This window comes from Pleurodeles waltl, chromosome 7, assembly GCF_031143425.1.
Source record: "Pleurodeles waltl isolate 20211129_DDA chromosome 7, aPleWal1.hap1.20221129, whole genome shotgun sequence".
Classification (NCBI taxonomy): domain Eukaryota; kingdom Metazoa; phylum Chordata; class Amphibia; order Caudata; family Salamandridae; genus Pleurodeles; species Pleurodeles waltl.
In genome coordinates this window covers 570,668,791-570,812,969 of record NC_090446.1, presented here as the reverse complement: position 1 = coordinate 570,812,969, position 144,179 = coordinate 570,668,791, and the positions used below count along the sequence as shown (strand labels likewise).

General features: G+C 46.9%; 1 protein-coding gene across 1 annotated transcript; it reads right to left on the bottom strand.

The window, feature by feature from the left end:
• Window positions 1-27,263: 27,263 nt before the first annotated feature.
• Window positions 27,264-123,795, bottom strand: KREMEN2 (kringle containing transmembrane protein 2). The gene is made up of 9 exons (XM_069244351.1): window positions 123,079-123,795; window positions 88,411-88,585; window positions 60,690-60,781; window positions 60,396-60,520; window positions 57,015-57,168; window positions 52,041-52,373; window positions 50,294-50,434; window positions 42,110-42,182; window positions 27,264-29,337 (listed from the first exon to the last, which is right to left on the bottom strand). Exons 1-9 carry the CDS (start codon window positions 123,185-123,187, stop codon window positions 29,091-29,093), a joined length of 1,449 nt encoding a protein of 482 aa, XP_069100452.1. The 5' UTR covers window positions 123,188-123,795; the 3' UTR covers window positions 27,264-29,090.
• Between the last annotated feature and the right edge of the window lie 20,384 nt (window positions 123,796-144,179).

Below are 144,179 nucleotides of genomic sequence, written 5' to 3'. Positions count from 1 at the left end.
CCTGAAAGTGGGAAACTGCACATCTTCCTCCTCTGATGTGTGTTGTGCTTTCCCTGAGGGTGATGGTGTTTGTGCATGAGGCATCTGATGCACACACACACACACATCAGGGGTTGAAGAAGAAGTCAGCACAGTGCTAAGAAGGGCCTTCTGGCTTCTCAGCACAGAAACAACGTCACAGTGAAGGGCACACATTGTTGTGAAGTAGGAGTTCTGCTTCTGCTCTATTGATTGAAGGATGGTGCGTATAGCCCCCAGCTCGGTCGCAATTTCACTGGTGTCACATTGGCAGGGCTGTTTTTATTGCCTCGGCCTCATGACACCAGCAATGTCAGTCTGGGACTTTTCCAATCTCTATAGAGGAGTGTAGGAGCCTCTAATTGCATTATTGGAACTGAGGAACCTACTGACTCCCTCTAGGTGCCCGCAATGGTCTTCATCCCTGCCCGCACCTCATCCAACATCTGCCACTGGACTCCTACCGCTTAGTGTTGAAATAGAACCTGTGACTCCTCAGAGCCCAGAGCTGGCCTGGACTTGGTGATGGTGTAAGTTGGGTTGTAGGCTGTTCCTCTGGAGACCCGATGACCCTGTCAGCCCCTCCCACTCCTAGAGAAGGTGAGACAATGTAGTCCAGGGGATTTGCTGAAACGTGTCTTCATCCATGGGGGGAGGATGTCATTGGCAGCAGGTTGGTCATACCTGACAGGCAGCTGGTCAGGAGGACTTGTTTCTCCCTTTTCAATCAAATTGATATATGTCAACGTTGATCAATGCTAGATATTGACAGTAGATGTCTGGCTGACATACAATATTTATTCTCATTCACTTTTAAATCAACATTAATGTGTGGTACCTATGTGATTTGTATGTATTAATGGAACGTGGCAATGTTGTTGTCTTTCAGATGGCAGTATCTCTGCATTGTTCAAATGTCATTGTGTGACAAGGATGTTTGTTTGTGTCATACCACGCTTTGCAACAGTTACACAGCTTGCTGGCCTGCCCTGCCAAGGTGGATATGTTAACGTAAAAAAAGCATCCAGTTTGGTGATTCGCTCGTCTTTTTATGATGGCTATGCCAAACGTTTTTTTCATGTTTTACAGCTCTACTGTGCACATTGCACCAACATTGACCCAAGACACCAGTGTACCTAGCATTCCCTGTGGCCACTACTTAGGCCACAGCTCCTGTGAAAGTGAACAGGGTTTGTAGATACATCCAATTTGATCCTGCTGTCAGCCTGACACATGCTACATCATGGCAGTCTGCCTTGTTGTGCTGTCTGGAATGCGCATTGTGAATTCCTGTGGCCAAGGTTCATATTGGTCATCCATCCACACTACTCTACACAGCTACCAAACTGATGCATGCAAGAATGTTTAAGTGCATGTACCTATCATGAGTGTGCTATCTGTCTAAACAGTGGCCAGTGTGTGCTAACTTTGAAGGGATATGCACAGCAAACTAGGTAAATAGCTAGCACTGACGCTCACCCCGTTGCATCATTGCCAGAGTTGGTTATCTGCTGAGTCTCACACATTGTTAGGCTCAGCCCCACTCACTTGACCATGTACATGACTCCTCTGGCAATCCTCATTTTGGATCAGTGATTTCACTTACTGTCACACATAGATTGAAGTCTGATCATATATTGACTCATATGACACCAAAGCCTTCATTTACATTCACTGTTTCCAAATGCCTAACATGGTTGAGTGTATTTGTGAGCTATGTATCAGGCTGGACACACACCTGCTAGTAGTACATAATACATAACATGTACCTACTTTTGTTTGCAACACAACTTTACCCATACTTTTCAGCATCAAACCATCATAGATTCCTGCCCACAGTTATGGCAACCTAGCTCATCCTGTCTCTTCTGAATTTACTGTGTGTCATCTGCCTGCTTTTTGTATCCTGGTATGAGCTTTATTCTTCCATTTCCCTCCTGACACATGCTACATCTTCCCCCAGTGCACATCACATGTAGAATGTGGTACACCTATTCCCTCTTCTATGTCATCTCTTCCCAGCTGCAACAGATGTGTGACACTATCAAACACAGCAAAGAGTGTGTATAGCTCAGGCTACCTTGCAGTGTGCACGCCACTTTTCATCTCCTTGCTGTGCAATGTGCCCCCATTCAAACAGTGACAGTTCAATGTGCTCAGCCATAATCACATTAAACAGCCCTACCAGGGGACAACTTGTCTCACACAGCATATATTGTTTGACAAAACACAAAGCTCACTATTTTATGCATCACTTGCTTCACCCCCCTGAGATTTCTTTTACATATCAGGGTTTAGGGTGTTGGCTACCATGGCAGGCTACACCCGTGTGCTTACACCCCACACATCAGTGCAGCTGTGTGCAATGTAGTTTCATGCTAGGGACTAAGGGGCATATTTATGAGCCTCATGCACCGCCAGTGCAACAATTGTGATGACACACCAGGGGCCCAGATGGCAGACATATGTATGAGGCCAGGCAAAGGCTAGTTGCGTGCCTTTGATTGGCCTCATAGATATGGACTGAGGTAAGGCTTTGAAAAATGTCCGTGTTGCTTTAGTCTGTGTCAGGGGGTCATTACATGGGCATAGTGGTGGGTTTTCAGTGCAACCACCATGGCATTTGCCACATTCCCAGATTTTCAAACTCTATATGACTACGCAGGGCGGGCATAACAAGGAAAAATAACTTTATTTCTCCTCCTTTTTGCCTCTTTTCATATATGCTGCATTCTGCTGTGCAGATGGAAAGAGGTAAATGTCTCCATATATTGTTATTGTGCAGGAAGGTATGCCTTCCTGCATAAAGACAATCCTGTGTGCAGTGCAGGCACCCTTGCAACTGTTACAAGTGTGCCTGAGTTGACACTAGACAGTCATAAGGGTGCAAGCACTGGGGTAAGGAACTGGAATACACTGTTTTCTTAAAATGCATAGCATTTCTGCCCTTTCCCTGTGGCACTTGCCAGTAAAGCATGGCCACTTGCTTTGCTGCCCTGGACCACTATTGTTGAACTTATGCCTCTATGGACATGACTGTGCACATGGTCCTATGTGGTGGACCTTAACATGCCCAACAACTGACTCACCTCTCAGATGCAACATTAATGCTCTGATACTCACACACCATTCCATTGTTTTGTAGTCCAGATTTGGCTGCATGGCCAAATGAGAAACCCTTTAGTCTCATGGTGCAATGGGACATACATTATCCAAGCTAAGGTAGTCAGAGTTCCTGTGTCCTACCATGTTGTGGTGTTCCAGTCCAGGTTTTGTCTCCTTGGTATTGTGGGACTTGTAGTACTGGAAACTGATGTTATACATTGACCAAACATTCCCAAGATCCAATGGTGAAGCCGGACTGGTGCAGCACATCACACATGGACTGAACACACATGACGGATGTGGACTGGGCTGTGCAACATGTGAGTGCTTTTCTTAAGTTACATTTCTATGATGTGTGACTGAACATGTGGCCATTTCCATCCCTTTTCCTTACACTCAGTGCAGTACAGCACAGAAACATAGCCTACTGTGCTGCTGAACCTGACATACTTGTTGCCACTTACCCTCTGTGTCTTGTTGGTCCTCATAGATAGCACTGTTATGTCCTTCCACTCCTGTCACCAACTCAGCTGGGATGAATGAGATACCTCCTGGACCTCATGTCCTCATCCTCCAGTGCGCATGGCTGCCTTCATGTTGCTGGCCAATTTCTCCTTGGTCCTGCGCTTGTAGTCGTGCCACCACTTCTTTCAGTATTATGTTGATCTTATCCATTATGGACTTCCACATGGCCTCTTTCTTCCCCAATGGCAATTTTGAGGTGACAAATAGTTCATGTCCATGCTTTGTCAACTCTGTTATGAGTATTTGGTTTTCCTCATCACTAAAATTACTTTTGCTCTTCCCCTGGAACTCTGCCTGGATATCCTGGCTGGTGCTAGGGTTGATAGGGCTGTTACCCTGGCTGCTGCTGCCTTCTCCTTATTTTCCTTTCTGTGAATGGGGAAAACCTTTTTTCGAGATACACCACTTGCCAAACATGTTGAACACAAACCACCTCAACGACGTGGCAAGAGAAGACACTCACGAGATTCCATGGGCGGCTAACAGGTGACAAAGCCCACAAACCAGCAGGCTCACCAGGGGAAAAGGGTGGCGCTCCAGGCGGTGGCCTCCTTGACGGACGCGAGAAGTTTGGATGAAGGCCAAGGGTCGGGCCTGAGACTTTGGACAGGGGGTACTCCTCCGATATAGACTCAGCTATCAGTGTGATGGAGGAGCTCTCCCACGTGACACCTCAGACGTCGGATGACATTGTCTGAATCCATGGGGCCCTACCCATCTTCAGCCCTGATGGGTTCATAAACCTGCGAAGGGGGCAGGCTGGGGCTCAAGCAGAACGCTCTTATGCTCCTGGTGCCGGCCCCCAGATCAACCATCGGATAGTCCAAAAATGTTTATATAATGGTTAATATGGTTTGGGCGGTCAGCATTTGCTTGTCTGCTCTTGGGATGGGGAGTTGGGAGTTGTTTGTATTGCTTGTTCTAGTCTGTGGTCACTTAGAAATCTATAACGCACTATTGGAGTATCCTGTGGGGAACTGTGAAGAGGGGAGGTATATTTTCCCTGATAATTCTCTTAATTCTAAAATAATGTCTTGGAATGTCCTGGGCATGGGTTCGATAGCAAAGCGTCTCAAGATACTTTCATATATGAAACATAGGGGGATACATATTGCCATGTTGCAGGAATCACACCTCACCCAGGTGGAAACAGATCGCCTTCTAAGGTGTTGGCGAGGGCAATTGTTTGCAACTACATACTCAGCATATGCAAGGGGAGCGGCAATATGGGTAAAAGCGGTAGTACCCTTTGAGGCCACTACCACTGACGCAGATAAGGAGGGCCATTATGTTTTAGTAGAGGGGCGACTTTATGGTAGACTGCTAGTCCTGGGTAGTGTGTACGCCCCGAACCAGGACCAGCTCCAGTTCCTAAACTCATTATCTGCCCGGCTAGCTCGATTTACTAATGTTCCATTTCTACTTGTAGGGGACTTTAATGGAGTGTTAGACCCCGGTCTAGACCGTTCAACCCCACCACTCCGAGGGGCAGCAACTATTAGAGTGTCAGCGGGTATGTCGACCTGGATCTCCCATTGGAAAGTGGTAGATATCTGGTGCCTTCAGAACCCTCTTGGTAGGAACTACTCATATTACTCACACCTCTACCACGTGCACACCAGAATAGACAGTATCCTTTGTTCAGCCTCTCTTAGTGGTACAGTTACACACTCAGAATACTTAGGCCGGACTATGTCCAATCATAGCCCGCTGTTGATCCATCTGACCACGATGAAGACTTGCTGTTCCATCCCGACTTGACACTTACACCCTGCAGCGTTTGAGGATGACGTCTATCAAATATCGCTGATCCAGAGGTTGATGGAATACTTGATGTTGAACCCGGGGTCGCGTCCAGTAGAGGTGTCGAATGGGATGCCCTAACAGTGGTAGTGCGGGGTCATTGCCTCGGGCAGACTGTGGGTATCAGACGAGACCTTGAACAGGACATTTTGCGTTTGGAGGATGACTTACACCGACATGATAAGTACAGACGACATTACTGGAGGTCAGGGAGTAATATCGGACTGCGTTAGAACGTCTTAGGTGTCACGACTACAAGACATATATCGCCAAAGTGCAGCAGGAAGAAGGAAAGGCGGGGAGGCTACTGTCATGGTTGGTTAGCCCAGAGGCTGGAGGGACACCGATTACTCGTCTGATGACTAGGAAGGGTGACATTATCTATTCACCTACCCAGATCAGTGATGAGTTCACAGCTTATTATAAATCTTTGTACGGTCCATTCCGAGTAGGCTCATCCGACAAGAGGAATAACTTCTTGTCCACACTGTCTCGGAGTGTCATCTCTGATGAAGATAGAGATGGGTTGGGTATGCGAATAACAGTGTGAGAGATCAAGACAGCTATTAAAACATTTGCAACGGGTAAGAGCCCTGGTGCTGATGGCTTGCCTTCAGAGTTCTATAAGTTGGGCTGTGACATCCTGGCTTCAAAGCTGGAGGAGATGTACACCGAAGCCTATGAGAACATGATGTTGCCGGCCATGTCCAGGGAGGCCATGGTGATCCCCTTGTTCAAATCTAAGAAAGTTGATTAGAGGGTTACTGACTTCCGGCCCATGTCCATGCTTAACACTGATTTTAAAATCCTCAGTAAGGCACTTGCTGTGAGATTGTTACCCCATATGAATAACCTCATACACGAGGACCAGAATGGGTTCATTCCAACCCGTAGCACCTCCAATAACCTCCATAGACTGTACTCCCTGCTTTATGATGATTTTCATCCTCCTGATCCGGCGGCAATGATTGTGTTGGTGGATCTTGAAAAAGCCTTCGACACAGTGAGCTGGGATTTTCTAGGGGCTACTGTGTTAAAGATGGGTATGGGTGATGCCTGGGGCAATTGGGTTAGGTTACTTTACACAAACCCCACTGTGCATGTCAAGACAGGACGGAAGATCTCCTGTAGCTATGATAAACACAGAGGAACCCAACAGGGATATCCTTCATTGCCGTTGCTGTTTGCCATCACAAAGAGTCACTGGCGGCGAGACTCCGGGATAAGGCCCAAGAATGAGGAATATGCCGACGCAGACAATTTCATATAATTTCCTTATACACAGATGACCTCCTTATTCACCTTAAAAATGGTCCGGCAATGCTGCCCCAAGTGTTCTAATTGCTGGACTAATTCGGTGCCTGTTCTGGCCTTTGACTAAATAAAAGAAAGACTTATGCCTTTCCGATGATTCGTGGAATGGGTCGTCCGCCTTCTTGCCTTGAGGAGGTGACTTGGGCTCCACTTACCTTCCACAATCTGGGCATCAAGCTCTATCATGAGTTGCAGGATCTCAGGGAAGGCAACTTAGGAAAGGCAATCCGAGCATTGCCGTCCAACGTTGCCTTCTGTCGCTCCCTTTGCTTGCCTATTATAGCGTGCATATCTCTCATTAAAATGGTGATGCTTCCCAGGCTGATGTATTACTTTACCAACCTGCCCCTTACCCTGCCGGCCTCTTGGTTTCGTCCACTAGATGCGCTACTCAGGGAATTACTATGGGATGGCAGATGGCAGTGAGTGGCCCTGGCCACTCTACGCCTACCTCCTGAGGCTGGAGGGCTTGGAGTCCCGGACTTTGAGCTTTATTTTCTAGCGGCCCAGCTGCAATGGCCTGTGCGATGGCTCAGTGGGGTGGGGCTTATGAAACTGACAGTAGACGGGGGGACCCCAGTAGAAGTGGACTGGTGGCCGGGCTGCTTGCACCTAAACCACAGGCCCTAGGCGGGGAATATTGCTGGCAACAGCCCTGACCAACTGGCGGAGAGTTCTCAGAAGAACAAACACAGACGTACCCTATGCATCAGCTACGACATTGGTGGGGATCCCTCATGGAGACCCACCCTCCTGCTTCACAAAAAGACAACTTGACTGCTGGACGGCTACAGACTTACATACACTAGGTGTGCTGTATAGCCAGGGAAGTTGATACCGTTTGGGGATCTTGTGGACCAGACCGGATTGCCTCGCTGGCAGTTTCTGACTTATGAGATGATGGTGGGGGCTATTCAGAACTCTTGAGAGACGTAGAGGATGAACCACCTACACATAAGGTCCTACAAACTATGCTGTCTATTGGTGAGGGTTCACACTTGGTCTCCTGGCTCTATAAGGCGCTATTAGCAATGGTACATAACCCGCTAGATGCTCTCCAGGCTGTGGGAGGTGGACTTAAACAGGCTCCTCACCGACACAGATTGGAGCAGAATTTTGGCATATGCAACCTCAGTCTCTCGTAAGACCCGACTAAAATATATACAATATAGCTATGCTCATAGGACTTACCTTACCCCGCATTGGTTGAGGCTCATCTATGGGGGAAGTGAGATAGGTTGCCCATGGTGCCACTTACCCGATGCGGGATATGACATAGGGATGCCCACTGCTGCAAGAATTCTGAGAAGGAGTCATACAAAAAATCAACCATGTGCTGAATATACGACTAGAGACCACAATAGAGACATGTCTTCTGGGGTTATTTGCCGAGCCATGTCCCCAAAAAATTGGTAACAGGTTTGCTGACCTGGCCCTGGTGCTGGCTAAGCAAAGGGTATCAATGGCATGGAAACATGATAAGGGACCCAGCTTACTAGCCTGGACACTAGATGTAGCGAGATGGGGGAGGACGGAGGAGAGAGCTCTGAGAAGGGAAGAAAGCAAGGGGATGAGGCGCAGGCTGCTAGCCCCGCTGTGAACGGAGGTCATCGATAGCTGGGAAAACACTGCTGCAAGAGTAGAGTCAGACTCGTAAAGTGATGCAGGGAGCAATACAACAATTTAATAGGAATGGTATGTGGGACGGGCTCCCCCGAACAACTAAAGGACCTGAAGGAGATGGACACAAGAATGAATTGCTGCCTCCCCTACACACACTCACTTAGGGAACCACCCTCATGGACCGATGCCAAGATACTGCATACATGATGTAACATAACCTTGATGTCATTAAACTGATTGTTTACACATATACGTAGACCACGGGCAAATTACCAGATTCCTATATTGTTGGTTTATTCTTTGGTTTTTCATAACTCAACTAGTGAAGTTGATTAGTAATCCTCAGATGGCATGTATATTTACCTGTTGGAAAACTGTACACTGGTCATACACAGCATTCTTACCTATATCTTTTTTCCCCCCCCTCCAAGCCATGGTTCCTAAACAGTTCAGGTGAACAATTGACTAATACCAATACCTCAACGGAGGAGTGACGCTAATTCAAACGCAACAAGTAATGCATAAGGCTCAACACAGCTGTAAGCTTAGACTGTGTCTATTTATACAACTGCTAAAATTTGCTAAAATTTGAGTAAAAACAAATTATTGTGTTATCCCTGGTTAAGTTGAAATGCCAATAAAATAAAAATGTTTAAAAAACCAGGTGAATTTCTGTGGTTTTGTACGTTTACAATGTGAGCCTACCTATAACGCCCCTGTAACCTTTGATTTTTTTAAGTACATTTCTATGTTTTTTCAATTCTATTTCCTAACTATAAAATCCCTGTAACCTTTGATTTTTTTCAGAGACTATCTATGTTTTTTTAAACGCAAAGTAATTTTAATTACTATAGGTTAATCCAACCACTATGACCTTTCGCTGTGCGTGTTGGGGGATGGCCACCGGACCTAGCATGTGGCCAGGCCTTTCGGCCAACCCCCTATAATTACCCAACTCCACGCCAAGTACGGCCTTTTGGACATGCAAGCCGGGGTTGGCAACAGGGATAACCCCCTATAATCACCCAACCTCACTCGATGCACAGCCTTCGGCCATGCACAGCGAAGTTTGGCCACAGGGCCTGCCACCTGTAACCACCCAACCCAGCACAACAGATGGCCTTTGGCAGTGCATGCTAGGGGTTGGCTGCAGGGTCTGGCCTGTGGCCAAGCCCCTATAACTACCCAACCCTGCGCCATGCATGACTTTTGGCTGTGTGCAGCGGAGGATGCCCGCGGTAAGGCCCTGCGGTCAAAACCCTATAACCACTCAACCCTGCGCCTCTCACAATGAGAAATGTTCTGACAAATAGAAAAAAAAATTATTTGACAAGTAAAAAGAGTGCGATCACCTTTCTGTATGAACCTCACATTTTTGAAGTTTTTTTTTTTTTTAATATGTTTTTATTGTTTTACCAGCCAATTGGCAACATTTAAATGAAATACAAGAGGTTACATTATGTTACATCATGCATTGTTCATATCAATTATTTTGCCTGCACATTCTGCAAATCCCATGTGGGTCCACCATTACTCAGCTTGGGCGTTACGAGTTGTATCTTTACACACAAGGTGTATTCGACATGTGCAAGGTTATTAAAGAAACAAGCAACATAGTGAGAGAGAGTAAGATAGGGGTTGAGGCGGTTCCAGCGGTCACAGGCAGAGGGGGGGAGGGAAACCAGCGGGGGAGGGACGGAAGGCCTAGGCAAAGAGGAACCAGGTGCTGGAGGGAAGAGAGGCACTCTCCACTAGTTGAGCAGCGCATCTGCCTGCTCCTCCCAGTGACGTCGTTGCACCTGCACTCAACTATGCTGCCCCAGATCCACAGGAGTCCAGCCCGCTGCTAGCCGTGGGCAGCGGGACACGATAGGAGGACACAGCAGGGTTCAGTGTCCCCCAGCCCATCACACGTCAGCACACCACAGATCACCAGTGATGTGCCTAGGTGTTCATGCGAAGGGTGTTGCGGTTTTGTATTGGTTCATTACTTCCCCCATGCGAATCCATCAGCCTGTACGATAATGTTTATTGTGGCCGCTGAGGTGACGGCAATTATCTCTTTCTCGTTTATTTAGGGAGGGCGTTCATTGTCTTTATTTTCTGCAGCTATCACAAATGAATTCCATACTTCTAGGCCTTTAACTAGTATACCTTTATCCAGTAAAATCTGTAGTGTCTGTGTCTCTGCTTTGGCCCAACGTATTACCTCCTCTCGCCACAGGGCAACACTGGGAGCGCACGGGGCTTTCCACTTCATGGCAATAAGGCGTCTATACAGCACCAATGCCAGGGCAATGCATTTATATGTACGTTTGCGTTTCTTGGGGTGGGGTGTTATACCCAGTAGGCACACCTCGGGAGTGGGAGATAATGTGGTGTTTGTCCATTCATTTAACAACGTTATGATATCTGTCCATGTGTTCCGGACCGGGGGGCATTCCCATGTCATGTGATAGAAGGTGGCTTCTACTGTGTCGCATCTGGGGCATGTCTGCGGTGATCGGGGAAACATGCGCGTTATGCGATGTGGTGATAAGTAAGTCTGATGCACATAGTTAAACTGTGTGTATCGGAAGCGGGGGTTACGTGAGACCTCGCAAGTCATTTTCATCGCCTGTTCCCATGAGTTGTGTGTTAATGGTTCCGGTAACACGCGATCCCATTTATTTTTTGCATGCTCCTGTTTGTGTTCAGACTGGGCAGCGAGGATGTTGTATATATTCGATATACTTGATGGGGCATTAGTGCTCCCCAGCAGCTCGTGAAGCAAAGGGGAGACATCTGGTTCCGAATTGCCTCGTCGCCAGCACTCTCGCATTACCTGCCGGACTGCCCCGTAAGCTATGAATCCACCCCGACCCAGCACATGCTTATCGGCTAATGCCTCGCAAGTTTGAAGTTGCCCATCCTGGTAAATGTCCCCTAGTGTATGTATGCCCCTGCTACCCCATGTGTTCAGGCCCACCTTGGCTGCAATTTTTGCTAATGTCGGTTGAGCCAACAGTGGGATCCTCGGTGAGTACTGCGGCTCTTTTGCGCATTTCAGAGCGTACCGGCCCCAAGCCCAGTGTGCGGTGTACAGCAGCACGTTACTAGTGTGTACTGGATCGGTCCGATTCATGAGGTATCGCATTACTTCTGTACCGCCGAGATCTGACAACACTCTCTGAGTTTCGGCCCCGGCGGAGTTTCCAACCCAAGTGGATATCCATTGTATCTGAGCAGCTGCGTAGTATGCTTCAAATTTGGGGGCGCCCATCCCCCCCAGTTTGAGTGGTTGGAGAACTTTTGTTAATGCGACGCGTCTGCGGCCATTGCCCCATATTAGGTCCGTTAGTAAGCTATTCAATAGTTTGAAAAAGGAGCCCGGGAGTACCAAGGGTAATGCCATAAAATAATAGAGGAGTCGTGGCAGCACTATCATCTTTGCAATGGCTACTCTGCCCATAGGGGACAATGGGAGTGAGCACCAGAAGGATAAGGAGCCCCTCGTTGATCTGATCACTCGGCCAAGGTTACCATCTCTAAGATCTTGACTATCATGGTATATATTTACCCCTAGATATTTAAATGTTGTATAGCACCATTTCAAGCCACCCGGACCCGATAGTGTTCTGAGTGCTTCGGGGACCGGGCGCATAGGGAATATGCAGGATTTTGCCCAGTTCACTGTTAACCCGGCCACTGAGCTAAATTTTTCTAAAAGTTCCAGCAGGCCTGGGAGGGCTCCCGAATGATCTCGTAGAAAGATCAGCGCATCATCTGCATATAAGGAGATTATCCGGTGCGACTGGCCATCCAAAACACCCCATGTGGGGGCCATTATGCGAAGGCGGGCGGCCAGAGGTTCAATAGCTAAAGCAAATAACAATGGGGATAGGGGACATTCCTGTCTGGTGCCTCTACCAATGTTGAATTTTTCAGATATAGTGTCCCCCGTCTTAACCCTCGCTGTTGGGTCGGTGTATAATGTTCTCACCCAGCCAATGTATGTTTGCCCGAAGCCCATCCGTTTGAGTGTCTCTGTTAGGAAAGGCCATCCCAGCGTATCAAACGCTTTCTCTATGTCCAATGAAACTGCCACCTGCTGCTCACCTTCTACTGGTGAATTTTTCATTAGGCGTAGTAAGTTCCTGATGTTGCTGAATGTGCTGCGACCAGGTATGAAGCCTGCCTGATCTTGATGTACCAGCTCTGATACGTATGGGAGCAGACGGTTGGCTAGTATTTTGCCGAGTAGTTTGCAATCTGTATTTAGTAATGATAATGGCCTATATGAGCGAACATCCAATGGGTCTCGGCCTGCCTTCGGCAATACTGCTATCAATGCTTCACGGCATGTATCAGGGAGCTGGCCCAGTTCCAGAGCTTCCTTCAGCATTACCAGATATGGATCTAAAATCTGAGATTGAAACGTGCTGTAGTATTCTATAGGTATGCCATCGCTGCCGGGCGCTTTGCCGTGTGCTAACTGCAGCAATGCTCGTTGGATTTCAGCTATCTCTATCGGATTATCTAACTCTGCAGTTTGAACAGCAGTCAGGTGGTTCAGGGTGATGCCGCCGAAGAAGTTGTTTAATTGGGTGTAGGTGGGCGGAGGCCGTGCCTGGTACAGCGAGCTATAATACTCTCTGAAAGCATTATTTATCTCTGCCTGTGTATTAACTATCCGCCCTGTTTCCAGGCGGATAGCGCCTATGGGGGTGTTCCGGTGTTCGTTATTAATAAGCCACGCTAATAATTTACCGGATCTGTCGCCTTCTGCATGCGTACGGGCCATGTAATGTCGATAGTCGAAGTGTCTGAGGCGGTTGTCTGTCTCGGACCATTTGGAGCGCATGTTAGTGAGTATCGCTGATGTTATTGAGCCTTTGGCGAATTCGCATTCAGCTGACTGAATTTCTTGTTCTAATACTCGGAGTTCGCGCATCAATGTTTGCCGCACTCCTACTGTGGTTGATATGCATACCCCTCTTATGACTGTCTTATGTGCATCTCATTCGATGGCCCTTGAACTGGACGTCCCGTTATTTAACGTGAAATATGCTGAGATGTGTGTAGCAATATCCTTCCTAAAAGGGGGGTCTTGTAATAGTTGCGTTTGCAAATGCCAGGTGGGAATACATGAGCGAGGTCTGCCCCATCTTATTTGTACTATGAGTGTGCAGTGGTCCGAGATTACCCTAGCAGAATACTCCGCTCTCATTATTTTATGTGTTAGGTTCTGTGAGGTGAGGATAAGGTCTATTTGAGTATGTAATAGGTGTACTGGAGAATAGTAGGAATACGCTCTTTCATGTGGATGCATGTGCCTCCATATGTCGATCAGTCGCCGTTCCTCCATCCACGCGCCCAGTATTAGGGAATTTTTCATTGTTGGGGCGGCCACGAGCGGAGGGTGTGATCTATCTTTATCTATGTGTGGAACACAGTTCATGTCCCCTCCCCATACGCATGATGTAGTTAGGTCGTTGGTTAACTGTGAGACCTTAGTTTGTAGAAATTCGCCTTGTTTGATATTCGGGGCATATAGCCCGTTTATCACAAGTTCCTCCCCGTCCAGCAGCCCCTTTAGTTTTATAAACCTGCCCTCCTTGTCTTTTGTGCTGTGTTGTATTGTGTAAGGGACACCCGGCGCTATCCAGATCAGCACCCCCCTGGCGAAGGAAGAGTCGCCAGCGCTGTATATGGAGCCCGTCCAGCACTTTTCTAACCGAGCGGCCTCTGCAGACGTAATGTGTGTTTCTTGTAATATAGCTATATGTATGTGGTGGCGTTTTAGGTACGCATGTATTCTATGACGTTTGCTAGCACCGGCCATGCCCTTCACATTCCAAGTTATGATATTATATCTGGGTTCCTTATTCATTATGTTGTGTGTTGGCGTAGAGAGCTATCTGATCGGTTCCCGTCCAGTCCATCCCCCCCCCGCAACCCCCCCCCGGCCGCACCCCCACCAATCCACCCGAGTCCCCCGCCCGCCCGCCCCGCCCCCACGCTCCGAAAAGTGAATAATAAGCCCATAGTGGGCTAAGGGTAGAAAAGAAAAAGACAGATATAACAACCAAAAGGATATTGCGGACTGTGTACGTCCGTTAAACAAAGTGGCACAACCGGTGCCTAACGTGGCTTCCAGGGAAGTCAGTTCCATTCGGATACCGTTCAGGTGTAGGGGGTCGTGGGTTACTCGATATCGGGCCCTTGGGTAGCCCACTTACAGAATACTTCACGCCTGTGCTGACCCATGTGCCCCTGTGCAGCTTTCGAGGATTCAGTCATTGCTTCTCATATTGATGACTGTTATTCACTGCGGATCTCGATAAGAGGGTCCCGGTGCTGGTGGCATGCAACACCTTAGGCGCTGCCGCCGCTGGGGAAGCACCATGGACGCCAGCTCTTCCCTTTTAAAGCTCGTCCGCCAAACGCGGCGTGAGGTCCGGGCCCATCAGTAATGGGGAGGGGGATGGGCTTGTGTCTCCCCCGTGTGAGGCGGTGTCATTGGTATCCGTTTCGCTCCTGGTATCCAGCATCCCACGAGCAAATGAGTTAGTGTCTCTTAATATTTGTGCGCGGTCCAACGCCATTTGCGCCTTTGTGGGACGGGAGGATGTTTTAGTATTTTTTTTCTTCTTTCTGGAGCTAGCGGTAGACCATTCTTCGGATGATATAACTTCCTTGGCAGGATCGACCAATCCTTTAGCGTGGATCCATGTCCATGCGTCTTCAGGAGTGGGGAACATTAGGATTTTCTCGTCTATGACGATGCGTAGTCGTGCCGGGAACATAAGTGAATAAGTGATGCCTTTCTCTCGGAGCAACTGATTGATCTTGTTATACGCAACTCTCTTACTTTGTACCTCCATTGTGTAGTCAGGGTAGGCAGTTACTCTGCCGCTCTCCAGCATGATCTGGTCAGATGTTCTGAAGTGCTGAAGGACCAAGTCTCTGTCCCTATAATTTAGGAAGCGGGCTATTAGTGGTCGGGGCGACGCTCCCGGACGAGGTGGTCTGCTCGGTATTCTGTGTGCTCTTTCGATCACTGGTATTGTAGTAGGGTACTGCTCTTTAAGTGTGTTCCTCAGCCAGGTCTCTAAGAACACCTATGCCTTAGGGTGTTCGATTCTCTCAGGGATTCCAAGGAATCTGATGTTATTTCGTCTGGACCTTCCTTCAGCTTCCTCAGCCCTACTTTGTTGTTGAGTTATGTCCAGTTCCATTTTTTGCATTTTAATTCTCATATCCACTACTTCTGGCTGGATAGTTTTCAGTGACGTTTCAGTGTCTTGGACCTACCAGTTAACTTGCGGTGGTCAGCGCGCAGCAATGAGACTTCCAGTACTGCAGCATCAATTTTCCCTTCTAGCGAGGATTTAGTGTCCATTATTGCTTGCATAATTTTATCAAATTGGAGGGAATGCGTGCGTAATGTTTCATTCAGCTGTAGCAGTGTGGACGATTGCGTATCCGCCTGGCCAGTCGGTTGGGGGAGGTCTCCTTCTCCCATAGACCCCGTTTTGGGGTGTTTTGGTTTGACCATTATTTTCTTGTTGTCCTGCCCCGATCGTTCAGCCAGGGCTACCAACCAACTGTTTGCCGGGAGCGTCCGCCCCCGCCTTCAGTCTCCCCTCGGCACGTCCCCCAGCACTCCTGGTTTGAAGTTCAGGAGGGAGTTGCGTGTCCCGTTCTGGTGTTGATGTCTATTTTTGTTCCTTCATTTTCTTGTTCCGTCTCTGTAAGTTTGGGCCCAGTCTGGTACTTAGCTGCTACTCGTCGCATAGCAGCCACCGCCCCAAATAGCGAGCAGGACCCACTTGGGCTTAGTACTATGTGCAGCACCCCTCGCCATAGGGGGCAGCCCGAAATTCAGTACTTCCGGCGAATCCCCGGTTACAAGCAATGAGAGAACCATTAGTGACACCAAAGGTCTGGTGAAGATCGTTGCAGGCTCGCGAGACGCGGTCCGATAGGAGCACTGGTTTTGCCGGGGAGCCGCAACTTCGTCCCAAATGTCCACGCTAGCGGAGCCTCAATGATGAATTCAATGCCAGGGCGACGATGTGACCAGGATGTGAGGAGTGCGCTGTGCGGGCAAGGCAGTGGGCGCACCGGCACATTACTTCAATATGCCATGCACGCCAAGCGAGGAAACCTGCTCAGCGTGAGCTGGCCAGGGTGGGGATCAGAGTCCCGTGTACCCACTGCGACTCGGTTTGTGTCGCCGAAGGGCACATCATCTATTACAGCGTTGGTCCTGTGTGGGCACACGGGGCCCAGCAGGGTGTCCTCTGATTGAGGTGTCAGGCCCGTGGTATCTCGTTGGCAACAACGGACACCCTGCTGTCAGGTCGTGTGTGGGGTCCCCAGGTCCCAACGCTCACGGACCGCACCCAAGTAAGACCCGGCGCCCAGGCACCACGGGCCCGATCCAGTGTTAATAGAGCTCTCCCCTTCTGGGTCCAAGCCGGCAAGCAGCTCCGCCGCCCGAGGGCCGCAGGCAGCGGCGACCCTCAACGGTGGGGGGGGCGTGGCACCGCGCCGGACCCGGCACCGCCGCATCAACGTCCCTCCACGGGAGATCAGCAGCGAGCGGGCTCCTGGGTACGGGCCCCCCAAGCGGCGCAGGAAATCCAGGCGCAGTCCCTCAGGGCAGCGCCGCTTCACAGCGGAGCGGCGGCGGAGCGGGCCCGCGTCGTCAGGCAGCACCCAGCCGAGGTCGTGGGCGTCGGCCCAGCGGCACGGCAGCTCCCCGACCGTGCAGAGGGCAGCAACAGTGTCCGGGACGAAGCCGCCGCTTCAGGTATGGGTCCTGGGCAGCTAGGCGGACGGCACCTCACTCGGGAAGAGTGGTAGGCACCTTAAACAGGATGAATTTAGTGGGCCGGTAGCGGAGCTGCGGTTTATGCCGCAGCTCCGATCGCCATGTTGGCCACGCCCCCCACATTTTTGAAGTTGAAAAGGATTTAAAGCTGAGAAATTACAATTACCACACCTAGACTGGAACCCTCAACTTTTTGTGTGAGGGTCTGAGACCATAACCAGTAGGCCAAAGGTGATTCCTTACTATGCAGTACTCAGACATCTCTAAGAAATTCAAACCAAAGATGGTTAAAATGACGTAAATGTTAGGCCTGGGCATAGAACTCTGCTCCACCAGCGAAGTTTGTGAAATTTGCCCACTTTGTGCTACACAGAGTAGCATGGAGATCCCGAATTCCACACTCTGGCATGGAGCGGAGTTTGTTTGCACTCGCAAGATTTGTGTTTTGGTGCTCTCTCACGAGTGCAACGATACTCCTGGGCCGTTAGGGAGAGTGTGTACGACTTCATGTTTGCTTGTATTGCTTTGCCGAAACAGGGCCACTCACGAGCACGAAGCCACTTCTGAAGGAGATTTTCTACTCCAGAGACTCCTGTTCCTTGTTTTTGTCATTTGATCATGTGGCTGGCAGACATTTTGTGCATGCAGCCACTTCCCCTTTGCCACAGGTTTGCATGTGCCCTTTGTTTTCCATGCCTCCTTGCTCCTTGTGGTTGTTGTTTGACCATGTGGCTGGCTGGCTGGCAGCCATTTTGTCCATCTGGCTAGTGTTTCTTGCCATAGGCTTGCATGTGGTTGTTGTTTGCCATGTCTCCTTGCTTCTTGTTGTTTGACCATGTGGCAGTTTGGTCGTGCAGCCAGTGTGTCTTTGACATAAGCTTACATATAAACATTTGTTTATTTAAGTTTCTATTTTAATTTTTCTATTTTATTTTTTATTTTTTTAAATATTTTCTTAGTTATATTTTAATGTTTATTTCTGCATTTTGCCTTGATCAATCCATCAACATCTATTCGATCCATTCCTCCATCCAAGACACACAGTTGCACTGTAGCATTCAGTTTCTTTATGTGTAATTCTATTTCCTCCGGGAAACCTTGGATGCAGAGCACGGCAGACAGATCAACAGCATAATTAATGTTGTTAATAATTATTCCATGTCTCTTGGACCCCCTTGCCACCATAGATAATTTAGAGCATTATTCTATTTGTCCATGCACCCCTCTCTGACTACCCCAGGTGTCTAGTTTGAAACAGAAGGAGAGAAAGCAAAGAGCTAGACCTACCTATTGCGCTGTCTGATTTGAAATTAATTTTTTTATGGTGGGGTGGTGTGGTTTGCCTTTACGATGTTTGATTAAATAGGTATGTTACATAAGTAACCAAGTGCACTAAGATAGCATTTCTCTGTACTATTCCAACCTGCAACAATACCATGTTTCACTAACTACATGTTTTTCGTGCTTGGTTGTTTTTAGGTGCACAAGAGAAGAGAACCCACTTCACCCGCAGTACTGCCAAAGAGAAGGCCTTACAGTTACTTCAATCCACAGGCACCAAACTCTTTTGCTTGTGCCACTTAGTACCACTGCCAACCTAGACCTTAAGATGGCCCCAAAGAAAGTTGCTCCCAAGAAAGTGGCCACTGAGAAGAAGCAGCTTTCTGCCAGGGGTGTGCCAACCACAACCTTTTTCAGGAGACATGTGCCTGCCACACTGGCCTCCAGGGAAGAACCTGGGAGAGGCACTCCTGCATCAAGAGCAACATCCCAACCCAAGTCCAAGACCATATCTGTCAGTGAGGCAGCCACTGCAAACATGGCGATGCTGATGAGCAGTGATTTTGAATTGGATTTCTGCCTTTTGGAAAGTAGTACCCAATTGTTTCAGGAAAAAGAGCAAAGTGGACAGCAGCCGCAGCTAGATCTTTGAGAAGTTGGAGCAGAACAGGAGGGCGAGCTTCCTGCTGAGCAAGAACCTCTTATTTTAGAACTAATGGTGCCAAGATCGCCAGCAAGAAAAAGGAAGGGTACTACTCCACAATCTTCTCCATGCACTACTTCTGATGAAGATAATAGGGACGTGGAGTGGACCCCGGCAGAGTCCAGGAGACGTCAGGAGATGCAAGGAAAAAGAAAAGTTCCAGAAAGCCTTAGAATCATGGAAGGGGACGATGATGAGGAAAATGATGACGATGAGCCAGTCATTGTGGAAGCTGGCACAGAGGAGTTCGGCCTTACTATCCAACCTGCTCCGAGGGATGTGGCACAGGCAGCACCCCCAGCTCCCATATTTGTAGGCCCCCAGCAGAGACCAACCAGTGCCTCAGTAGAAGTATGCACTGCAGGGAGGCAATTGACATGCCTGCCTACATCCAGTTCTTCTTCAGGCATTGGCAGTGGCCCAATAAGAAAGTACTCCTCCCCAGATTGGGGCTTGTTTAAGATTAGCAGACAGAAGGAGAACATTGCCATATGCTTTATTTGCCACGTGGGTATTCGTCGAGGTAAGCCAGGTTCACAATACTGGAGGCCAGACGAATTAAAAGGCCATATGAAAAAAACATCATGCAATCGGTGGGAGGAGCATCTTAAAAAAATGGCTCAATGTAGTCACTGTGGTGAAGGTGAGGAGAGCCAGGAGACATCAGCTACAGCTGGTCAAATCACAGTAGAAGGTGAGGAAGAAGAGGGTGACATCCTCATGAAAAGCAGCCCTGTCTCAAGACTGCGCCAGAATCACCTGAATCAGTGACTTCACAATGGCACAGGAAGACTCAGAGTCAGATGGAGACACCACAGCATATGGTGACTTCACTACAATGCACATTGAGTCTACCACAACCTACATCTCAAAAGTCACCTGTGTATCTGGGCCCACAAAAGAAGAAAATCCAGGCTATAATTACGGCTATGTTTGGACAGGAGGGGCCCTACGACTGCAACCCCCCAATGGCACGTTTGTAGAATGGGGAGCTGGCAAACAAATTAGCGCTGGACCTCCTCCCTTTTTCTTTTGGTGAAGGAATGAGATTCTTAGAGTTTGTGGCAGCCCTCTGTCTGAATTTCTGAAATGCAAGGTTCCAAGCTGGACCTATTTTGCCAGAGTTGCTGTTCCAGCGCTGCATCACGATGTGCTGCAATTGGTTGGATAAACTTTGCAGCAAAGTGTTGTCCACACTATCCACCTGACGACAGACATGTGGACTCGTTGTCAGGCCACTGATTACATCTGCATCACTGCACACTGGATCTCTTTTGTGGGGGTAAAGTAAAAGCTATCTGCATGCCTAGGCCCCGAAGAAATTTTTAGGAGCGTTTGGTGGCATGCAGCAATAGCCGTGTTTGCCATGTAGAAATCACACACAGCTACAAACATCATGGAGGAATTTAATAGCAAGGTTTCTGAATGGCTGCGACCCAGAAGTCTTTGAATTGGATTTGTTGCCACGGACAATAGCAGTAACTTAGTCAAGGCCATGGCAGACAGTGGCTATTTCAGGGACCTGTGTTTGGCGCACTGCATCAACCTGGTTGTGCAAGACTTTCTTAAAAAATAAAACATAGTCAGTAACATACTGACCACCTGCAGATGCATCTTTGCGAATTTCAGCCATTCTTTCAAAGACCAGAAACAGTTGTGGATTATTCAGCGTGATAACAGAGCATCAGTTCAAGCCCTGATACAGGAGGTTCCAACACGTTGGAACTCAACCTATTATATGTTGCAACATCTGTTTGAGCAGCACAAACAGATCAATGACTATGTTGTTCAAAGAGGAGCTGATGCAATTTGGAAAGCTATGACCATGGATGCAGACAAATGGGGCCTAGTCAAATTCCTCACACAGATGCTGCTCCCTTTTGAGTTTTCCATGCAGGAAGTTAGCAAGGAGAATGGGCCAACCTATCAAGTTATTGCAACTACTACAGGAGCAGCTAAAGAAGGAGTCTGAAAAGTTTGCATTCAAGGTTGTGAACAAAAACCCAGAAGCACATGCCTTGGTTAATAGCCTAAGCTATCGCTTGACTTGTAATGCACGGCTGCAAAATGTCATCTCATCCAAAGAGTACATCTGTGCCAGCCTACTTGATCCACACTACAAAAAAATCTTTCCCCTATCAGTCCTTTTTCTGAAGGGGATGTTTCACAATACAAGATGTGGATTGCTGAGCAAGCAGGAGAACTGGAAGAACGGATGGAACTTAGAGTCCCACTCCGCAGTTCTGGGGTGCCACCTTCAACTTCCAGAGAGGGCAGTCTTGTCTCACATCTGCCAACCCCACTAACAAGGAAACTGGCAGCAACAGAAGAATTGGACCCAACCTCTGCATTGGCTTGGTTTCAAGTGGCAGGTCTTAAATCCAGTGCAGAGTCGAAAGAAAAAGCAGTCAAGCAGGTGGTAGCAACAATGACCAGTCAGAGGATGTTCCAGGTGTATCTGGATGACCCGAAAGAGGGGTATGTGGATCAAAACCTATTGGTGTTTTGGTATGTGAAGATGCGTCAATGGCCAGAGCTCAGCAGGCTGGCAATAAAGTTTCTGGCTTGTCCTGTAGTCAGTGTGTATGCTAAACATGAGTTCAGTTTAGCTGGTTCAGTTGTTACAGTGTGAAGGACCAGTCTTTTTCCCAAAACGTGGAGCGATTAACCATGATCAAACTTTTTACCACCTGATTACGCTGTTCCTGAAACATCCCAAAAGGAGGAAGAGGGTGATTGGTCAGAATCAAGCATGTTAGCTGACCAACTTCTGGGAGAACCACCAGAGTTTGAGGACTAACTCTACTTCCCAGATTGAGTATGCTATTATCGCCATAGAACTTTTTTACTTATTTCTCATTTAGCTTCTTTTTCTCTTTCTTTCTTTGCAAAACATGGTAGTGCTACATTATGTTTGTGTCGGATTTATGCTGCCCCAACATCGATTTTATAGTCACATATAGCCCCCACATACCCTTCAGGACATTGGAAATAATGCCTGCCTCACTCACATGCCATTGCCTATCCTATTTTTTTATATCACTTAGCAGGGCAGCCCTAGAAGGTCATTGATTAAAAGACTGCCAGTGCCAAAGCCTAATTCCAATGTGTGGATACCATCAAAGAGGAGATAGTATGTTCAACCACCATGCTTGGATTGGAAGAGGTAACTGCTAAGTAACTATTGCACCAATAAATGGTGATATATTGATTGATTGTGAATTTGTGAGTGATGACAGATGTATGTGGTGGCTGACAGTGAGGGAGGGAGCTCAACAAACTTGTAAACTTGTTTACGATGATTTGCAATGTTTGGGGGCTGATGGGTGATCATTTTTTCGTGAAAGTGACTGGCCTTTCAAAAGTAGTGAAATTTACCTGGAGGGTCTACTCCCTTCTTCTGGTTCCTTATAACAAACCAGCCGCTTTAGTTACCAAACACAAATCTATACAAAAATAAACTCCAGCTCTGTTTCTCTATTTGTTCTTCAACAGCAGTGCACTTCCCAGGTCTACATTGCTTGATTTGTGAATTGGTTGGAGTTACTCTGAATCTGGAGGAGGAAGATGGAAGGACTCAGGGTGGGGCTACCTCAACAACTAGAAAGGAGAAAGTTATCGGCTTCAAAGAGAACCCATGATGATGGCGAAGACTCTGAGGTCTAGTACTCACTAGCTCTGTGCCCTGGAGAGAGGTATTTTGATTTGGAAATGCTTCTGAGTATGTGTTTGCTGCATTGCTAGCTCAAAAGTGAAACTCCCCTCATGTTCTTGCTCTGCCTCTGAGTCTTCTTGGTATACTCCTGACTCCTCATGAAGCTTACCTTGCTTTCTTTTGTTCTTTTACTTTACTCTATAATACAGCTACTGTTCTCTTTCAATACACAGGCCTTCTCCAAGTCCTCTCTTGCATGAACAAAACTTGTAGAGCTCAAGACTCGAGCTTACCTACCGGACAGGTTCAGCCATGCACCAGAGTGATGGATGTTCAAAGAAGAATGGAGATGCATCACCCAATTTGGCAATACAGTATCATTTTCCTTTTAACAATCATAATTTCTAGAACTGGGTGGGTTACATTCAATCTTCCATATTTCAAAACCAGAAGACATAACAATTAGGATACACTATCTGGGGTCTCTCTGGGGCAGAAGGACTGTTTCCAATGAATTTACTGAACTGTGTCATCGCTTTGTTTCCTTCCACAACAGGTTGATGATGGTGTGCTGCGCAGCTAATATTGTCATGGTCTCTTTTGTGTAGTGTTTGTCTTTGTCACACCTTTCCCCATATCCCCTTTCCCATCCATTCATTGAGCCTCTTGTAGGGCTTGGCCATCGCTGATCGAAGGGAACAGAACTACCTTTTTATTCCTCTGTCATAAAATGTAGGAAGGAGGATGGATGGCACCAGACGGATTTGAGGGAACCCCTGAACTGAGAAGGCACAATGTAAAACACTTCTACCTGCAATTCTGACCCTATCCCATATCGTTTTGGCAGCATGCCTGCGGGCGTGGAGGGGGTATTAAGGACAATTGCCCAAACTTAGGGCACACATGAGAATTGTCACACAGTGCAGCGCACCAAGTCACCTAGCTGCACTGTGTGACAGGGAAAGGACAGGAATGAACCTATTTAAAAGAATACAGCGCATTCCTGCCTTTTCCCCAGCACTGGTGCTGTTTTGGCTGCCTAGCACTAATGCAGGCAAAATGCAGCACACAAAGACAGAGAAAAAAACAAGGAGAAATAAAAATATTTAACCCTGTTATGCCTCTCCTGGATAGGCATATCTTTTTAGCATATTGACAGATCTACCAGTTCTAGTAAATCTGGCAATGCGTCAAAAACCATGGGAGTCGTATGGGGACACCCACGCAACACCTATGGAACGCCTCCCTAGAGAAGAATAAGGAAACATAGGGCCTGATTCCAACCCTGGCGGGCGGCGGTAGCCGTCCGCCAGGTGGGAACCGCCATTTGGCCGCCATGCGGCCAAAATACCGCTTCCCCCATTCTGACATTCCCGCTGGGCCGGCGGGCGCTAACCAAGTTAGCGCCGGCCGGCCCAGCGGGAATGGGGGCCGCAACACAGGAGCCGGCTCCGAATGGAGCCGGCGGTGTTGCGGCGGTGCGACGGGTGCAGTTGCACCCGTCGCGCTTTTCACTGTCTGCTAGGCAGACAGTGAAAAGCTTCATGGGGCCCAGTGGCATGGGCAGTGCAGGGGCCCCCAGGGGCCCCAGGACACCCCTTACCGCCAGCCTCTTCCTGGCAGTGAAAACCGCCAGAAACAGGCTGGCGGTACGGGGGTCAGAATCCCCAGGGCAGCGCTGCTTGCAGCGTTGCCCTGGCGGATTCTCCCAGCCGGGGCAAAAACGGCGGATGACCGCCGGCCCCGGCAATCCGACCGCGGCTTTACCGCCACGGTCGGAATGGGGATTGAAGCACCGCCAGCCTGTTGGCGGTGCTTCCGTCATTCGTGGCCCTGGCGGTCTTGGACCGCCAGGGTCAGAATGACCCCCATAGTGATTTGGGCATTGCTGCTTTACTCCAGATTTATGGAGCCACTCGGGCCCACGCAAAGTGGCCTTGCTTGGGTTCATAAATCTCACTTACGGTTTGCTTTGCGCATGTACCACGTTGCGTTTTTGCAAATGCAACACAAACCGGGTCATAAATACCGGGTCATAAAAAACCGGGTCTGTGAGACCCCTGCATACTACTGGAAGAAATCAGTAAACACTCCGTCCGTTTCAATATTTTATTTTGTACCAAAATAAATACAATTTGATGGCAAATCCTTAGGCATTGTGGAGCAAAAATAATTAATTTATGTTTTTTACAACGCTTCAAATTTCTAGACAATAATCTTTAAAAAAGGCAAGAGCTTGTCAGAAACAAGGCACGGACATATGCCTAATTCGATCTGTTGTAAAAAAGAATAGGTCCGTCGTGACAGTACAAATAGTGAGCCGGGGCTCGGGCACAATCAATTGAGTTCAAGATAAGATCTGGCATGTGTTTAATTCTGCTTGGTCCTACCTACCCATTAATGGTGTTTCTTGGCAAGGGAAGTGGCCCTTCAACTACTTTCGTACAGTTGACTGGCAGTCATTGAGATCCTTGTAGATGTGTTGCATGTCAGACAAGAGAGAACAAAGAGGCCTTGTTGGTCTGATTAGGGCCTGAGGAGATGCCGTGCCAACTGAATTGGGGCTGTCTGAAGCACTGGTGTCTATGAGTATTTTCTGACAACAGGTCTGGATTTCCAGGGTTGCCAAATTTTGGGATCTGAGTTACAAAGATGTCCGTTCAGTAAAACCAAAGTGCCATGCTGTATTTTGTCTGTACGATTTTGGGACCTAATTTAGAATTTGGTGGGTGGGTAGGTAGAACCCTTTTGACACTATATGAAGACCTAAGTCTTTTGGACATCACTTGTCAACAGCATCAGTATATCAGTAGGTGTCTCACAAGATTAGTCTCTCAGGAAAATGCCTTAGTCCATCTTCTCCCTCAGACTTTAACACACCCATGTTGTCTAGTGGTTAAGCCGTCAACCATGACAATTGGCCTCATTAGGAGGCTGGCGGCCCTAGAAACGCAAGGCCCGCGGTGGCGGTTAGGACTGCCACGGCTGTCCGAGCACCACATTACATGATGGGTGGGTGGACCCACCTACAGACTGCCGTCCCCGCTAGGATCAAAGATCCCGACAAGCAGATGGTGGTCTTGGTTGTAGTCAGCCACAGCGTTGCTGAACTCAGTGCTGCTATGCTGATTTCAACCTTTTTCTCCACCAGCCTTTTCATGGCAGTTTCCCCATATTGAAAAGGCTGGTGGAAAACAAGTGCAGGGGGCTACAGGGGGATCCCTGCATTGCCCATGCCCATGGCGCAGGCAGGTCACGGGTCCCCCTGCCCAGCACCCTTGAAATGTGCATTGACAGGGTGCATTTCAACGGTGCTGGTGCATTCTGTTGCGGCAGCATTACTATAGGCTCCGCCCGTCAGCCCAGTGGGAAAGTCGTAATAGGCCTGGTGAGAAGAACTCCATGTCCGTGGCGGTCTGCTCACCACCGGGCTGGCGGGCTGACGGTCGGCCCATCAGCCTCGTAATGAGGTCCAAACTATTAAGCCCCAGCTTTCCCACTTGACCAAAATATGTGATTTCTGGCACATCACATCATCTCCTTGTGCCTCATTTCCCTCATCTCAGAAAATTAGAAGTGCTTTGAAACAGGGTAACATTGGCATTAAGTGCTATACAGAATAAGGACATTTGCATTTTCGAGATATTTGAGATCCAAAAGAAACCAAAATGCAATGTTTCTGAAGTGTGATAATCCTGTCGCTACCTTAAACACGGAGCAGGCCCATTGACAGATCCCCACTGCTGTTTTGTATGCAAAATATAGAATGCATCACCTTTCTGGTGAGTGTTATTTATGGTCCTATACATTCATATTGATCCAGGGCTTTAGCGGAATTTTAAGAACTATTTATCTAGACAGGACAAACTCTGTTGTCCTACCTGCAATCCTTTCATTGTCTCGACCCTATTATCATGAGAGACATCTTTTCCATACCCTATGCGCGTGCCACACCGGCTGTTAAAGAGTTACATCTCTCAAGAGATAGTCTGGAATTTACTATATAAAGAGTACCTAGGACAGATATAGAAAATGTTAGAAATAAAAGTATTCATTTTCCGATATGCTGGTTTCAGGAATAGAGATTGTGTCCCTCAGTACGAGGCTGACCTTCAAATTCTGATAAGAGCTGTAACACCTGGTACTGCACATATCGGAAGTACGAGTATTGAGCTAAAATTTACATTCCCTGTGTATGTTTCAGCAGGTCAAACCTGCTGATGTTTATTGGGGGGAAAATAGTCGGTAAATACCTAGACAGCCTTGTAAATGTGTGGTAATTATTGCACTCGATAAATTCTGATACAGCTAAGTCGGATTTTATCTTGTGAAATACATATTGCATTAGTTACTGGCTTTCTCATAATACGTTAGACCTATAACTCGCGAAGTATTAAACTTTTTTTTTTTTTTTTAAGAATAAAGGATTAATCTCACACATATTGTAAACTTCCTTGGAAATGTAGGAATAACTCCACAGGTAAGGTAAGGTTTCAGGAGTAGGGAATCATCTCCATCTGAGGAAGGATGGTTGGGGGTCTGAAAAAATCCAGCACAGAGTAATAAACAAGCAATCTTTCAGTAGAGTGAATGGAGCATCTTGAATTAAAGGATTCACCTCCCAATAAAACAAATGCCCAGGAAAAAGGAACCTACTCAAAACAGATAAAATAAAATGCCCATGTATAATTGGTGAATCTCCCAAAAGATGAAATGGATACTCTGAGAACAAAGGATGCACCTCCATATAGATTTACCTATGGCCAGGGCAGAGTTGGCAAGCGGGTCACTAACAGGACCTAGATTCTGGAGTGTTTTCAGTCAGTCAAAATATGTACATGGCAAATAGGAAGACATCATCTGGAAAACTTGCCTAGACACCAGGGATTCAGCGACAAAAAAAAACAAAAAAACTTTTCATGTATAGAAACATTATTCCACATGCACATTATAGTGTTCATGGACTAAGCATTATTTTCATATCCAGTGTTTGGGAGCAGCACACCCCGCAACACCTTCAAGAAGTCTTTGGAAAAGAGAATAAGCCTTTCATGATGGAGGAATCCTTTCCAAAGAAGTCTATAGGAATGTACTAAGTGTTCCTTGCACAATTCTTCATGTCTTATTCCCATTTCTCCATTGAGCGTCTCTTGGCGATTTACAGCTTTCAATGTTCGGTGCTGTCTAAGTGATGTTCTCTATAGAGCGCTTGAAGTAGGGTGCACTCTACAGAGTGCCTAACGAACCCAACAGCTGGAGCCGATCTTCCCACTTTGTGTGTTAGTGTAGCCTCCTTCCTGAGCCTCCGCTCTTCATAGAAGAAAGTGACATATGTCCTGGTACAGACTGCTGGTAATGAGAGGAGACAGCGAGGTCCTCTACTTTTGGTCTTGATGTAACAGCCCATGGTTAGAGATATTTCATAGGGCACTCTTAAGTATGTCTTGTGGAAATTAGCTTGTCTTCCTCTTCAACTTAAAATATCTGGATTCTGCAGTTTATATATTAATCCCAGCAGTACCACCAGCTTCAATTGGGCATTAGTGGTGTCAACAACAGTGTCACTTGTTAAGATGTTACTGAGGTTACCCTACACCATTGAGCCTAATGCTCCCACTTAGCTTGTGCACTGAACAAACAACCAGAAATGACACCCTACAATATGGCATCCAGGTTGGCCAGCACTATGCTGTGTTTGCGAACAGTACAGAGAGAAAAGGTGGAGTGGCATAAAGGTTGTGAGATCCCAGTTCACATACATTCACATATTGTGATTCGAGAACAGTCATTTATACATATAGAATTTGTTCAATAAAATTTCACTTATGTTCAGTCCATTGAATGGAGCTTCCTAAACCTCTTCTCACCATGAAGCAATGGAGATCAGTCTTTAATGTTTATGGTTGATAGTGGGAGAGAGGTTGAAGTCTGTTTTGCTTTGTCAACAAAAGTATGGAGCCCCAATAACTTCCAGCTATCAAACGACTAATCATGGAAGAATAACTCTCTTGTTTTGGGTGTTTGGCTCAACTTCTCACCCCTAGGTTGTCAGTATCTTCACCACTGGAATGCTGGCAGTCAAAATGTACATCCTGACGTGGACCATAGTCCTTCCAGGTCTTGGTGGCAGAAGTTTCCTCAATCTCTGGCCCGCCAGGGGCAGTAGACCGTCGACTGGAATGAATGCTCATTGGATTCAGCCCTTGTGGGCCCCCTTGTTGTTTCTTCTGCATATCCTTAGGTCAGATGGTAGAGATGAGGGATTTGAGAGAGGTCTGGTTAGTGTCCGAGAGGTTCTTGTAGCTATCATAGAGGCATGAGCAATCTGAGTGGTCATCCCGGACTCGGCCAGCCTTGCTGCAGATGACTACCTTGGTGTGCTTGTATGCCACTGACCACGGTTCACTCCCTGGGCAGCTGCACCGGGTCACTGGACCATTCACAGTGAAGGCTCCTTCTTTGTTTTTCTTCTGGATATAAAGGCAGGTCCTGTGGGTGGAAAGCATGGGGTTAGTGTTCAGCACATCAAACAAAGCATACAGTGTGAGTCAGCACCTGAAACATCTACATCACCCATGTGACTTCAAGAGGCAATAAACTGTTACGGGGGCAAGGTGGCTCTGTGAGTTTAATGCTCATTACTGATATGCAGTTGGACTGCAGGTCACGAGTTTCAATTCCAGCAAAGCCAGCTCAGCTATCCATCACTGACAGGTCAGTACATTGAGTAATATAGCATAAGGTATAAGAACCTGTTATGTGCAGTCTTTAGGGGGCTGCAAAAACTGTAGTATGAATTGAAACAACCTTTTTATTTCTCTCGGACCTACGATTCTCCAAAACCATCCAGAGCGGACTGTTCTCTAAAGTTTCTATTCTATTTTTCGATTAAATGGTTGCAGGTAAGTGATCAATGTGAATATTTCCAGGAAGAAGACACTACTTTATTCTAACAGAAGGCTGTGGTCGAAGTAAATGGAAACACCGAAATGACTTACTGGTAATTCCATTACTCTGAGTCTATAGTTTCTTATTTGGATCATTATGTTTGAGATGTTTATCCCTCAAATGTTTACAAGCTCAATTGCCTGTAAAAAAATAGTGTTAGGCAAACAAATCCCCACCAGGAGGATTTAGTCACCTATCACTCCCTTGAACTTTCTTATAACACCAAGCTAATGGAAAGAACACCCCATACTTAATCACCCTTCCATTTTAATCAGTCTGGAAGCAAGAAAGGATGGGATGGATGTAATGATAAGACAGAGACCCCTACAGACCCCAACGCCCTGCCACTCTTGCCCTCGCACACACCCTCCGCATCCGCTACAATGACAGTGGAGGCTGTTCCTTCTCCTACCTCACTGCAAAATCTTGGAACAACCTCCCCATCCACCTCAGGACATCCTCCCCCTTCCAGGAATTCAGAAAGGGACTTAAGATCTGGCTCTTTGACTGAAGCCCCATACAGTCAAACTAAGCACCTGTTTATCCGCACAAGTGACAAGTGCACTCTCCAAATCCTGATTGGTCGACTGATTGATTGATAAGAACAAGGAAGAAATTGAATTAGCAGTAAGTGATATCAACATTGCCTCTTTGTCACATTCATTGTTCTTCTCATTGCTTTTGAGGCACAATAACAATATAATTTAGTAAGACTGGGGTGAGTAAAACTTCAAAAACAATGAATACTGTCAATATCCATGTTTTTAACATATACCATACTTGTTTTTACTTCCTGGCAGATAGAACTTTCAAATCAGAGACGATTTCTTGCTGCACAGCATTTCAAACCCTGTATGGTTTAGGAAGGTAGATGCTTTGACCAAGTAGTTGTCCTACATATTTCCTGTAAGGAAGCTCCCTGAAATGTAGTCCTTGAAGTGCACATACTTCTGTCAGAATGTCCCTGAATTCCATTGAATAACCTTTAATTATGTCCTGATAGTTTCCTGCTTTAATATGCTGACTCAAAATTAACAAATAAATTGTCTGTTTTCTAAATTAAACAAATCTATCTAAATAGAAAAATCTGCTCTCTTGGCATCCAAGGTTTGGAGACCCTCCTCTTCCAGGGAGAGTAGAAGAAGCATAAACCTCAGGCACACTGATATCAGATGTCAAATGTCCTAATGTACGGAGCCTGCAATACACAAAGTCTAACTCTCCTATTCTCTTGGCAGTAGTGATCGCAACAAACAATCACAGCTTTTGAATTAGCAGCCAGCTTCACACCAATCTAGTCCAAAGGCTTATAAAGAAACCTTTTCAGAGATGAGAAGACAAACAGCAAATCCCAGCTAGGAACCAGAATCGTTTAGAAGGCTGAATGTGAGAGAAACCCCTGGACAAGCACCATGCCAAAATTTTCACGTTCCATAACGTCTGCCCAATTTTCTCTGAACACTAATATTGATGCCCATTGGATCTGTATGGTTGCTACCATTAACCCCAAAGAATAAACATCCTGAAGAAAATTCAAACTAGTGATATTCTCACAAAACAGACTCTTACTCTTACAGATGTTTACTCTTACGCCACTTCTGAATGAACTCCAAAGTTGGGAATAAGATTTCAACATGGATTGTCTTCTGGAAGTGTGCAGTGAAAAACTAAACTCTTAGACAAACTCAATAACCCCTTGTACTCAATCTCCACTCTGTTAAGCAGAGTCGAAAAATAGCATCCTGGGATAACAGAGACAATGCCAGAGGAGAAGGTACTATTGGAAAAGCCCACTCCAGCTCTGTTTTCATCTTTTCACTCAAACTGAACAGTGATAAGTGGGGCCATAAAGGTGCAATCAGAATCACTGATGTTTTCTCCCATCTCGCACTGTTCAGAAATTGTGAAATCCGTGGGAATAGAAGAATGGCACATAAGATTCTCTGTTGTCAAGGACAAGCAAAAGCACTCATGTTCTAGGTTTCTCCCTCCCTTACTCTTGAAGAAAGAAAGAAAAAGAGCATTCTGCTGGTTTGCACATGTCTACCACTGGAGTCTGCCATCTGAGACATATCTTTGGAAACAGAAAGGGACCTAGCTGATCATTCTGAGACAGAAGAAGAGTCCTGTTCAATTGGTCTGCAACCAGATTCTGAATTTCCTGAATAGGCACTGCTGAGGGGTGTTTCAAATGTGTCTGTGCGCATTGAAATATTGCTACTGCAGTTAGAAATAGGGACTTTGAATGAGTTCCTCTTTGTCAGTTTGCATGTTTTTCCACTGATATTGTTTGGTCATCCTAAAGCTTCCTTCCTGTCTAAAGAGGAGAAAACCCCTATAGGGCTTGCTGAATAGATTCTAGCTCCCTCCAACTGGATGACTATCTCTTTTCGGGAGACCACTTCGTTTGCAGAGTTCTCTCCTCTATTCGTGCTCAACATCCTCTGTTTCTGGTATATGCTGTCACCACATTCTATTCTGAACTGGTTAACAGAACGCCTGACATCAAATCCAAAGGAATAAGTCACCACTCAAGATTTTTCCTTATGTGACTGTTGATTTTCACTTGAACCTTGTGTATCTTCTGTTCACCAGTTTCAAAAGTGATTGACAAAAATGTAAAGATAAAATCTGGTACATTTGACTAGATATGCAGATGATGCTATGCCCCCCTCTATTTCTAATCATTCCCTTCCCTTTGGAACTTTCTGTGCCAGGTTATTCCATAGTTTATTCTCCATCGTTTTCCAACTTGTTACTGTAAAACGTCTGCTTGTCTGGAATCTTGCTCTTGTAGGTTTCAGATCCTGAGATCATTGTAACTCAAAGAAATTAGAAAGTTGTTGCCCTGCAATGTTTCAGGAGTGCACCTCTGTCTTTGATATCCTTCTCCCCTGCTTTGGTATGCACTAGTCAGCCATGCAAATATGGATACAGTATAACCCTTCTTGGTAAGGAATGCCCACCAATGGTGCAAATACCTTTGTAAACACTCTATAGCCAATTTTACCCAAAACGGGAGAACAAAAACTGGCACTGAAAATCTTCAACAGTAAATTCTGTTACTGATACTTCAGGTAAGCTAGAAAAATCAGGATATAGAGATGAACATCTGGCTGAGCTTTGCTCCTACAAATGCTCTTGGCATCACCACTCTGAATCAACTTTTTTGCAAACTGTCCATTGACTGACTGTTTTCATATCTCACTGGTCTGAACCCTCCCGACCCTCTTACCTGTAGAAATCTAATAGAAATCCTTTCGACTTTCGTCCCAGGGAACCAGTACAATAGCTTGTTTCTCTACCAATGATGAAATTCCTATTTTTAAAACCTCTGTTTTTCCCCTTCTTTGGCATGGGAGTAAGAATGTTTAATGAGTCTGAACTCATGGACTCGAACTTGATGACATATCCTCTCTAAGTTATATTCAACAGCACTGATCCTTCACATTCTTCTTTCACACCTCTTACAAATGTCGTGGAGTCCTTATACGTTTTTGTGATATTCAGGACCTCTGGCTTATTTGACCTAGTTGATTAACAGATGGATCTGATTCCTGTCCTCGTTGTTTGGTTGGTGCCCTCTGCAATAAGATCTGTCATTGGAATATTTGTTAACATCCTCATAACACCAAGAAGATTACTTTCCTTTATATGGGGCACCATGCTGTCAGCCTGTAAAAGCCACTGTAAAAACCTTCAAAGGTACTCTTTACCAAGGCAGTTTTCTCTGAAGTATCATCTTTCCGGTCTCTGGGCCACATATGGTGCTTGGCCACAACAGATACTTCTGGAACCAATGCTGATGCCCTGATTGTATCATATGAAATGTCTTATAGAATTCTGGCCTTGTGCTCCATATTGACCAATAATTCTGAGCAGTCCTCTCCTTCTTGTATGGCAGCTGCCAAATGTTCAAAATCTTTCTCTAATGATTGAGCTATACAGACTACACAAGTCTATGCTTTAAGAGCCAAGTTGTATCCCTACAATGACTTCCTCACAGCCGTTTCAATTTTTGTATCCACTAGAACCTTAGGAGTAGAGTCTTCAGGGTTAAGTGTGATCCATTGCTAACATGGCATCAATGTGTATGGGACAATTGAGATTGTTTTCTGCCTCCTCTACAACATGTTCTCTGTTAAATAATGTGCTCACATGTTCCACATCCTTCCATTATCTTAATATCAGGACTATGGCCCTCATTCCAACCCTGGCGGTCTCTGACCGCCAGGGCGGAGGGCAGCGGAAGCACCGCCAACAGGCTGGCGGTGCTTCCAGGGCTATTCTGACTGCGGCGGTAAAGCCGCGGTCAGAAAAGGGGAACCGGCGGTTTCCCGCCGGTTTTCCCCTGGTCCAGAGAATCCTCCATGGGGATTCCGACCCCCTTCCCGCCAGCCTGTTTCTGGCGGTTTTCACCGCCAGAACCAGGATGGCGGGAACGGGTGTCGTGGGGCCCCTGGGGGCCCCTGCACTGCCCATGCCACTGGCATGGGCAGTGCAGGGGCCCCCTAACAGGGCCACATACAGATTTTCACTGTCTGCTTTGCAGACAGTGAAAATCGCGACGGGTGCCACTGCACCCGTCGCACCCCTGCAACTCCATTCCATTCGGAGCCGGCTTCCTCGTTGCAGGAGCTTTCCCGCTGGGCCGGCGGGCGATCTTCTGGCGATCGCCCGCCGGCCCAGCGGGAAAGTCAAAATGACCCCCGCGGTCTTATGATCGCGGTGGGGTCTTTCGGCGGTTTCCGACCGGCGGGCGGCGCCCGCCGAAGTCGGAATGAGGGCCTATGATTTTCTCATGAAAGGCATGGACATACTAGAGTGCCTAGCACATTGCTAAAACAGTCCTTCTGTTTCATCCAAAGGAACACCTTCTTTAAACCCCAAATGACTTCTAATGTATTCCAGTACCTGCCTCGCTCCTTCTCGAATAGGGACTTCAAGTGAGTGAAAAGTGATATCCATTCCACACAAAGGTATTGTAGTCTCACTTGCCCTTATTCTCCCTTGGTGATATTATCCTACAAGAGTGGGATGGGCTATCCGATGATGATGCCTATCATGATAATGTGGATAAGCCTTTTCCATCCAAAATATTGGTCATTTGTTCCCATAGGAAAGGAACACTTATTCCAGTGAGGATGAGGGCAAGTGAAACTGCTGCACCTTCTCTGTGGACTAGGTATGAGTTTGGAGGATGTATGGTGGCACTAAATAACCTCTATCTCCTGTCATACAAAAAGTGATTGTATTCACCTGATTAAACGTGACATCATGTTTGCCTTAATTGTTTACAGAGAGTTGAGCTTGTAAACATTTGGGTGAGGCATAAATGCCTCAAAAGTAATAAGAAGAACAAGGAAGGGGACAAAGAAGTAATGTGTCTCCTGTATGTCACCAATATATATGAAAAGTTAAGAAAACATGAGGTCTCCTGTGTCAAGGTGTTTCATGTATTAGAATGTCAGCTTTAGGCCCAGTGATCTGCAGCCTATTATACTATAGTCTGCAGTGTACAGCATGATGTTTACATGTCTTCTTAGTACTGTGTTGAGTCATGATGATTTGTTGTGGGAAGAAGTAGTCTTCTGAGATGTTCAATTAGTTGTGGTTGAATTCCTTTTAGTACACCTTATGTTTCCACTGATGACTCTTAGTCCCAGGACCTCTCTCAGGGAATTCTGAGATGGTGAATGGCATTTACTTCAGAGGGTGCTGCTAGTCCCTGTTTGTGGGTACAGATAAGACACCAGTCTCGATAAGGTGCCACTGCACCTGTCTGGGCAGATTAATATCACTCCAGGAGCTCCTCTCTTTTCTTATGACAACAAATGGGGTAAGTCAATTCTCTTCTAGGGGACCCTCGTCAAGAGTCATAAGCACTGAATATTCACGCCTATGTGCGTGGACCCCGGAGCACACTTTGAAAAAAAAAGAAAAAAAAAATATATATATATATATATATATAGTGGCAGTCACCACTAGGTAGGTATAGTTAGGACCAAGTTTCTAAGGAAAAGGTGTTTTTTTGTTTTGCTAATAACTTCGGGCACCATTTGATAAATCTTCACAACATTTTCCAAGAAAATATGATGCTCACTTCAACATCTGTTTGGAAAGTTTTGGGGTGATCTGTCCAGCGGGGACCGAGAAAAAGGAGGGGTCCAAAGACACTTTTTCCCCAATAATTTTTCCATAGGGATTCTGAACAGCGATAGCGCAGAAACCACTGGACGGAATGACACCAAATTTGGCAGAAAGCTAGGGCCTGGTCCAGAAAGCAACATTTGTATGATTTGGTGCAAATACGTTCAGTAGTTTTAGAGAAATGAAAGAATATCCAAATGATTATATATAAGGACGCAAAGGATTCGCGACCACTTCCGATATTGTGCTGAGATCTGACTGGCTGCCAACACTTCAACAAGGAAGTGTTGGCAGCCATGTTGGAACTTGGCTTCAGCTGAGTCCCAGAAAAAAGGTTTAAAAAAAAGAAAATAGGCCAGGGTACAGACACCATCACCCCTTACCTCTGGTGGTGGGGTCCTAGAGGGACCCTCCCATGGCTAAAAAAGCACTTTAAAAAAAAATGTTTGCAGTGATTTTGTGACAAGGTTGCGAATCCGCTGCAAACATTTTATAAACCTGAAGCGGGCCTCCCGCACTTCCTAATACCTAAGCCTCTAGGTGGGCCGAGTCCTGGGACATTGATATTTGTAATGTGGGGGTGCCTGGTCCACCCGCAGCCCCGGGGACAACCACCTCCCCGAGGATAAAAACATTATGTGTGCGGGTGGCCAGCCGGCTCCACGCAGCCCTGGGAACTACCACCTCCTGGGGCTTCAATGTAATTTTATGCGGGGGAGCACTCCCCTACTCTCGCAGCCCAGGGGACCACCACCTTCCCAGGGCTTTAATGTAATTATAAGCAAGGGAGGGGCATGCGGCCCACCCGCAGCCCCACGGACCTCCACCTCCCTGGGGCTAAAAACAAATCTAATGCAGAGTGGCTGCCCGGGCCCCTGCAGCCCCGGGAACCACCACCACCCAGGGGGTTCTATGTAATTCTATGTGGTGGGCGGCAACCAACCCCACCAGCCCCAGAGACCTCCACCTTCCTAGGGCAAATATAAAAAAATTGAAAGTTGGCCCGTTTTAGACCCCTGCAGCCCTGGGGTCTACCACCCCTCTGGGGCTCTTTTCAACAATCTGCTTGCAGCGAGGGAGAGCTGTCAAACAGCTCTCCATCACTGCAAATAGAGGCAGAGTGACAGAGGAAACTGCTCTCACAGAGAGGTATCTGCTTTAGCAACTCCCTCTCTGTGACAGCAATGCTGGCTCCCCCAAGAGGTGGGGAGCCAGCAGGAACTATGGAGCCTTCAGGCTCCAACCACAGTCTCCAGCATTGTGATTGGGTGGCCTGGAGGGCAACCAGGTCACATGGCCGGGCCCCGGGGGGTTAGGTCCCCAGGGAAGATTTCGCCCTGGGTAGAGGGGCCACGCCACCTGCTCCCCCACAAAAAAATTATAATTAGGTTGCATCTTGGGCAATGGGGTCCCCGGGCTGATATTGGCTTGGGGAGTGAGGCAGCACAGCCCCCTCGCCCCCCAAAAAAACAATAATTCGGGCGTGCCCCAGGGACTGGAGTATACCCAAGGCCGAGATTGTCCTGGGTAGGGTGGGTGCGTGGCCCCCTCCCTAAATAATAAAAACTAGGCTAGGCTTCAGAGGCAGGGTCCCGGAGGCCGAGATCTGCCATCCCCCAAAAATATATTAAATTTTTAAGCCAGGCCCCGGGGGATGGGATCCCCGGGGCCGAGATCAGCCTGCGGGAGGGGCGCGCAGCCCCCTCCCCACCAAAAAATAAATATTTAGGCTGGAACCCGGGGATGGAGACACCAAGGTCGAGATCACCCTGGGGAGAGAGGGCCGTGCAGGATCTGCTTGTTAAAGGACTGGCTGCAGGCCAGCCCCTGCGTCCAACCCCCGCCTTTGGCTATGCACAGTGGTCGGTTGTTATAGGGGTCGGTCGCAGGGCCTGTCCACAGGCTTCCACTTCACCTCAGGAGAGGAATGCTCCTGTAGCTAGATCACCAAGGAGATCCAGAACACCTCTAAGGCATAGGTCAAAGTCCAGAACAACAAGGATCAGATCCACTTCTAGGTCCTGGCTATCTCGCTGATCTAGGTCGTGATATCAGCGACATAGGTCTCCCACCCGGTCTACATCCTGTAGGTCGTCAGTAAGAGACTATTCGCCCACGCTGGCAGACACTCCACCGGGAAGAATATCTCCAATAGATGATCTATCAACGTTCAATGAAGTGTTGGTTCAAGGTGCAGCCAAGTTAAACATAGACATTCCTGCTCCCCCAACATCAACATCGGTTATCTTTGAGACCTTGTACCATCGATGAGGGTCAAGACCACTGCTTCCTCTGGTTCCAGGCCTTCTCCAACCGGCTATGGACCTTTCTCTCACACCAGCATCTCTGCGAGCAGCTCCATTGTGAATCCTCAAAAAGTACAAAGCGCCTGATCAGGAACCGTTATTTTTTAGGTCTGATCCACCACCTGACGCTGTGATTATAGCTGCGGCAAAAAAGACACATGCTGTAGCTGCTTCATCTTCTATGCCTCCAGATAAAGACAGCAATAACATGAATGCTTTGGGTAAGAAAATGTGTGGTACTTCAGCTTCCTTCATGAAGGTATCTCGTGCATCTGCCTTGTTGGGGAGATACAACAGATTTCTCTGGGACTCCCTTTCCTGCTTCACAGAACGACTACCAAAGGAAGACAGGCAAGACTCCCAAAAGATACTGCAGGAAGGGGGTCTGGTATGCAATCAGATTATCAGTGAGGTGGCAGATGCTTATGATCTGTCTGTGCATGGATACTCACATGGAATATGCACCAAAAGGTCCTCCTGGCTTTGCCTCACAGGCCTCTAACCAGAGGCACAACAACGCATTTTAAACATGCCGTTCACAGGGAACTCACTTATCGGAATGCATGCAGATAACAAAATGGCCAAAATGAAAGCGGAATTTGGTACACTGCAAGCAGTTGGCCTGAAAAAGTAAAAATACTTCAGTTGAAGATACAGACCACACAATTGATGACCTTTTCAACAAAGGGTTCAAACCCCTCATTGGCCTCCACAACAACACCAACAATGCCGGACTCATGTACAGGCTAGAGAAAGAGTAGTCAACCGCCAGCAACCAGCTTCCTTCAAGTCACCAGCCAAGCAATGAGTCCTCACTTCCCCCTTCTCTGTTATCCACTCTGGTGGGGGGAAGTACCACCAAACATCTGGAGAAGTGGGGCTTAATCACAAACGACAATTGGGTCTTGAACATTGTACAAAATTGTTATACACAATTCAAGTCTCCTCCCCCCGGAGTACCACCTGCAAAAACATCAGGTTCCCAGCAAGACCTCTTGCAGGATGAAGTCACCAGTCTGCTTAGAAAGGAGGCCATAGAAGAGGTTCCTAGCTCCCACAGGGGGCTAGGAGTATACTCATGCTATTTCCTAGAAAGGAAAAAAGGTCCAAACAAACAACTTAGACCCATTTCGGACTTACAACTTATAAACAAGTTTATACACAAAGAAAAATTCGTAATGTTGGCCCTTCACCAGATATATCTTCAACTCCATCAGGGGGACTTGGTTTGTTCCAGCACCTCTTAGATGCGTATTTCCAAATCCCGATTGAACTAGAATTACAGGTAAGCAATTTATCCTTCCTTTTTCTTGGGTAATAGGTGATAGGCAGTAATCAGGACACCAGAAGTTGCTTTATTTATTTTACCCTAATCATTGAATTGAAGGTAAGACACGCTACACAGTATGTGTCATGACTTTGCGCCCTTGAGACATTACTTCATACACTGTAGGTGTGTCATTGCCAAATGCTCAGCTTCTAGTGCCTCAATTGTTTCTTCTTGGTTTGATCTGCGGGCTCAGACATATAGGGGGTGATTCCAAGCCCGCCGCCCGCCAAGTGGGAACCGCCAGAAGACCGTACCGCGGTCAAAAGACCGCGGCGGTCATTCTGGGTTTCCCACTGGGCTGGCGGGCGACCGCCAGAAGGCCGCCCGCCAGCCCAGTGGGAAACACCCTTCCACGAGGAAGCCGGCTCCGAATGGAGCCGGCGGAGTGGAAGGGGTGCGACGGGTGCAGTAGCACCCGTCGCGAATTTCAGTGTCTGCTAAGCAGACACTGAAATTCTAAGTGGGGCCCTCTTACGGGGGCCCCTGCAGTGTCCATGCCATTGGCATGGGCACTGCAGGGGCCCCCAGGGGCCCCACGACACCCCATACCGCCATCCTGTTCCTGGCGGCCGAAACGGCCAGGAACAGGATGGCGGTATGGGGGTCGGAGTCCCCATGGCGGCGCAGCTGAGGATTCCCCTGGGCAGCGGAAAGCCAGCGGTACACCGCCGACTTTACGTTTCTGGCCGCGGCTGTACCGCCGCGGTCAGAATGCCCAAAGGAGCACCGCCAGCCTGTTGGCGGTGCTCCCGCGGACCACGGCCCTGGCGGTTTTTACCACCAGGGTCAGAATGACCGCCATAGTCCTATCGTAGTCTGATCCAGCGCCGGACTAAGAACCAAAAGCAGCCCTTGCAAAAATGCTCCAACTAGCCCTGCTCTTTTCCTCCCCTTGCGCTGTCTCTTTTCATGCATCCCTTCCCTCTTTCCACTCTACTCTCCTCTTTTATCTCTTTCTCTCCCTTCCTCTCTTCTCCCCGCCTTCAAGCCCTGTGTGTCTGCTGCAATTATCCTTGAGGAGCTGCGAAAGTGACAGACCAATCATTTAATGAACGAGGTTTAGAGCAGCTTTTTGAATGATTTAATTTCATGAAAGATTTTTGTCACCTTTCTTGACAAGAGTGCAGGATTTCTTCTCCCCATTTTCCTGATTTATACTTTAGTGGTATTTAATCTGTCTGTCATGGAGGAAGAAGACAATACAGCTGCCACTCTGACAGCCAGAGGACCCCCATTTGTAGATGTCACTCTTGGCTGAGAGGTGATTTCTGTACCTTCAGAGGAGACGCCTTCCTTCGAAGATACTACACGTTTGGTGAATTTCTGCCTTCAGTTTTGACGGCTGTCCATCAAACTTTTTGTTTTTCTGAAACAAACTTGCAAAGCAGACGTTTTTAAAAACAAACAAATAATGGCCCCCTGCACCCAAAGAGTTTTTCCCAGGGTGTGGGGTTATTATTTTTATGTTTAGGAAAACCTGGTTGTGATGGACAGAAAAAAAGAGACATCAGACTATCAGCCCTAACAGAGGCAGGCAGTGGGGTCCGTTAAACGGTGAAAGCCTTTGACACTCTAGTGTGAATGGAATAAAAAGTGTACCTTACCCAGCATTCAGTACATGCTTCTGATGTGTCAGAACTTTATAAACTTTGTAACAGAATTTAAGTGGCAAAACTGTCCTGCAAGCTCATAAACAGTGGAGTTGCAAAGGTTTGTTCGTGAACCCAGTGCTGACTGGGAAAAATAATAAACATGCAGTTCATGCTATCGGATACTAGTTCAAATGCTGTGGGACTGTTCAACTAACATTGTGGAATGAAGTGAAGACGATTGCTGGTACAGGTGGTTACTGCTGGGCGTAGTATAAAAAATGTTTGTGCAGAATTCTCAAATGTTGCTATGCCTATCCAAAGTGTGAAGCAAAATTCATCAACTTCGGTTTTAATTCTAAAAATCGTAGCACATTTCTTAATGTTACGGTTAAATATTGTTTACTATGGTATTTTTGAAATTTCTGAATTTCAGGACCTAAATTGCACAATTTCTAGTGCATTTCTGACTTTTGTGTGCATATAGTTGCAAATTCCAGAGTGCAAGTCAGCAATTTCTGTACTATTCGTTAATATTCTTCATATATTTATAAACTCTCTGGTGCATGGTGCATTTCTACAACTTCAAAAAATAAGCTTTAGAAGTTTGAAAAAAATCTTAGAAATGTGTCAAATCTTCACAAAGGGAACCAGCATTTTGAATATAGATCCCTTAGCATTTCAAAACACACATATTCTTCCAAAGTGAAAATATTTGCTGGTCTGCACTCTCAGCTACATAGTTCGAGATCATCTCTGCCCATATTTTTGGGGGAAATTCCATTCCTGCACTTTTATGTTTCTTATACCTGCCTAAACTAGGGGACAAGCTATACAATGGGGACCAACATGCTCTTGCTGCTTTGTCTAGGACATGTAATGATCGAGGTGGTGGGAAAGCGCCAGCGGGGAGAGCCCTTCCCTACTCAGTGACTTACCGCTTCCTGAGACGGAAGGAGGCAACGACCAGGATCACCAAGAAGGCTGCAGTCCCTGTGTACATGGCCCAGGCTAGGGAGAGACAAACAGAGGTGTTAGTGGTGAAAAACGCTCTAAACTCTGGGATCAAGCATGGCCCAGGATAAGGATCAATAATGTGGCAGGGGTTACATATGAAGGAGAAGCATGAATCAAATATGGAGCCTGTTCATGGTTTGAATACATGCCTTAGACAGTGGTCGAAGAGAATTCAGGCTGAAAGAACGAACAAGTGACACATCAAGGAAGAGACACAGAGAAGGACCAGGGTGAAACCCATAGTCGGCTGTGAGCTCTAACATTAAAATAGGGATTAACAGCAGAGGAAGGTCGGATTAGGTACAGAGAAGAATATAAAATAAAATAAGATTGTCAGCTGAGTCATGAATAAAATATGAAGTAGGTTATTGGAGACGCAACAAAGTTATATATCAAAAGCAGAGCTGGGTCTGGCGTGAGAGAGAGATGGCAAAGTAGGCAGTAAAACGCAGAGCAGGGGCGTGGCTTCGGGCGTCAAGATGGCGGTCGCACTTTGAGAGTGCTCTGGACCCCTCCGTCATCCGCCCTTAATTACCGTGGTCCAAGGGAGCGGAAAGCGCTATACATGGCGCCCCGGTGTCCCGGGGACCTGTAGAGAAGTCTGGCGGGACGAATTGATGAAAAGCTGGCGGCTCACCCTCATACGATGACCCGGCTGCTCCCGTGAAGAGGAGCTCAAGATGGCGGCTGCTGCGAGTTGTGCCCGGCGGATCTGAGGTGGGCTTTGGGGCCCCGACGAAGTCGTCTGCCGCGGGTCGAGGGGCGGCGAGAGGCCTGGTGAGAGCTGGGGCGTGCCCCGCGGGTGGATCCTGTCATGGAGGAGGGCGCGGGGTGAGCGGCGCCGCACCGGCGCGCGAAGCGCGAGTGTGACCCGGAGGACCGGGAGCCCTCCCTGACCGCCTGGGCGGCTTGCGGTGCCGGGCTGGGGCCGTGGCGGAGGCCCTGGCCCCCGGGATCCTCCTGCTGGGGGGAATTTAAATTTGGAGGCGAGAGGCCCGGTGAGGGCTGGGGCGCGCCCCGGGGATGGATCCCTGCCGCGGGGGTGCCGGCGGCCACCCCCCCTCCTGTCGTAGAGGAGGACGCGGGGTGAGCGGCGCCGCGCCGGCGCGAGAGGCCCAAGTGTGACCCGGAGGACCGGGAGCCCTCCCTGACCGCCTGGGCGGCTTGCGGTGCCGGGCTGGGGCCGTGGCGGAGGCCCTGGCCCCCGAGATCCCCCTGCTGGGGAGAATTTAAATTTGATGGCGTGCTGAGGACCAGGACCCGGCTGAAAAGCAGAGTGGTGCCCCGGGGGGGCAGGGAAGTGAATCGAGCGAGCTGGACTGCGGCAACATCTGGACTGCGAGTTGAGCGGTGGAAGGCAACACCTTGAGGCAAGTGGATATCCTGGGTTCCGGGTCGTGCTTGGTTGACTTTAGACCCTGGTCGGAACGACCCGAGAGATCGTGAGCGAGATCGCGACGGCGCGAGGCCTACAATGGAGGCGCAGAGCCCTTAAGGTGGAGGGACCTGGGTCTGGGTCTCGGACGGGTCCCCCCCAACTGGTGGAGAGAGCGAGGAAGGGAGCTGAAAAGAAGGGGCCAACGGTGTCATCGCCGGCCGTCCTTACGTGATCAGACACAGCGAACCCCCCCACAGTCCATGGTACTTAACAACGCACTAAATTCTCAGGCTTGAAACCGCGTTAAGAAAGGGGTGGCCCACCTGACGCCCGCCTCAAGTGCCACGATGGGGAAGGATAAAACGAACAAACAACCTCCGCCCTCCCAACAAAAAATCGACCAGTTCACGACTGCGACGGGCCAACGAGGAGGGGGAGAAGTGGCTGGTGGGGGTTCAACCCCTGATGGGGTGAGTGCCATTCTCCAAGCTATTCAATCATCGCAGATAGCCGTGGAAACGAAAATCGGTGAGGTGCGAGTGGACGTGGGCCTCATCAGACAGGACCTTAGAAATGCTGTAACCCAAATTACGGAAGTGGAAACCCGAGTCTCCCAAACCGAAACCGATTTGTCCGACCTCAAAGCCAAAGTAGCCCAGCTGCAGTCCCGAACCGGCGAGCTTCACCGTCGTGCAGAAGATGCGGAAAACCGGGCCAGGCGCAACAACCTACGCTTCATAGGTTTCCCGGAGGGCATAGAGGAGGATAAGGCCGCCGAATTCCTGGAGACGTGGATCAAATCTTAGATGCCTGACCAATCCCTCTCGCCCTTGTTTGCAATTGAAAGAGCCCACAGGGCGCTCGCGCCTCGCCCACCTCCGGGCGGTCCGAAGCGCCCGATGATCGCGCGATTCCTTAACTTTAAGGACAGAGACAATATCCTCAGGGAAGCGAGGCGGCAAGATGGTACGCAGTGGGAAAACCACAAAATCCTAATTTTCCCGGACTACACCAGAGAAGTCCAGACCCGCCGTAGGTCGTACGAACAGGTTAAGCAAAAACTAAGGGCAATGCAGCTCTCGTACATGCTCCTTTTCCCCGCTCGCCTCAAAGTCCTCATGGCTGGGAAAGCTTACTTTTTTGATTCCCCGGAGGAAGCTTGGGACTGGCTGACGGAGGAGGGCATTGGAGCCCGAAAGGGTCCCCCCGGGACCACTGGAAGAACCCCATATGTCGGGCCCTCACCATCAGAGGGGCCCCGGAGGAGCAGGCGGCGCACCAGATCCCGGAGAGGCAGACAGAAAGACACGATCGCTCCTGCAGAGGACGAAGCAGCCCGGGACTCTGGTCCTCATACTAAATCTAACACTGAGACTCTTCCGGTGTCCCAAACACCGTCCCAACCCGCCGAGGATGGGCGATTGAGTCAGTCTCCGGTACTCGGCTGACAGGAGATGTGGGACCCCTGCGTGAGACGTAAGGGGATTCGGGCTTCGCCTGACCCTCTCAGGCGACCCCTAGCGAGATTAACATTGATGTCTCCGGAGGCTTCCTAGAGTATGGTGTTGAACGCTTGTTTTGTGACTACTAATTGCAACTGATCCGAAAGAAAGGAGGGGTCCACCACTCCACCCCAATGACAGTTTTACTGGCTGTCTGGTTTTGGTTGGGTACATGGGCGACAGATGCTTCCGGGGGGGGAGTATGGGGAGGGGGGGAGTTTAGGGGGGAGGGGAAGTTTAAATTAGGTTTAGGAGGCGACAAGTTGGTTAGCCTGCTTTGTAGATTTAAAAATTTTACGGTCATGTCCGAAACGGTCATCCCTGGGCTTGCTCCAGCACATCCAAACATGCCCAACAGTGTCATACCTCACGCTTGGCCCTCAGTAACCCAGGTCCTCTCCTGGAATGTAAACGGCCTGTTAGACAAGATCAAAAGATCGGCAGTATTTAACACCCTCCGCAGGTATTCCCCCGCAGTAGTTTTACTACAAGAGACCCATCTTCTTGGGTCCAGATGCCCTATGCTTGCGAGAGGAGGATACGATAGGGTATATCACGCAGGGTTTTCCAGAGGCTCTAGAGGAGTGGCCATTCTGCTCCACCGATCTCTGCCCATGGTAATCTCTTCCACGCAATCTGACTCACAAGGTAGATTCATGGTGGTCACGGGGACTCTTCACGGACAACCGCTAAACTTGGTGTGCGCTTATGCGCCCCCAGCAAATCACGACTCCTTCTTACTTTCGCTCCACCGAGTAACCTCAGGATTACCCCAGGGAACTACCCTGCTGGGAGGCGACTTTAACGCGGTCCTTGACCCAAGGCTGGACATTTCTGGGGAAGCTACCATACATAGATCCAAGCGGGCCTCAGCCCTAAGTAGTTGGGCGGAAAGCCTGGGCTTGTGTGAGGTGTGGCGCACCTGGCATCCCAGGGAGCGCAAGTACACACATACCTCGGCAGCCCACCAGACGCAATCCAGAATAGACCTGGTGTTTATGCCCGCCCTAGATTTCTTAAAAGTAGCAGGGGCTGAGATTCTTCCACGGGGGGTCTCCGATCATGCGCCAATACGGATCCGGCTGGGTAGAGCAGACCCTACCAGACGGCCTATGTGGCGCTTGAACGCGTGGCACTTACAAGATACAGAATACACCCAAGAGATCAGGTTGCACCTCGACCAATATTTCGAATTAAATGAAGGCTCGGTTCGATCCCCAGGAATGCTATAGGCTGCTTGCAAGGCCACTATTAGAGGACATGCCAGAAGCATTCTCCGGTCCCGTGAACGAGATCATAATTCCCAAATCACCGAGCTAGAGAACAAGGCCCGGAGACTCGAATGCCAACATATAAACTTGGCATCGGCCACGAACATGAGGAAACTGAACAGGGTAAGAGAAGATATTAAACATATAATGCTAGATTCGGCCAAGCACATGTGGAGAGCCTCAGCAAGCCGAATTTATGGATGGGGGGATAAAAACGGGAAACTACTGCATTGGCTGGCCACCCGTCCCATGGCTAACAGTATTATACCGGAGATCTTAGATGACTCAGGTACCCTTGTCAAAACAGCAGTGGAAATCGCACATAGCTTCGCCTCTTACTACACCCGTCTATACGCCAGGCATCCACGCCCTGCTGTTGAGAGAGAGTCCCCCCTCCTAAATGAGATTACCCTTCCCGGGGTAACTCCAGAGGCGAGAGACAGACTGGACGAGGCCATCGGTCTTGAGGAAGTCTGCAGCGCAATATCGGGACTGGCATCAGGCAAAACACCAGGTCCCGACGGCTTTCCAGCGGAATTTTATAGTAAATGTAGCGATATTCTGGGTCCCCACCTGCTCAGCATGTACGAAGAAGCGGAAAATCAAGGCCGCTTCCCAACAGAGATTGATCAAGCCACTATTGTGGTGATCCCCAAAACTCAACCCCCATCGCGACAATGTTCAGCGTACCGGCCTATCTCGCTCCTAAATGTGGAAGTCAAGGTACTCTCTTCGATCCTTGCTTCCAGACTGAGGGAGGTAATGCCCATGCTGGTGCACCCTGACCAGTGTGGTTTTATGCCCACTCGTAGCACAAGGCACTGCATCAGACGATTACACCTTGCTTTGGCGCACCGCAAAGTGCTATCGCATACGCAGTTGGCACTGCTTTTACTCGACTTCGAAAAAGCCTTTGATACGGTAGACTGGTCCTTCCTCAATCAAGTCTTATATAAAAACGGGCTCGGACCTAAATTCCGGGGACTGGTGAAACTCCTATACTCTAATCCGACGGCTCGAATCAGGGTGAACGGAGAAGTCTCCGACCCAATCCCCATTGGTCGTGGGACTCGACAGGGATGCCCGTTATCTCCCCTGCTCTTCGCACTAGTGATAGAGCCACTGGCGATACTAATGAGAGGCGACCCACTGATCGAGGGCTGGCACTGGCCCTCTGGCTCGGAAGACAGAGTAGCTTTGTACGCAGATGATGTGCTCCTGTATATCTCCAATCCATCCAAAAGCGGCCCACGCGTCCTAGAGATCCTTAGACTTTTCGCGGAAGCCTCAGGGCTGACCCTGAACCCAGCCAAATCTTTACTGATCCCCCTTCATCGCTCGCACGAATGTATAGATTGGCAACGGAATATCCTGATACGGAGAAACAGCTTTAAATATCTCGGGATACATATCTCACTTCTCCCCGAGCTAGCGTGGGAACTCAATGTCACGCCGCTTTCAAAGAAAATCAAAACTGACCTTCTGCGCTGGAGGACCCTCCCCCTGAATCTACTTGGTAGAATAGCGCTGTACAAGATGATGATTCTCCCCAGGATCTTATACCTCCTGCAGAATTTTCCACATCCCTTCCCCGTGAGATGGTTCAGGGAGATGGACTCTTTAGCACGCCAATTCATATGGAGTGGCTCACGTACAAGACTGTCGCTAAAAACCTGTCAGAGGGATGTTTATGAGGGTGGACTGGGTATGTCGAATATTCAATACTATTATCTAGCGATGCATATACTTGTAATTAATGACTGGATGGGAGGTGGATGGACAGACCCCGCATATCAACTAGAATTGCAGACGATGGGCTACCCACAGATCCTTGACATGCTCTACGGGAGCCCGATACCCCGGGATACTCCAGATGTGACCAAAATGGTACTTCTGGGATGGCGTACAGCCCAGAAAGTGACGGTGTGGTGGGGACGCCTAACCCAACAAACCCCGCTATGGCAGGGGAAGCAGCTGATACATGTAGCAGGTCTGGAGGGCTTCCAGAAATGGGACACCATAGGGATCTCCACACTGGGAGATATTTGGAGAGGGACACATATACGATCTTTTCAAGACCTCCAGAAACAATATTCCTTAAATAAAACACAATTCCACTGATATCTCCAACTACGTCATGCCCTACTAGTCCACCTACAGACAGGAGACAGCATACCCGAGCACAGCCCCATGGAAGCCAAGGTACTGATGGAAGTTCTGGGAATGGGAGGGGTTTCTCAGATTTACCGCACCTTAATCACCGCCACTGGGGGACCCCTGAGAGAGCTTCGCCAAAGGTGGGAGAGTTGGGTGGGACCCATGGAGGAAGCGGACTGGACAGAAGCACTAATGGCCCCACGCTCCCTGACAATGGCCACACGCTTCCGTTTAATACAATCCTATTTCCTTCACGCCGCATACCTCACACCGCTATGTTACATAAGGCAGGCCTCCGCCCCACAGCGGAATGCCCCCGCTGCAGGTATCATACAGCGGATTTCTACCACATGGTATGGACATGCCCGATTATAGTGGCCTATTGGGAAAGGGTGGTGCAAGAGATATCTGAGGCCCTACAGAAGGAGGTAAAGAGGTCGCCATTGCCCCTACTTCTCGGGGTGATGGGAGATACAGAGCTACGAAGAGCAGATCGGTCCTTCTTAGGGGTGGCATGTCTGGTGGCCAAAAGGGACATAATGGCAGACTGGAAGGCCAGGGTGGCTCCGGCACTGGCTAAGTGGAGACGGGGAGTGGATTGGTGTGCGCAGCGAGAGAAACTTGTGTACGAGGTCAGAGGTTGCTTACACAAACACAAGAAGATATGGGGGAAATGGGAGGATGTAGCGGGCCTTTAAGAGGGGAGGGTGAGTAACATTAGTAATGAAAGCGGCAGGGACCGAGGACTGGACCATTATTGTTTTGAGGCCCGTTGGCTTCATGTTGTACTGTATTTATATTTGTTCTATGCAAAATTTAATAAAATCTCTTTATCAAAAAAAAAACAACGCAGAACAAGGACTCGTCTGTATTTTCAATTTACAGTTCTCTGGGGTCTCTGTGAAAAACAAAACAGGAAGGGAGGTCAAATACAGAATTCTGTTCAGGGTCAAGCATAGTTAGGGGCCAAAAAGATTAGGGTTTGGGTCCATGCATATACTAGGGTCACAGGCCAAACAGTAGGATCAGGGATAGAACATGGAGTAAAATGATGAGGGTAATTATAATTATTAAGTGTTATCTTTGTAGTAGGTGAAACACAGAGCTTGGTTGGGAGTACATTATAAATTAAGCTAAAAATGGAGCTGAACGAGGGGTCAAAAAATAAGAAGGGTGAGGATTAAAACAATTGAGAAAATTCAGAACTCACAGTGGTCTGGGTATCTAAGATATACGAGGCATGCGTCAAAAATGGAGCATGGTCAGGGATCAAATAAAAAAAATGGTCAATAAGGTCACATAAAGATAAAGGTCAAAGGTAAAACAAAAGACTTGCATCAGAGTTGGGTTAGGGCTCATAAGAAGATCGGAATCAGAGGTCAAACAAAAGACAGGCCCGTCACTATTTGAAAGTAGATATTTCCACATATGTTTTGCTGCACATGCCTTTACATTCAGTTTTAAGTTCTCCCAGAAGTGGCCGTACCACTGTCGCTCATGCCTTACTATAACGTGATGTGGATTTCAGCACCAAAATGGGACACTAAGGAGGTACCAGGTAATAAGATCATGCAGATTTAGACCCATTTGGAGTTTTTAGGTCCTAGACTTACTTCCATTGCCTCACCAATGGTCTCAAAATATTCTCCCTGTCTCTCTCTATGATCAAGACTGGCCTCGACTACTTCACTTCCCCAAGCCTGCACTTATCCACTATCGTTCGCTTTCCCAGGCACTAACTTACCTCCCTCTGTGTCTCGGCCTACCTCGTACATCATTCTCTGGGCATAAACTTACCTCCAGTGCTGCGGACAGAGTCCTGCGAGGTAAGGGTCCAGCTGGAGTTCAGTCTATGCGTTGAGGTTGGGGCCAGAAGGGAGTCCCCACTGCTGTCCGTCTGGGCTTCCCACTGCTCTGGTGTCCATCCATTCTGCACTCCTGGGTAAAGAGCTATATGTTAATAACACAGGGAGGTCTTTCGCCTACAAAAGTGGGCGGTGTCTACGTTTTCAGGATCTCATCGAATGCCATAGACTGAATGGGCTCAACTGACACCTTGTGGTCGGTCAGAGGATGGCACTGGCTGGCACCCAGGTGGGGGAGCAGAAACCAATTAGTGCAGCACTGACTCCCACTGACCAATCACAGAATAGGATTTACTAAGGGTATTACTCACTGATTACTCATTACTGCTAACTTACATGCCTCATATTCAACCTGTTGTTACTTTGTCGCAAGCAACTTTAAGGTGGCCTTACAATTTTCACTATGCAAAGAAAGTACTGTTTACGGAAAATGCATGGCTGACTGAACATGACGCTTATCACTGTACAAGACCACTTAGTAGGTATGGATACTTTTGACAGCTTTGGCAGGTCACCTCAGGGTAATCAGAAGTTTTTGTGGGATTCAGGTTACAAACCGTATGCATAAACCTTCTCTGGTTTAATGGCGACATCTAATGGCAGCTAAAGTTACCGGCCCTTTAAAAACAGATATGAAACAAGCTTTGGCAAAGCTAAAAGATCTCGCCCTCATAATGTGAGTGCTGAGCTGTTGGTATTGCCAATGTCTGACTGAAAAGTATTTTTTTTTAAAGTAAAAGAAAAAAAATCAAAGTACCTGAAGAAATTTGAACATGTCTATTATGGTATCTCGAAACTGTACACTAAATTCAATGCTTTCAATCTTCATTTAAATGTCACAGTTTATTTTTCAAATAAACTCTCAACAGAATGTTAAAAAATAAGGAAGTGTCAGAACGTAAAGGGAAAAGCTTGCCAAGATCTAATTAATTTCCACATCATTCAGCCATTTGGTCTTCTATGGAATCCCAGGAGCAGATTTAAGGACCTCTTGGAAAAAAGTTACGCTAAGTACACCCTTTGCCTCAGACTGCAGCTGATTCAGTGCAGCTGGTGGCTCTTCTTTCTGACCCATAAAGTTCTTTCTGTGCCAAAGTCTGTGCTTTCATGCAATATGTGAAATGCAAATGGTAACAAAAACAGCCCTTAAAGTCTGCTCTTCAGCCATACCCCAGCAAAAATAGCCCTGCTGCTGTGAATTCGAAAAGCTGGGAGGGCTGGGGGCAACACAGTGCAGGGGGGGGGGGGTGAAAAGGAGTAGCAGCACACGAGAGAGAGAGAAAACTGATGCACTCTCATAGAGTGCTGAATGAAATAGAAAACAGTAGTTCCCTAAATGTGTAAGTGGAAGAATACAAGTCAGCCAATCACAAATGTCATAGAGTGACTATGCTCAAGGAAAGGGACAAACCCATGAAAAATAAACCAATGAAAGTAACAATAAAGCCAAGCAGTGGTGAGCGTGTGCATGCTGTAAGCCCACAGTAAGTTCACAAAAGGTCTTTCAGAACCATACAGCTTGTAGTCTGGTCCACGAAAACCTAAAAAGTGGGCTCAGACTGTATTTGACAAATAAAGACTTCGCTGAGTCAGTGTGTTGCCCTGAAAAGAGCAAGGCCTGGGGTAAATAGCCCTAGTTGCTTCCCCTTCTGCTATCCTTGGGTCCCCTGTGCACTCACCACGGTAGGCCATGGCGAAGCCCTGGGCGTGGAAGATCTGGTCAGAGCGAAAGGTGACGATGAGGTAGTTGGTGTGCAGCAGCATGACAGCTTCTGGGCGGTGGCCGCCATCAAAGCGGCCTAGCAGCAGGCGGCTGTGCCCATCTCTTAACTCCAGCCGGTCGTTGCGGTCGCGCACCTCAAACAGCTTGAAGGTGACCTCTAGTGCAGCCGAGTCTGAGGCCCGCACCTCCCACGTGCAGTTGCTGTCGGCACCGTAGTCGTCGGGAAAGTCAGGTGAGTAGATGACGCCGGCAGACTCTGTTGCGTTTCCTTCACAGGCTCCAACAGACACTGCAGTGGGGCAAGTGTTCTGTGTCACTATCAATAGCACTGATCACGTATACACTGCACAATACTACTGAACCTGTACTGGAAGCTTGAAATATGAGTCTAACTTACAAAACTACTGGCATACAGTTCTAACTTACTCAATGTATACGTTTCACCTATATTTGGAAGTAATTAGAGTGCCTATTCTTGGCACATGTAGCTTACCTGTTGCATAAATTGCCACATAAATATTTGGTATTCACACTGAAATATGTTGTGTCCTTAAAAAAAGGGTAGCTTATGCAGTGAATATGTTTCCCATGCATAGGGTTTAGAAATTAAAATAAGTACATAATTATTTCGGGTTTCATTCTAATTCCCTAAAATGCAAACAAATTAATATGCTTATCATAACTTTCTACACTCACTTTACACAACATATTTAAGTGTGTCATGCACTTTACACCACCGTTCACTCAGCTTCAACAGATCCATTTAGGTGGTACTTCATTTAAAAAAAAAACGGTTGCATGTGCATTTCAAAACTTTTGTGAATGTCCCGGAATCTACTACTTTGTGGATGTTTATTCATTGAACATTGCATGTCCTTCATTGTTCATGTCACACTTACCTTTTTTCGAGGTGGCACTTGGGATCCCTACCCCTTCATACTTAATGACATCATACTCAAGCAAATGTTGCAGTATTTACATCCGTTATGAATGATATGTTTGCTATTTCAGAGTATATGCATGAATATCAGTTCTGGCGAAAGGCTAGGACCCGTAGTGGCCAATGAACAGGCTGAATCTGGTCAACTATTAAGGGGATATACATGGGCAATAATATCCATAAACATCCAGATCACTATTTTAACCATTCAGAAGCACTCGCAATAAAGAGAAACTGGGGTGACACTTAGGTAGTTTTATTTTTAGAAAACCCCTTTAGGATAATATCGAAAGTGCTACCTCCTACAATGTTGAGTCCATCCTGGTTTATAGAGGCCAGGAGGAGACCCAATGATGAAGCATGCCACTAATAGAGGGGGTGAGGGTCTTAAAAAACAAGAAGACTAGTCCTTGTGTGGGTTCCATTTTCCCAATAGTTGAATTCCTTTTGGGGGGTAGGATACTTGTTGTGCCTTCCATGTATTAAGGGAGATGGGGCCAGATATACGACTGTCAGCTTTTGCAAATCGAAATTGTGATTTTTAACGGCTTGCAATTTGCGAGTCGCAAAAGGTGATATACACCAGTGTCTCACACACTGTTTGAGATTCCTAAATGGGTCACAAGGGGCCTGCCTCATTAATATTCATGAGACAGGTGTGACCCAGTGGGAATGGTTGGCACTCACAGGGATGGAGACATGGTGGGGACAGCAGACCACCAGGTTTGTGACTGCTTCTTAAATAAAACAGTTTTTTTTATATGCTGCCCGTTTTCCTTAAAGGAAAACAGGATGTATTTCAAAAATAAAAATGAAACCTTTCTGTTTCATTTTTTAAGGGTAGGCAGTGGACCGTGGAACCACCGCCTGCTCTGAAAAAATGTTGGCGCACACATTCACAAAGGGGAAGGGGTCCCTTAGGGACTCATTCCGTTTTGCGAATGCGTTACCTCCTCCCCTAAGGAGTTGGTAAAATATGAATGTTTTGTGACCGCATTCCAGTCGCAAAACATTCATACATACCAGTGCTCTTCGGTATTAACTAGGGATGCTCTAAACACGTTGCTTCTTAATACCAAATCGCAAAAACAAAATACGATTCGGTAACAAGTTACCGAGTCAAATTTTGCCTTTAGTATATGGCAAAAAGCATTTTTACGGTCACAAATGTCTTCGTTCATCAGGCCCATAGTATTTGAGATCACTAATCGAAACCTCTCTTCCTCCTCACCACCCCACGATTGGCTTTTGAAAAGTATATGGAAGATATGTCTTTCACTATATGCTCCGCAGAGATGATAAAATGTATGTGTGATAGGTATGTATGTTTATGTGTGAAAGTACGGTAATGATAATCTTTTGTGTAGCACACAATGCAAAGTGATATTTTGCTCTAGAGAAGGAACAATAAACCTCTCAACTATATAACGATGATTCAAACCTGCGAACCAGGGTGTGCACACAGATCTCTGCAGTAAGTGCTTTAACCATCAGAATTATCCTACCAGAATCATTCCCAGAACATGAAGGACAGATATAGATCACCAGCAGCATATACCTTAACCTACTATTTGTGAAACTGTAAGTAAGCCAAGATAACTTTGCCATACATTCCTTTCTTGTTGTCAATTTCTTTGGAGTAGCTTTTCTGAAATAATGGATTGTCTGTCATGTATTCTATGGGTCCTGATTCTGCCATTTATGAATCTTCCCCTCATGACTCCATCCCCTTTCTTCGACCACCTCCTTCCACCCCGGAATTATAGGGTCCCGAAGTTTTTTTCCTCTATTTTCAGGACGTTAGCATGCTGTTTCAAATTTTAGGCCAGTGGCATGCTTGTCCGAGTTAGAGGATCCATCGACAATGAGTCACAGGTGCTACACAATCTTTTGTGTGGATGAGATTGTGTATTTTTTGGACCCTAGTGTCAATAGATATTGAGAAGTACATAGGTATTTTTGCGTTTTCAGTCCATGAACTTAGCACAAAGGAATCTGTAAAGTGTTACAGACTAAATCATATGTCTTGCCCTGTTACGGGTGAAAGGTGACATTGCGTACTCACGCAATCTATTTCCTTTGGGTGCGGTGGGATATAATGCAGGACTTTGTCATGCAGAGACAACTGTACACACCACTGAGGGTGGTGTACACTGCCACTGAGGAAAAGATCTGCCCACAGAAGTATCTAAACGTCTGCTCCATGTTTTATGTCCTATTCCAGCAAAGGAATGGCACCCTTTCAAGAGTGTATTACTCCGAGCAGGATATTGCTGTTAGCACCCTAATTATACATTTGCACTGTAATTACAATTATATCCTAGAGGCCACCATGCAAATTGAAGATATTATTATTGTGCACAAGAAGAGCTGAATCTGTTAACAAAATAGCACAGTGCTAAGGTAAACTGTACCTGGAATAAGTACTCAAAGTGTATGACAGTTGTTGAAATTTACAAAATTGAAAATAAAAAAGCTATGCATTTTATTAATCTTTTCTATGTGTAATTTTTGTAAGTGCAATTGTAAAGTATAACTATATATCCTATTGTACATTATAAAGATATTGCAAGCCACCGAGAAGTTCCATCATTACATGGAGGCACAAGACATTATTAAGTCACAGAATTCTAAGGTGATTTGCAATACTAATGTGAAATTAAGGGATATTTTATTGATTATAAAATGTGGGCATTTCACCCTAAAATGACCCTTATGTTCTATTTCACAATAGTAAGTACTTTTGTATGGTTCTTCACACTGCACTTTTGCAATTTCCACATACCTTAGTTTACAAGTATACTGTTACTCAATTAATTAGCATAGTTGATATTTTGAGTAAAAATCTAATTGTCTGGGTGTTTGCTATGCTGCTGAGAGCTATTAATTGAGTCATTCTGTGCCTCTCGTGTGATGCAGAGTTGTACTCTTACATTTATGTTTGTATAAAGTCCTGATTTTGGTTTTCAACGTCTGGTCACCCTATTCTTTCCTCTTCTTTTTGTAACTTACCTTCTTTAGGGCGTAGCTATCTGCGGCTCGCACTGTCTTGACTACTTTGGCTGTATGTTACAAGTGTAATGAGCTCAATACACAGTTGTGGCATATTCAAATACTTCATTTTGTAAAGTGAATTAATCATTTTCTACTCAACAATTTTACAGGCATTGAACAATAGCACCACCCTGTGCCACTAGGTGTATTACTAGCAATGCATGTTAGTCGAGTTGACTTTGCAAATGCTTGTTTTTCTTCTTGCACCTATGGAGCTTTAGGCTCCCACACATTTTTTGGCTGCTTCTCTTTCCTCCTCCCTTGTGAGGTCCATCTTTTTTTATTTTCATTGCATTTCCTAAAAATGCACTGTTTTACACACTGATTGTGCTCCCTGCAGGCTTCAGACCACAGCATGCTTTTCTAGACAGAATATGGGGAAAGCTAGTATGTGGAACTGAAAGCACTGTCTCTGTGTCCTGGAAAGGATAACAAAGTGTTTTATGCACCCCTATCTGGGCATAGAGGCAGAGTTGCCATGTCACAGCCAATGTTTAACATGTGCCGGTGTTTGTCAGTCCACCGCAATGTGGTGTTGTCTGTCTAATCTGTTTTAGTAGGATGCATCAGCAACAGTTTGTAACAATTGAATATACTTTAAAATATAAAAATAACAAGTCAGCAAGGCCATTGTCACAGCCTGGGCGGCACACTTCTTTCATTGAAAGAGACAGAATCAACAACATTTCCCTAAATTGTTGGAGTATGATTGTTAGTGGGTATCAATGCTGCTGGCATTTGTCAGTGCTGTCTGTGGCTGTGGGTGGGGCAACGTGCAGCAGCCTTCTGTGAAATAGCTTGGGCCCTGGCACTTATTTTTTATTAATTACTGGTGACAGCTTACTTCATGTGACAGCAGCCTGCATAATATATATATAAATAATAAATAAAAATGCACCAGTGGGGCACTCCCAAGACCCTAAAGCTGTTTCTTACCATTGTAGATGCCGATCCTGCCATCACCGCCGCACAGCTGACTTGACTTGCCAAAGCAGACCTGGTCACACTCCACAGCGCTAACTGGTTGATGTCGCTCCATGTCCACATCATTCCCACAGAAGCAAGCGTAGCCTGCCTCGACCCCGGCATACTGCAATGAGAGAGTCAATATCCTGGATAAAGGGCATCAACATTCCATACCCAGCATCAATGCACTCACCTAGCATCTTATCAAACATCCAACTTCCAATCACAGACCTAGTATATAATCCAAGGTACAATATTTGAGGAGAGTTCCAGCATCCATGAACAGGCCTCTAATATTCACAGGCATAGCCTTTCGGTATGAGACTGTCATCTCCCCATAGGCCTTGAACCTGTCCACAGGTCCGTCACTGAACAAAGTGCTCATCATGGATCCACAGTCCTAGTTACCCTACCAAGACCTGAGCATCTACTCAAACGTTGGCATTTATCCACTGCCTCAGGATCTATCCACAGGCCTATCTTCTATTCTATATTCAATCCAAAGTCCATAAGCACAGGCTAAACATCTGTGAAATCAAACATCTACCCAGTATCGAGATACAGATTCAGTATCCATTCAGAGTCTCAAGCCAAACATCTGTCCACATACCCACCATCTACCCAAGCTCCAGCATCTATCAGATGGCACTGCAGCTACCTACAGACTCTGCATCTATCCAGAGGACCAGTGTCAACCCACAGACCCCACATCTACACACAGGGCCAGCGTCTATACACAGGCCCCAACTCTATTCACAGGCGCCATATCTATCCAAGGCCCAGGGTCTGCCCACAAGCCCAGCACCTACCCACAGAGCCCACATCTACCCCCAGGCACTGTCTCAATTCACAGGTACAGCGTCTATCTAATGCCCAACATCTACACACATGCCCATCATCTATCCATAGGCCCAGCCTCTACCCACGGGTCCAGCGTCTATCCACAGGCCCAGCCTCTACCCACAGGACTGTCAGTTATCCACAGACCCAGCCTCTACACACATGATCAGCAGCTTTACCCAGGCGTAGCATCTATCCAGAGGATTAGCAGTGAAACACGGGAATAGAATCTATCCACATAAGTAGCATCTATCGACAGGTACAGTGCCTATTGACAGGTCCAGAATCTATCCACAGCAACAATATCTATCCTTGTGTAGTAGCAGGATCACTAACAGAACGTTGAGGTCAAAAATATTGTGTGGACAGAATATTGTGTAAAAAATATTGGGGATCAAAATACTGAGAAGGTAAGTGCAAAGAGGTAAGTATAGATTTACTATTTTTAACTCCACATCTACGTATCTTGAAGATACCTATAGCGTCACAGTACATATATGTAGAGTTAAGTATTGTAAAAGTTTGCTTTCCAATATAACTTACCTTCACAATATTCTTATTCTAGACACAATATTTTGTCCACACAATATTTTGGACTCAATATTTTGTACAAACACCTAGCTGCTATCTATCCATGGATGTAACATCTAAGCGCATGTCCATCATCTCTCCTAAGGCCCAGGAGCTATTCACAGGCAGACACCACCTACTTACAGGAGAAGTATCTATCTACGGGTATAGCATCCATCCACAGACACAGTACCATGGACCCAGCCTTTATCCACAGGCTAAGCGTATATTCCCAGGTCTAGCATCTATCCACAGCCCCCTCTCCCTCAGCAGACCGAGTAGCTCCAGGGGCACGGCGTATATCCACAGCCCCCTCTCCCTCTGCAGACCGAGTAGCTCCAGGGGCACGGCATCTATCCACAGCCCCCTCTCCCTCTGCAGACCGAGTACCTATCCAGGGGCATGGCGTCTATCCACAGCCCCCTCTCCCTCTGCAGACCGAGTACCTATCCAGGGGCACGGCATCTATCCACAGCCCCCTCTCCCTCTGCAGATCGAGTACCTATCCAGGGGCATGGCGTCTATCCACAGCCCCCTCTCCCTCTGCAGACCGAGTAGCTCCAGGGGCACGGCGTATATCCACAGCCCCTCTCCCTCTGGAGACCGAGTACCTATACAGGGGCACGGCATCTATCCACAGCCCCCTTTCCCTCTGCAGACCGAGTACCTATCCAGGGGCACGGCGTATATCCACAGCCCCCTCTCCCTCTGCAGACCGAGTACCTATCCAGGGGCACGGCATCCATCCACAGCCCCCTCTCCCTCAGCAGACCTAGTACCTATCCAGGGGCACGGCATCTATCCAGAGCCCCCTCTCCCTCTGCAGACCGAGTAGCTCCAGGAGCACGGCGTCTATCCACAGCCCCCTCTCCCTCAGCAGACCGAGTACCTATCCAGGGGCACGGCATCTATTCACAGCCCCCTCTCCCTCAGCAGACCGAGTAGCTCCAGGAGCACGGCGTCTATCCACAGTCCCCTCTCCCTCAGCAGACCGAGTACCTATCCAGGGCCACGGCATCTATCCACAGCCCCCTCTCCCTCTGCAGACCGAGTAGCTCCAGGGGCACGGCATCTATCCACAGCCCCCTCTTCCTCTGCAGACCGAGTACCTATCCAGGGGCACGGCGTATATCCACAGCCCCCTCTCCCTCTGCAGACCGAGTAGCTCCAGGGGCACGGCGTATATCCACAGCCCCCTCTCCCTCTGGAGACCGAGTACCTATCCAGGGGTACGGCATCTATCCACAGCCCCCTCTCCCTCAGCAGACCTAGTACCTATCCAGGGGCACGGCATCTATCCAGAGCCCCCTCTCCCTCTGCAGACCGAGTAGCTCCAGGAGCACGGCGTCTATCCACAGCCCCCTCTCCCTCAGCAGACCGAGTACCTATCCAGGGGCACGGCATCTATTCACAGCCCCCTCTCCCTCAGCAGACCGAGTAGCTCCAGGAGCACGGCGTCTATCCACAGTCCCCTCTCCCTCAGCAGACCGAGTAGCTCCAGGGGCACGGAATCTATCCACAGTCCCCTCTCCCTCAGCAGACCGAGTACCTATCCAGGGCCACGGCATCTATCCACAGCCCCCTCTCCCTCTGCAGACCGAGTAGCTCCAGGGGCACGGCATCTATCCACAGCCCCCTCTCCCTCTGCAGACCGAGTACCTATCCAGGGGTACGGCATCTATCCACAGCCCCCTCTCCCTCTGCAGACCGAGTACCTATCCAGCGGCACGGAATCTATCCACAGCCCCCTCTCCCTCTGCAGACCGAGTACCTATCCAGGGGCACGGAATCTATCCACAGCCCCCTCTCCCTCTGCAGACCGAGTACCTATCCAGGGGCACGGCATCTATCCACAGGCCCACACAGCCGCTATCCCCAGCTTCAGGACAGATAAATACTCGTCTTTGCCATGCACACCCGCCACCCACACACCGTACTCACCTTGTACCCTTTCCTGCGGCAGAAGCGGATGCACACTTGCACTGTCAGTTTATTGGAGGTGCCACTGCTTCCCCCGAGGGCCGGGGGGTTGCCAGTGTCCAGGAAGCAGCCGAGGTAGCCTGGCACTGTGGACACAAACAAGGAGAGGTTAATGGATACTGAACTGAAACTGCAGACACTGAGCTAGGTGTGCTGAACGCCCTGAACGCTGGCTCCTTTCGCTGCACCTCTGCATTCAGTCCCTGGCACTGCCACCCGCGCTGCTGCCAAGAGTGCTGAGGCGCAGGGACTTACTGTGGCAGCTGGGTATGTCGCAGTATTTCCAGTAGACCCCCTCCTCCGTCTCCGAGACGTAGCACCAGGGCTGCACATCCCCGTCCGGATTCCTGGGCAGAGAGAGATGGGCATACATCAAAGAAACCCGAGAGCAGTTTGTCATTCACACTCTGCTGAACATGGCATCACAAAGCGCCTATATACACTTCACATGGTTTTCAAGCACCCTTAAGCATTCAAGTATAACGTTTCAGGGAGACGTTTTACATCCAGTCATCGAAATGATATTCTTTAAAAAGACCATTATGAGACGCCCGCACCTCTGCATTATTTAAATAGTGACATATTCCTGTTTTGCTTATTTTACAAATTGATCCTTCCCCCGTGTGTTTAGGTGAAAAAGCTGGGGAAGCTTGGGCCGGACTTGGAACTGCACTCTTTGCTTCTCGTGGACAGCTGGCCCACCCTCCTACTGACACACTGGTCCCCTCAGCTGGAGACAAAAAAGCAGCCAGGCAGCCTTGCATCTAACCCAGCGCGCCGTCGGTGCTCTGGGCATCGTGCCGGTAATAAACACACAAACATTTACAGCGGAATCATTAATGCGCAGAAAATAATAGGCAGTGGGGGCAATTTCCCTCAGGCCACATATTCCACATAAAGCACTATGTTTCCATACGCACGAGACTAGCTGTTCCACCAAGGCCCTGAAGGCACTTAGGAAAGGCCCTAAGTCCAGAATTTCAAAGCACCCACACCACCCCGGTCCTGGGGAGACCTCCTAAATGCAAGAGGTCGAAACGCATCGACGGCATCTCCCACACAGAACGGGTGTAGTACACGCAGCACTGGCTCGTGCTTCTCCAAAGGCGAGCGAATGAAACCGTATTGTACGGTTGGCAAAAGCCATTACTTACAATACAATTAAACCATACATCAGAACACTTTCCCTTGTAACCGTGTGGTGACTAATTAGCTACAACGGAACCATGGCCTATCCAATGGCAAGAAGCCGAAAGCCCGCTTTCAACAATCTCCTCAGATTAAAAGAAACGTAACATTAAGAATGGGTAGTTTACCATGGACAGTATTTCTCACCTCCATCTACAAAGGTTTGTTACTTAAATTCATACGACAATCGCAGACATTTAGTTACAAATAGCTACTAATAAAAACCGCAACAATGACAGAAATCTAAAGCACTAATAAACTTTTTTTTCATTTAAAACGGCAGAAAGTATTGAAACCAGTCATTCAGAAAAGTCAATGATTCATCCAACCATGTACTTTAGCCAAATCTAATATAATACTGAATACATGCAGAACACTACAGAAAGTGCAGAAGCAGGGCAAGCTCTCCACACACACAGACGAGTTAAAGCACAATAGATAGCCACGCCAGCTTCCTTGTGTGTATGCGGTAGTGACTGTATGTGTGACGTGGGAGGATGTATGGCGGAGTTTTGAGGCACCATGGAGTCGGACGGTGTAGGAGGCTGGCTTGGCTTGTAGTGGGTACCAAGGGGTACTTACACTCTGTGCCAGGTCCAGTTATCCCTGATTAGTGTAGAAGAGGTGTTCCTAACAGCTTAGGCTGATAGAAGGTAGCTATGGCAAAGCAGCTTAGGCTGAACTAGGAGACATGCAAAGCTCCTACTATACCACTGGTGTCATATGCACAATATCATAAGAAAACACAATACATAGATATACTAAAAATAAAGGTACTTTATTTTTATGACAATATGCCAAAAGTATCTCAGCGAGTACCCTCAGTATGAGGATAAGATATATACACAAGACATATGTACACAAACCAAAATTATGCAGGTAATAGCAAGAAAAGTAATGCAAGCAGTGTTAAATTACAATAGATTGCAATAGGAGCACATAGGTATAGGGGCAACACAAACCATATACTCCAAAAGTGGAATGCGAACTACGAATGGACCCCAAACCTATGTGAGCTTGTAGAGGGTCGCTGGGACTGTAAGAAAACAGTGAGGGTTAGAAAAATGGCCCACCCCAAGACCCTGAAAGGTAGGTGTAAAGTGCACCTACTACCCCCAGAGAGCACAGAAGTCGTGATAGGGGGATTCGGCAGGAAGAACAAACACCAGCAATGCAACAACAGTGGATTTCCGGACCTGAGTACCTATAAGACAAGGGGACCAAGTCCAATAGTCGCAACAGTGTTGAGAGTGGGCAGGAGCCCAGGAAATGCCAGCTGAGGGTGCAAGGAAGCTGCCACCTGTTGGAAGAAGCTTAGAGTTCTACAAGAAAGAAGAGAGCTAGGAACTTCTCCTTTGGAGGATGGATGTCCCACTTCGCGATGAAGCTTGCAGAGGTATTCCCACGCAGAAAGACCGCAAACAAGCCTTGCTAGCTGCAACGGTTGTGGTAGAGGTTTTTGGTTGCTGATGTGGCCCAGGAGGGACCAGGATGTCGCCAATTGGAGGAGGAGACAGAGGGGGTGCCCAGCAAGTCAGGGAGCCCTCACAGAAGCAGGCAGCACCCACAGAAGTACCTGAACAGGCACTTGGAAGAGGAGTGAACTGGAGTCCAAGCAAAGTCACAAAAGGGAGTCCCACGATGCCAGAGGACAACTCAGAAGGTTGTGCACTGCAGGTTAGAGTGTCGGGGACCCAGGCTTGGCTGTCCACGAAGGAAATCCTGGAAGAATGCACAGGAGCTGGAGCAGCTGAAAATCATGCGATACCCAGCAGTGCAGTCTAGCGTGGGGAGGCAAGGACTTACCTCCACCAAACTTGGACTGAAGAGTCACTGGACTGTGGAAGTCACTTGGACAGAGTTGCTGAGTTCCAGGGAACACGCTCGTTGTGCTGAGAGGGGAACCAGAGGACCGGTGATGCAGTCTTTTGGTGCCTGCGGTTGCAGGGGGAAGATTCCGTCGACCCACTGGAGATTTCTTCAGAGCTCCTGGTGCAGAGAGGAGGCGTGCAACCCGCAGAGCATGCACCACCTGGAAACAGTCGAGAAAGCCGGCAGGATGAAGCGATACAAGGTTGCTAGTAGTCGTCTTGCTACTTTGTAATTGTAATTGTAATCGTATTTATATAGCGCTTACTACCCCTGACGAGGCGTCGAAGCGCTTTTCGATGAGTAGCACGCTACTCCGGTACCCAACAAGAATTAGTGATGGATTAGTATAATTTAATAAGGAGTACAGTTTTAGTATTATTATGAGTTAATTTGAGTTGCGGATATGAGAGTTTGTTAGTTAGATTGACTGGAGTAATGGAGGGGTGGAGGAGGAAAGAAATCCAGAAGTGTTAATTGGGAGTTTATCCTTCATTTGCTCAATCCAAAGGCTTGAGATGAATAAAAGGGGGGCGGAGGGGAAAGAGGATGTGGAAGGGTTAGGGAGAGCATAGTAGCAGGGTGAGATGAATGCAGGAGAATTTAGTAGGGTTGTGTGGGAGGTCACAGAGGTAGAGTGAGGTTTGGTGAGTTAGATGTGGGGGTGGAGGGATGAGCTTAGGCAGAGATATTTAGGAGATGGAAGTGGTCGAAGGGATTTGGGATGAGTCCGAGTGAGAATGGAGGATAGTTTGATAGAGACATGACATAAGAGCGATGAGTAGATAAGTGTGATAAAAAGAGAGCAGAAATTCATAGAAACATGCCAGGCACAGAGACAACATATACACATATATATATATATTTATACACACACACACACATGACTATACACACACATCTGCATATACAATACATAATTAGAAACATGGGTAAAAAATACTTAGTCGTCCATCCATCATCCTGGTAAAAAGGCGGGAACTCCCCCACCTACCTCGAGGGTGGACGGGGCGTGGCCCAGCGGGCGGAGCCCACAGGTGCTCCACAAAGGGAGAAACCCTCCACTCTGTGTCTCCAGCAGAGGAAGACAGAAACCGCGCGTCCCAGTCAGACACAGACCACGCTCCAGCACATCATCAGCTCACCTCCAGGAAGGATTCCAGATCCCCTCCGCCATGGGATCTCTGAGCGCACAGCCCCGCCCTGCCCCATCCCTGCTAAGCCCAAGAGCCAGGGTGGGCCGTCCTTTCCAGAAGGTGAGCTTCAATCCACATTGTACACTAGGGTACGTGATGGGCCACAGGGGCAAAACGTCTTCAGCAACCTTGTGTGCCCCCGGCAATGTCATTGCCACTAGTGCGTCCCCGCGGAGATGTCCTCGCGCCCCTGCGCATCAACAACGCACCACGCGAGTCGGCGGCAAACGCAGTGGGGTCGCCTTGGAAAGCTGTCCATCATTCTGGCAAGAGGTGGGAATTCCCCTACCTACTTCGAGGGTTGACGGGGCGTGGCTCAGCGGGCGGAGCTTACAGGTGCTTCATAAAGGGAGAACCTTCTACTCTGTGTCTCCAGGAGAGGAAGATAGAAACCGCGCGTCACAGTCAGATATAGACCACGCTCCAGTACATCATCAGTTCACCTCCAGGAAGGATTCTGGATCTTTCTCTGCTATGGGATCTCTGAGCGCACAGCCTTGCTTTATCTTTGCCAAGCCCGAGAGTTAGGGTGGCTTGTCCTTTCCAGAAGCTGAGCTTCGACTGCGGCACCTGCTACGTTTATATTGGTAAGTGCTTCCTTTGAGGTTTAGTTTCTGTAAAATGAGCATCGTGGCCTACACAACCGGAGCACTTTCCACGAGTATGTCAGTAAGCGTTACCTAGCATGTTTTACACACCCTGTTTATATTGTACACTAGGGGTACGTGATGGGCCACGGGGTAAACGTCTCCAGCAACCTTGTGTGCCTTTGGCAATGTTATTGTTACTAGTGCGTCTTTGTGGAGATGTCCTCGTGCTTCTGCGCATCAACAACGCACCACCGGAAACGGCGGTAAACGCAGTGGGGTCGTTTTGGAAAGCTGTCCATCATCCTGGTAAGAGGCGGGAATTCCTTTACCTACTTCGAGGGTGGACGGGCGTGGCTCAGCGGGCGGAGCTTACAGGTGCTTCATAAAGGGAGAACCTTCTACTCTGTGCCTCCAGTAGAGGAAGATAGAACCCGCGTGTCACAGTCAGATACAGATTACGCTCTAGTACATCATCAGTTCACCTCCAGGAAGGATTCTACATCTTTTTCTGCTATGGGATCTCTGGGAGCACAGCCTTGCTTTATCTTTGCCAAGCCCGAGAGTTAGGGTGGCTAGTCCTTTCCAGAAGCTGAGCTTCAACTGGGGCACCTGCTACGTTTATATTGGTAAGTGTTTCCTGTTGAGGTTTAGTTTCTGTAAAAATGAGCATCGTGACCGAACCAACCGGAGTATTTTCTACGAGTATGTCAGTAAGCGTTACCTAGCATGTTTTATACGCCCCGTTTATATTGTACACTAGGGGTACCTGATGGGCCACGGGGTAAACGTCTCCAGCAACCTTGTGTGCCTTTGGCAATGTTATTGTTACTAGTGTGTCTCTATGGAGATGTCCTTGTGCTTCTGTGCATCAACAACGCACCACCGGAATCAGCGGTAAACGCAGTGGGGTCGTTTTGGAAAGCTGTCCGTCATCCTGGCAAGAGGCGGGAATTCCCTACCTACTTCGAGGGTGGACGTGGCGTGGCTCAGCGGGCGGAGCTTACAGGTGCTTCATAAAGGGAGGAAACCTTCTACTCTGTGTCTCCAGGAGAGGAAGATAGAACCCGCGCGTCACAGTCAGACACAGACCACGCTCCAGCACACCATCAGTTCACCTCCAGGAAGGACTCCAGATCTTCTTCTGCTATGGGATCTCTGAGCGCACAGCCGTGCTTCATCCTTTGCCAAGCCCAAGAGCCAGGGTGGCTTGTCCTTTCCAGAGGCTGAGCTTCGACTGCGGCACCTGCTACGTTTATATTGGTAAGTGCTTCCTGTTGAGGTTTAGTTTCTGTAAATGAGCATCGTGGCCTACACAACCGGAGTATTTTCTACGAGTATGTCAGTAAGCGTTACCTAGCATGTTTTACACACCCTGTTTATATTGTACACTAGGGGTACGTGATGGGCCACGGGGTAAACGTCTCCAGCAACCTTGTGTGCCTTTGGCAATGTTATTGTTACTAGTGCGTTATTGTTACCCGCGCGTCACAGTCAGATACAGATTACGCTCTAGTACATCATCAGTTCACCTCCAGGAAGGATTCTGGATCTTTTTTTGCTATGGGATCTCTGAGCGCACAGCCTTGCTTTATCTTTGCCAAGCCCGAGAGTTAGGGTGGCTTGTCCTTTCCAGAGGCTGAGCTTCGACTGCGGCACCTGCTACGTTTATATTGGTAAGTGCTTCCTGTTGAGGTTTAGTTTCTGTAAATGAGCATCGTGGCCTACACAACCGGAGTATTTTCTACGAGTATGTCAGTAAGCGTTACCTAGCATGTTTTATACGCCCCGTTTATATTGTACACTAGGGGTACGTGATGGGCCACGGGGTAAACGTCTCCAGCAACCTTGTGTGCCTTTGGCAATGTTATTGTTACTAGTGCGTCTCTGTGGAGATGTCCTCGTGCTTCTGTGCATCAACAACGCACCACCGGAATCGGCGGTAAAACGCAGTGGGGTCGTTTTGGAAAGCTGTCCGTCATCCTGGCAAGAGGCGGGAATTCCCTACCTACTTCGAGGGTGGACGGGGCGTGGCTCAGCGGGCGGAGCTTACAGGTGCTTCATAAAGGGAGAACCTTCTACTCTGTGCCTCTAGGGGAGGAAGATAGAACCCGCGCGTCACAGTCAGATACTGATTACGCTCCAGTACATCATCAGTTCACCTCCAGGAAGGATTCTAGATCTTTTCTGCTATGGGATCTCTGAGCGCAGAGCCTTCCTTCATCTTTGCCCAGCCCAAGAGTTACGGTGGCTTGTCCTTTCCAGAAGCTGAGCTTCAACTGCGGCACCTGCTACGTTTATATTTGGAAGTGCTTCTTTTGAGGTTTAGTTTCTGTAAAAAATGCGCATCGTCGCCTACCCAACCGGGGTATTTTCTACGAGTATGTCAGTAAGCGTTACCTAGCATGTTTTATACGCCCCGTTTATATTGTACACTAAGGTTACGTGATGGGCCACGGGGTAAACGTCTCCAGCAATCTTGTGTGCCTTTGGCAATGTGATTGTTACTAGTGCGTCTTTGTGGAGATGTCCTCGTGCTTCTGCGCATCTACAACGCACCACCGGAATCGGCGGTAAACGCAGTGGGGTCGTTTTGGGAAAGCTGTCCATCATCCTGGTAAGAGGCGGGAATTCCTATACCTACTTCGAGGGTGGACGGGGCGTGGCTCTGCGGGCGGATATTATAGGTGCTTTATGAAGGGAGAACCTTCTACTCTGTGTCTCCAGGAGAGGAAGATAGAACCCGCGCGTCACAGTCAGATACTGATTACGCTCCAGTACATCATCAGTTCACCTCCAGGAAGGATTCTAGATCATTTCTGTTATGGGATCTCTGAGCGCACAGCCGTGCTTTATCTTTGCCAAGCCCAAGAGTTAGGGTGGCTTGTCCTTTCCTGAAACTGAGCTTCAACTGCGGCACCTGCTACGTTTATATTGGTAAGTGCTTCCTGTTGAGGTTTAGTTTCTGTAAATGAGCATCGTGGCCTACACAACCGGAGTATTTTCTACGAGTATGTTAGTAAGCGTAACCTAGCATGTTTTATATACGCCCAGTTTATATTGTACACTAAGGGTACGTGATGGGCCACGGGGAAAAAAACGTCTCCATCAACCTTGTGTTCCTTTGGCAATGTGATTGTTACTAGTGCGTCTTTGTGGAGATGTCCTCGTGCTTCTGAGCATTAACAACGCACCACCGGAAACGGCGGTAAACGCATTGGGGTCGTTTTGGAAAGCTGTCCATCATCCTGGTAAAAGGCGGGAAATTCCTTTACCTACTTCGAGGGTGGACGGGCGTGGCTCAGCGGGCGGAGCTTACAGGTGCTTTATAAAGGGAGAACCTTCTACTCTGTGTCTCCAGGAGAGGGAGATAGAACCTGCGCGTCACAGTCAGATACAGATTACGCTCTAGTACATCATCAGTTCACCTCCAGGAATGATTCTAGATCTTTTTCTGCTATGGGATCTCTGGGCGCACAGCCTTGCTTTAGTTTCCAAAGAAACTATAAATCAATAGAAATATACATATAATCTGAAAAAAATAATTATCCCCATAGGCATATGCAGTTCATAGTTGTTTGAAAAAGGTGGTTATGAAGGAAAGAGCCAACTCTTGAGTAGTTTCCTGAAAACAAGAAAGTTATCTGTGGCTCTTATAGTTGGGGGTAATGAATTCCATAGTTTGGCTGCTTGGACGGAGAAGGATGTACCACCTACAGTCTTTTTCTTGTATGGTGGTGTTCTAAGGCGGGGTGCCAGTTGCAGTTTTGCAGGCATCCGGAGCAGTCAGCGGTCGATCCTTTGGCAGAAGGTGAAGAGGGAGATGCAGAGGAACTCTGATGAGCTCTTGCATTCGTTATCTGGTGAGATCCCCAAAGCAGAGACCTTAAATAGCCAGAAAAGGAGGTTTGGCTACCAAGAGAGGTAAGAGCCTATCAGAAGGAGCCTCTGATGTCACCTGCTGGCACTGGCCACTCAGAGCAGTCCAGTGTACCACAAACACCTCTGTTTCCAAGATGGCAGAGGTCTGGGACACACTGGAGGAGCTCTGGGCACCTCCCCTGAGAGGTGCAGGTCAGGGGAGTGGTCACTCCCCTTTCCTTTGTCCAGTTTCGCGCCAGAGCAGGGCTGGGGGATCCCTGAACCGGTGTAGACTGGCTTATGCAGAGATGGGCACCATCTGTGCCCATCAAAGCATTTCCAGAGGCTGGGGGAGGCTACTCCTCCCCAGCCCTCACACCTATTTCCAAAGGGAGAGGGTGTTACACCCTCTCTCAGAGGAAGTCCTTTGTTCTGCCTTCTTGGGCCAGGGCTGCCTGGACCCCAGGAGGGCAGAAACCTGTCTGAGGGGTTGGCAGCAGCAGCAGCTGCAGTGGAGACCCTGGAAAGGCAGTTTGGCAGTACCCGGGTTCTGTGCTAGAGACCCGGGGGATCATGGAATTGTGCCCCCAATGCCAGAATGGCATTGGGGTGACAATTCCATGATCTTAAACATGTTACATAGTCATGTTCGGAGTTACCATTGTGACACTGTACATAGGTAGTGACCTATGTACAGTGCATGCGTGTAATGGTGTCCCCGCACTCACAAAGTCAGGGGAATTTGCCCTGAACGATGTGGGAGCACCTTGGCTAGTGCCAGGGTGCCCACACACTAAGTAACTTTGCACCCAACCTTCACTAGGTGAAGGTTAGACATATATGTGACTTATAAGTTACTTAAGTGCAGTGGTAAATGGCTGTGAAATAACGTGGACGTTATTTCACTCAGACTGCACTGGCAGGCCTGTGTAAGAATTATCAGAGCTCCCTATGGGTGGCAAAAGAAATGCTGCAGCCCATAGGGATCTCCTGGAACCTCAATACCCTGGGTACCTCAGTACCATATATTAGGGAATTATATGGGTGTACCAGTATGCCAATATGAATTGGTAAATTTAGTCACTAGCCTGTTAGTGACAAATTTGGAAAGCAGAGAGAGCATAACCACTGAGGTTCTGGTTAGCAGAGCCTCAGTGAGACAGTTAGGCATCACACAGGGAACACATACAGGGCACATACTTATGAGCACTGGGGCCCTGCCTGGCAGGGTCCCAGTGATACATAGACTAAAACAACATATATACAGTGAAATATGGGGGTAACATGCCTGGCAAGATGGTACTTTCCTACAGACGGGTAGAAAGGGACTCGGGTTGAGGGAGGGGTAGTAGAGCAGCTTTTCTACTGGGGAAGGGGCAGCTCAAGAAGAGGGGGAGGATGGGAAAAGGTCAGTATACACACAACCGTGAGAGCACTGAATGTTGCTGATAAAAGCACTCCTCACACACAGAACACGCACAGCTATACCAGCACATGCGCACTCTCTCTTCCTCCCTCTCTCTCTCTATACAACAGCATTGTAAGGTCCCGTCATATAATCCACACAATCACAGACTCAGAACAGTTGCATAACATGCAATAGCAGTACAGGCCTCACACACGTAGCACATACATAGCATAGGTAGGAGCAGTGTGCTATATGTCCAAGCATCTAGGGAGTTATCATGTCGCAGTATATCAATGCAGGTACACAAATAGGACGAGGTTGCCTGGGCAGCTAGAGGGGTTTTTGAGAAATGAAGAGTTTTAAGGAGGAGAAAACTGGCAGGGCCTCACTTAAAGAAGTGTTCAGGAACCCTCTCACAGACTCCTGACTACTGGGGGCTTTTATGCAGTTCACATCTTTTATTGTGTCTGATTCTGAAGGACTCGCCTAGCTTATTGCACTCAGTTCTGGAGGCAACCTCAGGACTATTCATTCTACTCAGTTCTGAAGGCCACGTTTGGGTAATGTGCCCAGTTCTAGAGGCCCCCTCCCACATAGAGTGCACAGGTCTGCTTGGCACATCTGAAGTATTGCTTCCATGCTAGTTTGCACACGTGCGGTGTTCAGGTCTGGAGGCCACACTGGCGAGCAAACCGACGAATGAGTGTGTTTGGATTGCTTTATCAATAGATCTATGCCAGAGTGAAAGAGATGGTTAAAAGATGGATGGAATGTCTGGATTGTTAATGGGAACATGGTGCACAATGAGGTTTCCAGTGTAAATTGGTGGATGGTGAGTAGACAGTGAATGCAGATCGATTGGTAAATGGAGAGTGAATGCTTGCTGGTGACCGCGGAGTGAATGGTGACTTCAGGGTGAATGGTGACAGCAAGTGACAGCCGCAATTATTCTGTTACCAGTACCATGTGTTTATTTGGTATCATTAATTACTTTGGGACTGGTCTCGTGCCTTGTGTGATTAACCTCGAGGTAATTAATTACTACTTTTATATTTGAATGTATTTATGCATTTATATAGCATGAATATAATCAGCATTATCCGATTTGTTTTCGATTTAGCCGGTAGATGGCAATATTTTGCTATCTATAAACTTTTTTTAAAAAAAATTCTACCGTTTTTGGTTTAACCTTAAAGAGAAGCCTACCTATCTCTCCAGTCTATTGTGTTCCAAAACCTTCATACATAATCTACACAGATAAAGTGCTTTGGGTCAGCAGGCTTTATCCATTGGTCTATTATTTACATGTGCTTCTGCCTCCATGAGCATACAGCATAGGGCAATGGGCCAGCCGACTTTACCAAGTAACTATTTGAGTGATGGCACAGAGCCTGTGCATATTGTTCACGTCCACCTAAAACAGTTCCTTTCTTTTCAGTGATTACGTGCTTCCAAGAGTGCTATTTTATTCCAGCGGGTACTTATTTTTCCAGCAGTCTGTTGCCTAATTAGATGGTGATTTATTTTCTGTTTCCTTTTTTTTTAAATTATAGATTGTGGTAGTTGACATTCTGACATTGTAGCTGCCTCCAGGTTGAGAGCTTGGCCAGCTGATGTGTTTATTCATGTCTCCCTCACAAATAACACAAAGTATGGTGCGACTGAAAGGATTTTATATAATAAAAAATACAAGTAAAACAGCCACAGCAGTGAATGTTTTTAAAATTTAAAATGTGTATGCAAGCGTTCGACAGCCACGTTTAGGTAGCCACTGTTTTCATTTTCGTGTGAGGGAGTCTCCCTGAGCTCTGCTCAGTCTTTCAGATTTGGTGATTTCCAAATTGTTCTTTTTCTGTTCAAGTATGTCAGAACTGTTAAAGAAAGGACTCTTCAGACCTTTTGCCACCTGTGGTAAGAAAAGGCTTCATTCAGAGGACCGTCATAAGGAATGTAATCATTGCGTTCATCCACCCCACAAGGTGAGAGACTGCAAGATTTACAGAAATTTTTCTACCAAAACCTTCAAAGACCATGAGGGAAGACTTTTATTATGGTCGTAGATACTTAACACCAAGACTGCCCTAGTTTCTGAGGATGAAGGTAGTGAGTGTTCCATCTCATAACAGACTTCAAGAAAGAGGGAAAGGTCTCACCATGAGTCTCCTCATAAAAGCAAGATAGCCTTTAAAAAGACCCACCATGGATCTACGCAAAGCTCTACTCCTGAGAAAAACAGAAAAGGGCTTCCTCAGAATAAATCGGAGCCTTCTACTCCATCTACAGCTCTCTCATTGAAACATTGATCCTCTTCTAAACTGGTTTAAAAAAAGATCAAGTTTACTGAAGAAATGTCATAGACAGCATATATGTAATCAAAACCATCATCAATGGCACCTAAAAGCATCTTTCAAAAACTGGCAGTCTGTAGACACTTTCAACGTCAACATCCATTCCGTCGACAACGGTTTCCACGTAGACGAAGACTACCTCATCAACGACCACCACTCCATCAAAGATGTCCACCTTGTCGACAATGACTGTGATATTGAAGAAGACTGTACCAATGCCATCGATGACCGCATATGCGTCAGTACCACTGCCATCGACGAGCTCGTCAATGACACCATCGATGGAGCAGCTATTGGAAAAGTCCTCTTCCTCAATGGCGAAGTTCACGCACAAGAATCCACCAATGTTGCTTTTGCCCACACTGTTGACGCTACCGCAGATGCCCTCGTTGACAAGATTTTTGCCTTCTACAGAAAGTATTGTCCCTGAATGCACATCTCCTGGTGAAGTGTCCCACTACCACCCAGCCACTTGTTGGATCTTCGAGAATTAGAGGACAACGATCAAGAGATGTTTGGTGTAGCCCACAGCCCCTCGCAGTTGCACATCAAATATCAAGATGAAGAGGAGGAAGAGGATTATTACAAGCCTGTTTATTAACACCACTATGTCGAGCAATATCATCCTTAAGCTCCTCCTCCACCACCTCCAGGCATGGTCTAGGTTCTGGCTGCCTTGTTGCAAGACCTGCAAAGCATGCTTCAGGACTATTACAAGTGCTTCCCACCACCAGATGAAGTGCAGCAATCACCTGCAGTGGTACCTACACCTGCACCTAAATCACAAGACGAAATGCCTCCTCCACCTACCCCAAGAATGATGCCACAATCCAGTATTGCCATGCCTCCTTGAGAGGATCCCTCTGCAACTGATGACGATGATGATGATAACAGTGATGGGGATAGGGAAGAAGTCAAAATAATGGACAATTGCACCATAACCAATGAATGGGATTATTACCTTATTCCTCCACCTTCCCCTCCAGCTCCACAACCAGTGGATTCTCCACCCAAAGATATTGGTGGTTTTTGTAGGAAAGTACCATCTTGCCTGGCATGTTACCCCCATTTTTCACTGTATATATGTTGTTTTAGTTGTATGTGTCACTGGGACCCTGCTAGTCAGGGCCCCAGTGCTCATAAGTGTGCCTGAATGTGTTACCTGTGTTATGACTAACTGTCTCACTGAGGCTCTGCTAATCAGAACCTCAGTGGTTATGCTCTCTCATTTCTTTCAAATTGTCACTAACAGGCTAGTGACCAATTTTACCAATTTACATTGGCTTACTGGAACACCCTTATAATTCCCTAGTATATGGTACTGAGGTACCCAGGGTATTGGGGTTCCAGGAGATCCCTATGGGCTGCAGCATTTCTTTTGCCACCCATAGGGAGCTCTGACAATTCTTACACAGGCCTGCCACTGCAGCCTGAGTGAAATAACGTCCACGTTATTTCACAGCCATTTTACACTGCACTTAAGTAACTTATAAGTCACCTATATGTCTAACCTTTACCTGGTAAAGGTTGGGTGCTAAGTTACTTAGTGTGAGGGCACCCTGGCACTAGCCAAGGTGCCCCCACATGGTTCAGGGCCAATTCCCCGGACTTTGTGAGTGCGGGGACACCATTACACGCGTGCACTACATATAGGTCACTACCTATATGTAGCTTCACCATGGTAACTCCGAATATAGCCATGTAACATGTCTATGATCATGGAATTGCCCCCTCTATACCATCCTGGCATAGTTGGCACAATCCCATGATCCCAGTGGTCTGTAGCACAGACCCTGGTACTGCCAAACTGCCTTTCCCGGGGTTTCACTGCAGCTGCTGCTGCTGCCAACCCCTCAGACAGGCTTCTGCCCTCCTGGGGTCCAGCCAGGCCTGGCCCAGGATGGCAGAACAAAGGACTTCCTCTGAGAGAGGGTGTTACACCCTCTCCCTTTGGAAAATGGTGTGAAGGCAGGGGAGGAGTAGCCTCCCCCAGCCTCTGGAAATGCTTTCATGGGCACACATGGTGCCCATTTCTGCATAAGCCAGTCTACACCGGTTCAGGGACCCCTTAGCCCTGCTCTGGCGCGAAACTGGACAAAGGGAAGGGGAGTGACCACTCCCCTGACCTGTACCTCCCCTGGGAGGTGCCCAGAGCTCCTCCAGTGTGCTCCAGACCTCTGCCATCTTGGAAACAGAGGTGCTGCTGGCACACTGGACTGCTCTGAGTGGCCAGTGCCATCAGGTGACGTCAGAGACTCCTTCTGATAGGCTCCTTCAGGTGTTGCTAGCCTATCCTCTCTCCTAGGTAGCCAAACCTTCTTTTCTGGCTATTTAGGGTCTCTGTCTCTTGGGATTCCTTAGATAACGAATGCAAGAGCTCATCCGAGTTCCTCTGCATCTCCCTCTTCACCTTCTGCCAAGGAATCGACTGCTGACCGCGCTGGAAGCCTGCAAAACTGCAACATAGTAGCGAAGACGACTACTGCAACTCTGTAACGCTGATCCTGCCGCCTTCTCGACTGTTTTCCTGGTGGTGCATGCTTTGGGGGTAGTCTGCCTCCTCTCTGCACTAGAAGCTCAGAAGAAATCTCCCGTGGGTCGACGGAATCATCCCCCTGCAACCGCAGGCACCAAAGAACTGCATCACTGGTACCCTGGGTCTCCTCTCAGCACGACGAGCGAGGTCCCTTGAATCCAGCAACTCTGTCCAAGTGACTCCCACAGTCCAGTGACTCTTCAGTCCAAGTTTGGTGGAGGTAAGTCCTTGCCTCCCCACGCCAGACTGCATTGCTGGGAACCGCGACTTTTGCAGCTACTCCGCCCTCCGTGCACTTCCGGTGGAAATCCTTTGTGCACAGTCCAGCCTGGGTCCACGGCACTCTAACCTGCATTGCACGACCTCCTAAGTTGTTCTCCGGCGACGTGGGACTCCTTTGTGTGACTTCGGGTGAGCACTGTTTCACGCATCCTCGTATTGCCTGTTTCTGGCACTTCTGTGGGTGCTGCCTGCTGCTGAGAGAGCTCCTTGTCTTGCTCGACGCCCCCTCTGTCCCCTGACGCAATTGGCGACATCCTGGTCCCTCTGGGGCCACAGCAGCATCCAAAAACACTAACCGCACGATTTGCAGCTAGCAAGGCTTGTTGGCGGTCTTTCAGCGAGAAAACACTTCTGCACGACTCTCCACGGCGTGAGGGATCCGTCCTCCAAAGGGGAAGTCTCTAGCCTTTGTCGTTCCTGCAGAAACCTAAGCTTCTACTGTCCAGTAGCAGCTTCTTTGCACCCACAGCTGGCATTTCCTGGGCATCTGCCCATCTCCGACTTGCTTGTGACTTTTGGACTTGGTCCCCTTGTTCCACAGGTACCCTCGACTGGAAATCCATCGTTGTTGCATTGCTGGTTTGTGTCTTTCCTGCAGAATTCCCCTATCACGACTTCTATGTCCTTTGGGGAACTATAGTGCACTTTGCACTCACTTTTCAGGGTCTTGGGGTGGGCTATTTTTCTAACCCTTACTATTTTCTAATAGTCCCAGCGACCCTCTACAAGGTCACATAGGTTTGGGATCCATTCGTGGTTCGCATTCCACTTTTGGAGTATATGGTTTGTGTTGCCCCTATCCCTATGTGTCCCCATTGCATCCTATTGTAACTATACATTGTTTGCACTGTTTTCTAATACTATTACTGCATATTTTGGTATTGTGTACATATATCTTGTGTATATTTGCTATCCTCATACTGAGGGTACTCACTGAGATACTTTTGGCATATTGTCATAAAAATAAAGTACCTTTATTTTTAGTATATCTGTGTATTGCGTTTTCTTATGATATTGTGCATATGACACTAGTGGTACTGTAGGAGCTTCACTCGTCTCCTAGTTCAGCCTAAGCTGCTCTGCTAAGCTACCATTATCTATCAGCCTATGCTGCTAGACACCCTATACACTAATAAGGGATAACTGGGCCTGGTGCAAGGTGCAAGTACCCCTAGGTACTCACTACAAGCCAGTCCAGCCTCCTACAGTTTTCACTTACTGATGAAGAGAGCGGCCAAGCATTTCCAGCTTCCCATTACTGTTTAACAATCGGGCTGTTTTCAGTATGATTTCAAAGAGCAATCCAGAAAAACAGTCATAGCAGTACCAATTATGGAGTTTATCTTGGAAGAAGGAGTAAAAATAATGAAAACACTGGTGACCATCACTGCCAATCTTTCCATATAGTTTCCCACCAGGAAATTCTCCACCTCCTCAACAATACAGTTTTTCTTACCAGTCTAGATTTCCAAGATGCCTATTTCCACGTCCCCACCCATCCCAGGCATTGCAAATTCCTCAGATTCATTGTAGCTGGTACTCATTACCAGTTTGGGGTCCTTCCCTTTGGTCCCCAATCCGTTCTCCCAGATATTTACGAAATGTCTTGCTCCAGTGGCGGCCCACCTGCAGCAACAAGACCTTCAAGTCTTTCCATACCTCAATGACTTGCTGATAAAGGCTCCATTATTCCAAAAGGTGTCGAGGGATACTTCCAGGTGTCTTCACCTCTTTCAAACCCTGGGGCTCACAGTCAACTTCGAGAAGTCTCTCCTTTCACCTTCAACAAGAATAACCTTTCTGGGAACTACTCTAGACACATTGCTCGACAAGGCATTCTTGTCCGAAGAAAGGCAACATAAATTCTCCATTGTGCCCACTTCCTTTTAAAAAGAAAGTACGCTTCCCTTCACCTGACCAAATCTCTACTTGGCATGATGTCTTCAGCCATTCTCCTAGTTTCTCATCTGTAAAAGTAACCCTTCCAAGAAGAACTGGACGCACAGTGGCTCCAGGTGGAAGGACAATTCGACGACATCATCCAGATCACACCTGTGATGAAAGCAGATCTTCCCTGGTGGACAAGCTCAAGCAACTTCTCTGCAGGACTGACATTCCTTCCCTCGTTTTGGAATACGTCATTACAACAGACGCTTCTCTAGAAGGGTTGGGAGCTCATTTACAAGACCTAAAAATTCAGGGCAAGTGGACTCCAGAGCAGTCCAGAATGCATATCAACTTCCTCGAGCTCTGAGCAAACTCCCCAGCATTCTTGCAGAGGATTCAGGGGTCATTTGTGTTAATTGGGACAGACAGCACTAACAGTATGCATTACCTCAACATATGTTGGGTGGTACAAGATCCAAGATTCTGTCTCAAGAAGCTCACAGTATCTGGTTATGGGCACTACGTCATCAAGTGACCATAAGGGCAGAACATCTCCCAGGAGTACACAACTCTCTAGCAAACACCTTGAGCAGAACGACCCAGAGTTGTCATGAATGGAATTGAACTAATTGGTCCTGGATGCCATTTTTCAGTGATGGGGAAAACCCAAACAAAATCTTTTTGCATTACAAGAGAACAAGAAATGCCAGTTTTACACCAGCAGTTACCCTGAAAAGGGATCCTGAGGGAATGCTCTTTTGATGGGACGGTCCAGGATTTATGCCTCCATTTTTCCCCCAATCCCACGTATTCCCAGGATTCTCAGGAAAATCGAAAGGGAACTATGCCAGATAATACCTATTGCTCCATGATGGCCCAGACAATACTGGGTTATAGACCTCCTCATGTTGTCAGGGGACACCCACATTTAACTCAAGCCCCAAGTAGGGTTGTTGTTGATGAACAACCAGCAGGTCCTTCATCCAGACCCAATTTCTCTGAATTTATCAGCTTCGCTCCTGTGCACCAGGAGCTTCCACACCTAGCCATTCCAGAGGATTGTAGTAGTATTCTTTCAAAGGCTAGAGCTGATTTTACCAACAAACCATAGTGCTTCAAATGGAAACAATTTTGTCTTTAGTACGAGAAATTCAAAGTACATTCTATCACATTGCCTCCAGAATAGGTGTTATCATATTTGCTATCTCTAGCCAAACCCCGCCTAGCGCTTTCCTCTGTCAAACAGCATCTGCTATTTCCAGGTGCAGGCAAACATTGGGATCTCCTTCCTTGTGGTTGCACAGACTCATCATTTAATTCCTTAAAGGACTCTTCAGCCACCTGCATGACAGCTTAAAACCATGCTATCCCAACTGATTACAAATTTATTTGAGCCTATCCATAGGGCTGAACTGAAGTCCCTTACTTTGAAGGTGGCGTTGCTACTGGCGCTTACCTCCGCTAGAAGAGTAAGCGAACTCCAAGAGTTCACTATTAAGGAACCTTTCTTACAACTCAAAGACATCATGGTAATTCGTCAGACTAATCTCATGATCCTACCAAAGGTTCCCACTGATTTTTATCTAATCAACTGGTTATGCTTAAGACTTTCTTTCCCAATTCTCAAACACCAACGGAAAAAAGTCTTCATACTCTTGATGTCAAGAGATGGTTAAAGTTTTACTTACATCATTCAAAGCATATTTGTACTACTGATGAGCTTTGTGTGGATTATGGCAACAATAACAAAGGTGGACCAGTCTCCAAGCCCACTATGAAAAAATGAAGTTCATCAGCCATTTGGTTCTGTCATTCTAAGACAGGCAGGCCTTTAAGACAAAAGACTTAAGCACACCCTAGAAAAGCAGTATATGCAACAGCGGCTTTATTTGCTGGGTGCCCATCGAAAGTATATGCCGTGCTGCAAACTGGAAGAGCAGGCACACTTTCACCCAGCACTACTGTCTGGCTTTGGCACAAAGCACTGATACAGCCGTGGGTCAAGCAGTACTTTGGCATCTTTATCTCTTCCAGTACCAGGGACTACTATGGAAATGAGTGTTTTTTGAGACCACAAAAAATATATATACATTTTTTTTTGTTGCCATTCTATTCAATTGTTATTTTGTTTTTGGCCTGGCAGCCTTCTCCGTCAATAAACAATGACAAAACGAAACAAGCACCGACAAAGCCAGAAGGCTGGCAGCCAAACCGGAACTATAGGTTATGCCAATTCTTGCCTTATAATGCATGTATGTTGCTTAATTTTGTTTTATTGGTTTGACACACCCTGCTACTTCCTCGACTTGTTAATTATTACCTACTCCCATTGTTCATAATGGTTAACCCTTTTTATTTGCGGTTTCTCTGGTTCTTCTTGTCCCGTCTTGTTTTTTTACTTCCAATGTTTGTTATTCCAATTTAATTACCACAAAATATTTGTATTCTGAAGTAAGTAACCTGAAAATAACACATCACCCTGTTTCTTGTTCACTTGGTACTTTCTCATGCATTATCATATCTGATTTCTGAAGTTAGCACAACAAGACACCTCATAGTCCACAAAACACCTAAATAAATAACATCTATTTCAGTGCTTAAAACACCAGAACTGATGCATAAAGCACTGGGAAAACGTTATTATGTTATTAAGCATGGAGTGGCCATGCAAGAAGCTCCAATAAGTTGTTTAATTTCACCATGGGCTTGAAGGCCAAAATAGGATCTGGATCCTGTGACTGCGATTGCCTTCCCAACGTCTCAACTGTCCCTAAAGCAACAAGGCAAGTGCAGAATCATACAGGTTTGGGCAGCAATCAGATTGGCTGCCCTGAGCAGCTCCATAGAGTAGGAGCTCTGAAAATGTTAAAGAGATCAGCAGGGGAGAGGTTGAGCAGTGTGAGATGCTGTGGTCAAACCAAGCACTGATAACAGTGCTTAATTTGTGCTGGGGTTTGCCAGTGCTCGGCACTGGCTCCTACTTCTAAACACCTGCATTTATCAGTCAAAGTCTACCACATAGTGGCTCTATCTACCCCATTTTGGTGAGTAGAGCACACCAGTAGTAGGCCTGGCCGAAATGTGAACTATGCCGGAGTAATTGGCGTAATTTTGGTAATACTGCGTAACAAAATGTATGCAGAATTACTAAAATTATGATCCTTTTGCCACCTCAAGTAGTTTCGGTGAGACATTTTAATGTCAGATGTACCGTTCGCTTAAATTTTGAATGCAAGCAGCATTTCAAGTAGATTTTTTACCTCAGCGTATCTTTTGGGTAATTTCTTAATACAGGTGGTCAACAAATATTTCAGGTAGATGTCTTACCCAAGCAGACCGTTTGACTCATTTTTGGCTCGAAAACTACAAACCCAAAGCGAGCTGCAATGCTTTGAATGCAAGCAACGGAAAATCAACTCGAAATTACATGTTCAAGATGAATGTTTACTCGAACGGTCCATCTGGATAATTTTTTTTGCATAATTACGTGTAAGTGTGTATAGTTTAGTGGACATTTTGTGCAATTGCGCTATACGAAGTTACACGAGTTATGACCACCTCTTATTAGTTTAGTAACACATTAAACATATGAATATACTTTTAAAAATATGATAAAAATAGCAGATCCAAGCCATCCATACTGATTCAACTGGCCTGGTAAAGTAAAAAAATTCACATTTGTAAAGACTGTGGAGGTTAGAAAGCTAATAATGGCATTGGCCTTCAGCAGCAGTGGCAGGAGCTATGGGTAGAGCCATCTGCAGTGGACTCCTGCGAAATACCTTGGGCCCTGGCACCTACATTTTTACAAATTAAGAATGGGTGACAATGCCCCGAACGGGGAGGGGCAACAATTAGAACGCAGGCAGAGCTGAGCAGGACTGGGACTGAGCACCATGGAGAAATGAGGAGGACTGGAACACAGATTGTTGGGTGGATGGGGAAGGGATGGGGGGCAGCCACAGACCTCCCAACTCGTGTGAGAGGAGGGGGAGTTCTGGCAAGGAGATGGTGGCTTGAGTCCGGTACTGTATATTCAGTTGTGGAGGGCCTCCCAGAAGGGGCGTGGCTTCGTGTTGCGCACTGGATTAAGGCCCATATTTATACTTTTTTAGCACCGCATGTGCGCCGCTTTCTGACACAAATGCGGCGCAAACTTACGAAATACAATTGTATTTGTAAGTTTGTGCTGCTTTTGCGTCAACAAATTACGCAAATGTGCACTAAAAGGTATAAATAGGTAATAAGTGTCTCACCTAGTCCATCTTACCCCTTTAAAAATAGAAAAGCTTCTGATGCTGGTACCAGTGTCCGGGGAGGCTGCAAATCCCTCAAGACACAACTGCTGAGTGGATCTTCCTCACACTATCTGGAAACTCACTCTCATTATGGTTTCCAGCTCACTTAGTAACCACTATGTGATACTGGCTCTCCCCTGGGCGACCATGTGAAGGGAGACGATATCATGCGACACCTGGTCGGACCGTGTGAGCTGGCAGGTCTCAGCCGTTTCTGAGGAGGCAATGACCTCCCTCTATCCCTGCCCTGTGACAGTCGCTGGATTACGTGGCACACACTCTCTCAGAAGGGTGCACAAGTAAGGCATAGGTTAGCTACTAAGGGGTACATAGCACAGAATGGGGCTCAGGCTGTGGGGTAGGAGGGAAGGAGAGGCTGGACATAGGAGTACCAAATTCAGTTCATCTGAGCACTAATTCCAGGCCGCTCTGATTACCCTACTGCTTACACGGGCCACAGTCTTTGAAGGTATGAGAGGTCTAGTCCATGCAGATGACTTGGATCTCTTATCTCATACCCTCTGCTGTGATTACTGCACTGTTTACAACACCGTAACTGCTGCAACATACGAATAGTAAATACATTAAAAACGTAAATTCTGGTCTTCAATTATGAAGCCAAATGGAAAATTGATAGTTTTTTTACAAGTTAATTTAATTTTGGAAATGGCCATCAAGTGCAATTATCTCAGGTTTATAATTGACAACTGTCTTATTTTGAGGATACATATGTTTTCATATTAAATCTGATGATTACGAATTAAACCTGCCTTGCAAAGATGTAATCTCACGTATGGTGGCAGACCTATAAGTAAATTAATGTTGGATGCAAAAGCTCATGCTATACTGATTTAAGGAACATCGGCCCTTATGAGTACCAATAATTCTCAGCTTGTGACATTATGCGCCCAATTAGTTGGGAAATTGTTCGCTTTTTGTCAAAGAACCCCACATTCGAGTTCATTGTGGCCTGAGTGGCTTTTTTTGTTCAAGTGATCAACAGTGGTGGACATATCTACTGACATATCATTCTGACCAAGAGGACTTAAAATTCCAACTTAGGAATGTCATTACTGAATATCTTGTTCAATATTATACTTACTTCAGTTAACATATACCTTAATCAGTTGCGCATACTTACCTGCCATGACTTGACAAAGGTATAGATTAAGTGATTTACGAGTTGTCAAATAAAATATTAGTAAACACATAAACTAGTCACACCACGAAACAACCAAATACTGACTCTAATCAATCATTGTGAGCAAAACATGAACTTGTGAAGCTTAGACAACGTCCAGGCAAAATTCCTGTGATTCACATAATTTTGGGAATTTCGTATTATGCTTGTTATGCGAAATTCCCAAAATTATGCCATTACTCCACGTCGTGCAATAGCTACGCCGTTTATGGCAAAATATTAGCACTACTTCTGTGGGAACACGCCAATCAATCCGGACCAGAACAGCAACTGTTTGTTACAAATATTAGTTTTTACTGTTTTGTAGCCTGAAATGCGTCCTCGCGTTAAAATTGACACAAGGGTGCATTTTGGACTAAAATATAGTGCTAAATGACAGGATTGCATTTTGCATATTGGCGTGTAGTTTCACACGATTTTCCCGAAATTTCGTGCAATCTACGCAGAAGCAAATTACGTGAATTTCGCACAGACCTAGTTTAGACCATGTCGGTTCTTGATATTGTAAGTTACATCAAAGTGGGAATGTAATGGCAGTGCTGTGGTGGCGATGTGGACTCGGAAGAAACAATGGACCGTGTAATATGTTTATATCTCCCACTTTATTTTTAGAGAGCTAAATATTTACTGTTAATGTTTAATAGTACTGGAATAAGAACAAGCGAATCTGCAACTTTATTTTGTTTCCAAAGTACTAGGCCTGAGAACATAAGCAACACGATTAAACGTACGTCTATTGTTTAAAAAGAACTGATGAAAGCATAAGCTTAACATCCTTTGTCCACTGATAAATATGAAAAATATGTTGTTTTGCTAATCTTGGTTGGAGTAAGTATTAACTTTAAACTGTTCTTCTGAGAAAGAATCATGGGTGGGTTACTGCATGAGTAATGCTGTGATTGGTAACTTTAAAACATCAGTTTACCACTTTTAGGGCTTTTTTCTTGCTTTTCCTTTTTCTCGTTCCTTTTAATTTAGTACTTTTATGATATACTTACTATAGCATGCAATTCTTTTATGGCACAATAAACGTACTAATAAATGGGACTGCTTCATGCACGGCCAGTGTTATGATATGAGTGATAATATTGCAAAATGGCAAAATATGTCAATCAAGAGGATCATTGTGAATCTGCTGCACCCAATGATGCATTACCCCGTATGCACTCCATATATTAGCAAAATAATTAGTCTGTTCTTGGCAAACCGGCAACAAAATACCACAACAAAACGGGCACCTGTTAAACCTAGCGATTGGGTGGCCTTCTCAGAATAACTAGTTCTGTATGGCTGGGGGTGGAGGTGGGCGGGGCGTGGCTTGTCTGTATTTTACCTCTAGGGCGGCTTCCGGTTTGCTTCTAGATGCTGCTCAATGTAAGAGGCAGCACAGCGAGACAGCAAGCGAGAGGCCCCGCAGCGCTATGTGCGGAGTGGCTGGGCGCTCTAAAACAGTAATGGCACATGCACAAATGAAATGATTTACAAAATAACGGAAGGGAGGGAGGAAATTAAAACGTACAACCTTGATATTAATGTACAAAATGCCACCGCTCACAACGCAGCAGATCCAGTGGCTGAAGTGTTTTGAATGACTACCGCATGGTGTGCGCTGTTGCCGCTGGAATCAAAAGGTTGGTGACGCTTGAAGAGACCCACTGAACAAAGAGAGTATCTCAACGTCCCTCTATCAATGTATACGTATGAATGTATTTACGTTTGTTTGTTAAATGCGGCTGACGACAAGTGAAGCTGTCGGAAGACCAGACCTAACAAGCCTCGGCAATTGGCCCGTTAACACTGTCTGGAGAACTGTAATATGTTCTAAAAAGACAATATAAAGAGAAGGAAAGCAATGGAAGAGACCCTATAACGAAATATCTGCCTGAAGACTGCAACAAAGTGTGATAACAATCCACAATGAAAGGCCTATTGGCTTTAACAAATGTTTTTGACATCAAATAAGCCAGGGCTGCTGCCTTGGTCAAAACTCTTCATAACAAACAGACCAGACCTATGCCATTAAACCAGTCAGCCCTAGAACCTTATTCATTGGCCACAGGACAACAAAAGGGGCTCCTCCTCTTGAATTTGGCATCCAATATCCCAAATAATGCAGAGGGGATTTAATAAAGGTAAAAGCCAATCTGAACGTCAACACATTTCATTCTGGAAGAAAAAGCAGAAACGTTCCTGTATCTGTCATCACTACAAACCTGATCCTAAAAAGGAGTGTCTGCGCTCATCACATGCAAACACCGGCACAAATTAAGCACTGCAAGAGGGCACGAGATTGAGCAGTTAGAGAGCAGTGCATTGCAGGTGAAAATAAAGGGACATTGTGAAAGCTCTGCAGATGCCTTAGTAATGAGATAGTGCCTAGTACATAGTAATGAGATAGAAAGGAGAGACGTGCACAGCGAGTGTTATTTGGGTATGTCATTACTGCAATAGTGGCACATGGAGCTCATACTAAATGGGCTGCCCAGGATTTCGAGAGGTAAGGTGCTAATTGTTAACTCTACCCTTTAGGGGCAAACACCAACTTCTGAAAAGTAAATACACCGACTTTAAATAAAACTGTGCTTCTAAAGGCAGGTCCACTCCAGAAGGGGAGGATAAGGTGCCCAACATAAGAATTTTAAAGTAAATCGCTGGGTACGGCCAGAGATGCCTAATATCTTTATCTGAGCACTGGTACTGCAGTACTGCAAATCAGGAATTCACTGTTATATGAGCTTTGTCAACGTCTCAGTACTGAGACAGCATAGCACTGTATGATGCAGGCCATAATCCATGTGCATTGTGTGGGTTCTGGGTGGCGTAGCTCCCAATGATGGATTATGGGAAGTCTTCTTATAGCTCTGCATGGAACACTAGAGCGATTTGCAGATCAGGAGATCTCAATGAGCGTTACCTTACCAGGGTAAAGTGCTTGATGAAAGACAGAATGGATGTGCACTCTGGGAGCTGTGTGGATCCCTGGGAGCTGGGGTACAAGTTGAAGGCGGGATAAAGGTGCATGGTGAGAGATTATTGGATGCTTCAGTACAGAAGACCGCATGATGCAAACCGGGATACACGTGCTTTGTCAGGGCTCCATAGATGTCTCAGTACCGCGAATAAAAGTGCTCGACTGATCAAGAGAAGAGTCGACAATGATAGCTGTGTTCATGCCTCAGCAGTGGGGCAGCGGTGCATGAAGGGTCTGGATAGAGTTGAACTGTGAGAGCTATTTGGATGCCTTGGTACGCGGAGAGCCAATCACTGCTACGTCAAGTGACACGTGCTTTGAAAGGATGCTGACAATAGAAAACAATCACATGATTATTTAAATGATTTATAAAGGATGTTGATTGTATTGAAAAAAATGATCAATCAACATGCACAACTTGTAAATTTCCATCGCCATATGTACTATAAGCAGTCGAACAGCCTTCCAGCAGGGAAGTCTTGGACAGAATTAATCGAAGCGCTGTCATTAAACCTGTTTCTGTAGATGGGCAAAGAGGAAAAGTAGACCAAATCCAAGATGATAGGGACAACACGTCTCCCGAGGTAGAGTGAACCTAATAGCTATCAGTTATTGCCTCATTTATTCATTCAATCCGGGCCCTCATTCAAAACCAGCTCTTCCCCTTGGATGTGAGATAAAACTTAGGGACAGCTTCCAGCTCATCTTCAGTTGCCCATCTGCCTGCACTAAAAGGAGCTGCTTATCCATCCCATGTCAGGGAAGCGTTGGAGGAGACACTTGTAAGGCCGCCGGGCTACTTTGAAGGACATTACAGAGGCCACTGTGTGTCAGGGAGCCAATGAACATGCTGCAAAAAAGTGGTTCCTCTTTGTAGGACCAAAAAAATCCCCAAACCAGTGTCACCCCGGCTTACTTAGAAGCCTGATTGCCTATTAAGTACTTGGATGGGAATTTAGCAGGAAGATGATTACAGTAGTCAAGACAGGACTTTACTGACCATTCATTATAGATAGAAGTGGTAGAATTATACTGAGCTTGTTGGATTTTAAATAAAATACCCACACCACAGTTAAAAACAAAGACTTGAACTACTTAAACGAGCCTTTCAGAGCTCAAAGGTTTTACCTTTGAATTGGGGTTAAGTGCGCCCCTAAACAGGGACCATCTTTGGCTCTTTGGTGCAGAACAGGATGGCCTTGATTTTAGTGATGATGAGTTACAGATTACTCTCTGTTTTCCACTTTCACTTTTGAATACTCAGTATTAGATAATCGAAGGACCCTAGGATATTGGAAATCTCGGTGTAGATATGCATAAGTCTGCTCCAAAATGTATGCAGCGTGGAATTTTATCTTGGGTCAATGTCTAGATCGGGTCGTGGCTAGTGGAAAGACCCACAGTATCATATGTTGGAAATCACTGCTATGGCAATCCCACATTCCTAAAGGTGCTTACTCACTTCAGTCTACTAGTTCCAAAATGGACCAAACTGGAGCTCAGCCATCAATGAGCGGGCGTGCAGGGATGTGAACTGACATATCAGAAAGGTACATTAACACAGGACAAATGAGGGTCCTTTGCATGGCTGCAAACACTACGTTCATCAGGAAATCTGGCTCCTACACATCTTAACCGTGGTGTCTCCCCTGATGGCGCTGCCACCACATGCCACAGCCCTTCCCGCTTCTAAGTGTACCCGCGCTGGAACTTGCACCTGCAAGTTACCCATTTACCAGACCCCGGATGGCAAGGGACCTTTTACACTCATTTCTCCCAGTTGTCCAAAAGCACACAATAAAAATAAACACTGAGTTTGCAAATACACTTAGAGCTAGGGAGGGTCACATCATCGCTGGTATTCTAACAGTTGCCCGCATTTTCTGTGTCAAGCTAGGCCACAGGAAAACGAGGAAAATCATCAAAAACGATAATTTTTACCTTTTAAATATATACGTAAAACAAAAAATCCAGGATGAAAACAATTTAATAGTATTGTTGAGCTGTCTAAACTAGCCTCAAATATATCTTAAATCAAACCAGAGGCAGAACTGCTGTTTCAAAAAACAATACCTAAAACCGAACTGAATGAACAATGCAAAGAATTCAAAGTATCCGTACAGGTAATAATAACTTGTCTTTTATGTACAAGCTATTTTTAGGAAACGTGGAGTCCCCAGCTTAGTTATGCTCATTTTATCTATCATCAGGATGAATGGTTCAAAGGGGTGACCTGCAGGCCACACTAACTTGGATGCTCCACGCCCTCACTCGCTAACCCATAGTTTTTGCTGCAGGTGAGATGGTTCTGTGAATACCTTTATTTCCCCAGCCTCCACATTACCTGCAGTAGTTGTGGTTCCCCAGCCCCAGCTCTCCGTTGGGGTACTTGGCTGTATTGTAGGTGTGTTGGGAGGTCTGGTTCCAGTAGAGACACGGCCTTCCACCCTCGGTCAGCGAGGTATGCGACTGTCTCCCCCGGTAGTCCGCTCCGTTCACCTTGAAACATTCCGATAGCTCTGTGGGGACATCAGAAGCCAGAGGTCAGATGGTTCCAGTGTGATGCACATGTACCAACAGGCTGCATGTCAGAATATCCTTGCAATAATACAGTCCTACAAATCTGTTGTCAGTATAATACTGATCCCCACAATAAAGAAGTATAGATTTACTATTCTTAACTATTTTTCTACGCACCTTGATATATGGTCGCAAGGTACTAAATGTATATTCACCTTTATATATACTTACCTTCATGATATTGTGGGAGTAGATATCCTGCCTATAATATTCTGGTATGGCAATATTTAATACATATAACTATTCTGGCATGGGCTCCGCTGCGCTCCTTTCTGGATGCTTTATAATTTGGGTGTGTGCATACAACATGACGGTCTATGCGCTTAGCAGTTTTGTGTGCCTTCACTCTCCTCTCACGGTGTGGGAAGAATGTAAATCTGTTTGCTGTCAGTGCCCTACTTCTTCTCTGCCTGCCTCCTTTTTTCTCCCTTCTATTTACGGTTATGTCGTTAGTTAATAGCCCGATGAGTAGGCTGCAAACTGCCTCAAGATTGGATTGACGCTGACATATTATTGGCGAAGGCTGGGGACCCCTAGCGATCTGCAGGGACTTTGATGCAGCTTATTGCCATAGGAAGACTCGAGACATGTTTGTACTCTTACATAATAGGTGGTGCCCCTGGGACTGTGCGGGGCTTGGATTCCTTATCCTTCTGTATTTTACTCTGTGGGCTGTCTTTTTATTGTATTGTTGTATGTTACCCTCCTTTAACAATAACATTTATTTAAAAAAAATATATATATATTCTGGCAGAAAACCATGCCAGCCTTAGGAAATGCTAATTTAGGGCTGCAGAGCCGCAGCAATCTGAAAATCTCAACAACAAACCTGCCAACTTCAACAAAAAAGTCATCATGTGCGGAGGGGGCGGAGCCGAGGAGGGGCGGTGCCTTAGAAGGGGTGGGGCCTCATGCTGAGAAGTACCTATGAGGTACTTTTACCCCTAACCCAGCCCCAGGTTCCCTCCTCTAAACAGAAAAACCAAAACTTGCTGAGGCGTTTGCCTATGTCCTGGGGTGTTTTCTCACCTATTAATGGGCGTTGGCAGTTGAAAGACTCAGAAAAAAACAGAAAACTCATGTTTACAATGGTTTTCTGCTCGTTTTCCCTGCCACCGTGTGATATTGGCTCCTCAATGGGTGGCCATGTGTTGGAACCCAATATCAATATATGTGTGCCACACGGTGACACCTTGTGAGTGTTAGGTCTGTAACAAGCCATGCCCTATGGTCAGAGATGTATGTATGAATACATATGCAATCAGGTGGCGGGCAGGGCCTGGTAAAAGGCCTAACCTCTAACTCTCCAAAGAGGTAACCTATAATCAGGATTTTTGTTTCACATAAATGAGAGAGTGGTACTGGCGGGATGGATGTTTGTGACTGCAGTGTCAGGACTACGGATCATGGGTGTAGAGCACACACGTGCTAACGTGTATTCTTGCAAGTTTGTTTCTGAGTACAATATCTGAGACACTGGTATGTACTAGCGGTTTGGACCACTATTCTATATGTTTAGAAAGTGCAGGAATCAAGTCCATTTTTGTTCACAATTTCATGATGATAGTTGTCACTATTTACTAAACACCATTAATATCTCTCATTGGAAATTGCAATAAGAGAGAGAATGCCCTTTCATGCCCCCATCTAATTGTGTTTCTTAATGAGTTGCACAACACCATTTGTGATTCAGAAAGGCTTTTCCGAATGCCAAGAGTGGGTAGCAAATATTAAAAGAGAATACTGCAGTCCCTAACCCTGTGATGTTGTGGAAATCAGGGCTTGTGACTGCATAGTGCTTTAGCTGGTCTGGCTCTACGTTCTTCTGTTTGCAACAGAGAGTCTTTGGACCTCTAATAACCCTACACACATTTGGCTGACACCCTGACCTTAGACCAGAAAGACTTTCCCACATTGTGACAGTCTTAAAAGAACACAGTTGGCTCCCCTACTAGCCAGAATCAAACTTACAATGACCTGTGTAACACTGAAAGTTACCCATTCCCCTGCCCTCAAAACAACTGGGAGACAAACTGAAAATCTCAGGAGCTATACAAGTCTGGAGAGGCAAACCTGTCCTCAGGCTGGGACATCTTAAGCTTACATCAACACAAAACTCTCTCCTCGGCGGACACAACCCCGCTTCCTTTTATCCCAATATATTGATAGTGACGTGTTTGCCAAACTGCGATTTATGTTCCGTTCTTCCTGCTTCCTTATCGTTCTATGGGCTGGCGGGTCATTGCCCCCCCCACCCCCCCCACCCCCCCCATCTGCTAGCCCCCACCTCCCTTCGATATGGTCTTAACGCTATATTGAAGGTCTTTGCCAATCATTACAATGTTTATTTCCTCTGCCACTTTAACTTCAAGTTAGATATTCTTGGTAAAAATACACTAGATTCCTACCCCATTTTTGAACCGCCCTGTGAGGCTCTGTCGTCCCAATCTAAATATTCGCAACATTCAAATACATAAATCGCAAGAACTAAAAACAGTTAATTTCTCAAAACTAGGCGTGTGTGCCCCCATTGCGCGTGGCCAGGGGATTCCTTGGTGTGAGCAGTAACAGTTACTGGCCCCATCGGAATTGTGAGGACCGTAGAGACACTGTCTTTCCGTTTACTTTCACCCAGAGACGAGAGATTTTTGCTGCTTTCCCTGATACAAGTCGGTTAGGGGCTGTCGTGCATGTGGTTTTGTTGTGTCACTGTGTCAGCTTTGTCATGGCAGATGTTCCTGTCGTGGTTAGTGGTAACCCGTTCCTTCTGTGTAACTGAGGTGCCCTGTAAGGTGTGAGTATTGCCTGAAAATTCCAATAACTGGAAGAATTAACAATTGCTGTTGAACACTGTTGTAATGTTCCTCTTTCCTGGCATTAGGCATGATAGCATATCTGTCTCTGAAATTCAGAAGTTTGGCCAAAGGGCTCAGGGCGTGTGGGGGGAGGGGCCTGGTTCTCAATTCGGGAACGTAGAGGAGACGGTGTCCCTTTCCCTCTAGATCGATACACGTGCCCCAGGGTCTATTCAGGTTGGATGACAATGTCAGACTCCACTGCTTCTACTTTAAGTATGCCCCACTCTGCAGCCATTCTAAATTTCACAAAAGGCCAAGATCGTCATAAAGCTGTCTCAATGATACTTGCTACAGCAGCAAATTGATTCCCTATGAAGGGGCGTTTGGGTATCTGCCCATTGCTGCTGAAAGGACCAACATAGCATACGCTGAGGGGGGGTCACATGCCAGGCCCGTATTCTGAAAGGATCAACATTAGTAGGGAAAAGTCGGTCACTGTAGGGAACCGATGTGATCGGCGGGGCAAGCCCTCCCACCACCGTGCAAAACTAGCTTCTCCTGAAGGACTAAGATTGAACATTACTTCAGAAAATACATGTAAAAGATCAGCTCTACCAATACTTGAATCAGAAAAACATTGAGTAAAGGTCCCAGAACAATTTAGTCAAATTAAAAATAATTGTAAAATCAAAATCAGATTATAACAACAAAAATTGGATCAATCACTACAAAGATTTAGAGTTTTAAAGTAACAGTTCTATTCCACAAGTCCTCTCCGTTCTGCAGGGACAGACAATGAAGCACAGCACTAATCCCAGCTCCAGTCTAACTCTTGCTTTACTCAGGTCCGAGGTTCTGGCCCAAAGTCAGTCACCTTGTGCAGGCAAGCACAGGGTTGTCTCTGTCCTGTGACCTCAAGGTAGAGACAGTCTCTTCATGTCCATCCTAATGTGCCTAAGCCAGTGAATGGTTCCCATGCCTTCCCAGTTGTAAGTTTAGTCTTTGCTGCTCTAACACCAGAGTCATTGCCTTCCACTGAAGAGTTCTCTTTCTGGATACCAGCTCACAGTGAGTGAAAATTGGATCTGGAGAAGCGCTCAGCCAGTGGAAGGACACTAGCTGCCGACAAGAAGCTGTACTTGGTTCATGCTCCACGGCAAGATCTAAAGCTGGAGCTGTAGGAGGAAGAAGGAGGCACTGACCAATAAGAAGCAAGGGGAACTAGAGTGACATTGAAGCCAGCCAATGTTAAGTAATGGCAACTAATGGGCAGGATCGAAGCTCATTTTAAGCTCTTTTCTTATTTACAAAAGATTTTGCCAACAATGCATGCACATTGTCTCAGGCAAAACTTAAAAATGAGCGCATGAGAGAAAGGTAAGCATGAAAAAGTAATGTAACTGTGGAAACACAATCTTACAAACACATTGGTTCCAATTCGCACAGAAATAGCCTACAATCCTGGAAGCATGTCTGCTTCAGACTCAATTTCAGGATCAATGGTTCCAGTTCAGAAAGGGTCAACTGGAGTCCGGTGTCCAGTTCTGACACATCTGAAGCAGGGGTCCATTTCGTGAGAACTGTGGACACCTAGAGATACCTAATCCAGAGCGCGCGCTCCACTACTAGGGTCTGTGTTCAGAATGCTCTGGATCGTTCTAGACGCCACATTCAAAGTATTCCATTCAATTCTAGAGGTCTTAGCAGTTGTATTGTGGACAAGTCTGGGCTACATCTGGTCTATTGTAGACAGTCCCAGGGATAGAGGGTTTGGGGACACGAGAAATTGGAGCATGGTTCCAATCAAAACTTTTATGAAGGGAAAAAGCGGAGGACACGAGGGTAACGTCAAGGGGCAGGAAAGGCAGAAGAGGAAGAAAAAGGTGGCGTGGGAATGGTAATAAAAAGATGGGTGGATGGAAAAGAAACAAAGGGAGGGGGTTAAAGGAGTCAGAAAGAAAAAATTTAAAGAAGAAAAAAGGTGAAAGGTGGGATGAAAGTGGAGAATGAATGGATGGAAGGGAGATAGGATGGACAGAGGAAACGGTGAAAGGATTTACAGGTAAAGCAGTTCTTGTAAGGAGGGTTGGGTACATTTGCTTTGTACCCTCTGGGGGATTTAGAGCTACGTTTCAAGTGGGAGATATTTTCATTTTCTGGCTACTGCCTTGAGGGATATGATTGACATATTTTAAACCCCTGTCACTCACTAACTATTTGCTGAGGCTTTTACTATTGGTCCCTGCCCTGCCGGTCTCATCCTCCCCTCGCTCCCAGGTCCTTCTGCCCCTCCAGCGCAGGACACCCAATACCTGCTATCTCAGCAGGGAGTGAAGTGCCCCAGCGGGCTAATACCTTACCTAGTCCAAGGTCACCACCTCAGTATAAAGGCCGCGGCGAGTTCACGGTGACTGACGTGGATGATTGCACGTATAACCTATCACACATTAGTGCGTGTGTACGCACGCTACCTTCCAGACATAGTGGGCCTACTGTTTTTTTGTGGTTGATTTGTTATATTCGACTTTGAAAACTAGAAAGTCTGGTCCGCGGACAGTGAAGCGCCAAGCACGGCAGTGTCAAGGGCAGGGCGGCACGCCTCAGAAGGGCTCCGGCTCCTGTGGGGAGGTATTTTAAATAGATTGACATGACAGCATTGCGTATCTCGTGGAAGCCGCTCGACGCCAAGGAAGTCGGCTGAGAGTTAAAAGTTTCTCCCTCCCCGTTCCCATTTCATCTACTAAGGGTCCTGGACCCCGTAAACAAAGTCTGTGGCGCCATTTTGCGAAATGACCAGCCAGGTCAAAACAGGCCATTGTATTGTTTCATTTTTTTTTTCTCGAAAGATGTTCGCAGAACTAGAGTGTTGTTTCTCAATTAATCTGCTCCAGATCGCTTTATTGTCCCTCTGAATCATTCACGCCCCAATAGCCCCCGTAATCCCATTGACCATTTTCACGAGCATCAGGTCTACCTCGGACAAGAGTTCACCGAGTCACAACAACATCTGCATAAGTTGTAGATATGGTGGGTATATGAGGTTTCGGTTGTCATTGGCCATATGGGTCACCACCTGTGACTGTATTTCCCTGTTGTCACCCTTAATGTATGGAATTTGTCTTCTTGGAAGCACTTTCCGGACTTTAACCGTTGTTACAGGTGTGGCTTGTTTTTTCCCAAACAGATGCATTACCTCACAATACATGGAAGAGGAAAGAACACTTTTCCAGCGTTAGTGTTATCCAGTGACACTATCTTCACCCTAACCACAGCATAGTACCATTTCCACTGGAGTTTAAGGCTCACCTTCCCATGTACGAGACAAATGTCCGTCCATTCAAGGCCTCTCATTCTGCTCTAAAATGTCCTTCTGCAGGTCCAATTCCCAAGCATTTTTATGTGTTTCAATGGGTTGGTTTCCCTGCGTGACTAGATGTTTTTAGATGAGGGAAATTAGTTCAATTGCACTTACCCAATCCAACATTGATTTCTCAAGGACGGTCGTGTTCATAGATGCTTCTGCTCTAATTCTGAGGTTCAAGACCCTGAGGCACGCTTCCTGGGGTCTCAGGGCAAACAGGGGCTACTGGGCTCCAGTTGTAAGAATACTACTTCAGTCAGCGATTTGCTTTATAAAACAAAAGTACTGTAAGATAATAAGGACAATAAACTTGACAAAAAAACAATGATCAATAAAGGAATTCAAAAGCCTCTGCCTTCTTCTGGCAAGAGATACATTCTCAAACACTTCTACTACAGCTCAGACGCACTAAGCGCTATAAAAAGTTTTAACATGGGGACCTATTTCCTTTGTTAACCAACTAAAGGTGTTTCAAGTGTCCAAGTTTGCAATGTCAGAACACCAGAGGCAGCAATAATTTCTCTTAAAAGAGTGGAAAAAGTGTGACCAAATTTGAGTCTCGCTGAGCAACGCTTCAAAGCACAGGGCTTCACAATGCTGCACCTCAAATATGAATGTGTCAGTTTGATTGGGCAGCAGAGGTTTAGTTGTAGTTACTGTTTCTGAAATGTTAACAGGGTTTAGGTGCACCTGCTATGAAAACTTTCCATGCCATAAGACTATCCATGAACTTTTACTCAAAAACAAAGCGCCTAGCTAACCTTGGCCAGGCCAGGGGTGCAGGGAGAACATTTAGTGTCCAGTTCCTGGGTAAGGGTGCTTCCATTGGAGCCCTACTACCCCAAGGCCTAGTTCATCTGGGCAATAGGCAGGGTCCAGTGCCAGGGTCCCAGAATGGCTGCTCAGATGGTGCAAATGTTCATGGGCTTTTATTTACGAATTCACTGGTGGTGCTGACAATTTTCCTTCAGCAGAGGTGTCACTAGCAGTGACCACAACACAATAAGAACACCGCTGGTGGCAACGCTGTTCTTGTGAAAATGATTGCCTGGTCTAGAAAGAAACTGTGTTGTTACGTACTGAGAGCGACTTCCTTTATCTACCGCTCTAAACCCTGCAGGCAGGGGTTGGAGTCCAGGAAATTCTTAAGAGAACTAGTTGTCGCATGGAAAAGATAGGGACTGAGTTGGAAGGGGCATTCTGCCACTGACATTTTCTCTGTGGGATGTAGCAGCTGCTTTCAGAGCTAGAAGGCTTCCATGATGCCACCATGAAAGATGCTACAATGAATGGAGTGGTTTGAAAATGTCTGCAAGAGCTGAGTTTGATTTCCAGCCTGGCCTTGAGCATTCAGGTTTCATGGTGAGCTGTAGTCTCTTTTGGGATGGTTTAAACTGGTCCAGGGAGAATATGTACCAGCCCATTATGAGCAGGAGTGTAATGGCTGATACAAAATTAGGGGAATGGGTTCGATTAAGACATGTATGACCTCAACCACGTAGTGTGTACACTCTGACACTGCTCAAAGTAAAAGTAATGTGACTGGTTGCTGAGGTCATAAAATATTCAAAAAACTATGAAGCCCAAGTACATTCTATTAAAGTTAACGTTTTATTTTAATTAATAGACATATAGGCCCTCATTCCGACCCTGGCGGTTTCAAACCGCCAGGGTGGAGGACCGCGGGAGCACCGCCGACAGGCCGGCGGTGCTCCAATGGGCATTCCGACCGCGGCGGTAAAGCCGCGGTCGGACCGGCAACACTGGCGGTCTCCCGCCAGTGTACCGCCGCCCATAGGAATCCTCCAAGGCGGCGCAGCTAGCTGCGCCGCCGAGGGGATTCCGACCCCCCCTACCGCCATCCAGTTCCCGGCGGTTCTCCCGCCGGGAACCGGATGGCGGTAGGGGGGGTCGCGGGGCCCCTGGGGGCCCCTAAATGTATTTCACTGTCTGCTTCGCAGACAGTGAAATACGCGACGGGTGCAACTGCACCCGTCGCACAGCTTCCACTCCGCCGGCTCGATTCCGAGCCGGCTTCATCGTGGAAGCCTCTTTCCCGCTGGGCTGGCGGGCGGCCTGAAGGCGGCCGCCCGCCAGCCCAGCGGGAAAGTCAGAATCACCGCCGTGGTCTTTCGACCGCGGAACGGTATTCTGGCGGCCCCCGACAGGCCGGCGGCGACCGCCGCCGGCCAATGTCGGAATGAGGGCCATAGTCAAGTCACCTGAAATTATTTCTTAGATAATGAATACATCCTAAAACAATGTAGGCCAAAACAAGTTTAGCAACTTATTAATGTTACAGTTAGTCGATTCCTCAGGGCCTAGCTATTAAACAATCAATGATTCATATGTGGGCAAGTAAGAAACAATCGCTCTTAATTTGCAAGGCGTTTTCTCAATAAATCTATACAATTCCAAAGGTTCTCACATCTAGGCGATACTCTACTGACAGGCAGAACACTTCTCGTGTTTTGCGATAGCTGAAAGAATTACCAGATGTCCTCTTCACCCACAACAACGTGGAATGAGATTATGCCTCTGAGCGAAAAACATAGTCCAAAAGGAGCAACGTTACCTCACTTCTAGCTCCTGCCGCCGGTACAATGTGGGCCACTGAATTTTGAGAAACGAAGAATAAGCGTTAATGACATTGCCGTCAAGAGGGTCCAGTGGCCACTAGCATTAGAAGCATGGATTGCCCGGGTGCCTAAATCCTCAGGACGTCAATACACATGTAATGCTCCACAACACTTTAAAACCTTCTCTGGGAGGGTAAAGATTGAGACCCTGCAGCCTGAACATCTGTGGGCATAGCTGTCAAAGCGTTTCAACGCCTGGTCAGGAGAAGTACCTGCTATATATATGAAATTATAATACAATAGGACAGCAGGTGCAGTGACACCAGGGCCAACAGGTGCAAAGGCCATGTGCACCCCAGTTAGTGGCTGTTTTTAATACCAAAACGGGACGGGAGCCTAACACTCGCGCCTGTATGAGGGCCCCTGCCACCCTTGGCCTTGGTCAAGGTGCGCCCAAGTAAACCTATTTATGAAGTGTATCACACGTCCCAGTTCTCAGCCGGCTCTTCCGGCCATTGTGAATCAGAGAAGCGCTGCCCAGAGAAAGCGCTTCACACCCATAACTTGTGCGGGTTTTGCTGGCATCACCAGACATGATTTTGTGGGCTAGGGTGACCACCTGGCATTGAGGCACATTCTGGACAGGACTGTAAAAAATTCAGGACAAAGGGTCAAAATTCAGGACAAAAATTCAGGACAAAGGGTCAAAATTCAGGACAAAAATTCAAGAACAAACGTCAGTTTTACAGACACACGCAAGAGAGGCCATGCCTCACTATGTTGTCAGTGCATTTATTTACTCTTTTTTTAACATAGCACTATTTCTTCACTGTGGTCTTTTTGCGATTGCCTCCAGGTGTGCTACATTCAGGTGTCACATAACGTCCTTGTTCAGTAGTAAATTAATGCCCTTCAGTACTGCGGCAAGGCCATCACCCCTACCCAAATCTACCCGATCTTTCCTGAAGAGAAAGTAACAGCAACATTTTGATTATGTTTCTGAACATTGTAAAACCGCTGGCAAACAGTTTGGGAAACATTAAGGTAATTAACCTTATGCTAGTTTAAACAAATTGAACAAAAACATCTGGCTTACCCCAACCGCCCATGGACTTTCAACTTAACGAGGCAGGGCAGATGCTGTGGGTGACAGTCTCACACCTATTGTCAGGATGTGATGTACCCATAACTTGTCTGTGGTCTCACAGCACTAGAGTGTATGTCCGGGACTCTACATTTATCTCAGAAATGGGAGCCCGGACTACCAATCAAAGATAATAAAAGAGAGGATGAAATCAAGAGCAAATGGTAGATCCCCGGCAAGTAATTCAAAGGGTTGTTGCCAAGAACTGGGTAAATAAGGAAGAGAAGTACAAGATGGGACAATTCCTAAAATCAGACAAGATGGGTCCACCAAGACTATTCGAAGGTATTGGGAACCTGGGGAGTTGTCTCTGCACAAAGGAGCGAAACAGAAGGGGCACTGTCAAGTGGTTGAACAAGCAACACCCATCCACCTTGGCAAACTCTTCTGGTGCAATGGTCCGCTGTTAGTGCTTTTAAAGGGTGAGCAGGGGCCACACCCCTTGCAAGGTTGTGCAAGGCAATTGCCTGCTTTGTCCATGTCTTTATATGGTTTTGAAATTGAGTAAAAGCCAAACTAGAGATCTGGGTTATCCCTAAGTGTCAAGTACACGTAGAGTCTTCAAAATATTTGGGATGTAAATTGCACAAACACAATTTACAAATTTTAAAATGTAATTAGTGTTTCTTTGACATATGGCACTATTTTTGCCTTTATATACATTTAGATCTCAGATTGAACTGGGAACCAGTTACCTTTTGATACCTAATGATTAATATCTACCATTCTTACACTGATTTCCAGGAAGAAAATCTCGGCAGAGCGAACTGTCCCTCCAAGCCCAGTTTGCTTTTTGGTCTTCTCTTCTGCTTTCTGTAGAGGCCATGTGGCACTAGCAAAGATAGTGTGCTACCCCAATGATAGTATTATTTTGCAAACCTTCCCCTGCTCGTCCTTCATTCCTTCTTCAGACAGGCCACACATCTGATTTGGTCGCTGCAGCACCATCGGGAGCTCTTTCCACTCTAAAGCTAACTGTGACTGCGGGTGGATTAGATCTTCTGGACTTAGAATGCTTTTATTCAGCTGCAGATGTCCAATGGGTGGCTCACTGGCCTTCTGCCCACCTCCCTGCATGAGATGGGGTTTACCAGTAAAGACTTTTAAGGAAGGCTTAATGCACTGCTCATCGTTTCCTACTGACCATTCTACGGATCACCATCCGTGGTTATCATGCACAGCTTTCTCTTGCCTTGCCAGAACCTGTACACCACTGCACTGACACTCTACTCTGCACTCTACACCACTCTACTCTATGCCACTGCACTCTAGGCACTATACTCTACTCTACTCCACTCTACAATACTCCACTCTGCACCATTCTACACCACTGCACTCTATGCCACATGAGTCTACTCTGCACTCTGACACTGCACCACTCTGCATTACTGCACTCTCTGCTACTCTATTGTATGCCACACTACTCCACTGCACTCTATGTAACTCTACCCCATGCCACTCTATGCCACTGCACTCTGTGCCAATGCACTCTAAACAGCTGCACTGTACGCCACTGCCCTCTACTCTGTACCACTGTACTCTACACCACTGCTCTCTGTGCCACTCTACTCCACTCTACATCACTGCACTGACACTCTACTCTGAAGCGTTCCACTCTCCACCACTGTACTATACACCAATGTACTACTGCATTCTATGCACTGCACTCTATGCCACTCTACTCTGCATCACTCCACTCTACAGCACTTTGCTCTATTCTGCACCACTCTACACTACGCCACTGCACTCCCTGCAACGTCAGTCTACTCTGCAATCTATGCCACTGCACCACTCTACACTACTGCTCTCTCTGCTACTCCATTGTATGCCACTCTTCTCCACTGCACTCTATGCTACTCTACTCTGTCCCACGCCACTCCATGCCATTGCACTCTAAACCACGGCACTCTATGCTAACGCACTCTAAACAACTGCACTGTACCCCACTGCACTATACTTTGCACCACAGGGCTCTACACCACTGCTCCTATGCCACTCGACTCCACTCCACACAACTATGCCACTAACTTTAAGCCATGCTGAACAGCAGCTACTCTGGTGTACAACATTGCTAATGGCTAAAACACATTAGCAAAGCCAATAACTCTTTCGTAGATGAGACCTATTGGCTTTGCCAATGTTTGTTAGTACTATGAGGTACCGAGGTACCTGAAAGAACTGTGAAAAATACAATTACATCATAATAAATGCTGCTACAAATTGCGCAAATACATTTTGGTTAAATAAAAAAAAAGTGCTTCTCAAATACAGATTTGAATAATATACAGTTTATACCTAGTACTAAAAAATGTTATAACACTCCATTAAAACCACACACCCCACAGCTCACTTTGGAACACCATTGCAATACCTCTCTAAAATACATTTCTTTGCCACCAGAAAACTTCAAGTGACTCCTTTTAGTAAAGTCAATGCAGGTTTTCAAGCCCCTTTGTATTTGCAGATTTACCAGTTGCCCACATTTGCATGTCTTTAGGGAAGGAGACCCCCTGGCAAGAAGGTCTGATTCTTATCTGTCTGCCCCTCCCTCCCTCAGAGCACAGGAGACCCCCTGCCTTCCAGCCCAGCAGGGGAAACTGATCTGCCCGTAATTTCGCCCTGCCTCCATTGTCCTTTAGGTGAAAGGCTAAAATTATGGACAAATGCTGTCCCTGAAGACTTTCATCACGGACAACGGACAGCAGGGTGAAATTACGGACAGTCCGTGAAATTTACGGACGGGTGGTCACCCTATTGTGGGCTGCACCAAGGGGGCCCAGATAAAAGTAGCGGCGCCACCTGCAACAGGCGATCATGAACATTGTGCGCGTGAATGAAATATATATATATATATAAAACACAATGGCGATTACCTCTGTGTAGTTATAGCGAGGTCAGAGTTTCCATCCTTAGGAAGGGTGCTTTTTGTTTCACTAATAACTTTGGCACTGTATGACGAATCTTCATGAAACGATTAAAACAAAAGTTCATCCGCCTCAGCTCCTAACTGCAAATTATCGGGGGTTATCTGTCAAGCAGGGGCTGGCTGAAACCTTAAGAAAAAATGTTGCAGCTGCCATTACAGGACACGTTGACTCGGTCCCTGTGTCTTGAATTTGTGTAGGAAAAAAAAGACAACTGAGTGGCCGGGCAGGAACACCCTGACCTCCTGTCACTTGTAGGAGGCACCGTGAGGGACCCGTTCAGGGGAGAACAAATAAAAACCTATATTTATTGTGCAGCAGGAACTACAGTAGTCCTATGGGACCTAGCATAGTCCACCAGTGAGATACCGCGGTAATCCCAATAGAGCTGCCATACATGCTTCATCTTAAAAGTACTGTGGAACCACACAAGCTTCAATGGGCGAAGCTTGTTCTGTCCGGTAATACAGTGGAGATGAAGCTTGTGCAGTGGTACTACGGGAGTACAGCAGTACTGCGAAAAAATGTAGAAATAAGTAAGTAAATGTAGAGAGGATGGGCATCTGCGGGGGGTGGGTGTAGGGCCAGGATGGAGGACATGCTCAGCAGGGGGGCTTGGGTGCCCGTGGGGTTTGGGCACCTCAAGGGGGTTGGGCCAGAAGCCAATCCCACTCTGTGCACAGACGAAGGCCTTCGGTAGTAGGGTTGGATGTCTGCAGGGGGTGGGCACAGGGACTACTCAGAGGACAGACCCTGCTTTTAAACTCCCCACCCCCATGAAGCACAACCCAGGGCTGTGCTCAGTGGGGGACCTGGGTGAATATGAGCAAAAGAACACAAACATTCACTGAAAAACACAAAGAATAAAGTGATGCTATAGTTAGGCATGGTACTAAGAACTTACCTTACATTAAGACAATTTCAGAAATTCACTACAGAAACCAAAGGTTAAAGTGACATTACAGTTAGGGGTTGAAATAACACAAAATATACAATGACATGCACTGCTTTTGACCTCACATATTACATCACTCATGATATATTAAAATATGTAATTGATGACATCACTGATGTCATCACTGATGATATTTTCCAATGTATGTGACAGCTTGCTATATGCTTTTATAACTAGAAGGTATTCGGCAAACTACAACTAGAGCCAATTTTCTATCACTTTTGTTAGGCTAATGTGTATAACCTTCCGCAACATGCATGTTATGAACACGCCTGGGTGGAGCTCATGGAGCTCTACTCTACAGAATTCAGCCAAGTTGATTTAGAATTCTGTGGAATTCTGCTGAGGCGGAGTTCCATGAGCTGCAGAGTTGCACCCTGTCCTGAATGCCCCTGATCTCAGAAGCGCTAAGTAGGGAGGGGCCTTGTTAGCCAGGCTCGACCCTGCTTAGCGCTTTCGAGATCAGGTGCATTCAGGCCAGGGCAGGGCCTTAAGCAGCTAAAGCAGCCGTTTCAGGCCTCTTATGCACCAGTGTGCACAAGGAAAAAATTTAAAAAAGAGGACTCACCTGGGTCTTCGTTGCCAGCGGTCTGGCCCTCTGCCTTCCTTTGTCCCCTGCTCTCGGGCCCAACCCAGGCTGCTGGCAGAGGGAGGCCTGATTAATTCTCCTGCTGGCACCAGCTCCAGCTCCATCGATGTTGGGGGACGAGACTGCGCACTGTAGCCCAGTTATGAGCCACATAGCGCAGACAGCACTGTAGCCCAGTTATGAGCCACATGTGCTTGCGCTGTGTGGCCCATAACTGGGCCACACAGCGCAACTGGGCAACTGGGCTGCAGTGTGCACCTGGTGAGATCTGCTCCACTGGCGGGGATAGCAGAGTTTTTGGGTGAACTCCATGCTCCAAGCTGAGCATGGCGTGCCAAAAACTCTGTTAGCTCAGGCAGCGGAGCTCGTCACCCAATCCTAGTTATAAAGCCTATCTGTGAAATCACCCAAATTTAGATTATGATATTTGTTAGTGGTTTTGAGGTGCGAAAGAATCATAATGGCTATGTAATCATTAATGCGATCAGCAACTTATCAAACCTTGAATAAAAAGTGTTTGGTCACTATTTATCTTAATATGATGTCTTGTTAAATAGCTCATCTGCCATACTAATTTAAGTCAACAACTTCACATCTATATATTAGTCAATTATGAGACATGCACAAACAGGCCCTAGGGTATAAAAATACACTACACATAGTCCTGAAATGAACACAATGGGGTAAAACTGTTATAACAATGTTTACAATCATACTACAAGCTGAATCACCTAAATATTATACATCCTCTTCCAGGGGATCCTCATCAATAGTCATAAGCACTGAATATCCGCACCCATGCACAGGGACCCTGGAGCATATATCAAAAATATGTATAAATATATAAAATATAATATACACACATATATATATATATATATATATATATATATATATATATATATATATATATATATATATAAAAAAAACATTATTTGTATATACATCTATGCATCCTAAAGTAAAGGATAAACATGCCACTTAGATCAGATTTTTCTTTAATAAACCTCTTACCAGACTCAAAGATTTCTGTAAAACAAAAGAGAGGGAGTATAGAGTGCAAAACCACAGCTTTTATTAAAGCAAAAACTGAGGAGAAATCCAAAGACATTATTAGCCAATAGGCCGCATTTAAAAGCATAACAAAGAAAAAAACGGCATCGTGCCTTTAAGACCTCCAGGACCTCCTGTATCCGATCATGTTCCAGAGTGACTGTTGGGTGACAGTTAGGTCTACAAAAACAACAAGAATTGTCTCTTCGCTCAACTTTTTAAAGTACGTAGTGTACTTTTAAACCTTTTCCAGCCTGAAAAATTATTTTTAACAGTCTCAAAATGCTATCTCTTTTTAACAAATGCCTCTCGTGTGGGAGAAAAATTGCACTATCTGACCCACACTGTCTGCATTGTCTGTTTGCCATCTTCACATCAACCTTATGTATGCTACCATTGTAAAACATTTCTCTAAAAGACCTCTGAAAGACAGGTAAAAGCGCAGACTTCATGCAATTCAAGAGAGAGGAAAGGTAGGACCTTCAAATGCCATGAAGGGTCAAAAGCCTCTTTTAAAGAACTCTTCTCTCAGGAACACAGAGGAAGAGCGCAAAAACCATGAGAAAAACGCCATTTGGCTTCGCCATTGACAGGTAGGAGATCTACATCGAAAGAAATCCCTATCTCCACCGTCGGCTTCAGGATCATCACTAAGGGTGCCAGTGCAGCAACCGTCGACGTTGAAGAGACTGATGGTGGAGAAGTCGCCATCAAGACACTCTTTGAAAGCCCCGTCATTGCATGGACTCTCGGCGAAGAGCCTCTCTTCTCGACAGACAACACAACCACAATGCATTATTTGTACAAACAGAGGGGAACTCGCTCATGCTCCCTATTGCTAGAAGCGCAAGCTATCTGGAAGTGGCTACTGGCCAGAGGCCTAACAATTTCTGCAATTCACCTACCCAGGTCACTAAAGACCCAAGCAGACTCTCTGAGTCACACCCTCACAGATGCTCATGACTGGATTTTAAACAACAACGTTACTCAAGACATTTTTTAGGAATGAGATCAACCGCAGATAGACCTGTTTGCAAGCTAAACTAACAAAAAGTGGCCAGACTTCTCATCCAAGTTCTACCGACTGGGAACAAAGGGGAATGTTCTTTTGATAAGCTGGTCAGGGAAATATCTGTTCAAGTTTCCCCCATTCCTCTGATACCGACAGTCATCAACAAGTTATACAGAGCCAGGACCAGAATGATTCTGATAGCCCAGAATGGCCCCGCCAGTGGTGGTACATGGATCTTCTCCACCTGTCGGAAAGACCACACAGGAAACTGCTGTGCAGACCGAATCTCCTCCACAAACTCAGAGGGAAGATGTTACACCCCAACCTTCCCTCACTGAGCTTGACAGGATGGCTCCTGAATTTCTGAAGTATGGTCACTTAGGTCTCTCTCAGGAACGTATGAAAATTCTCAAGGAGTCAAAAAGACCTTCGATTAGACGTTCTTATTCCTTTAAATGGAAGAGGTTTTACATGTGGTGTATTCAGAATCATTACCATACAATTCGGAGACAAGAGAATGTCATATTACCCTACTTCCTGAACCTAGCAAAATTGGGGTTACAGTTTTCTTCTATTAAGATGCATCTTGCAGCAATTACTGCTTATAGAAAATCACCGTCTCAAGTGCCAATCTTCCAAATGCCTGTTCCTAGACCTGACAGCCTTAGGGTGGTCACCCCTACCTTTTTGCCTGCCTCACTCCACTTTCTGGACGCTGTTTTTGCTGGTTTTAGGACTCTGCACACTTTACCACTGCTAACCAGTGCTAAAGTTCATATGTTCTCTTCCTTAAAACATGGTGACATTGGTTAATACCCAATTGGCTTTTTTAATCTACTTGTAATACCCCAGTAAAGTGCACTACATGTTCCCAGGGCAAGTAGATTAAATGCCACTAGCGGGCCTGCAGCACTGGTTGTGCCACCCACATAAGTAGCCCCTTAACCATGTCTCAGGCCTGCCATTGCAAGGCCTGTGTGTGCAGTTTCACTGCCACTTGGCATTTAAAAGTACTTGCCAAACCTTAAACTCCCCTTTTTCTACATATAAGTCACCCCTAAGGTAGGTCCTAGGTAACCCAGAGGGCAGGGTGCTGTGTAGGTAAAATGCAGGACATATACCTGTATGTTTTATATGTCCTGGTAGAGGAAAACTCCTAAATTAGTTTTCCACTACTGTGAGGCCTGCTGCTTTCATGGGCTAACATAAGGGCTACCCTCATATTCTGTTTGAGTGGTAGATTCTGATCAGAAAGGGGTAAATAGGCAATGTTTAGTATGGCCAGAATGGTAATAGAAAATCCTGTTTATTGGTGAGGTTGGTTTTCATATTACTATTTTAGAAATGCCACTTTTAGAAAGTAAGCATTTCTCTGCACTTAAAATCCATCTGTGCCTTACAGCCTGTCTCCAATCCATGTCTGGGTTGGGCTGGTTGACAGCTCCCTTGTGCATTTCACCCAGAAAACCACAAACACAGGATACTCTGTCACACCTGCACTTATCTGCATACTGAGTGGGTCTTCCTGGTCTGAAAGGGTGGAGGGGCCTGACACTTACATTGGAAAGGCTAGTGGCCTGCCCTCACACAATGGACTGCCAAATCCCCTACTGGGACCCTGGCAGACAGACCTGTACTGAAAGAGCGACCTTGTGCACTTCAAAACCACTCTTTGAAGTATCCCCCACTTCAAAGGCATTTTGGGGTATATAAACTGGGTCCCTGACCCAACCAAATCAGACACTTCCTGGGACAGACACTCTGAACCAGATCCTGTAACCTGTCAAGAGGAGCTGCCTGGCTGCCCAAAGGACTCACCTGGACTGCTTTGCTCTGAAGGACTGCTGCCTTGCTGTTGCCCTGCTGCCTTGCTGGCCTCTGACTCTACTGAGAAGTGCTCTCCAATGGCTTGGATTGAGCTTGCTTCCTGTTCCTGAAGACTCAGGGCCAAAAAGACTTCTTCTCTTCAAGGAAACTCCTTGTGTGGCAAAATTGATGCACATCCTGCCGGAAACGACGCACAGCCTGCCCAGCGGTGCGAAAATTGCGGCATCACCGAACTGGAACGATGCAGCCCGGCTCCCCAAGTGGAGATTGACGCAGCACCTGCATTGTGACGGGAACTTCGACGCCCAGCCATACCGGATCGAAGCACAGCCAAGCTGGAATGACACAGCCTGACTTCCCAAGAGAAATCGACACAAAGCCCACCGGATTGACGCAGCCCCTGTGACTTTGTCCTGCACGTCCAGGATTTCAACACGTCGTCCCTGGGGAGTCTGAAAACCCCACAACCCGAAGAGGATCCCAGTCTCCACGCCGGAAATCGACACAAAGCCTGCCCTGCGTGAAAACTCAATGATGCATCGTCTGTGTGCGCCGGAAATATTGACACACACCTCCCTGTTTTCCATGCAACTCCTCCTCTGTGGTCCCTTGCGGAGAAATTGAACGCAAACCAGGTGCTTTGTGCTTGCAAGAGACATTTGTTGCTTTTTAATAACTAAAGACTCTTTATACAATTTTTCTAAGTAATATTTCAACGTGTACTTATTGAATCTTAATCGTTTTGACCTGCATCTTTCCGGATAAATATTATATATTTTTCTAAACACTGTGTGGTGTATTTTTGTGGTGTTCTACTGTGTTATTGCATGAATTATTACACAAATACTTTACACATTGCCTTGTTAGTTAAGCCTGTCCGCTCAGTGCCAAGCTACCAGAGGGTGGGCACAGGATAATTCGGACTGTATGTGTCTTATCCTGACTAGAGTGAGGGCCCTTGCTTGGACATGGGGTAACCTGACTGCCAACCAAAGACCCCATTTCTAACACCTGTTGTTAATGATTTCCTAGAAGGTTTGAAGAAGGTGTTCCCTCCCGTACGTTCACCCTCTCCTCCATAGGAATTAAATGTGGTACTTTCAAACCAATACATTTGGCTTCCTTACAGCACCTTACCTGGAAGACTGCTTTTCTCATGACAATTACTTCCACACGCAGTCAGTGAAATTCAGTCTCTCTGTCCCAAAGAGCCTTACACAGTTTTTCATGCCAACAGGGTAGTGATGAGAACTCATCCCAGTTTTCTTTCCAAGGTAGGGCCTGATTTCCACATTAACCAGACAATTTCACTCCCTATGTTCTTTCCTAATCTGACCACACCAGCGGAAACGATGTTACACTCGCTAGATCTCAAAAGAATACTGACATTTTACCTGGACAAAACCAAAGACATCAGACAGTCTGATAGCCTGTTTGTAAACTATGGCCCTATGAGGACGGGCATCACCTCCTCTAAACAAACAATCTCCAAATGGATAGTTTCTTAGGTTATGTTCATTTACCATTTGGCCAACAAGCAAATGGCTACCAGGCCCAAAGCCCACTCTACAAGGGGGAAGGCGGCAAGAGCAGCCCTACTAAAGAATGTCCCCATCTCTGAGATCTGCAAAGATGCTACTTGGAGATCAGTACATACCTTCACAAGACATTGCTGTCTAGATTCAGATACTAAGACAGACACCCCAGTAGGGCAGGCCGCCTTAAGAAATGTGTTTAGTTCATGAAAGTATATATTGGTTTTCGCCTCTGATTCATCCGCAGGAGAATGGGATTGGCTTGCTGTTCTATTCAGTGCTTATGACTATTGAGGAGGATCCCCTGGAAGAGAAGAATAAGTCACTTACCTGTAATCCTAGTTCTCTTCTAGGGGAATCCTAATCACAGTCATAAGCAACCCACCCTTCCTCCCCGGACATATCTTGCATGTAGCACTATATACTTACCTCTAGTTTAGTCTTCATGTCACCGTAAAAAAGTACTGACCTAACTGTCATTGAACAGTCACCTCCGGGACACGATACAATACAGGAGGTGCTGAAGGTCTTAAGGGCACAGTGACAGTTTTTTCTTTGTTATACTTTTAAATGCAGCCTGTTGGCTATTAATGCCTTTGGATTTCTCTTGAGTTTTCCCTTTTCTTAGAACCTGTGGTTTTACACCTCAAGCTCTCTCTCTTCGTTTTTACAGAAATGTTTGAGTCTGGTAAGAGGTTTATTAAAGAAAAAGCTAATGTAAGTGGCATTTTTAGCCTTTACTATAGGCTGCACAGATGTATATAAAGATGATGTTTTTTAATGTTAATGGGCGGGAATATTCAGTGCTCATGACTTTGATGAGGATTCCCCTGGAAGAGAACTAGGATTGCAAGTGAGTAACTTATCCTTGTTTAACAATGTCTCAGAATTTTCACTGAACTTATGAAAATAATATCTTCACTTTATAAATCTGCAGTTTATATAGAAATCATTGATAGCACTACTACAAGAAAACTCTTTAGTATTAGTTTGTGCACAGAAATCCATAGGTGAATACTGTATGTAAGGAGAAACTTTGGTTTATAGGCCTCACCTAGAAAGCGCATGCACTGTCACTTCAAGATCTTTTAGTTTCTAACTGTAGGCATAGAGGCCACCTGCTTGCTTACCATATGTTGGCTTCATTGCCACTCCTATTTCTATGCTTCTTAGCGGTCAGCTAATGTTGTCCCTCCTCTGGAGCGTGGATGCATTACTTGTGTGCTTTCACTGCTAGTTTTTTTTAGGCACTACTTTTTTCTTTGTCTTCAAACTCTCTATGGAAGTGTGTAGTTTTGAGCTGTTCCCATGCATACTTGCCTTCCCTCTGTGTCCCGCCCATCCACTGACGCTCTGCCATTGTCTCCTTGCCCACAGTCCCTCTCTCACACCCAACCTCTGTTGTCGTAAGCTTGCCTCTCCCCTCCCCCACCCTCTGCTGTCCATGTTACCCTGGCTCACCCCCCTCCCTCTGTCTTGCCTGTCTCCTCCCCTCCTGTTACTTCCTTCCCCCTCACTCTGTGTTGCCTCTTGCCTCCGACCTTGCAATTAACAAAATAAGCACTGGCCAAGTCATAGCTCTTTTTTGTCACACCCTCCCTAGTCTGTGTTGCATCCTCACATGCCCTCCCTCCATTTACCTCATGCCTCATCAGCAATAATGAAAAAGTGCTATGAAGCCAGCGCTGGCCGGGTCACAGACCTTTTTATGTCGAAGCTTACAGACAGCACAGCTGTCTGGTTTGCTAACAATATCTTGGGGACATTCCGAAAGCTTCCCTGCAAATGCATTCCACCTGTTGCTTACTATGGGCTTTTTGGTTTGTAACTCACATTTTCTTGCCTTCTATTTGCTGGTTGTTCAGCTTGAGTTAGCGCCTCCGTTGCCCAAACCTTATTTAGAATATCTTTCCAAGCACTCCCTTTCTCTAAACAGGCCTTTAAATCTTGTTCTTATCTTTTCTCATTTGCCGTGCATTCAAAGACAGAGGGCAACTGTCAGGCTATGTTTTCTGAGGGAGCTTGGTGTTTACTTTTCTTTCTCTGATTTCAAAGTGAGAGGATCTATATGACAATCATGCTGGCAACTCTGATGATTCCGAAGTGTGGTGGTTTTAATACCATCAAAACAAATGAATACACTAGGCGATTACATTTTCACACATTATTGTTTGTGCACTGTATACTTTTATCAGTAATACTGTATGTCTGTGTAAATGTAATGGTCATTTCAATTGAAGATGTGTTGTCTGTAATGGCAGTGCCCTACAGCACCATACATAATCCACTTTACTCCACTTCACTCTACTCAGCACCACTCCATGCCCACTGCACACTGTTCTGCACCACTCCACTCTCTGCCACTCCATACTGAGTCACTGTACTCTACTCTGTACCATTCCACTCTACGCCACTTCATTCTTCACTTCTCTTCTATACTCTGCATCAATCTACCCTATGCTGATACACTCTAGCCCACTCTGCTCTACTATGCACCACTGCACTCTTTGCTACTGCACTCTACACCACTCCACTCAATGACACCTTACTCTGCAACCCTGCACTCTACGCCACTGCATTCTATGCCAGTGCACTCTACTCAGTACCATTCCGCTCTACGCCTCTCTGATTTACTCTGCACCACTTGACTCTATGCCACTGCAGTCTACTCTGCACCACTTTACCCTACAGTGCACCATTCTACTTTACACCACTTCACTCTAGTCTGAAACAATCTAATCTGTGCCACTCCACTCTACTCTACACTACTGCAATATAAGCTGCACCACTCCACTATGCACCACTCTACTCTACTCTGTACCACTTTACTGTACTCCACTGCACTCTACTCTAAACACTGCATTCTACACCACTTTACTCAAAATGCACTTTAGTTACAGCACCCTATGCCAAGCTACTGTGCAGCCCTGCACTCTACACCACTAAACTCTACTCTGCAACCCTCTAGGCCACTACACTCTACACCATTATAATCTATGTCACTATGTCACTGTGTTTTACTCTGAACCACTGTACTCTATGCCACTGCTTTTTACACCACACTTCTACACACCACTGCATTCTACAACAGTCTACTCTGCAACACTGCATTCTAGGCCACTGTATCTATGCCACTGCACTATATTCTACACCACTCTATGCCAATGCAGTCTACACCTCTACACTCTATGCTACTCTACTCTGCTTCACTCCACTCTTTGTCACAGCACTCTACCCTACACCACACCACTCTGCACAGCTCCACTCTATGCCACTGCACTCTACACCAATCCACACTAAGCCACTCTAATCTACTCTGCACCACTGACCTCTATAACACTGCACTCTATGGCACTCTTCTCTATGCCACTGCACTCACCACTTCACTCTACTCTGAATCAATCTAATCTATGCCACTGCATTCTGTGCCACTCTATTCCACTCTGCACTATTCCACTCTACACCACTTCACTCCACTGTACACCACTGCACTTTACACCGCTGCACTCTACACCAATTTACCCAAAAGTAATACAGTATGAACCACTGCAGTTCACACCACTATACTCTAATCTGCAACACTCTATGTCACTGCACTCTATGCCAATGCATTCTAAGCCACTGCAATCCATGTCACTGAAATCTATGCTGCTCAATTCTACCCTGCACAACTGTACTCTACGCCACTTTACGCTGCACCACTTTACTCTGTGTCACTGCACCTACGCCAATGCACTATATGCCACTCTACTCTACACCACTGCACTCTACAACACTCAACTCTGCAACACTGCACTCTATGCCACTCTAATCTGCGCCACTCTACTTTGAGCCACTCTACTTTGCACCATTGCACTCTATGCCACTGCACCCCTCTTCCCTATGCCACTCTACTCTACTGCGTTCAACTCCAATCTAATCTACTGTGCACCACTGCACTCCAGGCCACTTCACTCCACAACTCTCTACTCTGCACCACTCTACTCTATGCCTTTACTATGCACCACTGCACTCTTTGCCACTGTACGCTACACTAAACCAGTCTAGGCCACTCTACAGTACTCTGCACCATTCCACTCTACACCTGTGCACTCTATGCCACTACTCTATGCCAATCCACTCTGCCCTGCACCACTCCACTCTACTCTGCACCACACTACTCTACACTACTTCACTCTACTCTGAAGCAATTTACTCTACGCCCCTGCACTCTATGCTACTCTACTCTATGCTGCACAACACTACACCACTCTACTCTACACCATCTACTCGACATTACTGCATTCTGTGCCACTACACTGTACTCTGCAGTGCTCTGTTCTATGCCACTGCACTCTACACCACTGCATGCTACGCCACTATATACTATTCTGCTCTATGTCATTGTACTCTATACCACTTTATTCTACTCAACACCACTGAACGGTATGCCACTGCTTTCTACAGCACTCTACAATGCAACACTCTACACCACTGAAGCCTATGCAAATGCACTCTACACCACTGCACTCTAAGACACTCTACTCTGCAAGAATGCACTCTCTGCCACTGAACTCTATGCCACTGCATGCTATGTCACTTTATACTATTGCACTCTGTCACTGCACTCTATACCACACTATTCTACTCTGCACCACTATACTGTACGCCACTGCTCCCTACCGCACTCTACTCTGCAACACTCTATGCAAACCGCAGTCTACACTGCTGCACTCTAAGACCCTCTACTGTGCAAGGCTGCACTCTGCACCACTAAACTACGCTACTCTGCACCACTCCGCTCTATGTTAGGGGAGCTTGCACTACTGCGACCAATGGTTTCCCTGCGGTGTGAAGTAGAAAAGATTGGTAAAAACAAATTCATGACACAAAATACAAAAAAATTGGCATTGTCAATGCTTGTTTTTTCCATACATCTGAAATCCTCTGTGATGACTTATAAGGTTGTTACATCTGCAGACTGCTCTGCTAAGCACTCTGCCCCAACCATGCAAGCTTTTATAAGACTTCTTACATGAGCACATTTATGCGGAGTCATGCAAACTTTTTGTTTTTAATTTTTTTGTTCTTAAGTACCAAACAACTATCTTGGAAATATAAACAAAAATATTCAAATAATATGCCAAAATGGCAGCCACTTCATAATAATATAGGTGCACACGGGCACACATCAACAGCCATATATACATTCAATTGCTTAGAAAACATTTGGAGATTAAACTGTTGACTGTGAAACCAGCAGATTTAAATTTTAATCCTGACTCTCTCACTTGACTACATTGTGTAATCTTGGGCAAATACAGTAATCTTCGTTAATGTGAATACTATCTGAATAGTCTGAAGAAAATGCAAAATAAACAGAATTGCTCCACACGCTTGGGTACCTTGTGGAATAGCTGGATGTTTAGTGTGACATACAACGCCACACAATTCTTCACCACACAATTCACCACTACACAATTCAACATCAGCAAAATAATTACTCTACACATAATACCACTCACCACAACATGATTCAACCTAACATAATTACACTCTACCCAGTACCAGATAAATACACCCCACATAAAATTACTCTATGCCACATAGCAACAAGCCTCATAAATACACTCCAAACAATGCCACATAATTCCAGTCAGCATCATTTCACTCAACACAACACAATTCAATCCACACATTTATATTCCACACCACATAATTCAACAAAAATCACATAATTCAACTCAACAACACAATTACACAACATACCACATACCTCCAATCCTCGCCACAGAATTCCACATCATGCCTCAAAATTCCACAGCACACCACATAATTAAACTCCAGTAGATATCAGTCCACAACACAAAATACCAACCAACATATTTATACTCCATATTCAATGCCACATAATTATCCGCATAATTCCACTGCACACAATGCCACATAATTCCACTACACAAATCCACTCCATACCACACTATTCCATGCCACACAGTTCCACACCTAAAAATTCCAATCCAACCCACATAATTCCACCCCACACCACATAAAACCACTCTACTTCATAATACATAGGTAAAAGCCATTGTCATTTACAATGGCAATCGTTCTTATTGTTGTAAATGCAAGACCTGTTGCATTGCAAGTGCTTGTTTTACTTTCAACTAAGCTACGGAGAAGCCCAGCTGCTGTACAACATGGTTAAAAAACCAATGACATGCTAACCGCTCTCTCATAGGTAAGATCTACTGGCTTTTCCAATGCTTGTGTGCATATTTTTTGGCAACAGGCCTTTGATTTAACCCACAACCTATTTAAAATGTATGTGTGCAGGGCACATTAGCTGTACTCCATATTTGCCATTTTAAATGAAGTACTGCTCTGCTTGCACTTAAAACTTCATTGCTAAAGTGTTCACTGTATAAGTTTACCATACTAAATCATACATGTCTCCGGTGGCACACTGTTTCTATATGTACATGTACACATTTACATATAGTTAACCTATGCTGTATATGTTTGTGTCGTCTTGACTACCTATGACCTCTGAATCTTCTCACTACAAATGTCTGGTTATTGAATCTGGGTATTACATATGCTATGAAGCTGTGGGTCTAAACTTGTTCTGCATCTTTTACAGATCTCGGGAAAGACACATGCTTAAACTCAGTATCTCGCGAGAGTGAGTGTTAATTCCTAATAATTCGAGGCGACAACTCAGCCTGCGTGGTTTGATAGGCGCTCTAAGGATGTCCAGCTACGCTCATGCGATTCTCACACCTCGGCATAATGGAGTTGACATTTAAATCTCTGATGCACAGATCCAAGCAGCAGGAACATCCACCAGCTGAGCTACCTCATATAAATCACCTTCACTGAGGATGGGAAGGAATTCGTGAGAAGTGTGGATTTATAAGAAAATTTAAAATGTTAACATATCTTCAAGTGGGCACACACTCTAAAGAAAGCCGCTGGAGGACATCTGTAGTATGCTAAAAGGCTTCCAGGGATTACTAAATGCTTTCAGATTTGATCTAGTAATTTCTAGTAAGGAAGAAACAGTTCTCTTTGCCCTGTTCTGCATCTTTAACAATCACCCGCAACAGGTATTCAAGAATACTGTTTGCTGTGTAGCGTCAAATAGGATTTTGAAATCTATTGCGACATCATTCACTGGTTGGCCCCTTTAAGAGTCCCATCTCAGGTGTCCTGACTTCGGATTCAAAGATGAAAGCAAAAACATTTTTACTAAGGAAACTTAAATTTGAGGATCAATGTTGACATACAAAGTATAAAAATAATGCCGACATTTTAAGACAGCACAATCTTAAATGTCAAGAAGACATCTATCAAAGATGTTTATCATTTATAAACTAGTATTAGCCTGCAGGTCGCTCCGTGGTGGCATTGAAATTAATAAAGCTGGATAAGGAAACAGCGAACTATTTCAAAGTCACCGGCTCGGTAGAGGCTAGTTGGGGGCTCGCTGAGGAACTGGGACATCTCCTGATGTTCTGCTTCTGTTGAAAGGAGGACAGTACAAGGTGTTGTCAGTCAGTGGCAGCAGTGGCGGTCGCCATGTTGTTGGCAGTTGTGTTATGGCGGCGTTTTAGCCAGTGGTAGAGGTGTAATTGCAATCCTGTTTGTGGGGCGAATGATTATGGGTGGCACTAGTGGTTAGTAAAGTGTGGCATTAATGGCATTGTTCACAGAGGAGGCTTTGAAGTAGTTTACAATGTTGGACGAGTGATTTTGGGGCCTGTATTGGGCTTATTTGCAGTCGTAGGTACACGTTTGCACTGGTCAGAGATGCAAAACATTACCCACATGTTCAAGTTTAAAGCCATATAGTATTCCTCTCTTTCTCTATATCGCCAACATATTTCTTATATTTTTAAAACATTTCACTAGTCTTGATAGCAGTGCTTAATTTGTGCTTGTTGTTTGCGGTGCTGAGCACCGGCACTTATTTGTGAGGGCCGGGGCTCATTCTTATGCCTCAAGCATTTGCTGCGAGCTAAAGACACATATGGGAAAGACGGAAGAAGGAAAAACTAAAAAGCGTCATAAGGGGAGAAAGTAGAAAGTTGCAGGGTGAGCTGAAGGGGCAGGGGTGGCCGTAAATGGATTGAAGAGGCCCGAGATGGCTTCAGGATTACGCTGCCTCAGTATTCAGTGCTGGCAGATTTAAGTACAGCTGCCTCGTGTTTAACAGAAGGGCTTTGAGCACCGGCACCTCTTTATTTACAAATTAAGCACTGCTTGATAGCAGTTGTCCAGGAGGTGAATTTAAACAACTGGCGACGGCATCCTTTTACAGATCTGACCCCTTTTACATTAAACATAGCTTTTAAATACCTGCCTACATCTCAAAGTGGGCGTGTGCAAATTATATGACCTACAATTGCACTATTTGTGCCAAACAAATATAAAATGCCTTCAATGTTAAAATTCGAACTCCAGGGTGGTTTAAATGTCATCATACCAAACTGCAAAAACCATATTTTTGAAAACACAAGCGAGACTGACTTCGGTAAAGAGCAATCTAAATATTTTCAAGAGCCTAAATGTTTATATATTATGCCATCACATAATCTGATTGTTTCCAGTTTCAAACATATGGCAAATCCTGGGTAAGAGGTACCCTATGTGTTTCATGTTTAGCACGCGTTCTTAAATGACACAACTAATATTTAGATTTATCAATAAGGACACAATCCCAAGTCTGTTGTATCCGATACTCAATATTTCCCACTGTTTATTTTTAAATCTCAGGTAAATGCTGATCTTTTTCTATTGCCAAAGCTCTGAAGTTTTAAGTATGGCATACCACACAGTCCGCTTACACCACGCTCATGTGCACAAACGTATGTCACATTTCAGCACATGCCTAGATTGTTGAGGCCTTGTTTGCATGCCTATTGGTGTCAATGGCTTTTCCTCAAATAATTTCAGTCTGACGTTAGACTAATAATGTACTCAGTGCTAAAATAATATGGAACATATGATTCGTAGCTCCATACACACAGCTGTCAGGTCTATGCACTCTGGTTTTTTTTTTACTAAAAAGTAACTTTTCACCATCACCCCACATTCAGGCAAGATGTCCATACGCAGCACCGGAAATAAACGGAAAACGTAATTTCAGACAAGGCAAAAACTAGGACAGATCTGTCAGGGCACTTGTTCCAGTACTTTGGGATTCTACTGCGACATAACTGAGATCCATTGAAACCTACCTCTCATTCATAAGGGACTGAAGACAGTGTTTTTGGTGCATAGCCATTAACAGGGCTCCAGCACACTTAGTCAGGGATCTGTCCAAAACCTGAGGGAGCCATCAACTCTTACAACATTGCTGAGAATTGATCAGTCAATGTGTTGCAGTTTTACACTCCCATATTCTCAAGTTGAAACAGCAGAAAGAATCTTTGCAAGAATACAACATACACGCTCATTAATGCTTGAAGAGACCACTTTACAAAACAGTAGTTTCAAGGCAATTAATAAGAAAAACTAAATAAATGTACCCCTAAGAAGATTGTGTGGGCACGGGTGAAGGAGGTCATATCCAGTGTTGGAAGTAAATGTAGTGGTATTGGTTGTACAGGTGGTGGTAACGATGGCTAGGACTGTATTGTTGTTGATTGTGGTGTTGGTCTTGGTGGTGTTAATCTTGGTAATAGTTTTGCTGCAGTGGAGGGTATACAAATTAATGGTGCTGTTGGAGATGGTGGTGATTGGGTTGCTGAAATTGTTGGTTGTGGTGGTGATATGGGAGATGGTTGAGCTGGTGCCTAAGGATTTGGTATTTTTAGCTTGTTAGACATTTGTGGTAGTTTTGGTATTAGTATTGGTTGCAAGGTCAATGCAGGTTGTGGATTTGATGGATGTTTGTTGGTAATGGCTGTGGTGTGTTGATTGTATTATTGTAATCTGTGGTGGTGTTGGTAGAAGTGATGCTGGTTTTTGGGTTGGTAAAACTGGCCATGGTGTTTTGAAGGCATTGTTCATTGTTATATTTCTTGAAGTGATGGGGTGAAAGTAGTGTTTGTAGTGATGGTGTTGGTAAGACTGGTGGTGATTTTTTTGTGGCATTAGTGGCAATGTTACTGGAGTATGTTGTTGATGTTGGTATTATTGGTGGGGGTAGTGCTGATGTTGGGGTGAATGTTGGTGGTGATTTCAGTTGTCATATTGCTGGAGCTTGCTTTGGTGGTGACAGTGTTGTGGTAGTATTGATATTGTAGTAGGTTTTAGTGGAAGTATTGATGGAGTTTTAAATCGGGTGTGGGTAATACTTGTGTTGTTGGCACATTCATTAGTGGTGGTAGCATTAATGGAGGTCTAGGTATGTTCTATACATTGTTGTTGCTTGTGGTGTTTGTAACAGTTAGAGGTTATGGTTTTGCTCAAGTTGTTCATTGAAGAGTTGCTATTTGGTTGTGTATATAGTGCTAGTGCTGATACTTGTACTGTTTGTGTTGGTGTGACTGTTGGTGTTGAAGATATTTTTAGTGTTGGAATTATTGTAGTATGTGGTGCTGCTTGGTGGTTTGGGCGCTTGTGATTTTGGTGGTGATAATGCTGATTGAAATGTTTGTGTTAGCAACATGAATATTGGTGTTGCTGTTGGTAGCTGGAGATTGTGGAGGGAGTGCAGTGATGTTGGAGTAGATGGGACTGTTTATGGCTTTGGTGGTGGCATTGCTGGTGATGATGGTTTTGCTGGTTCTGTTGGTAATGTTGAGGTAGTATTGCTGATGGCATATGTGGCTGTGTTGGTGCTGCTTCTGGTGGTGGGGTTACTGGTGTTCTTGGCATAACTTGTAGTTTTGGTTTGGTGGTGTTGGGTTAGTATTTTGGTTGTGGCTTTGATGGTGTGGGTGGTAGTGTTTTGTTGGTGATTTGAAACAGTTGGAGTTACTGTTGGCACCGGTGTTGTTAGTTGTGGTACTGAACTTGTATAGTACCATGTTGGCTGCAGTTTTGCTGTTTACACTGTTGACAGTGAGGTGGGAGTTACTTGTGCTGTACGCAGTGATGTGTGGTAGGGAAGTTGACATTGCCATTGATGGTGGGCAGTGATGAAGCTGGCAGTGATGCTGGTGGTGCAGGCGTACTAGTTTAATTAGTGTTATTTTTAGTTGCAGTGTGATTGATGGTATTTGTTTTGGCGATGCTGTAGTAATTGTTAGTGTTGGACTTTCTGGAGTCTTGTTAGTGTTGGCATTACTAATGTTGTTGGTGTAGTTGGTGGTTGAGGTCGGTATTTGTGTTGTTGCTAGCAGTGCTGTTGCTGGTATTTGAAATTGTCATGGTTGTTGCTGATGCTGTTGAAGCAGGTGGTGGGTGTCTATGACTGTTTTGTTACTGGAGTTTTTAATGGTGGAGTTGTGGATGTTTTGATGCTGGCATTGTTGTTGCTGATGGTGTTTATTGGGATGCTTTGGTTAATGGTGATGGTTTTGGTGTTGCTGGAGTTGGTATAAACTTTGTTGGTGTTGGTGGTGGCTTTGATGTTGACAGTGATGTAGAAGTTGTCAGTGAATATGATGGTGCTGATGTTATTGGTAATGTTAATGGTGTTGGTGATGCTTTAATTGGGTGCATTGGTGATATTGGCATTATTGGGGTCTTGGTGCTGGTATTCGTGTTGACAGTGTTGTTACTTTTATGTGCACTTTTTGGAAAGTGTTGTTGATTCTGGTACATGGAGTTTGGTATTTTGGAGTTTCTAGTGTAGCTGATGATAGAATTGTTGTTTCTGATCTAGGTAGTGCTGGCAGCAGTATGGGATTGTTAGGGTTATGCTTGTGATGTTTGAGCAGGTGATGGAGTGGCTGGTAGCTGGGCTGGTGTTATTTTTAGAATTGCTGGTGGTGATAAGAGTTGTGGTCATAATGATACTGTTCCTGTCAGCATTGGTTTTGTTGGTGTAGTTGTTAGTGGTGTTGGCAGTAATGGTCTTGTTGGAGCTGTTGGTGTTAAGAATGTTGACTTTGTTGATAATGTTAAAGATGTTGTTTTATTGATTTGTGTTAGCAGTGTTGCTGGTGATGGTGATGCTGGTTTTGGTGCTGGTATATCTGTAACATTAATGCTGTTGGTGATGACAATGGTATTAGGATTTTTAGTGATGCTAGTGATTGTTGTTTGGGTGTTGCTAGATTTTCTGTTGGTGATGTTGTTGGAGTAGTAATGGATTTCGTATTGGCTTCAGTATTTGTCCTAGTTTTGCTGGTGGTGTTGTTGCTGGCTTTGCTTGTGTGCACATGTTCCTAAATATGGATGTTTTGTTGGTAATTATGTTGTGTTGGCTATGTTATGTCATGTTAAGTTACAACATATTTTCTCATATAGATGTTCATATGTCATAGCTGTACTACCAGGTCCGGTACCTTCGTCTCCTTATTTTGAAGATTCCAACATAACCAGAGGTGTGGGTTAATTACCAGGTCCACGCTGGTTTTACAGGCCAGGCATTTCGGTGATTTTTGTGATAGTACTACTGCTACCCATGCTATTGTTACTATAGAAGATGCTTTGCTGGTCGAGGCATTGTAGTTGGCTGTGAAGGTAGTGGTGTTTACAGTACATGCATTGTTGGAGGTTTTAGGAAACATTTTGTGTGATGGCTTTGTTTTTTCCATGGCTGTGCTGGCGTTAATGGCAGTGTTGATTTTGATTCTAGTTATGTTGCTGATTTTCATATTCATTTTTGGGGTGGTGTTACTGGTGATATTGCTAATGATTTAGTAGCTGTAGTGACATCACGTCACAGAGGTAGCCTCAACACAGTAAGAAACATCCAGTCCGCAACCCAGAGATGTGAGAAACTTATGACCAGACCCCCACTTAACCAACTAAGAATCTATTTTTTCTTTGAAACCTCCTGTGATATTTAAAAGCATGAACAGGCGATCTAAAGTGTTTTACAGTTCGGTCACAAGCACTAATTAATTCCTGCAAGACAGAGCCTTGAATTGAGCCTACCATGAACAAAGCTGAGACATCATTCTTTTGAATACTCTGGCACTATGAAGTGGATTCTTCTTACGGTTCAGTGCTATACAGATTAAAAAATAGAATTAAAATAAATGAAATAAGTATTGTAGGAATTGGGAGGCAACCCGATTGAAAACGAGCTCTGGGAAAATCTTTGAAATTCCAGATGTATCCAGTACAATGAACTCACGACTAAGGGGGGATAGGCCTGTTAACCCCTCTGCTGATCATCAGATACAGCCATACTTCCTTGTGTTAGGAGCAATGCGGGATTTTTTGTAGACCAACTAAGACACACGGAGAGGGCCACAGGTGTTGCAAAGAGTAGCAGTTCATTATACTCTTGAGAGACCACAGATTTTGTGACAGTTTTGTGACAGATCAGGGAACCACACATTTTGGTACTGTTCAGGTGTTCACATATTCTATAATAGGTCAAAGGAGAAAAATCCTGGGCGAACTCTGATTACGCTGGGTACACTGATTATGAAACACATTATGAAATCAGTCTCCAATTCAGGTCCATCCCTGGGGCCACACATTCTGTAAAAGGTTAGGAGGGACAGATTCTGCTATTGGCAGAAGTACACAGGTCATGGCACAGGGTATGGCCCACACATATTCCAGGCAGGCCATGGTCACACGTGCTATCACTGATTCTAGAACAAATTACGAGCACAGAGATTATGGGACAAACCGGGAGGCATGAATTGTGAGATACACTGGGGGCCTAGACAATAGGCCTTTTCCATCTGTGCATCCAGGATTTGGAGCAACATCCTGTATCCGTCAGGACCACCGCAACGCTACTCCAATTTAGGATAGAGATGAAAAGTCACCTCTTTAAAGAGCACTATACCACAATGCATTAACTGTCAACAACTCAGCTTCCTCTTAAATTGCTTGCTGACTTTAAGTTTGCTTTTAACCATACACAGCTCTCTGCTGCCTTTTGGCTAGGTTCGCACTACAAAAATAATATATACATGCATCCATACATACAGACATGGGGCAAGTCACCCAGCCATTGACTCTAGTACAGGGTGAGGTCCACCGACTCAAAAGAGACCCTTATTGTATCATACAAGTCCGACCGATCTGCCTGCAAAGGAGAGCTGAATAAAAGCAAAGAGGGTCTGAGACTGTTAAATGAGCTTAGGGTGCCATGGGCATGCAGAGAAAAATAAAAAGCCGAAAATCTCAACAAATGGAGTGCAGTAGGTGCGAAAAAAGCAGGGCAGACAGGAAACCTTCCCTTGGAACATCTCTGGAGTGAACCATACACAGAGGTGACAACTGGCACTGGAATGCCCTGCTTCCTAACACAAATGAAGTAAGCCTGATCAAAGCGTGCCCTAAGCAGGTGGTTCCGAGAAGTGCTTGGTGGTACCGAGTATTAGTGTCGCCGACAGATCGCGCAGTACGACAGGAAGGTACAGATGTGCGTGGTAGAAGCAGAGGTGGTGGCGCTGAAGAGATGCTGAGGCCGCGCGTGTTGACAGTATTAGTGGTTGCAGCTGTACTGGCGTCTCCCCCCGCGGCTCTCACCCTTCCCTCTCCCAGACACCCAGGCCTCTCGCGCCCGCCCTCCCCCCGCGCAGTTCAAAGGCTGACGAGGCGGCTGAGGTGAGGGAGGTTGGAGATCAGAGGCTGCGGGGGACTCACCTGGCCTTTGAAGCGCGCAGGCAGGCGGCGGCCGCAGGTGTGCCACCAGGAGCAGCAGGCAGCCGAGCCGGGCCGGCAGGAGCAGCCGGCGGCAGCTCCGCCTCAGCATCGCCGGGCAGCGTCCGAGGCCCTCGCGGCAGTGTCCTCCCCTGCTCCGCGCCTCGAGCTGCAGTAGTATGCCTCTTACTCCGCGCCCCGGTGCTCCGGTGCCCCCCTCGGTAGTCTCCTGTCAGGAGGGTTAGCACTACCGTGACCTATATCGTAGTCAGCTGGAGTCGCGCCCTGCGCGGCAGACCTTTCCAGTCACCTGAGGTAATACAAATGTCTCTCGCCTAGAGGGTTTCCCGGCAGTGGTGTACGCTACACCAGACGTGTGCACCTTCTCCTCTGTCCTGTGCAGAAACAGCCTTTAGAGTTTGAAGCAATGATATTTTCGTGGGATCTGTTGTCTTTTCTTGCTCAGGCAAAAAGTACTATGGCTTGTTCGGAAGTCCCTTTTGGTGACTCGTGCTTGTCAGTCGTGTCCTGATGCCCTCTTCTGTTGTGTCCTGTGGTTCTCCGTGCCTTAGTGTCACTGTGCCTCTTGCAGTTGTAATCTATTCTGGTGTTTAGTGCGGTAGTGTCCACCGCTCCTTTGTTTGTAGTGCCGTCAGTGATCTTGTCTGGAAGCGCGTGCGGCAGTATGCTTCCTCTCTGTACCCTCCTCACACCGGCTGTGCTTATACTCTCCGTAGGAGGGTCTGCCTGGGGCTCGGGTTGTACCTCCCCTCCCCCTCCCATGCCTTCTCTTCCATCCCTCCCTCGTTTACCCTCTGGGAGACAGCGGGAGGCGGTGCCTCACTCTCTCCTGCTTTCACTGGATGTCATTCTCTCCGCTGAGTACCTCAACTCATTCGTAGGGTGCCAGCAACGTGCATTTTAGAAGTCTCACTCTCACCAGCCTCGGTGGCAACATAGAATTACACCTCAGAATGCAGTCCCATAACAACCAACATTGTCATGTGAAGATTAATACATTCTCTCACCCTGGAAGCGAGTCTCACTGGTTGGGTGCGAGTCTCACAGCAGAGTCCCGAATAATTACTGACCAAAACCAAGGGCCGCAATAATCTTTAATATTCTCTGACACAATGAAATAGGGTCTCTATATATGAAGCACAGCCTGACTCCAGACTAGTCTCAATGGCCCACTGTTGTTTAACAAGTCTCACACCATTACATTGGCACAATTAGTTTGTCACATACCCTTCAAGCTCCTATTCAAATTGACCTTGAGATATGTTGCTCCTCTAATTTCCCCTCATGCCTCTCCCTTCGCCCTTGTCTCTCCTCTATCCATTTGCATTTGACCCGGATTCCCTGTTTTTTCACCCCTTTGCCCTTCAACGTTTTCCCTCTGTCAGCTCCCTGCTCCTAAGCACCTCTTCTCGCCCCTTGCCTTTATTTCTCTCCTCTGACTGTCTCTTCATTTACTTCCACTTCTCCATCCCTCCTAACATTCCATTCTCATCTCTCTTACATCTCTCTCCACCCACCGCTCTTCCCAGATTCCCATTTCCCAGTCCCTCCATTTTAAATGTATTATATTGTAGCATTCAAGCCCTTGTTATGTTATGCTATATTATTTCATGTTATTCAGATTTATAGAGCGCACTATCACCCGGGAGGGCACTCTGGCACAGAGCAGGTGTGAGCCTTATCAACCACAGGCCTAGTGGGGCTACCCGAAAAGCCAGGTCGTTAGCTTCTCGCAGAATTGAAGAAGACTGGGGGCTTTTATGTGTAGTGCAGGTCGTTCCACCCTTTAGGAGTGATGTAGAAGAAGGCTCAACTGACTCAAATCTTTTTCTAAATTGTCCCGTGAGTAACCTGCTACTTAATTTCATGCCTGTAAGAGAGAAGCGTATTGGTTGAAATACCATTTATTACAGTTGTGTTATGGTGTTGTGTGTGCGAGACAGTGTTACAGCGAGAGTGTTCCAAACTTTGTGCCATGTTATGTAAGTCCCTCCTTTACACGTTGTAGGAAAGCACCATCTTGCCTGGCATGTTACCCCCATATTTCACTGTATATATGTTGTTTTAGTCTAGGTGTCACTGGGACCCTGCCAGGCAGGGCCCCAGTGCTCATAAGTATGTGTCCTGTATGTGTTCCCTGTGTGATGCCTAACTGTCTCACTGAGGCTCTGCTAACCAGAACCTCAGTGGTTATGCTCTCTCTGCTTTCCAAATTTGTCACTTACAGGCTAGTGACTAAATTTACCAATTCACATTGGCATACTGGTACACCCATATAATTCCCTAGTATATGGTACTGAGGTACCCAGGGTATTGGGGTTCCAAGAGATCCCTATGGGCTGCAGCATTTCCTTTGACACCCATAGGGAGCTCTGACAATTCTTACACAGGCCTGCCAGTGCAGCCTGAGTGAAATAGCATCCACGTTATTTCACAGCCATTTACCACTGCACTTAAGTAACTTATAAGTCACCTATATGTCTAACCTTCACCTGGTGAAGGTTGGGTGCAAAGTTACTTAGTGTGTGGGCACCCTGGCACTAGCCAAGGAGCCCCCACATCGTTCAGGGCAAATTCCCCAGACTTTGTGAGTGCGGGGACACCATTACACGCGTGCACTGTACATGGGTCACTACCTATGTACAGCGTCACAATGGTAACTCCGAACATGGCCATGTAACATGTCTAAGATCATGGAATTGTCACCCCAATGCCATTCTGGCATTGGGGGGACAATTCCATGATCCCCCGGGTCTCTAGCACAGAATCCGGGTACTGCCAAACTGCCTTTCCGGGGTCTCCACTGCAGCTGCTGCCAACCCCTAAGACAGGTTTCTGCCCTCCTGGGGTCCAGGCAGCCCTGGCCCAGGAAGGCAGAACAAAGGACTTCCTCTGAGAGAGGGTGTAACACCCTCTCCCTTTGGAAATAGGTGTGAGGGCTGGGGAGGAGTATCCTCCCCCAGCCTCTGGAAATGCTTTGATGGGCACAGATGGCGCCCATCTCTGCATAAGCCAGTCTACACCGGTTCAGGGATCCCCCAGCCCTGCTCTGGCGCGAAACTGGACAAAGGAAAGGGGAGGTGCCCAGAGCTCCTCCAGTGTGTCCCAGACCTCTGCCATCTTGGAAACAGAGGTGTCTGTGGCACACTGGACTGCTCTGAGTGGCCAGTGCCTGCAGGTGACGTCAGAGGCTCCTTCTGATAGGCTCTTACCTCTATTGGTAGCCAATCCTCCTTCCTAGGAAGCCAAATCTCCCTTTCTGGCTATTTAGGGTCTCTGCTTCGGGGATCTCACCAGCTCACGAATGCAAGAGCTCACCAGAGTTCCTCTGCATCTCCCTCTTCACCTTCTGCCAAAGGATCGACCGCTGACTGCTCAGGACGCCTGCAAAACCGCAACAAAGTAGCAAGACGACTACTAGCAACCTTGTACCGCTTCATCCTGCCGGCTTTCTCAACTGTTTCCAGGTGGTGCATGCTCTGGGGGTAGCCTGCCTCCTCTCTGCACCAGGAGCTCTGAAGAAATCTTCAGTGAGTCGACGGAATCTTCCCCCTGCAACCGCAGGCAACAAAAGACTGCATCACTGGTCCTCTGGGTCCCCTCTCAGCACGACGAGCGTGGTCCCTGGAACTCAGCAACTCTGTCCAAGTGACTCCCACAGTCTAGTGACTCTTCAGTCCAGTTTGGTGGAGGTAAGTCCTTGCCTCCCCATGCTAGATTGCATTGCTGGGTACCCCGTGATTTGCAGCCGCTCCGGCTCCTGTGCACTCTTCCAGGATTTCCTTCATGCACAGCCAAGCATGGGTCCCCAACACTCTAACCTGCAGTGCACAACCTTCTGACTTGTCCTCCGGCGTCGTGGGACTCCCTTTTGTGACTTCGGGTGGACTCCGGTTCACTTTTCTTCTAAGTGCCTGTTCAGGTACTTCTGCGGGTGCTGCCTGCTTCTGTGAAGGCTCCCTACGTTGCTGGGTGCCCCCTCTGTCTCCTCATCCAAGTGGCGACATCCTGGTTCCTCCTGGGCCACAGCAGCATCCAAAAACCCTAACCGCGACCCTTGCAGCTAGCAAGGCTTGTTTGCGGTCTTTCTGCGTGGGAACACCTCTGCAAGCTTCATCGCAACGTGGGACATCCATCCTCCAAAGGGGAAGTCCCTAGTCCTCTTCTTTCTTGCAGAACTCCAAGCTTCTTCCAACAGGTGGAAGCTTCCTTGCACCCTCAGCTGGCATTTCCTGGGCTCCTGCCCACTCTCAACACTGTCGCGACTATTGGACTTGGTCCCCTTGTCTTACAGGTACTCAGGTCCGGAAATCCACTGTTGTTGCATTGCTGGTGTTTGTTCTTCCTGCAGAATCCCCCTAGCACAACTTCTGTGCTCTCTGGGGATAGTAGGTGCACTTTACACCTACCTTTCAGGGTCTTGGGGTAGGCTATTTTTCTAACCCTCACTGTTTTCTTACAGTCCCAGCGACCCTCTACAAGCTCACATAGGTTTGGGGTCCATTCGTGGTTCGCATTCCACTTTTGGAGTATATGGTTTGTGTTGCCCCTATACCGATGTGCTCCTATTGCAATCTACTGTAATTTTACATTGCTTGCATTACTTCCTCTTGCTATTACCTGCATAATTTTGGTTTGTGTATATATATCTTGTGTATTTATCTTATCCTCATACTGAGGGTACTCGCTGAGATACTTTTGGCATATTGTCATAAAAATAAAGTACCTTTATTTTTAGTACTTCTGTGTATTGTGTTTTCTTATGATATTGTGCATATGACACCAGTGGTATAGTAGGAGCTTTACATGTCTTCTAGTTCAGCCTAAGCTGCTTTGCCATAGCTACCTTCTATCAGCCTAAGCTGCTAGAAACACCTCTTCTACACTAATAAGGGATAACTGGACCTGGCACAAGGTGTAAGTACCTCTGGTACCCACTACAAGCCAGGCCAGCCTCCTACACACGTGTCATGAGCAAACACAGGTGGTGCTAGGACCACAGGCACCATATACAAACCAGACACATATTCTGGGATGAGAGTAAGTAGCACCCTCTAGTCAGTAAAACCAGACCTATAATTAATTTCTTAATCCTCAATAGTTGTTGATGGTCTTATTCTTATTGGGAGTACTTTCCAAAGCTCCCTGTCTGAACAGAGAAGCAACTTCCTTTTAAACGGGTTTCATGGGAAAGGAGGGTTAAACAGACAAGGGGACATCCTAGATGTAAGGTTTCTCTTTAGGTTGTATAATCTGAGTTTGGACTGTAAGAAGGTTGGCCCAATTCCATGGATCGCCTTGTGTGCAAAATAAAGCGCTTTGAAGGACATTATTCTTACCACTGGTAACCAATGAAGAACTTTTAGAGTAGAGGTGATGTGGCCACGTCTGCCTAGTTTGAGGACTTCTCTGGTTGACACATGTGGGTGCCTCATTGTCCTGCTGAATACTTTTCTTTAGCATTCGCTGCAGAGCTTGGTTGCATAGTATAGATGGGATATTAATAAATTCAGTTGGGACAAGATTACAAGCTGGCAGTGAAGGCTGGCCCTACTAATTGAGATATGGTTCCTAGAGTGTGGGTGGGAAAACCTACTGGGAACGACCCGTCTGCCCAGTTATGCAATGCCAGTGTAATTAGAGGAATCCTGTTGCAACTGCACTCATTCTATTTCTGAAGGACGTCTTTTACTCCAAACAATGGTGGAATTGTTTTATTGTGGACATTCATAGCTGCCACACATTTCATTCTGGCAAATCAGCCAATCTGCTTCTTCAAGGCAATCCCAAGAATCATCATCATCATAAATTCTTAATCGGCAAGACTGCCATAAAAACAAATAAAAAAATATAAAATACAATAAAACTAATAAAACCAGTCAAATAGAATAGATTGGTGAACTGAAATAAAATTCATTCAATAGCAGCATAAAATAAATAGATGCAATCATAATCTAAGTTAAAGAGTGTATTCAAATATCAAGTAAAACAAAATACATAAAAATCATAAAATAGCAGCTCAGAAAACATGGTTTAGATCAGTACTTAGTCTTGTGGTAGCATCCTTAAAGGGGCTAGCTTTTTTAGTCTGATCCTCTACATGTTTAGCAAGAAACTGGAGAAAGGTAAATACGGTAGGTTGGCTGGTATTGGTTCTCAGAATCCTAGTCGCTGATTTATAATACATAGTCCCCAGGTTGCAACGAAGGGGCAGAATCCACTTCCTCCTGCACCTATGTTAGTGTGGACAGAAAATTACAACATGGTAGATGGATTCTCTCACCCGGGGACAGAAGGGGCAGATCGCATCTTACTGAGGAAGTGCTCTGCCGCCATTTTGCTGTAACTGAACAAAGTGGTAGGAGAACAAACTGGAATTTCATGAACAATGCTTTAGCGAGAAGAGACTAAGGGCCAGATGTAGTAAACTGCAGAACGGTGTCTCAGACACCGTCTGCGAATCTCAATGGGGTCGCAAAGACCCACCTCATTAATATTAATGAGGTGGGTCGCATTTTGCGACCCCATTGAGATTCCCTGCACTCACAGGGATGGTGGCCTGCTGGAGACAGCAGACCTCCATGTCTGTGACTGCTTTTTAAATAAAGCAGTTTTTTTTTTGTATTGCAGCCCGTTTTCCTTAAAGGAAAACGAGTTGCAATACAAAAAAATAACGAAACCATTTGGTTTCGGTTTTTCAGAGTAGGCAGTGATCCATTGGACCACTGCCTGCTCTGAAAAAACATTAATGGCGACATTCACAAAGGGGAAGGGGTCCCATGGGGACCCCTTCCCTTTTGCGAATGGGTTACCACCAGTGTGACACTGGTGGTAACTGCGAATTGCTTTGCGACCGCGCTCGTGGTCACAAAGCAATTCTGCATCGCGGTGTGAGTCGCAATTAGGAAGGGAACACCCCTTCCTATTTGCGAGTCGCATTCCCATTTTGCGAGTCAGTACCGATTCGCAAAATTGGAATGTGCATCGCGATGCGTGTTTTGCATGGCGCAAACTGCGATTTTCGCAGTTTGCGCCATGCAAGACGCTTACTACATCTGGCCCTAGATCTTGTCCAATTAATCTTCCAAGGAGTAAACATCTTTAAACTTTAGGAAAGCAGTAGTAAGGAGACCCACCCTCCCATTCCTGGAAATCGCAGCATCTACAAAATGCTGATATAGCCCCTTGAGCGTTGACTTTGAATTCCCACAAGGCATTTAATGAACCTTAACAACGGGATCCTTAACGCCCCAGATAGTTTCAGTACATCCTCCAAACCCAACCAGTAGGGAAGAAGATCTGCTGACGCCCAGTCCCTCCACCAGTACAATAGCGGTCTAAGGCCCACTTTATTGGTAAGAAATCTGTGGCCCAAGTCTAACCTGAGGAGAATGAGTGGATTTCTGGGGGGAGGAAATGGTTCTCAACTAGCTCCATATAATTTACGTTCTCATGGCCCCAAGGCTCCCTCCATATAATGACGCTGCAAGGGCTTGCAGATTGCATATTTGGAGAGCTGGAGATACTGGGCAAAATGTAGAACCTAGTAAAGCCCTCACAATGCCCCTGAGTACTGTTCTAGCTTAAGTCCACACTTCTGGATATGTGTGGGGGGGCATGAAACTGCTCTGTAAGTGTGACCCCCACATAATCAAATGTGTGGACTCTCTTGAGGGGGATGCCATTAAGGACCGGGTGGGAGCTAGTCATCAGACAAGGATTAAAGACCATATACTTAGTTTTAGTAAGATTAATCTCCAGGCCTCTCTGCTTGCAGAAGATTCCAAACTGGTGTAAAAGTTTTTGGATCCCCATTGGGGATTTTGAAACTAAGAGGGTGTCATCTGCAAACAGGAGTGCTGCACCATCCCATTGGCAAGACTCAGAGCATCATGACCACATAACTCAAGCTGTGCCACCAAATCATTAATATATAATAGAAAAAGGGTCAGGGTAAGCACCCACCCCTGCCTTATACCAGAGTGACTGGAATAGGGGTTGTCAACTCACCAATGGGACCACATCTAACCTGAGCCAAGTTATTAGAGTGGAGCCTAATGATAACATCAACAAGGTATTTAGGAACACCCAAGTTTATTACGACCTTCCACAGGGACTCCCGTGGTACAAGATCAAAAGCAGACCGAAGATCCACAAAAACTACATATAGGCATCCACCCCCCAGGGTAACATATTTCCAGAAAATTACTCGGAGGTGAAACCGGCTTGCAAGGGAGTCAACAGGCCCAAATCTTCCCTCCAATCATGCAATCTATCCAATACAATCTTACTAAAAAGTTTCTGAGAGCTTTCAGTCAGGCTAATGGGACAGTATTTGGAGAGAAGAGACCTTAGACCTTTTTTAAAAATCAGGATTATCTCTGCCCTCCCCCAACAGGGTATGGGGGAGCCACCCAGTGTGGTATTAAAATACAAAGCAAGATAAGGGCACCAGATGTCCTTGTCTACCTAAAAAAAGGTCCTCCGGAATCTTATCTAGGCCTAGAGCATTATCAGGGGTAATCCAGTCAATAGCTTTACTCATTTCACTTAGAGAAATGGGCCTAATATGTTGATCGCCCTGCCTGGATGTCGAAACTCCCAAGGGGGTACCAGCTGTAAAACAGCACCCATCAGGGACCGGTAACCGGTAGCTGTAGAGATATTACTAACCACTGGAGTAGTAGCCTCTGAGCACCCTATTAGTCAAAATAGGCCAAAATCAATGATCTGAAGGTGAGGTCCAAGGCATTGTGATTGCTATCCTGACTGGGGATCACCTCCATATGCACCATTAAAAGCCATAGTCTGATAGCCAACGATATAGGCCCTCATTACAACATTGGCGGTAAAAGCCGATTACTGCCGTGCAGAAGACCGCCAACACACCGCCGCGGCTACGGAAATCTGCCACAGCTATTATGATCCACAGCTCGGAATCCGCCAAAATTCAGACACCCACACAAGTCCGCCACACCAAAGGTCAGTGATAAACTGGCGAAAACAAAACCTCCACCGTCACGCCAACAGAAATATGCCCACACTATCACGACCCACGAATCCACGCAGCGGTCTTTCAACTGCAGTATTCCATTGGCGGTACACACCGCCGCGCTCAAAATACACATACATTTACAAAACAGAACAACATTGGGCAATTCAAAATACACACACCTGATACACATACACACACCACTCCCACACACCCAATACAATATAAAACACACACCCACATCACCCACAAACCCCTACGACCAGAATCACCAATAGAAGGCCAGAGAGAGACACCACAAACAACTACCAACCATCCACAGGCACACAATACCATCACCCACATAACTTCCACGCACCTCACACAACACACCACTAAATATCACCCCACTTATCACTACACACACCACCTCACACATCACCCACACCACCCCATGGCACGGCAAAGACACCCCAGGTTCTCTGAGGAGGAGCTCAGGGTCATGGTGGAGGAAATCATCCGAGTAGAGCCACAGCTATTCGGATCACAGGTGCAGCACACCTCCATAGCGAGGAAGATGGAGCTATGGCAAAGAATAATGGACAGGGTCAATGCAGTGGGGCAGCACCCAAGAAATTTGGGATGACATCAGGAAGAGGTGGAACGTCCTACCGGGGAAGGTGCGTTCCGTGGTCTCAAGACACCACCTTGAGGTTCAGCCGACTGGCGGCGGACCCCCACCTCCTCCCCCACAACTAACAACATGGGAGGAGCAAGTCCTGGCGATTCTGCATCCTGAGGGCCTCGCAAGAGTAGATAGAGGAATGGACTCTGGTAAGTCAAATCTTAACTATTACATCCCCCACCCTACCTGCATGCTATCACATACCCCCACCCTCACACCCATCACTCCAACTCCTCACAAATGTCCCAATATCACAAACCACACATCCCAACACCAAGCCCTGCATGCAACAACAAAGCATGGACACCCATCACCAATGCATGGCCACTGCACATACCCATACACCCCCCTAAACCACCATCACACAAGGTCCCACACAGGAATGCAAGCACTGGGATACACGGTCAACCACCTATTGCACACCATAGCACACACAGATGTAATAAACATCCTTTTATACCCCTGCAGGACCCCTACCCAACATCACCAGACAGGAGGGTCCACCCATGTCCACACCACCAACAGAAGAGGCCGACAGTGATGACAGCAGCTCTGTCCAATTGGATCTAGATGACCAGCCCGGCCCATCAGGGACCTCGGGACAGTCGGTTCCCCTCACACAGTCACAGGCCACCACAGAGCTTCCCCCCTCTAGAAACTCCAGCACAGCACCCACCCAGCAGGCCCATACCTCTGTCCCCAGGACACGTCAATCAGCAGTGTGTCCACCACTACAGGGAACTCAGGCTAACCCACCACCCCAACAACAACAGGGACCTGGGGGCAGTGGTAGTGGGCACACAGTTCAGGGGACAGAGGCCCAGGGAAACAGGGGAACTGGGAGGGCTGCTGCGCGACAGGGGAAGGACAGGCCAAGGGAACCCACTCTCCACGAGGCCCTCTCCAACATCATGGGAGCCTACCACCACTCCCAGGAGACAATGGCAACGGTACTGGCCAAGTTTCAGGAGACCCAGCGCCTGCAGGAGGAACAGTATTTGGGCTTCAAGGAGGAACTCAGATCCATCAATTCCACCCTGGGCACCATCGTAGGGGTGCTGAAGGAAGTACTCAATACCAGGAGGGACACTGTGGCACAACAAGAGTCCCCTGACACTAGCCTGGATGATGAACTGCCCACCACCTCCTCCGGCGCTAGAGGACAGGATGCCCCGCCACAGGACCACCACACCAGCACCCCACCCCCTGCAGAGGGAGAACCACCCGACAAACGGTGCCTGAGATCCAGGACAAAGACAGAGAACGATGCCAAGACCCCACCAAGAAATGAGACCACCCTGAATGTCATCCTTCTGTCCCACTTTGTCACCCTGTCCATCCTCAAACTGCCCCAGCTCCACTTCCTATGCTCATTTGGGCAGTGCACCTGTGAGACTAATAGACTGGACTCTGCCATGGACATTCCTCCACCATCACCCCTCACCATTTTACAACCCCCTCCAATATTGAGCACTTAAATAAACACCCTTGAAGCACAAAACAATCTGGAGTCAGTCTGTGTTTTCGAAATAGTGTATTAGCAATTACAGTGTCAAAATGCTCTTTCAAATGTAATGTCAACATACCTATGTCACACAGCTATAGTCCATGAGGAAACACAGCAGATGTCACACAGTGGGACCTACATCTGTGAAATCGTAAGGGAAAGTGACAACTCAGTGACCATACACTGGGTGAAAACGACAGACAGTAGAGAGGTAGTAGTGTTAAAGTACATGTAGTAGGCAGGTTTGTACTTACCTGTGTCTCACTGGAAATATTGCAGGATCACTGAGTTCCTGTTGTCGATGTCCTCTTCTTCTGCTTCCTCGTCTTCACTGTCCACAGGCTCCACAGCTGCAATAACACCGCCATCTGGACCATCCTCCTGCAGAAAAGGCACCTGTCGCCACAAAGCTAAGTTGTGAATCACACAGGAGGCCACGATAATCTGGCACACCTTCTTTGGTGAGTAGAATAGGGATCCACCTGTCATATGTAGGCACCTGAACCTGGCCTTCAGGAGGCCGAAGGTCCGCTCTATTATCCAGCGAGTTCACCCATGGGCCTCATTGTAGCGTTCCTCTGCCCTTGTCCTGGGATTCCTCACTGGGGTCAGTAGCCATGACAGGTTGGGGTAACCAGAGTCACCTGCAAATGGCGAGGGACAACTGTTAGACACACACTAACCTGTAGGGATATCCCCAGACCCAGACAACCATTCCCACTGACTTGCTTCCAGGTGCTCACCTAATAGCCACACACGGTGCCTCTGGAGTTGACCCATTACATAAGGGATGCTGCTATTCCGCAGGATGTAAGCGTCATGCCCTGAGCCAGGGAATTTGGCATTCACATGGGAGATATACTGGTCTGACAAACACACCATCTGCACATTCATGGAATGATAACTCTTCTGGTTTCTGTACACCATTTCACTCCTGCGGGGGGACCAAGGCCACATGTGTCCCATCAATGGCACCTATGACGTTGGGGATATGTCCCAGGGCATAGAAGTCACCTTTCACTGTAGGCAAATCCTCCACCTGAGGGAAAACGATGTAGCTCCGCATGTGTTTCAGCAGGGCAGACAACACTCTGGACAACACGTTGGAAAACATAGGCTGGGACATCCCTGATGCTATGGCCACTGTTGTTTGAAATTACCCACTTGCAAGGAAATGGAGTACTGACAGCACCTGCACTTGAGGGGGGATTCCTGTGGGATGGCGGATAGCTGACATCAGGTCTGTCTCCAACTGGGCACACAGTTCCAGGATTGTGGCACGATCAAACCTGTAGGTGATGATCAGATGTCTTTCCTCCATTGTCAACAGGTCCTCCAGCGGTCTGTACACCGGAGGATGCCGCCATCTCCTCACATGTCCCAGCAGACGGTGCCTATGAAGGACAACAGCGAGCACAGAGTCAACCAACTCAGAGGTACGTACCCACAGCTTACACAGAACACGAATCATAATCCGAAATTTGGCCTGTATGAGTGTTGAGGCAAGGCCTAGGTATGTGTGACGCAGTTAAAAATTAAGCCATGTGGGCCCATGAAATGGCGGCTGCCTGACCTGTAAAGTGGGACAATGGGATGTGATGTAACTGTGCTGGTGTTGTACACCGTCGCGGTAGGCGGTCGAAGACCGCGGCGCAATTCTGCATTGGTTAACATTGGACCCTATGGGTCCCGGGAGCCAATGACGATGTACGCCGCCAGTGACGGTACGCACCGCCGTGGACGTGACCGCCATTTTCTATCTGTTCAATCACTCGATACCTGATCTTTGACAGGAGAGGACCTACACTGCAAGTGCTGCTATGACCTCGGTCTGGAAGGGACAATGGCTCGTGCGTCTGGGGAAAGGGCCCCTGCCTTCACATCAGAGGAGTTGGAGAAACTCGTGGATGGGGTCCTCCCCCAGTACACGCTACTCTACGGTCCTCCAGACAAACAGGTTAGTACACTGGGAGCATGCTGTATGGGCTATGCCTGTGTGGAGTGGGGTGGATGAAAGATGGGGGGGGAGATTGAGGCGTGCATGAAACGACGGTGAGTGCATGTGCCACATGGCAAGGGTAGGGATGGGGGTCAATGACTGTGACGGTGCATTTGGTAATAACTTTTCTTTTCCCCCTGTACAATTCATGTAGGTCAGCGCCCACCAGAAAAAGGATATTTGGCGTGCCATCACCAAGGAAGTCCAGACCTGTGGGTCTACCACAGACGGAGCACCCACTGCCGTAAAAGAAGGGAGGACATTCGCCGCTGGAGCAAGAAGACGGTGGAGGCCCAGCTGGGGATGGCCTCCCAACGCAGGAGGGGTGCCAGTCGCACCATGACCCCGCTGATGTTCAGGATCCTGGCGGTGGCATACCCGGAGTTGGATGGGCGCTTGAGGGCATCACAGCAGCCACAAGGGGGTGAGTACACTCTCATTCTGCTGATTTTGCGCACAGTGGAGGTGTCTGGGTGGGGGAGGTGGGCTGTGGGTTTCCCTAGGCCAGGGCAAGTGTGCTAGTTAGGTCCCCTTGTTCTGGCAGACCCTGTCGCACTCCACCCCACCTGTGTACAGTGCTAAGTTCACCTAGTCAGGCTCCTGTGTCATCCATGTGTGCAGATGTCGGCCATAGCCTTGTAGGCCATGTCCCAGGGATTGAACAGTGGAGCCCAAGTGCGCGGCGTAGTGCAGGGGGTTTCTGTGTCTGTCGTGTCGCCAACGGTAGCGGTAATGCATGCACTCAACATGTCTTTCTTATGTCGTCCCCCCCTTTTTGTGGTCTCCCTGTTCTTGTGTGCATTAGCATCATCAGGCGGAGGAGCAGTGGCACCGGAGCAGGAGGGAGCTGCATCCCACATGGCCCTGGAGGCCGAGACAACGGACTCGGAGATCACTAGTGGGACGGAGGGCGAGGGGAGCTCCACGCCGGGGACTGGAGCTGACACCAGTGACACAGACTCATCCTCTGATGGGAGCTCCCTTGTGGTGGCGGCAACATCTGTGCTCCCCGCATCTACAGGTACAGCCGCCACCTCCCTACCAGCACCGCCCTCGCAGCAGCCCCTCAGCCTTTGCCCAGTGCCCGCTCACCCAGGAGGGTGGGCATCACCTTCACCCCAGGCACCTCAGGCCCTGCCCCAGTCACCCCTGCTGCCCTCAGTGAGGAGGCCTTGACCTCCTCAGGTCCCTCACTGTTGGGCAGTCTACCATTTTGAATGCCATCCAGGGTGTAGAAAGGCAGTTGCAACAAACAAATGCATTCCTGGAGGGAATTCATTCTGGTCAGGCGGCCCTTCAGCGAGCTTTTCAGACTCTGGCCTCAGCACTGATGGCAGCTATTGTCCCTGTCTCTAGCCTCCCCTCTCCAACTTCCTCCACCCAGACCCAATCCCCTCTACCTCAGCCTATCCCAAGCACACCTTCAGACCAGCATGCACACACGTCAACATACAAGGGAAGCTCAGGCAAACATAAGCACCACACATTCCACAGGCACTCATGCAAGCATCAACACATGCAGACACACCAACATCCACTGCCTCCACTGTGTCCCCCTCCTCCTCATCTCCCTCCTCCCTCCCAGTCTCGTCTACACTCACACCTGCATGCACTACATCTACAGCCACTACTTCCATCACCAGCACACACACCACCACACCCCGCTCACGTGCAGTCACCACCGCCACTGTCATTCACACGTCCCCTGTGTCCTCTCCCAGTGTGTCTGTGACGCCACCTCCCAAGATACACAAACGCAGGCACACACTCACCCAACAGCCATCCACCTCACGACAGCCTCCAGCGCATGCACCTTCACCCAAAGTCACCACACAAACACCTCCTACAACCATAACCTCTTCCTCCACTCCCAAACCCCCTCCAGCTACCCGTCCCAGTGTTCCCAAGAAATGTTTCCTGTCCAACCTTGACCTCTTTCCCTCACCTCCCCCACCCCGTCTGTCTCCTAGGGCCCAACTCTCCAGGTCCCAACCTAGCACCTCAGCCACAACATCTCCGGGACCAGTGGTGCCTGTAGTCACCGGAATCTGGAGTGCACCGGCCACCAGGGCAGCCAGTGTGGCACGGAGCCACAGCACGAACAGTCCCCCACCTGTCAAGCATCACAAGTTGGCCAGTGCACGGCGGGAGAGGGGGAAGACTCCAGCCACCAAAGCCGCTCCCAGGGGTACAGGTGGGAGTGTGGAGTCAGCTGCGATACCTCCAAGGTGGGGAAGGCCCACAAGAAAGTCAGCAAGTCTGGGAAGAGCAGCACGGCGGAGAAGACCGCCATCATTCCCGCTGCCCAGGAGGCCACCGCCACCCGCCCAGCTGCCCAGGAGGCCCCCGACATCATCCCCGCTGCCCAGGAGGCCACCGCCAGCACCAGCCCTGCTGCCCAGGAGGCCATCGCCAGCACCAGCCCTGCTGCCCAGGAGGCCACCGCCATCATCCCCGCTGCCCAGGAGGCCACCGCCATCATCCCCGCTGCCCAGGAGGCCACCGTCAGCACCAGCCCTGCTGCCCAGGAGGCAGCACCAGCCCTGCTGCCCAGGAGGCCACCACCAGCACCAGCCCTGCTGCCTAGGACAGGACCGGCAGCACCAGCCCCGCTGGGCCATGAAGGACCGCCAGCACCAGCCCCCCTGGGCCATGAAGGAACGCAACCAGCACCAGCCCCGCTGGGCCAGACAGGACCGCCAGCAGCTGAGTCACTGCATAGGACCCCTCTGCCACAAGCACCGCTGAACAGGGCACCGCCGCCACAAGCACCACTGAACAGGGCACCGCCGCCACAAGCACCGCTGAACAGGGCACCGCCACCACAAGCACCGCTGAACAGGGCACTGCCGCCACAAGCACCACTGAACAGGGCACCGCCGCAACAAGCACCGCTGCCAATAACACCACCGCAACAAGCACCGTTGGCCCATGAGCGCCAAGGGGACTGACGCTACTGAGTCCGTCACGAGCAGGATGAAGCACTCTGGGCACAAAGCCCCCTCCAGAACCAGTGGAGTATCACATCCACTACCTCTGTCCTTGGCAGGATGAAGCACTCTGGGCACAAATCCCTCTCCAGAACCAGTGGAGAATCACATCCACTACCTCAGTCCTTGGCAGGATGAAGCACTCTGGGCACAAAGCCCCCTCCAGAACCAGTGGAGACAAACATCGACTACCTCTGTCCTTGGCAGGATGAATCACTCTGGGCACAAAGCCCTCCTCCAGAACCAGTGGAGTATCACATCCACTACCTCTGTCTTTGGCAGGATGAAGCACTCTGGGCACAAAGCCCCCTCCAGAACTAGTGGAGTATTACATCCACTATCTCTGTCCTTGGCAGGATGAAGCACTCTGGGCACAAAGCCCCCACCAGAACCAGTGTAGACTGTTATCCACTTGAGAGACTGTGGCTTTGCACTCCCCAGGATGGAACAGTGGGCAAACCACCCACTGTAGAGACTTGAGAGACTGTGGCTTTGCTCTCCCCAGGATGGAACATTGGGCAACCCACCCACTGTAGAAACTTGAGAGACTGTGGCTTTGCACTCCCCAGGATGGAACAGTGGGCAACCCACCCACTGTAGAGACTTGAGAGACTGTGGCTTTGCACTCCCCAGGATGGAACAGTGGGCAAACCACCCACTGTAGAGACTTGAGAGACTGTGGCTTTGCACTCCCTAGGATGGAACAGTGGGCAACCCACCCACTGTAGAGACTTGAGAGACTGTGGCTTTGCACTCCCCAGGATGGAACAGTGGGCATGTGGCCCCCTCGTGGATTCGTCGTGTTGTGTGTGTGTGTCCCTGTTTTTTCCCTCCCCCCGTGTAGAGGTGAGTGTTTTCCCTTCGAAGTCCTGTTTCTGCCGTGTTTTTGTTCGTGGTGAATCCGCCCCGGAAAAGGTGGCGGATTGGTAGGTTGTGATACTGTGGGCGGTACATTGTCCTCCGCCTGTCTGTTGGCGGTGACCGCCAAGCTGTTTGTTTGTACCTCCGTGGCGGTCGGAGTGTTAAAGTGGCTGTCTTTGTTGGCGGTCTCCGCCACGGTCGTAATTCCATTTTTTTCCCGCCGGCCTATTGGTGGTCTTACCGCCGCTGTAACACCGACCGCCAGGGTTGTAATGACCACCATAATCTATTAGGCTAGTACTGCCCTGACTTGGAAAGTGTGCCTCAGTTCCTTATCAGATAACGCTCTCCCATTAGAAGCTCGTAGTCCATTTTTCAAAGCAAACGTGTTTAACTGTAGGGCAGTAGCTGACCACTTCTTAATGGACGGGAGAGAGAGCGCAGGAACTGCCCAAGCTTCATCCCCCTCATCATTTAATGTGCCAGAGACAACGCTAAGGGGCTCAAAATTGCAATTGAAATTACCCACCACAATTTTAAAGTAACCAGCAGGGAGAGATGACAGGTAAGCGATAATAGATAGATCACCCTTGCTACCTCCATGCCCACAGTAAACATTACACATACAATAAGAGTCATCAGAAGGGAATTGCAGAATGACACACAAAACATCAGAGGAGGCAAGTTCAATAAGTTTAGTTGTACATCACAAGGTGGTTTCGATCCAGATTTCTAGGCCCACTTAAGGCCGACCTTTCCCTGACGAAGATGCATGCTGGTCAAAGCAGGCACATCCAGATCGAAACTGAGGGGATACAGCCCAGGTCTTCGGGAACAGGCAAATGTCTAATTGATCAACAAACATGCACCAGTCAGGGCATGAAAGTTTATTCCTAATGCTAGCAAGATTCCAGGAGACAACCTTTGTATGAGTGGAGGCGAGGGCCATGAGGTCACCAGTATATGTTGGATTATGAGCATCACACAGAGTGTGGGAGACTATCAACTACAGGAGATCGTGAAGAATTAGAACAGGAACCCACCTCCATAGTCCCTTCAATGGTCAGTGTCCTACCCTCTCCCACGGAAGGAGAGCGTTAATCATTGCTGTCCAGGCCTGTTTAGGGAAGGTATCTATTTGAAGTGGAGACAGAAAAGACCCCAGTGTTGTGTTTTAAAATTCTATCTAAATGTGTATTATGTCTTTATGGAATGTATCAGCTGGAATTCCGATGACCTCACAGATTCTGAGCTGGGCAGTTGCGGAGCTGCTTTTGACTCGGTGGCTGTGAGGACTTTGGTGTTGACAGAGGAATAAATCTTCTTGTTCCAGACAAAGAAGCTCCTTGGAGTTTCCCTTATTTCATGTGGAGGATACAACATCTTTTGGCGACGAGCTGGTCAACACCATTTGAACCCACGCGACCTCACCTACTTCTTCGTGTCCTTACAGCCTGTCTTTCGGTTACTTCTGTAATCAGTATTCTTGCTGCCGGCATCCTTTTTAGGGAGATGTTCGCTGGATGATTGCGGTAACATTTCTATAGCGCCGTTTTTCTTTGTTTTTTCACTTACGTGCCACATTATTTTGTTGCCAGGTAACGGACGCCACGCGGAAGAGCGAGGCAATCTGCTATCTAGTTTCGGATCCACGAGGGATTACGGCGTCTGGACGCGTGCATTCCTGGCTCGCTACAATTTTGGTTGCTAAGTAACAGACTCCACGTTTGCACGTTCTCTATTTTTCGAAGGCTGGATGTTTGCGATAAGTTGTTACTGTTGACAGAGTAGTCAACTTTCTGGCGGTATTGATCCTCATCGAGTCTTTTGGGAATCGCACGGCTCAGTATCTGTCTCAAGTTTGGTTGCTGAGACACGATACTCACCTAGTTTTCACTTTCATCACGAGTTTTGCACACGCCCTGTGCAAATTACGTGCAGCAAAGGAGTTTATTTCTAACTGGCGCTTCGCACGCTCGCACCCAGCTGTCTGTTGTGTCATTTTACTTTCAATATGCAAACAGCTAACTTACCTTTATCTTTTCTTCCTGAACCTGGCATCCCTGTGATAAGATGGCAGCATTGGTTTAAATCCTTTGAGAGCTATTTTGTTGCTATTGATGGGGTTAACTTTTCTGCTGCTCGCAAGAAGGCGATTTTGTACAATTGCCTTGGCACAGAAAGGCAAAGAATTTTCGACCATCAACCCCAGGCGCAACCTTTTGCCACTGGTGATTGGGACGTGTTCACCGAAGCCGTGAGAAGATTAGAAAACCACTTCAAGGATGACCTCAGCATCATTGTTGAGAGACACAAATTTTTCACACGGAAACAACTTCAGCATGAATCAGTTGACAGTTTTGTAGCTGAACTTCGAATTTTAGCGTCTACTTGTGAATTTGTAGGTCCTTTGTATCAGTATCTCAGAGATCAACTGGTTGTTAATTGTTATGATGCTAAAATTCAAGAAAAGATCTTATGTTGTAGAGACCCAACGTTGAATGAAACGTTGGAAATTGCTAGAGGAATTGAACGTTCTATGTTAGCCTCTAAAGAATTGGGTAAAGTGAGAGGGTTTCCAGTTGAAGATGTTTGTTTGGTATCACAGAAATCTAAAACTGTTATGTCCATTACCCCTGATTTGAAAAAGAGCAACACCAAAAAGCTTTTCTGTTTCAGGTGTGGCTCTAATTCACACGTGGCCAATTCCCCTATTTGTCCAGCTTTAGGAAAAACATGTATGAAGTGTAAGAAGACTGGTCATTTCGCTTGAGTGTGTAAACAAGATCAAAAGGTGATGTTGGTTGAACAGCAACAATTTGTTGAGAGGCAAGTGGGCGAGTGTGGTGATTTGCATCTTTCCAAAAAGTGTGTTCTTATGGTTAATGATGCATCCAATTGTAAGTCTGGTCTTAAGTGTTCCAAAGATCCGGTATGTGAAGTTATGATTGGTGAAGTTAAATTGAAAGTTACGGTGGATTCAGGTTCACCAATAACGATTGTTTCTGATGCAAATTATCATTCCTTTTGGAGTGACTCTCCTTTATCTGCTCCTGATATAAAAACCATAGCGTTTGATGGCCAAGAGATTGATATGTTGGGGTACTTTATTGGAAAAGTTGGATACCAGCACAAGAACATCGACACTAAAGTGTATGTTGCCAAGAGAGGGTACAACATTTTGGGGTGGAAGGATCAGAGGCAGTTTGGTATGGTGCTTAGGCCAGGCACCGATCAACCCATTACATTGGTGGGGAAAGTGGAGGTTAAACTAGATTCCATCCAGGATGTTCTTATTAAACACTCAAAGGTTTTCAGCAATAAGCTTGGTTTGGTGAGGGGGTATGAACATAGGATTATTCTCAAACCTGATGCTGTTCCTGTTGTACATAGGGTACGTAATGTGCCTTTGAGTGTCAGGGGAAAATTGAAAGAGCATCTGTGTGAGTTATGCAGTGATGGGGTTATTGAACCAGTTGACTCTTCACAATGGGTGTCTCCAATTGTAGTCGCGGTTAAGAAGACTGGAGAGTTAAGATTGTGCATAGACTTGAGATCGTTAAACAAAAATATTTTGGTTGATTGCTTTCCTTTGCCCAAAATTCAAGAGTTATTGGCTCGTTTGGGGGGAATGAAGGTTTTCTCTACAATTGACCTTAGGTCTGCCTACCATCAGGTGGAGTTGAGTAAGGAATCCCGTTCACTCACCACGTTTATTACCCCGTTTGGGGCTTTTAGATTTTTGCGAATGCCTTTTGGCTTAGCCTCCGCGGCGTCTGTATTCCAGAAACTTATATTTCAGTTATTTGGTGACATTCAGGGTGTTTTAGCTTACCAGGATGACATTTTAATTGGTTTGGAATCTTTTCAAGATCATGTACTCATGTTGGACAGAGTTTTGGGAATTCTGAATGACCATGGGATTACGGTTAGAAAAGACAAGTGTAAGTTTATGGTGGATTCAGTTGATTATCTAGGTCATCAAATTTCTGCACAAGGTATTCTTCCCAAAAGAGATTTATTATTGGCTATTGAGAATTCCCCTGCTCCTAATAATAAGGATCAGGTGA

What these genes read in the sequence shown, in the direction of transcription:
- KREMEN2 (XM_069244351.1), bottom strand. Translation starts at nt 123,187, where the DNA reads ATGCTGAGGCGGAGCTGCCGCCGGCTGCTCCTGCCGGCCCGGCTCGGC. An exon ending in CGACATACCCAGCTGCCACA is followed by an intron (nt 60,521 to 60,689) that starts GTAAGTCCCTGC and finishes TTGTGTCCACAG; the next exon opens with TGCCAGGCTACCTCGGCTGC. An exon ending in CTCTGTCCGCAGCACTGGAG is followed by an intron (nt 42,183 to 50,293) that starts GTAAGTTTATGC and finishes GTCTCTCCCTAG; the next exon opens with CCTGGGCCATGTACACAGGG.